The 144,179-nt window shown below is 45.3% G+C and overlaps 1 protein-coding gene across 5 annotated transcripts; it reads left to right on the forward strand.

Annotated features, from left to right (window-relative positions):
* Window positions 1-22,269: 22,269 nt before the first annotated feature.
* On the forward strand, window positions 22,270-102,406 carry TBC1D2 (TBC1 domain family member 2). Of its 5 annotated transcripts, none has more exons than XM_075352449.1 (14): window positions 22,270-22,464; window positions 29,642-30,087; window positions 33,889-34,033; window positions 37,212-37,344; window positions 50,320-50,411; window positions 53,038-53,210; window positions 70,340-70,720; window positions 70,817-70,927; window positions 77,090-77,280; window positions 83,969-84,439; window positions 84,811-84,931; window positions 85,840-86,025; window positions 92,802-92,923; window positions 100,445-102,406. In XM_075352449.1, exons 2-14 carry the CDS (start codon window positions 29,662-29,664, stop codon window positions 100,644-100,646), a joined length of 2,754 nt encoding a protein of 917 aa, XP_075208564.1. In that variant the 5' UTR covers window positions 22,270-22,464; window positions 29,642-29,661; the 3' UTR covers window positions 100,647-102,406. The 5 variants fall into 5 exon arrangements, with proteins under 5 accessions (XP_075208564.1, XP_075208567.1, XP_075208568.1 ...); XM_075352452.1 differs by having other exon boundaries at window positions 53,041-53,210; XM_075352453.1 differs by having other exon boundaries at window positions 37,215-37,344; window positions 53,041-53,210.
* The last annotated feature ends 41,773 nt before the right edge of the window (window positions 102,407-144,179 follow it).

Below are 144,179 nucleotides of genomic sequence, written 5' to 3' on the forward strand. Positions count from 1 at the left end.
TGTTTTTTTATATTTATTTATGTTCAATAAATGTCATCACCTTATAATATGATGTTCTATATCCTAATTTACCTGATTGCTGTTAATGAATGGTACTATTTTGATACTTCCAGAATTTTATGCGATTTGCATAGTTGCAGTCACCTGTGGACGAGACTTCTGCTTTTTAGGCCCTGTGCGGACGCTGCGGTTTTTACTGCGCTTTTGCTGCATGTTTTTCTGCAGAAAATGTTTATAAGCTTGCTGCAGTCCTTCCCCAGCAAAACCTATGGTAAAAAAAAATGCTGTGCGCACACTGCGATTTTTTTTTTTTCACCAACAGGTTTTGCTGCATGTTTTCTGCAGCAAAAAGAATTGCATGTCACTTCTTTCCGCAGGTCCCTGTACTTTTTGTCATAGATAATGGTCAAAAACCACAGGGAACAACCCGCGGAAAAAACCGTGGCAAAACTGCGGCAAACCTTGACAAATTGCGGTAAAACCGGTTTCCTGCGTTTTTTTACCGCAGGTGCGGTGATCTTTCAGAAGGTCCGGAATTTCTTAAGAAAATTCCATTTTCTAGTGCGCATAGGGCTGCTTTATTGAAGAAACCAGGTGACGACCCACACAGGGCCTATAGCAGGATTGTGACAGTGTGCACATTGCACACTGTCATGATGAATCAAAAGTCTGCAGTGACATGGAGGGACTGCAGCTTTTTCTTCTGAGATTGGACAATCCCTTTAATACCTGCACTTATCATGTGTTGCTGTATGAATGTTTGCAAAAATTGTGTACTCTTGGCATATATTTAACAGGTTAGGCTGCTTTCACACATTAGTTTTTTGCAATCAGGCACAATCCGGCGCTTTGCAGGAAAAACGCATCAGGGTTTTTTTTTGCCGCCGGGTGCGGTTTTTTCCTCATAGACTTTTATTAGCGCTGGATTGTGCCGCATGTACTTGCATTTGATCCGGTTTTTGTCGGATGTGGCAAAAATCATCACTCCGGCGGCCGCACAGGACGCAGAGAGGAACGTTTTTTGCCAGCGGCAAAAAACTGCATAGCGCAGGATGCGGCGCTGTGCGGCATGGTGCATAATGAAAGTCTATGCGAGCCGGATACGGTGGCATGCTTCAAACGCCAGAAGCATGTACCGTATCCGGTTTTTACTTCTGAGCATGCCCAGAAGTGATATAAATTCATTGCTTGTCAGAAAATCAATCAATCACTCACTCACTCTCTCTCTCTCAAACTCTCTCACTCACTGACTCACTCACTCGCTGACTGACTCACTCTCACCTATTCACCGATCACGGGCGTGGCGCTGCATGGCTGTCACAAAGCTCTGGCGGCTTCGCCTGATTTGAAAATGCCGGCCGCCCATTATTCAATCTCGTATTCACTGCTTCCCCCCCCCCCCACGGCACCTAGGATTGGTTGCAGTCAGACACGCCCCCACGCTGAGTGACAGCTTTCTCACTGCAACCAATCACAGCCGCCGGTGGGCGGGTCTATATTGTGCAGTAAAATAAATAAATAATTTTAAAAAAACGGCGTGCGGTCCCCCCCCCCCAATTTTGATACCAGCCAAGATAAAGCCACACGGCTGAAGGCTGGTATTCTCAGGATGGGGAGCACCACGTTATGGGGAGCCCCCCAGCCTAACAATATCAGCCAGCAGCCGCCCGGAATTGCCACATCCATTAGATGCGACAGTCCCAGGACTCTACCCGGCTCATCTCGAATTTCCCTGGTGCGGTGGCAATCGGGGTAATAAGGGGTTAATCATGGCAGGCGTCTATGAGACACCCCCAATGATTAACCTGTAAGTGAAAGTAAATAAAAACATACACCCAAAAAAATACTTTATTTGGAATAAAAGACAAAAAAACACCCTCTTTCACCATTTTATTAAAATCCCCAAATACCCCTCCAGGTCCGACGTAATCCACAGAGGTCCCCGCGACCATTTCAGCTCTGCTACAGGGAGCTGACAGGATCGGCAGTAGAACACCGCCGCTCTTTATCAGCTCCACGCAGCAACTGAAGTGAATCGCGCTGTCAGCGGGGACGTCACTGAGGTAATTGTGGGGTGTGTGCGGTGATGATGGGAGCTGTAGTAGCTGCGTGTGCGGTGATGATGCGTGCAGGGTAGTACCTGCATGTGCGGTGATGATGCGTGCGGGGTAGTACCTGCGTGTGCGGTGATGATGCGTGCGGGGTAGTGCTTGCGTGTGCGGTGATGATGCGTTGTGGGTAGTGCCTGCGTGTGCGGTGATGATGCGTGCGGTAGTACCGAGGTGTGTGCGGTGATGATGCGTGCGGTAGTGCCTGCGTGTGCCGGGATGGTGGGTGTGGTAGTGCCGGTGTTTGTGCGGTGATGATGGGGTCTCTCTCAGCATAAAAAAAAAACGGATCCGTTTTTTACCGGATCTGTCGCGTCAGTTTTTTCACAATCTGAGACGGATCCGTTGCATCAGGAACAAAACGGATTGTGCCTGATTGGAAAAAACTGATGTGTGAAAGTAGACTTAGGTACACCTTTTCTGGAATCTTGTTTACAGACGCACATTTTCCGATGTTATCGCTATTTGCAACCACAGGATGCAGACAGTGGTTAACTCATTAGTGAAGGATGGTGCTGCTCGCTCCGTCTTCAACCATCAGCGTCAGGCAGAGCAGACGCGATGACGTCACATCATCGCATGTGATGTGCAGAGCGTCAGTGCATCGGAGGCCGGTGCAGACCGCTGGGGGAATGGCAGCGAGGTGAGTATGTGTTTTTGCTTTTTTGTTTTCATGTGTATGGGATATTTGCCTGTATGTAGGGCTCATAATGTATATAGGAGCTCTGTTGGGACTCATACTGTAAATTCAAGGGTATGTTGGGGCTTAGAAATTTATATAGGAGGCAATATGAGACTCAGTGTATATAGGAGGCTATGTGTCACTCATACTGTATATAGGGGGCTATGTGGGACTCAGAATCTATATAGAAAGCTATGTGCAAGCTCATACTGTATATATGAGGCTATTTGGGGTGCATAATATATATAGAAGCTTTGGCAGGACTCCTACTGTATATATATGAGGGTATGTGAGAGCTCAGAAATGTATATAGGAGACAATGTGGGTGCTTATGCTGTATATAGAAGGCTATGTGGGGCTCATACTATATAGGGGCTATGTGGGGCTCATACGGTATGTAGGAAGCTATTTGGAGCTCAGAATGTCTATAGGAAGCTATGTGTGGGCTCATACTGTATATATGAGGCTACGTGGGGAGCATAATGCATATAGGAGCTGTGTCGGGACTCCTACTATATACAGTATATGAGGGTATGTGGAAGCTCAGAAATGTATGTAGGAGGCAATGTGAGGGCTCATGCTGTATTTAGGAGATTGTGGGGGCTCATACTCAATATGGGGAGCTATGTTTTAGGCTGATACTGTATATAGGAGGCTATGTTGGGGCTCACTGTATATAGAATAGCTATGTTGGGGCTCGCATTTTATATATGGGGGCTGATATTGTATATAGAGGGGCTATGTGGGGGCCCATGCTGTATATAAGGGTCTCTATAAGGGGTCATACAGTAAATATGGGCTATATGGGGTCTCGCTGTATATATAGAGGCTATGTGGAGGGTTCATACTGTATATAGCGGCTGTGCATCGGCTCATACTATATGTAGGGTGCTGTATGTAGGCTCATATTATATGTAGGGTGCTGTGTGGAGGCTCATATTGTATGTATAGGGCTCTGTGGGTCATAAACTGTATTTAAGATGCCTTTGTGGGGGCTCATATGGTATATAGGGGGATTTCAACATACAGTACTTAATTCTGTTCAATATTAAGTGATACAATTAAAATTAATATAAAATGCTAATTTATATATTAATATTGAGCAGAATTAATTTCAACCTATTAGTTTGGTCTTCCAAACCAGTCACGGTCTCTCATCTGACCCCCCCTTCCCTCGGTAAAATTAATTGCCCACCACTGCTGTAAGGTGAAGTTCATCTTAAGCTTTTTAGCAAAAACATGAAGGTTGTCATGCAAAATTGACTGATATTTGGGAATGTTCATAATTCTCTTGATCATGACTAAAGACCCAGTTACCACTGCCAAAAACAGCCCCAAAGTATAATACTGCCTCCACTATGCTTCATTGTGGGTATGGTGTTCTTTTTTGATGTGTAGTGTTGATTTTGCACTGTTTGGTACTATGACTAAAAAGATCAACTTTGGTTTTATCAGATCATACCATACTTTCTACACATGCTTTTTGCAGACTTAATGTAGGTTTTGGCAAAACATATCCAGGCTTGGATGTTTTTCTTTGTAAGAAAAGGCTTCTGTCTTGCCATCCTACTTAACAGGCTAGACATGAAGAATATAGGAGACTGTTGTCATATGCAGTATACAAACAGTATTTGTCAGCAAAATCTGAACTAAAGCCTGCTTTACACAAGTCGATCTATCGTGCAATAGCACGAGCGATCGTACCCGCCACCGTTGTTTTTGCGTCATCGGCAAATCGCTGCCCATGGCGCACAAACTCGTTTAATCCCCGTCACACACACTTACCTTCCGGACGACCTCGCTGTGGGCGACGAACGTCCACTTCCTGAAGTGGGAGGGACGTTCGGCGTCACAGCGACGTCACACGGCAGCCGGCCAGTAGAAGCGGAGGGGCGGAGATGAGCGGGATGTAAACATCCCGCCCACCTCCTTCTTTCCATTAAGCCTGCGGGTGCCGTGGGACGCAGGTACGCTGTGTTCATCGTTCCCGTGGTGACACATGGAGCAACGTGTGATGCCACGGAAACGATGAATAACCTGCACCCATGAAAATAAACGATATTATGAAAGTTAACGACGTGTACACGACTTACGATTTGTGAGCGATACTGCGTCGCTTGGAGGTGTCACACAAGACGACGTTGTGCACTATGCCGGATGTGCGTCACGAAAACCGTGACCCCTGACGACATATCGCACAATATATCGTCTCGTGTAAAGCCCGTTTTAGAGCAAGAGGGGAAATAACAATGACATACTGTGTAAATCGGAGTCCAATATGCATAAAAGGACTATAATGTAGAAGTAAGTGGTAAAGACCCAAGATACAATCAAAACCTATAAGCCAGAAAGATTCATAAATCCACCATAGTGAGGAAAAAATAAATTTATTTATCACACATACATAATACAATACAACATGTAAGATAAAAGATATAGTGCTGGTGAGAAATGCAAATGAACAGATCACCTAGATACAGATCCAACTAATAAGAGATGGGTGTAAAGTGCACATGCATAGTAGCAACAGTACTCAGCTCCATAATAGGAGACATTCACCCATAGTAACTCAGTAATAGGGTGCACCTCCAGGACCCCAACGCACGTTTAACGTGGGGGGGGGTCACAAGGTAAGTGTATTCCCCGGAGTTTATTTAGACCTATTATAGAGCTGAGTATTGTTGAAAGGGTGTTAATTGCAGATTTTTAGCACTTGATTTTCTTGCCAACCATGGCATGACTATATATGTTGTGTCAGTAATCTAATTACTGCACACAGAGGCTGCTTTTACTATCTATCGACACCGTGTGACACTGTAGTTTCCTTACAGTGCTACCACTTTGGCTAACTCCGTCAAGACCAACTTCAGCATCTATGGTAAGTGTTTGGTTACAGGTAGTTGGCTCCCTCACTCATCCCATTGATGCCACATGGGCATCTCATCATTGGAGTGCAGGTAGGTTATATTGGCAGCTGGGGCCAAACAAAGCTTCCAGGCCTATCATATCTACATCTCAAATTGCAAAAAGGGAAACGGACAAATATGTCTGTAACTTTATTGACGAACAATTATTAATTAAAAGCAGAAAATAATAGAGGAAGGACAGCAGAAAAAGGCCTTAGTCCTAAAAGGAACAACAGGCCTAGAGATACAGAAGACTGGTCATGTAAGTAGTCAGAGGCAATTCAAAATCGTAAAGCTGGTTGTATGAAAATAATTGTTTGTACAGAATATGAACATATACTACAGAATGGCGATACATGTATTAGATGGTCAATAGGAATATGCAAAAACAATTATTTATATATAGTATATGCATGGAAGTCAGCTACTAGTGCACAGGATCTTCTCAAAACTTTGAATACTTTTTCAATATTATAGTTTGGCAGAATTCCTAAAGGTATGTGAGATAAGGCCGACATTATTCTCAGTGAATACAGCATATTGTTAGGACCTTTGGAAGTATTAATAGTGGTTCCAGGGATTTAATTTTGCTTAGGGTACTTTCACACTTGCGTTCAGCAGAGTCCGTCACTATGGAGAATAGCGCAGTCCGTTAACGCACTGCGCTATTCTCCATAGACTGCGCTATTCTCCATAGACTTGTATGGATGACGCACTGTAACGCAAGTGTCAGCGTTGCATCCGCCGGACGACGCAGCGTCGTTATTTTGACGCTGCATCGGGCGGAAGGAATGCAGCATGTAACGTTTTTTTTGAGCAGCGGAATCCTTTGGATTTCACTGCGCATGCGCTCTCTGGCTCCCTGCACCCGTAACCAGGGTACACATTGGGTAACCAAGGAACCCTGGTTACGTGTGCCGGGATTTTCCTGCATTATTCCCTGCGGTATTTCGCGGTTTCGGGACATAATGTTCATCACTGCCCTGCGTCTTGCAGAAGTGATGTCATTATGACAGGAAGAGGAGGCCGAGCAGAGAGTAAACACACACATATCAGACACAGACATATAGAATGCACACATATCACTCACACACAGACATATAGAATACACATAGAAATCAAACGTACATATAAAAAAAAAAACACGCGGGCTCCGCTGTATTTTTACCGTCCAGCCAGGTAAACAAACAGCAGCGGCCCGGTATTCTCAGGCTGGGGAGAGCGAGGGACAGGGTTAATGCCCCTCCTCCCGTAGCCGAGAATATCAGCCCACTGCCCCCGGGACTGTCGCATCCATTATGCACCAGTTCCGGAGTGTCCCCGACTCTTCCAGATTGCCGTGATGCGGTGGCAATCCAGGTAATGACGAGTTAAATGGCAGCGGATCGCTGCCATATAAGTCCAGGCTTAATCATGGCAGCGTCTATGAGACAGCTTACATGATTAACCCGTAAGTAAAGTGAATGAACACACACACCGAAAAATCCCCCTCTTTCACCCCTTATTACACTCCCCAACACACAGCTCTGGCATAATCCACTGAGGTCCCACGATGCTTGCATCAAGCCGCATCTGACATACTGTACAGAATGCAGCCTCGAGACGAGCCTGCAAAGAGGTAACCACAGGGCATTTCTCATGGTCTGTAAGGCTGCTTTTACACTACGCTTTTTTTATCATACGTCATGAACGTTTTTTTAACGCAAAAACTGATCCAGTGCAAATGCGTTTTCATTTCAATGCATTTGCAATGGACTCACGTCAACATGCGTTCACATGCGTTTGCGTGCGTTATAGTGAGGATCCAGCAACTTGCAGTTTTTTAACTTTTTTCAAAAACGCTACTTGTAGTGTTTTTGAGTTGCGTACAAATACTGTTTTTCACTGGATCCTGACTATACTGCACGCAAACGCATGTGAACGCTGGCATGCTGATAGACAGGATCCTGCTTGCTCTACTGAGCTTGCCCAGAAACCAGCCTGGCGTGATCAGTCTCTCTCTCCCCCTCCTTCTCTCCCCCTCCTTCTCTCCCCCTCCTTCTCTCCCCCTCCTTCTCTCCCCCCTCCCTCTCTCCCCCTCCCTCTCTCCCCCTCCCTCTCTCTCCTCTCTCTCTCCCCCGCCTGAGAGCGGCGGACGCTGGTAACCAAGGTAAATATCGGGTAACCAAGCAAAGCGCTTCGCTTAGTTACCCGATGTTTACCTTGGTTACGTGTGCAGGCAGCAGGCAGCCTGACTCCTCGCAGCTGGACGCTCGTAACCAAGGTAAATATCGGGTATCCAAGCAAAGCACTTCGCTTAGTTACCCGATGTTTACCTTGGTTACCAGCATCTGCAGCTGTCAGATGCCGGCTCCCAGTCTATCACGTTCAGTTCCCCTCACTCCCGATCACATGACTTCAATGCTCGCCCATAAACTTCAAGTGGCAGGATCCTACAAAATAACACATGCGTTTTTCTTTGTAAAAACAGGATCCACTTTTACAGCAAAAAAACATTCATGATGCATGTTAAAAAAACATAGTGTGAAAGCAGCCTTAGGCTGGTTTCACACTACGTCTTTTTTAACATCCGCTGAAAACGTTTTTTTTAGCGGAAGTACGGATCCTGCTTTTACAGCAAATAACGTATGCAAACGCATCTGTTATTTTGCAGGATCCTGCACTGGATGTTTAGGGGCGGGCATTGGAGTCATGTGATCGGGAGTGAGGGGAACTAGACTGGGAGCCGGCTTCTGACAGCTGCAGACGCTGGTAACCAAGGTAAACATCGGGCTTGGATACCCGATATTTATCTTGGTTACGAGTGTCTGCAGCTGCTAGGAGCCGGGCTGCCTGCACGCGTAACCAACGTAAACATCGGGTAACTAAGAGAAGTGGTTACGCGATATTTACGTTGGTTACGAGTGTCCGCAGCTCTCAGGTGGGAGAGAGAGGGAGGAGAGGAAGGGGAAAGACAGAGATAGAGAGAGAGGGTGAGGGAGGGAGGAGGAGAGAGAGACAGATCACGCGAGGCTGGTTCTGTGCATGCTCAGTAGAGCAAGCAGGATCCTGTCTATCAGCACGCCAGCGTTCACCTGCGTTTGCGTGCTGTTTAGTCAGGATCCAGCAATTTGCAGTATTTGGACGGAGCTCAAAAACGCTACAAGTAGCGTTTTTGAAACATGTTAAAAAACTGCAAGTCACTGGATCCTCACTATAACGCAGGCAAACGCAGGTGAACGGATGTTAACGCGAGTCCATTGCAAATGCATTGAAATGAAAACGCATTTGCACTGGATCCGCTTGTCCGCTAAAATAACGTTAAGGACGGATGTTAAAAAGACGTAGTGTGAAACCAGCCTTATGTGAACACACTAACGACCGTGAGAACTGCAGTGTCCTCACAGGGACTCTATCTATTGATTGATAGAGGGCAGATCAATCTATTGATTATATATCTATCTATCCATTATCTATTTGTCTATCTATCCATTATCTATTTATCTATCTAGCCATATTTCTCTATCTATATCAGAAGGAAATTACCTTTTTTTTTCTTCAATGTGCTTTATTGCATTAAATCACATGTACCAACCCGCGGAAAAACCGCACCGAAACAGCACCAAAACGCATGCGGATTTTGGTGCGGTTTTTTTGCATTTTTTTTCCCGCGGGTGCAGTAATCTTTCAGTGCCTCCGGAATTTTCTTAAGAAAATTCCTTTTTCCAGTGCGAAAAGGGCCTTAACCCTCCAAACTCTTTCCTGCTAGTAGAGACTTTTGTCAAATTGGTAGGAAGAGATGTGAGAATATATATGGAGAAGATGAAAAGGTGTGAAATACCTATTGAAGGAAATGTAACTAAAAATGAACATTTCGCTCCATTTTTAATGTTGAATGATGGCGAAATAGTACTGAAATCAGCCAACTAGGGCAGATCAATAGTTATATTGGATAAATTAGCCTATATCCAATAGATCAATCTTCAGTTATCCAATATTGAGACTTGTGAACCAATGATTATTATCCCTGTATTTGTCGTTAAAGAAAAGCTTAGGAGGTGACCAATATATATTAAAATAATGTTGTGTATAGATATAAAAAAAAAAATCACTTTTTGATCAATGAATCACCAGTAATACCTGCATTCTTCTGGTTCCACAGTTTAAACCATTATCAGCATCTTCCTCTGTTAGCAACATGAAAGATGGCATACATACAGTTATATGAAAAAGTTTGGGCACCCCTATTAATGTTAACCTTTTTTCTTTATAACAATTTGGGTTTTTGCAGCAGCTTTTTCAGTTTCATTTATCTAATAACTGATGGACTGAGTAATATTTCTGGATTGAAATGAGGTTTATTGTACTAACAGAAAATGTGCAATCCGCATTTAAACAAAATTTGACCGGTGCAAAAGTATGGGCACCCTTATCAATTTCTTGATTTGAACACTCCTAACTACTTTTTACTGACTTACTAAATCACTAAATTGGTTTTGTAACCTCATTGAGCTTTGAACTTCATAGGCAGGTGTATCCAATCATGAGAAAAGGTATTTAAGGTGGCCACTTGCAAGTTGTTCTCCTATTTGAATCTCCTATGAAGAGTGGCATCATGGGTTTCTCAAAACAACTCTCAAATGATCTGAAAACAAAGATTATTCAACATAGTTGTTCAGGGGAAGGATACAAAAAGTTGTCTCAGAGATTTAAACTGTCAGTTTCCACTGTGAGGAACATAGTAAGGAAATGGAAGAACACAGGTACAGTTCTTGTTAAGCCCAGAAGTGGCAGGCCAAGAAAAATATCATAAAGCCAGAGAAGATGGTGGGAACAGTCAAGGAAATCTACAGACCACCTCCATAGACCCGCAGCTTCATCTTGCTGCAGATGGTGTCAATGTGCATCGGTCAACAATACAGCGCACGTTGCACAAAGAGAAGCTGTATGGGAGAGTGATGCGAAAGAAGCTGTTTCTGCAAGCACGCCACAAACAGAGTCGCCTGAGGTATGCAAAAGCACATTTGGACAAGCCAGTTACATTTTGGAAGAAGGTCCTGTGGACTGATGAAACAAAGATTGAGTTGTTTGGTCATACAAAAAGGCGTTATGCATGGAGGCAAAAAAACACGGCATTCCAAGAAGAGCACTTGCTACCCACAGTAAATTTGGTGGAGGTTCCATCATGCTTTGGGGCTGTGTGGCCAATGCCGGCACTGGGAATCTTGTTAAAGTTGAGGGCTGCATGGATTCAACTCAGTATCAGCAGATTCTTGACAATAATGTGCAAGAATCAGTGACGAAGTTGAAGTTACGCAGGGGATGGATATTTGAGCAAGACAATGATCCAAAACACCGCTCCAAATCTACTCAGGCATTCATGCAGAGGAACAATTACAATGTTCTGGAATGGCCATCCCAGTCCCCAGACCTGAATATCATTGAACATCTGTGGGATGATTTGAAGCGTGCTGTCCGTGCTCGGTGACCATCAAACTTAGGCTGGTTTCACACTACGTCTTTTTAACATCCGTTGAAAACGTTTTTTTTAGCGGAAGTACGGATCCAGTGCAAATGCGTTTTCATTTCAATGCATTTGCAATGGACTCGCGTCCACCTGCGTTCACCTGCGTTTGCGTGCGTTATAGTGCGGATCCGGTGACTTGCAGTTTTTTAACATGTTTCAAAAACGCTACTTGTAGCGTTTTTGAGCTGCGTCAAAATACTGCAAGTCACCGGATCCGCACTATAACGCACGCGAACGCAGGTGAACGCTGGCGTGCTTATAGACAGGATCCTGCTTTTGTACTGAGCATGCCCAGAAAGTACTGAGCATGCCCAGAACCAGTCTCGCGTGATCGGTCTCTCTCTCCTCCTCCCTCCCTCACCCTCTCTCTCTCTATCTGTCTTTCCCCCTTCCTCCCTCCCTCCCTCTCCCCCACCTGAGAGCTGCGGACACTCGTAACCAAGGTAAATATCGCGTAACCACTTATCTTAGTTACCCGATGTTTACGTTGGTTACGCGTGCAGGCAGCCCTGCTCCTAGCAGCTGCAGACACTCGTAACCAAGATAAATATCGGGTATCCAAGGCCGATGTTTACCTTGGTTACCAGCGTCTGCAGCTGTCAGAAGCCTCCTCCCAGTCTAGTTCCCCTCACTCCCGATCACATGACTCCAATGCCCGCCCCTAAACATCCAGTGCAGGATCCTGCAAAATAACATATGCGTTTGCATACGTTATTTGCTGTAAAAGCAGGATCCGTACTTCCGCTAAAAAAAACGTTTTCAGCGGATGTTAAAAAGACGTAGTGTGAAACCAGCCTTAACTGAACTGCAGTTGTTTTGTAAACAGGAATGGTCAAATATACCTTCATCCAGGATCCAGGAACTCATTAAAAACTACAGGAAGCGACTAAAGGTTGTTATTTTTGCAAAAGGAGGATCTACAAAATATTAATGTCACTTTTATGTTGAGGTGCCCATACTTTTGCACCGGTCAAATTTTGTTTAAATCCGGATTGCACATTTTCTGTTAGTACAATAAACCTCATTTCAATCCAGAAATATTACTCAGTCCATCAGTTATTAGATATATGAAACTGAAATAGCTGTTGCAAAAACCCAAATTGTCATAATGAAAAAAGGTTAACATTAATAGGGGTGCCCAAACTTTTTCATATGACTGTATATATATATATACAGGAGGAGATGGGGCGAAAAATGTATGATTTTTCTGTGCTGTTCACTCTGCACTGTAAAATTGCCATAGTTCTGTATTGGTATATACAGTAGCTTGTTTGTAAAAAATAAGGCTTAAATGTCTATGTTTAATATATAAATATCTCTGCTATAAGTTTCAAGCTATTTATACATTATACATTTGTGGTCATTATCACCGAGATATGCATACTATATGCAGGCTTCATTCCGCTCCTGCTGTGGTGCGCGGGCGCAGGCCGCCGACTCTTGGATCAAGCTGTGCTTCCTGGATACCCAGTGGGTGTGTGCGCACGTGCAGTTTCCTAGGTGACGCGTCCTGGAAACCACGCGTGCGCCGTGGTGCCCGGGATCTTTTGCCGGCTGTTCCTTCATTTAGTGGTCTGTGCATGTGCCGTACACGTGGCCGGAAGTGTGTGCAGCAATGAGATGCACAGATGCCGAGTATACGGCTGTTTCCACTAATTGGACCACAGATAATATATATAGCCCCTCTCTGCAGATAGTCCAGTTATCCCTCTGAGGAAGCTGGTTCATTTATATGGCAATCTGTTAAGAAAGCGAAACATATGTTGGGGTCTCTCATTATGAGGGGTGGTGGTTGATTCCCGTATTATTTATAGTATTATTCCCGTATTATAGTGCAAGTCAGAAATTTTACCTCTAATAGTATATTAACATTGTCTGACCAACTATGACTAACACTATCTTTTATGTAGCCTATACCATCCTTGCTGCTATAATTGGGGAATTTGGACATGCACTTGGACTTTACTTTTTGATAAATAAATGAGATTTTAGTCCATCCTTTACTGTCTATATTGCCTATGATATGCTGTTAACATGAATTATGCATGTTCACTGTCCTTTTGTTCCATACTGTATCCTTGATTTTGATATAACTTTTTCCCACTGAAAGAAATTTGTTTAAATTTTATATTTATATATTTAATAAAAATATTTGCATGCTACACTCCTTTTCCGCCTGTGATTTTTGCTTGTTATGGAATTTGTGCATATGACCTTAGGCGCATGTAGACCTGAATTTACTCACAAGGAAGTTATCAATGCTCAAAAAACTCCTCTATAGTGGTCTTTAAAGTGTTACTAAGCAGATATCCATATAATCACATATAATCACTTCAAAAGACCATATTATAAGTGCAAAATAATTCAATCTTTATTAACATGATTAAAAAACATATACACAAGAGACAAAAAGGACATGATTAAAAAATGAAAAGGTGTAAAATGAAGGGTCTATCAAAAGACATCTATGATGTTTATAATCTTCATTCATAACATAATGTGATTTATTCTAACCATCAAGTATCATCCCCTGTATTGATAAGTCAATTTACTCAAACATATGAAGGATATATATATATATATATATATATATATATATATAATTGCCTTATTCTGTCTATCTGTCTGTCTGTCTGTCTGTCTGTCATGCTCCGAAATTGTGTCCTTACGGTGACACAAAGCTGATTGGCCGCTGGGCTCGCCATGGCCCCGCCCCCCCACACGGATTGGCCTCTCGCCCCGGCTCTCTGCAGGCCCCGCCCCCCTCACGCAATGCACGCTCGCTCTGGCCCAACTGACACGGAGCTCCGATTCCCAGGTGAGTACACACACACATCAGATCACACTCACTCTCACACTCACTCTCACACACACCTCACACATCACAACATGCTGGGATATCGCTTGCTTCTACACCGGCTCCGTCAGGATCCCGGCAGCGCCAGACATAACCTTGCGATGCTGGGATCGTGACGGAGGCTGTGAAAGCTGGTAACCATTATAAACATCGGGTAACTAAGGTCCCTTAGTTACCCGATGTGTATCATAGTTACCAGTGTACACCGGCTCACACTCACTCTCACACACACCTCACACACACATCACATCGCATCCACACATCAAGGTCCTGCAGCTGCGGAACATACACACACATAACAGCACACACACACACACACACACACACACAAATCAGATCACACTCACACACACCTCACACATCACATCGCATCCACATACTCACAACATCCTGGGTATCGCTTGCTTCTCGGCGGCGATACTGTGCTGTTGTGAGCTTCCAGGACCTGCCGGGGGATCACATGGCCAGAAGCATGTGATATCCCCGGATGTTGTGAGTATCAGCGCGTATGTGCAATATCGTCAGTGTGTGTGTCTTTGTGTGTGAGTGTATGCGATCGGGTGTGTGTGAGTGTATGCGATCGGGTGGGTGTGAGTGTATGCGATCGGGTGGGTGTGAGTGTATGCGATCGGGTGTGTGTGAGTGTATGCGATCGGGTGGGTGTGTGTGGGTGTGTGTGAGTGTATGCGATCGGATCTGTGAGTGTCGGCAGAGGAGCACGGCGTGCTGGAGGAGGCTGAGAGGACAGAGGCTGATCCTGGGGAAGGCTGGGATGGGGAGGCTGATGCTGGACACGGAGAGGCTGATGCTGGGGACAGAGAGGCTGATGCTGGAGACAGAGAGGCTGATGCTGGGGACAGAGAGGCTGATGCTGGAGACAGAGAGGCTGATGCTGGGGACAGAGAGGCTGATGCTGGGGACAGAGAGGCTGATGCTGGGGACAGAGAGGCTGATGCTGGGGACAGAGAGGCTGATGCTGGGGACAGAGAGGCTGATGCTGGGGACAGAGAGGCTGATGCTGGGGACAGAGAGGCTGATGCTGGCGACAGAGAGGCTGATGCTGGGGACAGAGAGGCTGATGCTGGAGACAGAGAGGCTGATGCTGGGGACAGAGAGGCTGATGCTGGGAGGAGAGAGGCTGATGCTGCAGGTAGAGAGGCTGGAGCACCTTTGGGAGTGCGCAGCATGGCGGATGGAGCACGTTTGGGAGTGCGCAGCATGGCGGATGGAGCACGTTTGGGAGTGCGCAGCATGGCGGATGGAGCACGTTTGGAAATGCGCAGCATGGCGGATGGAGCACGTTTGGGAGTGCGCAGCATGGGGGATGCAGCACGATGGGGAGTGCGGAGTATGGCGGATGGAGCACGTTTGGGAGTGCGCAGCATGGAGGATGCAGCACGATGGAGTGTGGAGTATGGCGGATGGAGCACGTTTGGGAGTGCGCAGCATGGCGGATGGACCACGTTTGGGAGTGCGCAGCATGGCGGATGGACCACGTTTGGGAGTGCGCAGCATGGCGGATGGAGCACGTTTGGGAGTGCGCAGCATGGGAGATGGAGCACGATGGGGAGTGCGCAGCATGGCGGATGGAGCACGTTTGGGAGTGCGCAGCATGGCGGATGGAGCACGTTTGGGAGTGCGCAGCATGGCGGATGGAGCACGTTTGGGAGTGCGCAGGATGGGAGATGGAGCACGATGGGGGGTGCGCAGCATGGCGGATGGAGCACGTTTGGGAGTGCGCAGCATGGCGGATGGAGCACGTTTGGGAGTGCGCAGGATGGGAGATGGAGCACGATGGGGGGTGCGCAGCATGGCGGATGGAGCACGATGGGGAGTGCGCTGCATGGGGGATGGAGCACGATGGGAAGTGCACACCTCCCCCCAACACACACACACACGCGCGCACTGCACAACACACCACACCACACACACACACACTGGGAACCACAAACAACTGCCCTACACAGACACCCACACACACAGACAACGCTGCACACACAAATATACGCACATACCGCACAACACGCACATTGCACAAAACATACCTCCCCCCAAAACACACCAGACACACACAAACTGCGCAACACACACACAACGCTACAGACACACAGCGCTCCACAAACAACGCAACACACAAACAACACCGCTCTCACCCCCCATCACACCCAGAACATGTACAGCGCCCTACACAAACACTTGGTAACTACACACAACAACATCTATATATATATATATATATATATATATATCTCAAAAATCATACATGAACTACACAATACGTAAATTCTAGAATACCCGATGCGTAGAATCGGTCCACCTTCTAGTATATATATATATATATATATATATATATATATATATATATATATATATATAATCTCATTACATATAATTCATGAACAACAATTATTCATGGGTTTTTAAGAAAAGGAGAAGGAAAAATAACCTTCATATGGTAGACAGGAGAACTGCATATACCTGAGATAAATCAATATGCTCTAAAGATGTGAAGGAAATGTATATACAGTTAGGTCCAGAAATATTTGGACAGTGACACAATTTTCGCGAGTTGGGCTCTGCATGCCACCACATTGGATTTGAAATGAAACCTCTACAACAGAATTCAAGTGCAGATTGTAACGTTTAATTTGAAGGTTTGAACAAAAATATCTGATAGAAATTGTAGGAATTGTACACATTTCTTTACAAACACTCCACATTTTAGGAGGTCAAAAGTAATTGGACAAATAAACCAAACCCAAACAAAATATTTTTATTTTCAATATTTTGTTGCGAATCCTTTGGAGGCAATCACTGCCTTAAGTCTGGAACCCATGGACATCACCAAACATTGGGTTTCCTCCTTCTTAATGCTTTGCCAGGCCTTTACAGCTGCAGCCTTCAGGTCTTGCTTGTTTGTGGGTCTTTCCGTCTTAAGTCTGGATTTGAGCAAGTGAAATGCATGCTCAATTGGGTTAAGATCTGGTGATTGACTTGGCCATTGCAGAATGTTCCACTTTTTTGCACTCATGAACTCCTGGGTAGCTTTGGCTGTATGCTTGGGGTCATTGTCCATCTGTACTATGAAGCACCGTCCGATCAACTTTGCGGCATTTGGCTGATCTGGGCTGAAAGTATATCCCGGTACCCTTCAGAATTCATCCGGCTACTCTTGTCTGCTGTTATGTCATCAATAAACACAAGTGACCCAGTGCCATTGAAAGCCATGCATGCCCATGCCATCACGTTGCCTCCACCATGTTTTACAGAGGATGTGGTGTGCCTTGGATCATGTGCCGTTCCCTTTCTTCTCCAAACTTTTTTCTTCCCATCATTCTGGTACAGGTTGATCTTGGTCTCATCTGTCCATAGAATACTTTTCCAGAACTGAGCTGGCTTCATGAGGTGTTTTTCAGCAAATTTAACTCTGGCCTGTCTATTTTTGGAATTGATGAATGGTTTGCATCTAGATGTGAACCCTTTGTATTTACTTTCATGGAGTCTTCTCTTTACTGTTGACTTAGAGACAGATACACCTACTTCACTGAGAGTGTTCTGGACTTCAGTTGATGTTGTGAACGGGTTCTTCTTCACCAAAGAAAGTATGCGGCGATCATCCACCACTGTTGTCATCCGTGGACGCCCAGGCCTTTTTGAGTTCCCAAGCTCACCAGTCAATTCCTTTTTTCTCAGAATGTACCCGACTGTTGATTTTGCTACTCCAAGCATGTCTGCTATCTCTCTGATGGATTTTTTCTTTTTTTTCAGCCTCAGGATGTTCTGCTTCACCTCAATTGAGAGTTCCTTAGACCGCATGTTGTCTGGTCACAGCAACAGCTTCCAAATGCAAAACCACACACCTGTAATCAACCCCAGACCTTTTAACTACTTCATTGATTACAGGTTAATGAGGGAGACGCCTTCAGAGTTAATTGCAGCCCTTAGAGTCCCTTGTCCAATTACTTTTGGTCCCTTGAAAAAGAGGAGGCTATGCATTACAGAGCTATGATTCCTAAACCCTTTCTCCGATTTGGATGTGAAAACTCTCATATTGCAGCTGGGAGTGTGCACTTTCAGCCCATATTATATATATAATTGTATTTCTGAACATGTTTTTGTAAACAGCTAAAATAACAAAACTTGTGTCACTGTCCAAATATTTCTGGACCTAACTGTATCTCATTATATGTAATTTCTGAGCAAACATAATGTTTATAAATTTTACAGAAGAGATAGTCTTCATATAGTAGACACAAAGAGAGCATATTAGAAGATGTCAAATCTCATGGTATGTGGGTAAAGATCAAGACATTCCTCACAGAAAGGTGTATTAAGGTCCATATGGGACAAATATGCAGGTGGATGGAATTGATATTTACCTGATGTTGATAGAGCCTCCCTCACACCACTCCAACGATTGTTTCACGTATCTTCGTCAGGGAGACCTTAATACACCTTTCTGTGAGGAATGTCTTGATCTTTTCCCACATACCATGAGATTTGGCATGTAGACCTGAGCCTGATCGGACCCAGTAAAATGGTATTTTTTGGAATTTGGTTGATAACTGTATTGTTGTGTATTGTATTGTATTGTATTGTACACAAGGCATATGAGAATTAGAGATGAGAATTAGAGATGAGTAAACCTTCCAAGGTTCCATTTGGTTTGTGTTCGCCAACTTCACATGCGTTCGCCGTATGGCTTTACAAACATATCTAAACCCCATTCAATTCAATGGAAAGCAAAACAAAAGCATAGATAATACCTTTTAGAGGAGCCCAAATGTTACCAAAACAACCTAAGGGTAAGTTCACACAGTGCGTTTTTCGCGGCGTTTTTGCGCGTTTTTCAGGTGCGTTTTTGCCCAGAAAACTGCATGACTTTGCTTCCCCCAGCAAAGTCTATGAGTTTTCATTTTTGCTGTTTGCACACAGCGGTTTTTTTCAGCTGCGTTTTGTGGTGACCACAAAAACGCAGCATGTCAATTATTCCCGAGCTTTTCACCGCATTTTTCATCCTTTGAGTGCAATGGGATGTTGAAAGACGCAATGAGAAACGCAAATTTTTATTATAGCTGCGTTTTGGTGCGTTTTGGTGCGTTTTGGTGCGTTTTGGTGTGTTTCTAAGACCAAAAACGCAGCTATAAACGCAGGAGGTGGGTAGTAAAGTGACATGTACAGGAAGAGGATTCCTTCTGTTAGTAAATACAGACGCGTGAATCTTCCCGGTACCGTCACCGCCGCTTCCACCTCCAGTCCTGTGCATGTATGCTGCCGTGCGGCGTCATGTCTGGGCGGGAGGTGGAGGCAGCTGCGAAATCAAAAGTGAACATTAGAAAAAAAAAAAGTCATACTCACCTGTCTGCAGACTCCCGGTGCCATGCCCGCTCCCAGCTCCACTCACTGTATCGCCGCTCCGGCTGTGTGCAGTCTCCCCGGTACGTATGCCTGCAGGACCTGGCGATGGATCACCTGATGCAGTCACCTGACGAGTCAGCTGATCGTAAGTCTCGGGCTGACGCCAGCGCCCGGCCGGCTTAACCTGTCAGCGGATGCCGTCTGGAGACTTCATCCCTGATTACGGGCAGCTCCTGCAGTGATCGGACGGGATCAGACTCGCTCCAGGAGCTGCCGGTAATCAGCACATAAGTGAGTATTTTTTTTTTTGCACTGATGCATCAGCTGATTGTATAAACGGCTTATATGCAATCAGCTGATGTGTGATGTGATTCAGGCACTTGAACCTGACACATCATCTGATTGCTTTGCCTTCCAGCAAACCGATCAGATGATATTGGATCCGGATTGGACGGCGCAGGACCCTGACCCAGGATTACTGCGGAGGGGGGCTCTTTATTTCAATAAAGATGGAGTCACTAATTGTATTTTATTTCTAATAAAAATATTTTTGTGTGTTGTGGTTTTTTTTTTATCTTTACTAGAAATTCATGGTGGCCATGTCTAATATTGGCATGACACCATGAATTTCGGGCTTAGGGCTAGCTGATAATATAAAGCTAGCCCTAACCCCATTATTACCCAGCGAGCCTGTTACGAACCAGCGCCGCCATAGCCGCAAGCAGTCTGCTGCGGTTCCTGTTGCGCCCAGGCGCCGGCTGCCGTTCTTGGCCGTGCCTCGGGTCGTCCAGTTGGCTGTTCCTTCCACCACGTTTAAGTGTGGAGAGGCGGCTAGTGCGCATGCATGCGCCGATTTACCCCAGCCAGAGTCTAAGCCCGGTGTTTTGCCTAGTGAGCATGCTCAGCCTGTTTGTGTTATGTCTGAGACTAAGTCCTCAGTTCAGGCTACTGAGCATGCTCCCACAATTAACCCTAACAGCCTCTTTGCACCGGTACTTGGACTTCGTGCTGTGTCTAAGTTCTGGGATGTGCCTACTGAGCATGCTCAAACTGATAGTCTGCTTTCTAAGCCTGTTGCTCAGGCTACTGAGCATGCTCAGGCACTTAGTGCATCAGAGGCTAGGTCCGGTAAGGACCTCACTGAGCATGTCCGTGAGGTGGCAGGCCCTGATAGGGCAGAGGGTGTCAGGTGTCCTGATGACGTGGCAACTCCGGACTGGCTCTCAGAGGCCCGCCCCTATGATCTGGCACCTCACCATTGGTCGTCAGACGATGACTGGTGAAGTGTTTGGGGCGTGGCTGCCATGAGGTCATCAATGACGTGGCGGTTCCGGATAGGTCGCATGTGACGTCACTGATGACATGGCACTCTGCTATTGGACCTTGGTGGTTCCACCCTGGGTTTGGGGCGGACCCAGGTTATAAAAGGGGCTGGAGACAACATGGAGGTGCGCAGTCTTCATTTAGAGTTCTTGGTGGCATAAGCCTTGTTGGAAGCGGTAGGTAGGGCTAGGTGAACGGTGCCTGTCACGCCAAGATTTGTGGCTCAGTACATGAGGGTCAGGCGCCGTGCTTCCTTGCTACCGTTCCTGTTGTGCTAGAGCAGTCCAGTGGTGTTAACTGGGCTGCGGCTGCTGCGTCACCTGTTCAGTTGTGCCTCCTACACACACGGACAGAATACCTGTTGCGTCACCTGTCAGAGAGTGCCCTCTACGCACACGGACAGTGTACCTGCTGCGCCACCTGTCCGGTTGTGCCCTCTACGCGCACGGACAGCGCACCCCAGAACCCCTGTGAAGTTAACAGGGTGTTCATGGATTGGGTGTGTGAACCCTATTATCATCCTCGGCTTCCCAGTCAAATGCTACTGGTGTGACTACCTGGTCTGACGTGTCCTTTACACACGTGGCCAGTCGAGTGGTGGCCAGAAACGGTAATCGGAGGACCGCTCGGCCTGACGTGTCTTACACACGTGGCCGACAGGGCGCTGTCGCAGCGGTCTTCTCGGTCAACGCTAACTGGTTACCATCCGGCCTGACGTGTTGTTACACACGTGGTCGGAGTAGCGTCCGCTCCACCGAAACGTACCTGTCACACACTGCAATGTAACTTACAATGCCGGATGTGCGTCACTTACGACGTGACCCCGCCGACACATTGTAAGATATATTGTAGCATGTAAAGCGGGCTTTAGGTTCTGTCATCCTAAGGCTAGGTTCACACACATAAAAGTGCTCTCTGCTGAGCACTGTGTCGGGGTTTCGATATCTCCAAAAACCAGAATCCCTACAGAACCTGGAGGGGCTATTCACTGTTGTGATGTCGATAATCACTATGGACAATATCTGACCAGTGTTTGCCTTTTTTTCAGATGTTCACAAAACTGTGACAGACCATATCTTTGTGCATGTCTGAAAAAGACGACCACTGACTCCATCGACCTCAATGAATAGCTCCATCGGGGTTCTCTCTGGGTTTCCTTTGAAATAATCTTTTTTGGGCATACCCCCAGAAACCTAGATGTAGTGCTTGCCAGGGAGCAGTGTATGACTGTGAACATAGCTTGTGGTGCTAACTGAACCTGGTTGGATTTAGCAAGGTTTTACGATCCTAAGATTCAAAGGGATCTTAGTCCTTTAATGGGTTAACTACAACCTGTTGTTATGGCTGCATTTGTTTCGCCAACATTGAGTAACAGCCATTAAATATTACATAGGAATATATAAGTGTACCCTGACTGACTCACAACCTGAGGTCAGCAGGTATGGGCTTGACTTGTATGCATCCGCTGATACTGGGAGTCTCCTCAGGGAGACGTCAGTGAGTGAATATTAATAAACCTTGAGTCGTTGAGACATATTGCAGCATTGACAAACAGGAACAGTGGCAGGACGTGCCAGTCAGCTGTGTGAGAAGACAAGAAAGTTCTGCTAGAGAAATCTATGAGCTGCGGAGGAATTTCATGAGGTGGAAGCTTTCTGTGCGAGCTTGTCCTGGTGATTCACAGGAAGTCTGCATACTTCTGTAGGAGCTGCCCTGACAGACAGGCAAGTATATATCTATTCATTTACCGTATACAGACTATGTAGTATACAATATATCAGTCAGCTGTGGTGCAACTACAACTCCCAGCAAGCAAGCCCTGGGAGTAGTCACTGCACAATATCTGGATTCCCGCAGGTTACTGATCTCTACACTAGTTTGCCGCTTGCTCGTGTGCTGCAGTGGGAGCAGGTCATGTATTTGGGGGTACGGACAATCTCCTAATGTTGTGCAGCAAGGTATGCTATCACGGTACTTTAACTCTTTCTTCAACAGGCAATTTTTCACTTCACTTTCATTTTCACCTCCCTTTTATCCAAGAGCCGTAACATTTTATTTTTACATTAACATAGCTGTATGAGGATTTTTTTGTGTGTGTGGTTTATGTTGTAATTTTGTATGAAAAAGACTCTGTCAGCAAGATTTCACCCCACCCTCCAACCCCAATCTATTTATATCTGCATTTAGCTCCTTCAAAGACAAGGCCAGCAATAGATTTACATGGTCAGTCCATTTCTCCACTACGGAGAAATCAGTGTATGGATTGGTTTGCAAATTAGGCTGAAGGACTACGGTAGATCCGAAGCCTCTGTCGCTCCAGCTCTTTTCCCTGCCCAGCTCCACCTCTTTTTGCTTGACTTACCACAACTTTATTTGAAGTCATATAGCATAGAGGCTGTCAGGCAAACAGGAGGGGTTGGCGCTGGGAAATAAATAGAGCTGGAGAGACAGAGACTTGAGATTTTCCATAATCCGTCATCCTGATTTGCATATTCATTCCATACAAGTGTGAGACCTGTAGATCAGGAGACCAGAATGTCATTCTTTACATGTCTCACACTGGTGATGCCATATTGCTTTTATAATTAAAGGGAATCTGTAACCAGGTTTTTGCTATGTAAACAGAGGATGGCATGCCGTAAGAGTTAAAAAAACAAAAAGCAACCATGCTTCTCTTATCAGTATGTGAGCTAGTGTTTACGTAATCTAAAGGGTTTATTACCCTGTGATTAACATTACAGGACTAGAAACTCCCCTGCAGGTCAGTCCGACATGCCCCGCTGTGATTGACACCTCACAGTCAATGCACAATCTTTAGTGAAAGCCTTGTGTGGGGGCGGGGACAGCTCTCCCAGCTCAGCTACATGCTTTAAACTCAATTCTTTGATTGTGACAGAACAACTACACCCAGTAATCTATGTGATACAGCGTTGGATTCAGAATCTCTTTGCCTACATTATGTTGCTGTGAAATGAGGGTAGCAAAAAGCTTCTGACAGATTCCCTTTAACTCTGGAGTAAAATTCCCAGATTTATGTCTGGGTCATAGATCTTAACAGCTCATTTACATATTAAGAAAAATATAGCTTTATCTGGAATAAGACATTGCATCTCAGATCTCAAGGTATCCATTCTTTAAAATGTTGTGACCTCTCTGCTCATATAGATGGATTGATATAAAACTGAAAAAAATCAAAGACGCAAATGGGGTCTTATCCTAGATGGTGAATAAGGTGTGAGGGAATTGCTCACCTGGTGGGGTTGTGAGGAGTCACAACCACGATGAAAGCTTGTACACGGCTGCCGCAGTCTCCATGTGAAGTAACCGCAGAGAGAAGAAGCAAGGCGTTAACACCATGCTGACGTGAAGAAACCGTGGATCACACACATAACTCCTTGACAGTGATGTTTATTTTACGCATTTTGGAGATTTAATCTCCGTCAAGAATAGGATCACAGATGCAACTCTGTGATCCTCGTCCTGAAGAAGGAGACTAAATCTCCGAAATGCGTAGAATAAAGACACTGTCCAGGAGTTATGTGTGTGATCCACGGTTTCTTTGCAGCAGCTTGGGCCGTAAGTGTCGTCCGCAGGAAAACGCAGGAGACCGCAGCTGCTCGTACGCACAATCAGTGCTCGGGCAGTTGCAGTCTCTCTCTTCTGCTCTCCCTGGACTTTTTGACATTATGAAAATATATGAAATATACTGAACATAAAATTCTGATCTATGTCATATATAGTCTCATGTATTGCATAGTGGTGGCATGGTTTTTGTCATGTTATATTATGTCCCTTTTTATCCCTTAGTCCACCTTTACCAATGTGACCTCATTTTCTCATCTTCTTGAAATATATTTTTCTGATATTGATATTAACTATTTTGATATACTGTATATTTATTGCTCAATAAAATGTACAATATTTTTGCATACAAATTTGTGCCCCTTTTTCTTCCTTGTTCTCTTTGTTTATATTGTATTTTGGATATGTTGGTAGCCTTGTTACAACCAACTCTTTGATTTATATACAATGTAGTGTTTCAAAGAGAATCTGTCAGCAGATTTTTGCTATACAGTTAGGTCCAGAAATATTTGGACAGTGACACAGTTTTCGCGAGTTGGGCTCTGCATGCCACCACATTGGATTTGAAATGAAACCTCTACAACAGAATTCAAGTGCAGATTGTAACGTTTAATTTGAAGGTTTGAACAAAAATATCTGATAGAAATTGTAGGAATTGTACACATTTCTTTACAAACACTCCACATTTTAGGAGGTCAAAAGTAATTGGACAAACAAACCAAACCCAAACAAAATATTTTTATTTTCAATATTTTGTTGCGAATCCTTTAGAGGCAATCACTGCCTTAAGTCTGGAACCCATGCACATCACCAAACGCTGGGTGTCCTCCTTCTTAATGCTTTGCCAGGCCTTTACAGCCACAGCCTTCAGGTCTTGCTTGTTTGTGGGTCTTTCCGTCTGAAGTCTGGATTTGAGCAAGTGAAATGCATGCTCAATTGGGTTAAGATCTGGTGATTGACTTGGCCATTGCAGAATGTTCCACTTTTTAGCACTCATGAACTCCTGGGTAGCTTTGGCTGTATGCTTGGGGTCATTGTCCATCTGTACTATGAAGCGCCGTCCGATCAACTTTGCGGCATTTGGCTGAATCTGGGCTGAAAGTATATCCCGGTACACTTCAGAATTCATCCGGCTACTCTTGTCTGCTGTTATGTCATCAATAAACACAAGTGACCCAGTGCCATTGAAAGCCATGCATGCCCATGCCATCACGTTGCCTCCACCATGTTATACAGAGGATGTGGTGTGCCTTGGATCATGTGCCGTTCCCTTTCTTCTCCAAACATTTTTCTTCCCATCATTCTGGTACAGGTTGATCTTTGTCTCATCTGTCCATAGAATACTTTTCCAGAACTGAGCTGGCTTCATGAGGTGTTTTTCAGCAAATTTAACTCTGGCCTGTCTATTTTTGGAATTGATGAATGGTTTGCATCTAGATGTGAACCCTTTGTATTTACTTTCATGGAGTCTTCTCTTTACTGTTGACTTAGAGACAGATACACCTACTTCACTGAGAGTGTTCTGGACTTCAGTTGATGTTGTGAACGGGTTCTTCTTCACCAAAGAAAGTATGCGGCGATCATCCACCACTGTTGTCATCCGTGGACGCCCAGGCCTTTTTGAGTTCCCAAGCTCACCAGTCAATTCCTTTTTTTCTCAGAATGTACCCGACTGTTGATTTTGCTACTCCAAGCATGTCTGCTATCTCTCTGATGGATTTTTTCTTTTTTTTCAGCCTCAGGATGTTCTGCTTCACCTCAATTGAGAGTTCCTTAGACCGCATGTTGTCTGGTCACAGCAACAGCTTCCAAATGCAAAACCACACACCTGTAATCAACCCCAGACCTTTTAACTACTTCATTGATTACAGGTTAACGAGGGAGACGCCTTCAGAGTTAATTGCAGCCCTTAGAGTCCCTTGTCCAATTACTTTTGGTCCCTTGAAAAAGAGGAGGCTATGCATTACAGAGCTATGATTCCTAAACCCTTTCTCCGATTTGGATGTGAAAACTCTCATATTGCAGCTGGGAGTATGCACTTTCAGCCCATATTATATATATAATTGTATTTCTGAACATGTTTTTGTAAACAGCTAAAATAACAAAACTTGTGTCACTGTCCAAATATTTCTGGCCCTGACTGTATAAGCTGAAGCCAGCATGCTGCAAGGGTTAACACAGAAAGATCAGGCATGCCTGTTTTGCCATAGTCCAATCTTTTGTTTATTTGCTATGTTTGTTTAAGCAGCAGGAATCTTATCATTACAGGAGTAGAAACTCATGTGCAGGGCAGTCCGACACGCCCCCTGCTGTGATTGACACCTCACCGTCAATGTACAAACTCTATAGAGAGCCTGGTGTAGGGACAGCTGTATGGGCTCAGCTACATGACTAAAGCTAAATGTTCTGATTGTGACAGAACGGCTGCACCCAGTAATCTAAGTGCTACACCGTTGGATTCAGAATCTCCTTGCCTACATGATGCTGCTATCAGATGAGGTAACAAAACCTTCCTGACAGATTCCCTTTAAGTAAAATTTGTTGCCACAGCAGACCAATATTATTTAGTCCCTAAAAGGAGCGACTTAGTAAAAATAAAATTGGTTGTTGGCTTTGCAAACCTTATCGGTTCAACCTCAGTCACACTTGCTCAATACATATGTTGGCATTGTCAGTTAAACTATTACACATCGGAGTCATTCACACAACAATATTTTCGGTCCGTGTGCTGTCCATAAGCAAAACGGACAGCACTAGGACCAATCTTATTCAATGAGGCAGTGCAGATAACCTATTTGTTTTTACTGAACTAATCTGCGTGTGAAAAAAATAAGAAGCATGTAAGATTTTCCTCCAGAAATCAGATGAGATTCCCCCATTCAAGTCTATGGGTGCAAGAAAAAAAATCGGATACCACAGTGTAGCACCCGATTTTTACACATTACAATTCTGTAGCATAGGCAACTGTAATTGGGCCTGTACATTATTAACTGGTGCTCTGAAAAAATGGATTACAGAGTGCACATGGATTGCACACGAATGACAAGTGAGACAAAAAAAATCATCATGCTTTTCTGGTTGAAAATGAACAATTTTTTTTATGAATGAATGAGCCCATCTTAATATTATGATCTAATAGCCACCTGGGTTTTCTCCAGATTTTGGGGGAGGGAGGGGGGTGTTCTTTTTTTGAGACTAGCACAGTCTGACTGTGTCTAGAACTCAGCCCACCTATAGTTGTGTCAATAGGCACATGATTTTAGGTGCACGCTATCCATTTGCTAGGTAAATATGCCGACTGTACTAGATGTATGAAAGGTTGCGGAACCATGCTCTAATGGGTTGAGTTTTCTTGATTAGTGGCAGGTTCCAGCATGATTTCTTACACAAGAATTTTTTGTACCTGGAAAGAATGTTCCACTTGTCTAGCTATGTGAGCACACAGAAATTAGAGGAGCTACAACATGGACCTGAATAAACCCATTAAAATTCTATGAGAGCCATAAGGATTTGTTAGTATGCATTTCGGAAAATATCCACCATACTGGTCATGGCTCAAAACTGGAAACCATGATGCCAATCTTAAGAGTTTAATTATTGATCCAGAAGCAACATACATTTGTACATGTATTGTAACTTGACATAGCTTAGTCTTGGGCCTCTTTCACAGGTACGTGCCTCCGGTACGTGTTTGGCAGTTTTCTCACGTACCGGAGACACGTACACACGTAGACCTATGGATTCCTATGGTTTTGGACACACGTAAGTATTTGCGCACGGAACGTGTGTCCGTTCCGTACTTGCATGTGTCCGTGTATTTCTCACGCCGACTTGTCCGTTTTTCTCCGGCATCACGGGTGTCACACGGAACGCAAACGTGTCACACATAATGCTAACGGACCACACGGATGTGTTCCGTGTGACACGCACCGGAGAAAAGACATGTCTGTGAGAAAAAAAAAAACCTTTGCTCACCTTCTCCAGCCCTCCTGTCTCTGCTGCTGCTGTCACTTGCTGCCGACCGCCGCTCATTATGGTCATTGAATATTCACTTCACTGCGGCCGAAAGCAGCAGCAGCGGGGAGTCGGCAGGACCGGAGACCGAAGATCAGCACCACGGACAGCAGCGCCAGGGACAGGTGAGCAGAAAGTTCCCGATCTCCGTGTGTTATCACGAATAACATACGGAGAACACATGTGTGCCATACACACGGCACACCGAGTGTAAAACGCAACTCTGACACGTCCGTGAAACACGTGCGTGTTTTTCAGGGACGTGTGAAAGAGGCCTTACGCAGAAAATGTACCATTCAATGGACTCAAAATGCATGCTCAGCCAGTGGTGCATGCTTCTGCTATGAAGGTTTGGAGGCAACTAATCGTTAAATATCTCTGGCAGTTTCTTGTTTCTTACATGGACAAATTATCGTGAATGTGAAAATCACACAGGGCCTATTCTTTATTTACTCCACATCTGCGATTAAGGGAGAGTCTGGTGAACCCCCCCCCCCAAAAAAAATATATATGGTTAGTCAAAACCTCAGATATCGTTTAAGTTGGGCCAATATGTACATAATGTGCATGGACACCTTTAAGCCCGCTTTACACGCTACAATATATCTTGCGATGTGTCCGCGGGGTCACGTCGTAAGTGACGCATATCCGGCATCGTAAGGTACATTGTAGTGTGTGACAGGTACGTGCGATTGCGATTGAATGAAAATCCGTTCATCACATGCACGTCATTCATTTCTCATGAATTGAACGTGCGGTTGTGCAATGTTCCCGAGGCAGCACACATCGCAGTGTGTGACACCCCGGGAACATTGAACGACAGCTTACCTCCGTCCGTGGCTCCCGCCGACAATCCGGAAGGAAGGAGGTGGGCGGGATGTTTACGTCCCGCTCATCTTCGCCCCTCCGCTTCTATTGGCCGGCTGCCGTGTGACGTCGATGTGACGCCGAACGTCCCTCCCACTCCAGGAAGTGGACGTTCGCCGCCCACATCGAAGTCTTATGGACGGGTAAGTACGTGTGACGGGGGTTAATCGTTTGTGCGGCACATTTAACAAATTGAACGTGCCACACATACGATGGGGGCGGTTACAATCGCATACGATATCGTATGCAAAATCGTAACATGTAAAGCAGGCTTTAGACTGTTTTGCTTTCTGTGGTGGTATTTGTCAAAAAATTATTGGACTAATTCTTGATGTCATTTTTGTCATTAATCTATATTTAAATGAGAGCATAAATACATTCGTATTTCACTTAATAACTTGCATGGACGCATCCAGTAATGGGATTGTTCTTTTTCAGGACTCCATTTTTTTGTAACTATGAATGAACAGGATGTAAATGACAAGGTAGATGATATCCATGAGGAAACACTTCCAGAATCTGGTATGCCAAACAAAGCTTTAAATGATGAGGCAAATGAGACTGAAATACACAGTGACGGACATGTCATAGGGAATATTGTAGATGTACCTTCCCTTACTCCAAGTAAAGAAGATGATAGAGAAAAAACAAAAAAGCTCTGTGGATATCTTTATAAGCAAGGAATAAAAGGGCCTCTGAAAGCTTGGAAATACCGCTTCTTCTGCTACGATGACAAGAAGTGCCATTTGCTCTACTATAGGATGGCTACAGATGTTTGTCCCCTTGGGAGTATAGATCTTCATGCTGCCACTTTTCATTTTAGCATGGAAGCTGGAGAGGGAATATTTGAAATTAGAACACCAACAAAACCATATATCCTAAAGGTATGTCACTCTTTTACAACACCTTTTTCTCTGAATTCCATTGAAGGCAAAACACTCGTAGAACAGAAGTAAAAGTGGCCAGTCACTTTCTAGGAAAAATGTGCATATGGTTTCCATTAGTTGGAACCACTTTATCAGCAAAGTAGGTGCCTAAAGGGGTTGACAAAGGTTATGCTAGGGAGATTTATTCTGTATATATTACCTTGCGTTACATTTTTCTTGTACATGCCCCATAAATAGTGATGACCGGACGCCCAGATAACTGGGACTGGCATGTTCCTGTTTATCTGGTTTTTAAAATCTGGTTCTGGGCCGGATTCCGGTTCTGGGGACAAGAATCCGGCAATTAAAAATGATGGTAGAAGGGATAGGGGGATGGCAGCAAGAGCACTATACTTACCAAGGCTCCGACACGGCTATACGCTGCTCCCAGGCCTCGCATTCATTTTCTGGGCCGCTAGTTACTGCTCATCCATATGCCCTGCTTTCCCCGCCCACAGTCGCCTGTGATTGGTTGCAGTCAGAGGCACCCCCACACTGAGTGACAGCTCATCCAATCACAGGCATTGTCTGCGTCTATCTTGGTATAAAAATAAATACATTGGCGTACGGTCTCCCCATATTATGATACCCAGCACACATAAAGCATACGGGTACAGGCTGCAGTTCCCTACCGTGCACATATCGTGGCTGTGTATCAAACTAAGAGGAACCACATGTGGCTTTTTTTAAAAAATATTTAAATAATTCAAAAAACGCCATTCGGTCCCCCACAATTTAGATACCCAGCCAAGATGAAGCCTGACAGCTGGGGTCTGGGATTCTCAGACTTGGGAGGCCCATGCTTATTGGGCCGCCATCCAGCCTAATAATAGCAGCTTGCAGCTACCTGGGATGTACACACTGCAGCCCATCTTTGCTGTAAGTAATACTTAATTTTTTGAGGATATTTATTCCTCTTTGTTGCTATTTTTATATTTAGTGTAGGGACTTACAAGCATGAGGTTCCCGTGACGAGGATTGTAGGCTTCCGTTTTATGGCCATAAATACCAACTAAAACCTTCTATTTTTTTGTACAGGATACAGCCAGGCCCCTTTCTGTTGGGCCTTGCATTTTAGAGTTTCTGTCTCTGCATAGTACACAGGTGGGGTACGGCTTGGCAGCCCGCCTGATCTAATAGTATGGGCGTCACTTAATAGGCTGTGGGCTTGAGACTGTGTATTTGCACGTGTGAACAGCACTCTATGCAAACCATCAGTGTGCAATTTTATCATCCAGCAATCGCCCCCTCCATTCCATGGAAGTTTGTGTGTGTGATTTGCTCCTCCTGCACCTGTGATGCCTCCATTTAGTGGGGGTTTAGCTGTATCCTGGCAGAGTATTAGTGTTTGGCCTGGGCGATGTACACACTGCAGCCCATCTTTGCTGTAAGTAATACCTGGGATTGTCACATCCATTAGATGTGACAAGCCCAGCGCTTTACCCGGCTCTTGACGATTGCCCTGGTGCGGTGACAATTGGGTAATATAAGAGGTCAATAACAGCTCCCAGCTGCAACTAAGCTCTAGATTAGTAATGGCAGGCATCTATGAGACTCCCATTACTAATCTGTAAGTGAAAATAAAGAAATACAAACACCAAAAAAATCCTGTATTTGGAATAAAATACAAAAAAGCACATCTTTCACCAATTTATTAACCTTCAAAACACCCCTGTAGGGTCTATGTAATCCACATGAGGTTCCACGATGATTCAGCTCTGCTACATCTGAACTGACAGCGATCATCGAACATGACTGCCAGCTGTGAGCTCCAGGCAGAGTGAATGAGCCGCAGCGATCAATGGTGATGTCACTGAGGTTAGTTTTGGTCGCAGCTGGAGGTTCCCACGGTCCTCCACCTGTGACCACAGGAGATGCAGATTTGGTGCTGAAATTTGTACACCATATCCCAGCACCCATTCTACATATCACCATGATACCTCATGTGGTATTAATTTATGTATTTTTTTTTTGCCAGGAGGTGTAGATTGGGTGCATGAATATAGTGTAAAAATTGTATCGCCAAATTTGCATTTCTTAACTTCAGAATGCAAACGCAAAAAGTTTTTTTTATATGCCAGGAGGTGCAAATTTGGTGCTGAAATCTGATGCAGACATTTCAGCCCCAAATTTGCACCTCCTGCCACCTGCCAGAAAACTGCACCGAATTTTTTTTTTTTGCATTTTTAGGTCAAGTGATGCTAATTTGGTGATTAAATTTTTGCACCATATTCATGCACCCAATCCACACATCCTGCAAAAAATGCATCAAAACCACATGAGGTATGATGCGGCTGTGATGCGATATTTTGCCAGGGGGTGTAGAATTGGTGCAAGAATATGATATCATAATTTCAGCACCAAATCTGCATATCTTGGCAAAAAAATGCTGTTCTCTGCCAGGAGATGCAGATCTGTGAACCTGAGTTTACTGAGGTCACCTGAGGTCAGGTTACCTGCGGTCACAGGTGGGGAACCGTGGGAACCTCCCTCTGTGACCGCAAATAATCTGAGTGACGTCACCGCTGATCACTGCGGCTCAATCATTATGTGGATTACGTCGGACCTGCAGGGCTGTTTTGGGGGTTAATAAATTGATGAAAAAGGGTGTTGTTTTTTATATTTTATTTCAAATAAAGGATTTTTTTCGGTGTTTGTGTTTATTTACTTTTACTTACAGCTTCATAATTAGGGGGGTCTCATAGACGCCTGTCATTACTAAATGAGAGCTTAATGGCAGCTATGGGCTGCCATTAACCTCTTATATTACCCCAATTGCCACCGCACCAGGGCAATCGGGAAGAATTGGAGAAAGCGCCAGCTTGTCAAATGTAATGGATGTGACAATGCTAGGTGGCTGCAGGCTTGTATTTTTAGGCTGAGTGGTGGCCCAATAAACATGGGCCTCCCTAGTCTGAGAAAACCAGCCCCCATCTGTCAGGTTTTATCTTGGCTGGGTATCACAATTGGGGGGTGGGCCACATGCCGGTTTTTAAAAATTATTTATTTAATTTAAAAAAAAAAATAAAAATGGATACACAGCCAAGATAAACGCACGACTGGGAGCTGCAGCATGTAGCCGTATGCGTTATTAGATGGAGAGTTAAGGCTGCTTTACACGCCCCCGTCGTTTGTGCGTCACTGGCAAATCGCTGCCCGTTGCGAACAATATCGGTAGTACGCGTCACATGTACTTACCTTCCTAGCGACGTCGCTGTGGCTGGCAAACAACCTGTTTTTTAAGGGGGCGGTTCGTGCGGCGTCACAGCGACGTCAATCAGCGGGCCACCAATAGAAGCGGAGGGGCGGAGAGCAGCTGCATTCACGTCACTCCCACCTTGTTGCCGGAGGACGCAGGAACGCTGTTGTTCGTCGATCCCGGGGTGTCACACGTAGCGATGTGTGCTGCCTCAGGAATGACGAACAACCTGCGTCCAGCACGAGCAACGATATTTTGAAAATGAAAGACGTGTCAACGATCAACAATTTGGTGAGTATTTCTGATCGTTAGCGGTTGCACGTAGGTGTCACACGCAATGACGTCGCTAACTAGGCCGGATGTGCGTCACGAATTTCGTGACCCCGACGACATATCGTTAGATACATCGTTGTGTGTAAAGCGGCCTTTATAGTCAGTAGTCTGAACAGATCTCAACGCTACCATGACAGTCAGCAAAGTTTGTAAAAATCTGTGTGACATAGTGTATTATGGTAAATTTTAAATTGCTGTCTCTATAATCTTATTGTGTTTTCTTTAAGGCAATTAACAATCATGCCAAGATGTATTGGTTGCAGCAATTGCAGCGAAAGAGATGGGAAAACTATAATAATGTGTCAAAAGTTCATACTGACATGATTATGTCTTCAGATGTTCGTGACAGTGAAAGCAATCTTCACAATGCAGGTAGGTGCAAGATTCAGTATATATCCTTGTCTTTTTACAGCCACATACAAGATTTTCATATATTTGTACAGTTGCATAGTGCAGTGTTTGGACCAGGTTTGACCCAACGATAGCAACTCCTCCCATGGTTATCTCTCTAAACTCCCCCATACATATGAACATATAGTTCGGTCCTTCCAAAAGGTTGGACAAAGGCAAAAGGGTCATGCGTTATATTCCAACGGAAGGTCCATTATTTCCTTTGACTAAAAAGTCAGGCATCACCAAAAGGAGGTGAAATGGAATCCAAAGTTTCATATTTTTAGATTCTGTTTTCACATTAACCCCTTAATGCAAATCAACATTCATCTACATCATTGCAAGACTGCATGTGGAGGGAACTCAGGGGCTGTGCTTTATTAAATAGCCAGCATCTGTTCTTAAAACCAGAGCTTTTAATTGCTGTAGTTAACCAATTAAATGTTGCTGTCAGTCACTGAAAATGGCCATTAAATAGCACGGTTGCTAGTACTGGGGGCCTGCTGAGTTTCATAGGAGACTGCGATTTCTACTATATTCTGCAATACTATGGTATTCCCCTTCAGACTGTTTGTGACATCTGAAAGATTTCCCAGAGAAGAACAGCTGATCACTACCATGAGTCCTATGTTATGCCAACAGTAAGTTTCCTGAGACCAGTCACGTGTGAGGTTGCTTTTGACCCATGGACTGGGCTCACTCTTTGCAAGGGGGACAAGAAGGGCAGTACAGGTATTGCTCATCTTGAGGGTTTGTGCAAGTCTCAACCAACTGTTACAGCAATAAAGCACAGCTGCCACAGCCCCACGTGTAGTCAGAGATGAAGAGGCGATGAAAGGGTTAAATGCCGCGCTACCATGCATAAAGACAAAAATAATGCCATGAATAAATAAAGGTATCTAAACATCCTCCAAAACCAACTTCTCCCAACGAGTCAGGAGCAATTTGATGATGACCTATGTTTATTTGGGGGGTGGATGACGCACCATGTCATAAGGCAAAAGTGATAATGGTGTAGCTCAATGAACAAAATATTGAAATTTTCTGGGCAGGAAACTCCCCAGATCTCAATCCTATTGAGAACCTATGATCAATCCTTAAAAAACAGGTGGGACAAACAAAACACAAATTGTGATAAACTCCAAACACTGTCAAGCATAGGCTTTCATTAGTCAGAATTTGGCACTGAAGATGAAATCCAAAATGAAAAAGCAAATTGTAGAAGTCTTAAAAAAATAACCCTGTTAAGTGTTTTGCATAACGTAGATATATTTGTCTATCAAAACATAGAAATAATTAACACATACGGTAAATGTTGTAAAGAAAAAATAATCAAACCTCCAGAATTGCATTGTTTTGGTCACAATTTTTAATTTAAAAAGAAATGCAATAAAGAGCGATCAAATGTATGTACCGTATCCTAATTTGTATCAATAAAAGAAGCCCTGACTCAGCTCAATCGACGGAAAAAATAAAACTGTTACTGGTCTCAGAACCCAATGAACTTCCCTCTGGGTGTGTCCATATTGTGATTGCCAACTGTCACTCTGTGACTGCGGGATAGCAAGAGACTAAGGGCTCCTACTCGGTACCTCTAGCTGTAAGGACCCTAAGCTATCCTTGTACCTAGGATTAGCCCTCATGGTGGGGACGCCTGGGTCTTATACCTTTCCATGCTCCTGAACAACACTAATCTGATTCCTCCTCCTCTTACTTGGGCTAGAAAGAGGCAGAAGTACAAGGGAAAACTCAGGCAAGACTTACAGGGGAAAACAGAAGCACAATCACACCAAACTAAAGCAGGAATTACACTAGAGAACAAAAGGTGAAAAGCCATTTGGGCAAAGAAACTAAACAAAGAAGCAATAAAAAAGGAAAGGAACACACCGAACTGTACACCACAACTCCAGAGGCAACCAACAGTAATGTCTGAATGACTCTTTCAGTCCAGACCAGGATAGACAAGCTATAGCTGCACTACCTGAAGAGTCTAGATGGTTTATGTAGGAGTAGAGCATAAATGACTGGTTCTCTCACAGCATGTGACTAAAGGAATTTAACATCTTAGACCCCGCTGTTAAGGTGAACTCTTAACCAGAGATCACTAGTTGCCTACTGCCTGGTCTAAATGGTGTGGATCGAGTGCATGCTTGAAAAATGAGATCAGACACAGTCGGATATTCATCTTTCCTCGACAGAAGTCAGCCCATGCTCTGCCTTTATTACAACTGAGCTTGCTCTGATATAACCTTGCAAAGGGGCATGTCCGGATGTGTTCATTGGTCAGTAGGTCGAACAATGTGTTAGTCCATGAGCTGATTGGTGGGCGTCATTGTAGGCGGGTCTATGACATCATTGGATGGATCCATGGTGATGGTGATGAGAGGGACGTCATCTGGTGGATCCATGGTGATGGTTTGGTCTGTGGTCTGTGATGTCTTCTAGCTTGACCAGGGGTCTTCCCTTATATGGTATCTTCTTACACCTGGACATTCCTTGCATTCCAGGCAAGGTGTGGAGAAACAGGCAATGGCAGCCACCTTTATATCTGTGTCATGTATATGATCTGAAACCTGAATTACGTAAGGCAAATCGACATATTTCCCACAATCCCTTGTCAAGAAGTTAATTAAGTATTTCATCTTATGGCTCTCCTCATCACCGCAAAAAATTAACTTTTTTTTTTTTTTTTTTCTCGAGGTTCCAAAGGAACATAGTGATGTATGTAGTGTACAGACAGAATAAAGAAAACTTTCTGTTTTAGGTGTAGTTTTTTGGAGACTGATTTTTTTTCTCCGCTTTACATTATTGATGTGAACTTTTATCCATGTCAAAGTCAAACATGATATCGTGGCAAGTCGGCCTTGCTTTAGAAATGCATAGACGTTCAGATCCATAAAATAAACTCCTTTCAGTCTCCAAGAACTACTCACTCAGCAGGAATAGAACGGAAAGCTTATATTCATCCTGTCAATCTATTGGTAGATATAAAAATCAGACATATTGGATGCTTATCCCGGATCATTTATTTTCCTTCGTTTGATGCTGCCGAAATGTGATATCTTACATGATTTTACTGAAACTAATGTTAAACTATGTATTTTAAAAAAAATTCTGTATATATATATATATATAATAATCCCAAAACTCATTTTGTCAGTAGATGTTGACTTTTTTCCCACCGTGAAGACACCAACTGAAGTGGTGGGTTTGACTGTGGCCTCCATGCCAGCTCCACAGGAATCAACATCCCTTCAAAATATCTCCCTTAAACATCCATGGAAAGAAATACAGTGAGTGAAATTAATAATTGCTGTTTCATTTACGTCACTTACATTAATATCAGTATGGTTTTTTTTGCTTGATGTTGAACTTTAGACCTACACAGTCTCATAATCAGTGGTAGCACATGACATCTGTCTGTAGTCTGTGTACCATGGTGGTAGGTGAATTCCACTTAACCCAAAAAATGTAACTACCTGTTACACTGCACCCTTTAGTTTTTTAGTTTTTTAATAAAGTGAATGGCAAAACTCAAGTAGATTATTGATTAAGTCAAGCTTATTCTTTATTAACACTAGAAGTCCCAGAAATTTTGAGCTCCCCCCTGAAGTCCCAAAAGAGGGTCAAATGACATACAATAAACTGAATAGAACTAACTAGAAAATAAATGGCTAAACTCAATGGAAAACAACAACCTCCTGTGGTGCGACAGTAATGGCCTTAATTACAGAACAAAAGACGGTGATTTTAGGATGTTAGCTAAAATCCTTCAGGTCATTCGACCTGTCTCTGGGTTCCAAAGGTAGAAATGTTAAATGACCCCTCTCTGGGACTTCTAGTGTTAAAGGGAATATTTTACATATGTTATTCACTAATACACCAAAAGCTAATTCATGATAATTATTGTTTTTTATAGTTTTTTTTTTGTTTTTTTATTACTCTCACTTTCTAATTTTTTGTCCTTGATTTAAAAGGGCAGGCGATTTTCCTATAAATAGAATTCCGAAATATACTTTACGGCAGCCGCCTACACTATGGGAACCTCGTGACTGGAGATGTTAATAGAGTATGGTCTAGGCATAATTTTTGAACTGTGCAGAGGGAAATATGAAGAAATACAGCTTTAGCCATCACCTATTGTGAATTTGGTTATTTTGTATTATTGTTGTTCTTACATATCTTGCTGTTCCTGTATATAATAACAAAGAAATGACTAGTGAAATGTAATCACTGCAGAACATGGAGCATCACCCTACATGAATGGCTTTTAGACAGAAGCGAATAACAGCGAACTTGTGCTCTAAGAATATCGTGATACCGCTGGAAGATGGCGGAGGGATGTGGCCGAAACGTCATACAACATATTGTGGATGGCACTTATACGTAAAACACCTTAACATTAATTTACAACTTTCTCCTAGTGTTAGGTTCTTCTACATTGTTACTACATGGGATGGCACCCTACTTGAGCACCAGCTAACAATAGAAGTACTATGTTTTTGGTACAACAGTAAAATAAAGATTTTTTTTAGACCTTACACACGGATAGAATTTCAATCCTATGAAAAAGGACATACAAGTTCATAGTTTCAGCCCCTGTCCGATTTGAAAGCTCTTGATTGCCATAACTATCACCAAATAAGTCAACTTCAGGTATTTTTTTTTTTTTTTTAATAAAACCTAGAATCAAAACAATGAATAGATACACTATGGTAAGTAAATGAGTAGTAGTAACCCAGTAAGCAAGTCCATCCCGCCACAACAAGGTGTATCACATTTTTTTTATATTTATTTTGAAAGATCGGGCAATGATAAAGTGTAAAAGGCTTCCATAGATCCAAAGTTATAATCTTAGCATCATACGGCAATGAGCCATCTAATAAAGGTAAACATCCCTTACATACTTAGACATGGCGTCCGTCAGTCTTTCACTCTCCCTTAACATTTTCGAATAATCCTCTTGTGTTCTCTTTTATTTCTCTTGTATGCTGTTATGTAGAATGATTGGGGGAATTAAGAATTAGTTCATATCGATAATTTGCTTTTCAAGAATCTTTCGTGACAACACCGCTGTGTATACTCTCTTACTTGTTGCTGTTTTGGGATATTGAAGAAGTCTCCCAGGCTCCTATTTTATCATTCATCGCTCTTATTTATGAAGATTATCTGGCTTTTCAATATCATACTTTTTGAAGGAAATCTGTTACAAAGTTCATACTATTTAGGGCTTGCACATATCACCGTATAACGTGCACGTGTTTTCCAATGTGTTATCAGATAGCACTCACTTCCAATGTTATACAATGAATCAGTGCCTACCACTGCTTTACTTCTCATGCCGATTTGATATGAGAAAAAATATGCTGCAATTGGCAGTATATATCGGACAGCACACACCCATTCAAGTCAGTGGGTGGGTGCAAAACATCGGACTGCATTTGAACAACATCTGAGTGCAGTCCATTATACACCGACACCAACAATGGAGAAGATGAAGAAATTAATCTCTCCATATTTTCCTCATCTGTGCTTTGATTCTTGCATGCAAGAGAATCAGAGCATAGTGAATGACACTCCGCTCACACTTAGAGCAGAATTTTGAGCTGAGTGACATTTGCATAATGCAACCGATTCTCTCACATGAGACACTCATTGCTAGTGTGAGCGTACCCTTAATCTGAGAGCAGCAGAATGCTCAGCAGCTTGCTGAAGTTTCAGTACAATCAGTGTTATATCAGCAGGAGCTTATCACTATAGGACTAGGTGTTGTGTGAAAGCCAGCCTAGCTAATTTGTGTAACCATGCCCTCACTACTGATTGACACCTTGTTGATAATGCTCAGTGTAAAATGGAAGCTATCATTCAGGGGTGTGGATTAGGTTATACAGATCTTAGCATTCTGACTAGTGATGGGCGGATCCACACTGTAAAAGTCGAAGTACACTCAGTTTCAAAAGTATCCGGATGTTTGACCCGGCCCGGAGTTCTCGGGGAACTCCAGGTAATGATCCGGGTCCGGCAACTCTGGTAATAAAAAAAAAAAGAAAGAAAGAAAGAAAATAATAAAGCAAGTGCGTAATACTTACAGAACCTCCCACGTGGCTGTAACTGCTTCCGGGGCCGCTCATTATCGCTCTTCCACATGCACTGCTTTCCCCGACCACCAACAGTCCCACGTCTGTGATTGGTTGCAGTAAGACGTGCTCCCACCCTGTATAACAGCGTGTCTGACTGCTACCAATCACAGACCCTATTGTGGTGTAAAACTAAATAAAGTAAAAATCAAAAATTGGCGTAGGGTCCCCCATGTTATAATACCCAGCACAGATAAAGCAAACGGCATTAGGCTGCAGCCCCCAGCCAAGTGTTTATCTTGTCTGTGTATCAAAATATTTTTTTTTTTATTAAATAATTTAAAAAAATGACATGCTGTCTCCCCCAATTTTGATACCTAGCCATAATAAAGCCCAGCAGCTGGGGACTGATATTCTCAGACTGAGGAGGCCCGTGCCCACCAGCCTAAAAATAGCAGCCTGTAACTGCCCAGGATTGTCGAATCCATTAGATGCACCAATACCAGAACTTTACCCGGCTTATCCCAATTGCCCTGGTGCGGTGGCAGTTGAGGTAATAAGTAGTTAATATCAGCTCACAGCTGCCACTAAGCCCTAGATTAGTAATAGGAGGGTCTACAAGACCCTGCCCCACTACTAATCTTTAAGTAAAAAAAAATAACCCTCTTTTAGCCCTTTATTAACCCCCAGGTCTGAAATAATCCACAAAAATTAAAGAATGTACGTCTAGAACACCATGGTGTGAACAAGGTGCAAGACTCAAAAATATACGACTAAACAATAGGATAAAGAGTTGCACACCAGTCACAATGTATAGGGGAATAATGAAAAGCAGAACTGCTATGAGAATATTAGACTGAAAAGTACAATGGACTATCTGAAAAAAGTGAAAAACATGAAAATGGTATGTGCAAAACTGCTATGAATAATAGGAATGAGAGATGTTTAGCAAATAAAAGAGAATACAGACAGAACAGCATGGGATCACAAATGATGCTTGCTGTAAGGTAAATTTTTTGCTGTTTGTTGTTAAAGATGTTTTACCTCACAGGAGGCATAATGCTGTCCTGTCTGTATATTTTTTTATTTCCATCCCTGCTCAGGCGATGTGGTATGATCAGACCATGTTCCTGCATGAGGATAAGATTATTTCAGCACAGGAGCATTTTTAACAAATCCAATTGTGGAACTTGTTTTATTTTCCAATATCTTTTAATTAAAATGTACCGTACTTTGTGGGAAAACTTCTGTAGCTTATATATTATAGACTGGGGCTATAATGATGGCTTTTAGACACATGTTAATCCCATATTCCTATATCTCACTGTGGACCATGGTGTATTATGTAGTTAAAACACCATCATTTTCTTTTTGTTTTATAGATCTGCAAAGAATAAAATAAAAAATACAATCCTGCATATTGTTTTTGACTGTAGCCAGAAAAAAGTGTCAAAACATAACATTGGAAATGCTACTAAAGGCTTTATGACACTAGCCTTAGTCCTGTTGGATAGAATGCTGCAAGTCATCCCCTTAGGCCACATGCACACATTGAGTATTTGGTGAATTTTTACCTTAGTATTTATAAGCCAACACCAGGAGTGAGTCTAAAATACAGAAGTGGTGCCCATCTATATATATAATTGCCTTATTCTGTCTGTCTGTCTGTCTTGCTCCAAAATTGTGTCACCGTGACAGTGTCGTTAGAGTGACAACTGTCGGATTGGCCGCTGGGCTCGGCCTGGCCCCGCCCCCCGCATGGAGTAGCCGCTTGCCCCGGCCCTCCGCACACATCGCCCGCTCCAGCGTACACCGGCTCCCAGTACACATATGCAGGGAGCCGGCATACGCTGACGCCTTGCCCGCTCAGCCCCGCTCCAGCATACACCGGCTCCCGGTACACATGTGTAAGGAGCCGGCATACGCTGACGCCTCGCCCCCGCCACACGTTAGCACACTCGGCCCCGTCCCCGGCGGACATAACCTTGCGATGCTGGGATTGTGACGGAGTTGGTGTACGCTGGTAACCATGATACACATCGCGTAACTATAGGAAGCGCTTCCCTTAGTTACCCGATGTGTATCATGGTTACCAGCGTACACCGGCTCCCGGTACACATGTGCAGAGAGCCGGCATACGCTGACGCCTTGTCCGCTCAGCCCCGCCCCCGGCACACGTTGCCACGCTCGGACCCGCCCCCGGCGGCCCCAGCATGGGGGATGGAGCACGATGGGGGGTGTGCAGCACGGAGGATGGAACACGATGGGGGGGGTGCAGCATGGAGGATGGAGAACGATGGGGGGTGCGCAGCATGGGAGATGTAGCACGATGGGGGGAGCGCAGCATGGGGGATGGAGCACGGTGGGGGGTGTGCAGCATGGGAGATGGAGCACGATGGGGCGTGTGCAGCATGGGAGATGGAGCACGATGGGGGGTGTGCAGCATGGGAGATGGAGCACGATGGGGGGTGCGCAGCATGGGGGATGGAGCACGATGGGGGGTGCACAGCATGGAGGATGGAGCACAATGGGGGGTGTGCAGCATGGAGAATGGAGCACGATGGGGGGGTGCAGCATGGGGGATGGAGCATGTTGGGGGTGCGCAGCATGGGAGATGGAGCACGATGGGGGGTGCGCACCATGGGGGATGGAGCACGATGGGGGGTGCGCAGCATGTCGGATGGAGCACGATGGGGGGTGCGCAGCATGTCGGATGGAGCACGATGGGGGGTGTGCAGCATGGGGGTTGGAGTACAATAGGGGGTGCGCAGCATGGGGGATGGAGCACGATGGGGGGGTGCGCAGCATGGGGGATGAAGCACGAAGGGGGATGCGCAGCATGGGGGATGGAGCACGATGGGGGGTGCGCAGCATGGGGGATGGAACACGATGGGAGGTGCGCAGCATGGGGGATGGAGCACGATGAGGGGTGCGCAGCATGGGGGATGGAGCACGATGAGGGTGCGCAGCATGGGGGATGGAGCACGATGGGGGGTGCGCAGCATGGGGGATGGAGCACGATGGGGATGCGCAGCATGGGAAAAGGAGCACGATGGGGGGTGCGCAGCATGTGGGATGGAGCATGATGGGGTGCACACCTCCCCCCAAAACACACACACACACCGCCACACGCGCACCGCATTACACACCACACACACACTGGGAACCACAAACACTGCCCTACACAGACACCCACACACACACACAGACAACGCCGCACACACACAACACCCAACACACAAACACCGCGGCATACATAAATATACGCACATACCGCGCAACACACACATTGCACAAAACATACTTCCCCAAAACACACACACGCACCCCACACACACACAAACCGCGCAACACACACAGCACCACACACACAGAACGCTGCAGACACACAGCGCTCCACAAACAACGCAACACACACAACGCAACACACATACAACACCACTCTCACACCCCCCCACCCAGACAACATCCAGAACATTTACAGCGCCCTACACAAACACTTGGTAACTGCACACAACAACATCTATATATATATATATATATATATATAACAAAAAACATACATTAACTACACAATACGTAAATTCTAGAATACCCGATGCGTAGAATCGGGCCACCTTCTAGTGTTTCTATTATACTTTTCCTCTGACTGCTCCACTCCTGGTTTTGGCTACAAATACTGAGGTAAAAAATTTCACTAAATAATTGGTGTGCAGATGGATTAACATATACTGAGGTAAAAACCCACGAAATACTCAATGTACGCATGTGGCCTTCCAAATACTGAGGTAAAATACTGATCCAATACTCAACGTGTGCACGTGGCCTTACAAATACGGAGTTAAAAAACTCACCAAATACTTAGGTAAAAAAAAACCTCATCAAATACACAACATAAGCACAGGGCCTAAGCATTTTTTTTATGAAAAACTTGATTGGAAATAAGCTTTTTTAGTAAAAGGATTTTGTCTAGGGGTTTATTCATGCTTAAAGAAGTTGTCCAGTTACCAAAACTGATTTTTTTTTTTTCTGATAAATCTTGCTAATATGTGCCCCTCAACACATCTATTATGTTTTTTCAGCAAAATTAGCTTTTATTGTGCACTAGCAGCACATGCTCATTGCTGGCTCCAGCTCTGATGGGGTTAATCTCTCCTCTGACTTCCTGTGTTCAGTTCCTACAAGTCCCAGAATTCTTTGTGACTCTAGGGCGGTGTCTAGCTTATCTAACACACCCACTGTGTCTAATACACCCACTCTGCTCTCCGACCAAACCCTCCTCCCTGCCTCTTCCCAGTGGATGTACTGAGAGCTATCACACAGAGACAGCAGCAGCTCTACACAGCCAGGGAAAGAAAGTGTGTGTGCGCGTATATACAGTGTGTGTGTGTGTATATACAGTGTGTGCGTATATACAGTGTGTGTGTATGTGTGCGCGTATATACAGTATGTGTGCGTATATACAGTGTGTGTGTATATACAGTGTGTGTGTGTATATACAGTGTGTGTGTGAGTGTGTATGTGTGTGTATGTCATACTCACCTGTCTGCAGGGTCCCGGTGCCATGCCTGCTTCCAGCCCCTGTCTCGGTACCGCCGCTTCGGCTGTGTGCAGTCTCCCCGGGGCACGTACGAAGCTTGCAGGACCTGGCGGTGGATCACCTGATGCATTCACCTGACGCATCAGCTGATCGATTCTCGCGGTGTCACCGGCTTTTTCGCGCCCGGCCGGCTATCAGCTGATCCTGCCGTCAGGGGACTTCATCAGCTGATTACCGGCAGCTCCTGCAGTGATGGGCCAGGATCAGACTCCGCTGCAGGAGCTGCCGGTAATCAGCACATAAGTGAGTATGTATTTATTTATTTATTTATTTTTTTCTACTGATGCATCAGCTGATTGTATAATCGGCTTTTATACAATCAGCTGATGTGTGATGTGATTCACGTAGTTTAACCTGACACATCATCTGATCGCTTTGCCTTCCAGCAAACCGATCAGATGATATTGGATCCTGATTGGACGGTGCGGGACCCTAACCCAGGATTACTGCGGAGGGGGGTTCTTTATTTCAATAAAGATGGATTCACTAATTGTGTTGTGTTTTATTTCTAATAAAAATATTTTTCTGTGTGTTTGTGTTTTTTTTTTATCATTACTAGAAATTCATGGTGGCCATGTCTAATATTGGCGTGACACCATGAATTTCGGGCTTAGGGCTAGCTGATAATATACAGGGCAGCTGGAAGAGTTGGATACAGCGCCAGAAGATGGCGCTTCTATGAAAGCGCCATTTTCTGGGGTGGCTGTGGACTGCAATTCGCAGTGGGGGTGCCCAGAAAGCTTGGGCACCCTTCACTGTGGATTCCAATCCCCAGCTGCCTAGTTGTACCCGGCTGGACACCAAAATTAGGCGAAGCTCACGTCATTTTTTTTTTTAAATTATTTCATGAAATTCATGAAATAATTAAAAAAAAAAGGGCTTCTCTATATTTTTGGTTCCCAGCCGGGTACAAATAGGCAGCTGGGGGTTGGGGGCAGCCCGTACCTGCCTGCTGTACCCAGCTAGCATACAAAAATATGGCGAAGCCCATGTCATTTTTTTTTTTTTTTACTTTTTGGGAAAAAACTGCATACAGTCCTGGATGGAGGATGCTGAGCCTTGTAGTTCTGTAGCTTGTCTGCTCTCCTGCATACATAAGTGAATGGAGGATGCTGAGCCTTGTAGTCCTGCAGCTGCTGTCTGCTCTCCTGCATACACTAGTGAATGGAGGATGCTGAGCCTTGTAGTTCTGCAGCTGCTGTCTGCTCTCCTGCATACGCTAGTGAATGGAGGATGCTGAGCCTTGTAGTTCTGCAGCTGCTGTCTGCTCTCCTGCATACACTTGTGAATGGAGGATGCTGAGCCTTGTAGTCCTGCAGCTGCTGTCTGCTCTCCTGCATACACTAGTGAATGGAGGATGCTGAGCCTTGTAGTTCTGCAGCTGCTGTCTGCTCTCCTGCATACACTAGTGCAGGGGTGGGCAATTAAATTTCTCATGGGGCCGCATGAGAACTTGGAATCCTTTTAGAGGGCCGGACTGATATACTTAACTCAATTCTACCCAATACTGTGTATATGTATGTGTGTGTATATATACAGTTAGGTCCAGAAATATTTGGACAGTGACACAATTTTCGCGAGTTGGGCTCTGCATGCCACCACATTGGATTTGAAATGAAACCTCTACAACAGAATTCAAGTGCAGATTGTAACGTTTAATTTGAAGGTTTGAACAAAAATATCTGATAGAAATTGTAGGAATTGTACACATTTCTTTACAAACACTCCACATTTTAGGAGGTCAAAAGTAATTGGACAAATAAACCAAACCCAAACAAAATATTTTTAATTTCAATATTTTGTTGCGAATCCTTTGGAGGCAATCACTGCCTTAAGTCTGGAACCCATGGACATCACCAAACGCTGGGTTTCCTCCTTCTTAATGCTTTGCCAGGCCTTTACAGCCGCAGCCTTCAGGTCTTGCTTGTTTGTGGGTCTTTCCGTCTTAAGTCTGGATTTGAGCAAGTGAAATGCATGCTCAATTGGGTTAAGATCTGGTGATTGACTTGGCCATTGCAGAATGTTCCACTTTTTTGTACTCATGAACTCCTGGGTAGCTTTGGCTGTATGCTTGGGGTCATTGTCCATCTGTACTATGAAGCGCCGTCCGATCAACTTTGCGGCATTTGGCTGAATCTGGGCTGAAAGTATATCCCGGTACACTTCAGAATTCATCCGGCTACTCTTGTCTGCTGTTATGTCATCAATAAACACAAGTGACCCAGTGCCATTGAAAGCCATGCATGCCCATGCCATCACGTTGCCTCCACCATGTTTTACAGAGGATGTGGTGTGCGTTGGATCATGTGCCGTTCCCTTTCTTCTCCAAACTTTTTTCTTCCCATCATTCTGGTACAGGTTGATCTTTGTCTCATCTGTCCATAGAATACTTTTCCAGAACTGAGCTGGCTTCATGAGGTGTTTTTCAGCAAATTTAACTCTGGCCTGTCTATTTTTGGAATTGATGAATGGTTTGCATCTAGATGTGAACCCTTTGTATTTACTTTCATGGAGTCTTCTCTTTACTGTTGACTTAGGCTGCTTTCACACCTCCGGTTTCTGCAATGCGGCACACTCCGGCACTTTGCAGGAAAATCGCAACCGGTTTTTTTTGCTGCCGGTTGCGATTTTCCTGCATAGACTTTAATTAGTGCCGCATTGTGCCGCATGGCCTTGCGTTCCATCCGGTTTTTGCCGCATGCGGCAGATTTAGCCGATGCGGCGGCCGGATGGAACGTTGCCTGGCACGTTTTTTTCGTGCGGCAAAAAAAACCGCATTGCGCCGCATTCGGCGCATTTTTCAATGCATGCCTATGGCGGCCGGATGCGGCGCGATGCGGCAATAACCGCATCCGGCCGCCGCATGCGGTTTTTGCCACTGCGCATGCTCTGTAGCATGCCGCAAGCGGCAAAAACCGGACTGGCCGCAAAGGAAAAACTTATGCAAAGGATGCGGTTTTCACCGCATCCGTTGCATAGCTTGCACAGCCGGATTGAGCCGCAGAGCTCAAGCCGGATGTGTGAAAGCAGCCTTAGAGACAGATACACCTACTTCACTGAGAGTGTTCTGGACTTCAGTTGATGTTGTGAACGGGTTCTTCTTCACCAAAGAAAGTATGCGGCGATCATCCGCCCAGGCCTTTTTGAGTTCCCAAGCTCACCAGTCAATTCCTTTTTTCTCAGAATGTACCCGACTGTTGATTTTGCTACTCCAAGCATGTCTGCTATCTCTCTGATGGATTTTTTCTTTTTTTTCAGCCTCAGGATGTTCTGCTTCACCTCAATTGAGAGTTCCTTAGACCGCATGTTGTCTGGTCACAGCAACAGCTTCCAAATGCAAAACCACACACCTGTAATCAACCCCAGACCTTTTAACTACTTCATTGATTACAGGTTAACGAGGGAGACGCCTTCAGAGTTAATTGCAGCCCTTAGAGTCCCTTGTCCAATTACTTTTGGTCCCTTGAAAAAGAGGAGGCTATGCATTACAGAGCTATGATTCCTAAACCCTTTCTCCGATTTGGATGTGAAAACTCTCATATTGCAGCTGGGAGTGTGCACTTTCAGCCCATATTATATATATAATTGTATTTCTGAACATGTTTTTGTAAACAGCTAAAATAACAAAACTTGTGTCACTGTCCAAATATTTCTGGACCTAACCTAATAAGTGACCACTCACCTCTCCCTCATCAGGCACCTCCGTACGGGTCCCCCGCTGAGCTGCTTCTTCCCTGGTATGGGCCCTGGCTGCGCCGCTGTTGTTCTTGTACGGCCCCTGCCCCCGCCGCTGCGTCTCTCTGTCCAGGCATCGGCTGGTGCCGCTTCTCCTGCCGGGCGGGAACTTTTCAAATGACACACACGCGCTGTACTGCCGAAATCAGGGCGCGCGTGTGTCACAGAGAAAGCTGCCGCAGGGAACAGAGGACCGATCCTGAAGCTCCGCACAGTGTAGCAGCGGAACGCAGGAATCTGTCCTCTGTTCCCTGTCTGGCAGCGTTTTCTGTGACACACGCGCGCCCTGATGTCGTCAGTACAGCACGCGTGTGTCATTTGAAAAGTTCCCGCCCGGCAGGAAAAGCAGCACCACGTCTCCATCTCTGATCTAATGGGCGGGCCGGTCACAGACAGTAGGCGGGCCGGATGTGGCCCGCGGGCCGCCCCTTGCCCAGGTCTGCACTAGTGAATGGAGGATGTTGAGCCTTGTAGTTCTGAAGCTGCTGTCTGCTCTCCTGCATACAATGAACATTTTGAATAAGGAAATGACATCAGACCTTTTTTTTTTTTCATCAACAATCTTTAATGGCATTGTGCACTGATTAAAAACGCAGTGAGCAAAAACGCAGCAAAAAACGCACCAAATCGCGGCAAAAACGTGACATGCAGCACCGCAGGTGACAGAGCAGAGCAAGTTGGTGACATGCTCTGCTCTGACACATAGTGTGCTGCATGTCACTGTATCCACTCTGGGACTTGTTGTGCAGGTGACCGGATGATACATGTCACTAACTTGCTCCACTCTGTGACTTCTGCTGCATTGTTCCAACTGTATACATTCTCACCTGAACAAGTCTCAGAGTGGGGCAGTTATTGACATGTATCATCCGGTCACCTGCACAACAAGTCCCACAGTGGAGACAGATAGTGACATATAGCATCCGGTCACCTGCACAACAAGTCCCAGAGTGGAGAAAGATAGTGACATGCAGCACACTATGTGTCAGAGCAGAGCATGTCACTGTCTCCACTCTGGGACTTGTTGTGCAGGTGACCGGATGCTACATGTCACTAACTGTCTCCACTGTGGGACTTGTTGTGCAGGTGACCGGATGCTACATGTCACTGTCTCCACTGTGGGACTTGTTGTGCAGGTGACCGGATGCTACATGTCACTAACTGTCTCCACTGTGGGACTTGTTGTGCAGGTGACAGAGTGGAGCAGATTGGTCCCATGCAGCGTCCGGTCACCTGTGCTGCTGGTGGGAGTATATGATCACACTGCCGACACCGCCCGCTCTCCTGACAGCTGAGCACAGCGGGCGGGTGGACAGTGTGATCACATACTTGCGTGACAGGGGGGATTTCAGTGGAGGAAACCCCCCCTGTACTCCACACTGGAGCCTGTACCTCCCACAGCTGACGGATGGTAAGCGCGCGCTCTGCCTTCACCGCTCCACACTGGCGTCCTCCGGCTCCTCCCCTCGATGCTGGGCTGTGACGTGCGGTAGTCACCGCCCACAGCCCTGTCACTCAATCTGAGTGGTGCCAGCATCCTGTGACGTACCCGTCTAGTTTGAGAGCCCGGAAATGCCGGGACGTCAGAGGATGCTGGCGGCCACAGCTCCAGGGGGTCATGTGACGGACACTGAGCGTGCTGGATAGCGCCGCTCAGTGCCAGAACTGGAAACAGAAGCCAATGGAGAAGATGCATACAATGGTAAGTGATAATCATTGGGGAAAAAAAAAATGGGTGAACCACCCCTTTAAATACAAGTAATAAAACTTATGAATCCATTAAAAATATTATTGGACAAATGTAAAATAAATTCATGACAAAATAGTTATTACATGGTTTGTTTCTTTTATTGCAGGAATACAGTTCGTAATATCTGTGCTTCAAAACCTCCTCAATCAATAAGTCGCAGTATTTTCCATTTTGAAGAAACCGAACAATCAACAGAAGGTATCATTCAGTCGTATATTGCTTTAGAACATTTTCTATACTTACTATGTCATGTTTGATGAAGACTCATTATAAATAACAACCCCAGTTTACTGTAGCGCAGTCCTGCAAAGTTTCTCCATGAAGCTACTACTCTACTTAGAGTAATGACATGGAGGGAAGTAACTGTGTCACTCAGTTATCTTCAGTCAACATACAGGGAATGTCATCAGAAAATTACCTATTCTTTAAATTAGGTAATGCATGTTACGAGTGGAATCGTTTCCACTCGCAACATTTAACCCCTTACATCTCGCTGCCAAAGTCTGGCAGCAAGATGGATATGCGCGTGGCCATGATTTTCACTTACCGCCGCCCCCACCGGAAGTCACATGCGTGATCATGTGACTTTCGGTGGTTGCCATGGTAGCACAGGGTCATGTGATGACGCCTGTAGCTATGACGAGTCACTTTCGTTTTCACTCGGCCCGGAGCCGAATGAATCAGGAAGTGACCATATCTGCTGTTTACAGCTGTATAGCTGTGATCAGCAGATAGTGCAGAGTGATCGGATTGCTGATCGCTATTGCCCCCTAGGGGGACTAGTAAAATTTAAAAAAAAAAAAGTAAAAAAAAAAGTTTTAAAAAAACCCCTAAAAGTTCAAATCACCCCCCTTTCACCCCATTGAAAATTAAAGGGTTAAAAAAAATAATATACACACATTTGGTATCGCCGCGTTCAGAAATGCCCGATCTATCAAAATATAAAATCAATTAATCTGATTGGTAAACGGCGTAGTGGCAAAAAAAATTCCAAATGCCAAAATTACATTTTTTGGTCGCCGCAAGTTTTACGCAAAATTCAATAACAGGCGATCAAAACGTAGCATCTGCGCAAAAATGGTACCATTAAAAATGTCAGCTCGAGACGCAAAAAATAAGTCATCACTGAGCCATAGATCCCAAAAAATGAGAACGCTACGAGTTTTGAAAAATGGCACAAAACGTACGCCACTTTTATTGGACAAGCTTGTGAATTTTTTTAACCCCTTAGATACAAGTAAACCTATACATGTTTGGTGTCTACAAACTCGCACCGACCTCAGGCATCACACCCACACATCAGTTTTACCATGTAGTAAACACGGTGAATAAAACATCCCAAAAACTTTTTTTGCAGTTTTTCCACACTTGGAATTTTTTTGCTGTTTTCCAGTACACTATATGAACAATTATAATTGCATTTAAAAGTACAACTCGTCCCGCAAAAAACAAGCCCTCATATGGCAGAATTGATGGAAAAATAAAAAAGTTACGGCTCTCGGAAGAAGGATAGCAAAAAACAAAAACGGAAAGTGCCCGGGGGCTGAAGGGGTTAAACAGCTGATCGGAGGACGCGATTAGCTGCAGAAGACACTGTACCAGTACAGCGGCACTGACGTCACAGGGTTAGGTGAGTCCATTGTGAACTTACCTCACCTGACCCCGTGCCGTGCGATCTGGTGCCGATGTCGCTGGCTTGCTGCTGTCAGATTGTTCCTACTGTCATGTCTTCCGATCAGCTGTTTCAGGGGGCAGTCTCCACTTCTGTTGTGACCACGCGCGCTCCCACGGTCACAACAAAAGCAAACGATGTGAGGGCGCATGCGCCGCCCTCTCAGCTGGAAGAATAGAATAGCAGGGGATAACACGTTCTTCACAAAGATGGTGCCAGAGATAAGCGCTATGCGCAGGCGACAACTGCGACGCCATCTTAGTGAATAGTAAAATTAGCATAGAGAACAGATAGAGACAGGAACAACAGGCAGGGGGGTGGGAATCCATATGAATACCCACCCAGAGATTATCTGCTCCATTGCAAATGCCAATCAAGAAGCTGCTGATTTTATAAACTTCACTTTCTTGGATTTGAAAACCTATACATCCGAACTGACCACTAATAGTATGTAGATAATCAGCCTGATAATGCCAGTATAGCATTGCCTTTAGCTTCTACACGAAAATCCTGACGATTGGTTGCCTTTAATGGTTTGTAGGGGATCGAATACTTATTTCCCTCTGCAAAATGGAAATAAACTTATATAATTTTATTTTGGATATTTTATCTCTCACTGTTAAAATTAACCTACACTTAAATTTATAGACTGTTCATGTGTTTGTCGATGGGCAAACTTACAAAATCAGCAAGGGATCAAATAATAATTTCCTTCACTGTATATCATGGAGATTTTCAGTGCATGATCCAAGTCATCTGCTGGAGAGAACAATGACTTACCAAGTTTTATAAATGACACATGTTCTACCCTCAAAAGAAAAGCTGTAGATATACTTTACCTCGGGCGCCTTGCCTGAAGTCTTCCTACCTTTTCTGTTGGGTCTCAGTAAGAAGATTCAGTATTGTGAGGCTGTACAAAGATTATATGAAATTGAACCTTGCTCAGCTCTGTCCAAAGCATGTCTAATGCACTACATTATTGTGTATGCATGACCAGGTGCTCAATTGCATGATTGTCTCCTAAAAACAAATTTTTGTTATTTACCAAGTCAAAGGTGTGCTCAGCGACTCCAGTAATTTTTGCCATGATTTATCTTCGATTTGTCTTTGGCAGGGGTAATATAACTACCCACTTATATATATTTTTTTCAGTAGAAGCAAGTACAAAACAACATGGAAGATTGTCACCATCACTGAACTTTGCCCGGAGAGCAAAGAAACAAAATGGATGCCCACCGTCCAATAATGACAACATTTATCATGACAAAATGCACAATCCAAATCTAGAAATACAAGCAATAACTGAGGAATTAAAGTCTCAAAAGGTACACATCTATTATATAATTTAAAGGGAACTTTAATTCCAGCAATGTCTCTGTTTCTGTGTGTTGTTGTTTTAGTAAAATCTTCGTTTTATCACTACAGGACTAGCTGCCTCGTGCCTCCAAGTCAATTTGGTCTGTGTAACCGTAGCCCCTATGTCATGCTGCTCTGAGATTAGGTAGCAAAAATTGGGTAACTGATTCCCTTTAAAAGCATTGTCTCATGAAGACAACCTCTGTCTATATGCCCTATTATTGCATATGGACATCCTATCACTTAATTATAAAAGAGCATAGTGAACAAAGCGCCCAGACATATGCCACCATAGAATATATTAGTACAAAAAGGGAACAAAAAAGCTCACCACTGCAGAGACAAGCCTGAATATATCCTCCTGTTAGTCCCCTCTGGTCCGGCACGGATTACGGCAGCAAGCCGGGAAGATAATAGAAGAAAGCAGTGGAAAAAATCCAGCTGGACTCCAAAGGGATAAATAAAAATGCTTCTTTATTTGTATCAACTCGATTAAAAATATATATCCATTTCTCAAGTAAAGACACCGGCTTGTTCACACTGATGCATGGCAGATGTATACTACTACGCGTTTCGGCGGAACGCCTTCCTCAGGTTGACCTGAGGAAGGCGTTCCGCCGAAACGCGTAGTAGTATACATCTGCCATGCATCAGTGTGAACAAGCCGGTGTCTTTACTTGAGAAATGGATATATATTTTTAATCGAGTTGATACAAATAAAGAAGCATTTTTATTTATCCCTTTGGAGTCCAGCTGGATTTTTTCCACTGCTTTCTTATAGAATATATTACATTTAAACTGCGTTAATGCTCTCTATATATATAATTGCCTTATTCTGTCTGTCTGTCTGTCTGTCTGTCTGTCTTGCTCCAAAATTGTGTCCTTACGGTGACAAACAGCGGATTGGCCGCTCGCTTCGCCTCATCTCCGCCCCCCGCACGGATTAGCCGGTCGCCTCGCCTCGGCTCCGCTCCCCCCGCACAGATTGGCCGCTCGCCCAGGCTCCGCCCCCCACACGGATTGGCCTTTCGCCCCGGCCCCCTGCACGCATTAGCAATTCGGCTACGCCCCGCCCCCCCTCACGCATTGCACGCTCGCTCTGGCCCCGCCCCCTGCACGTATTCCCCGAAACGACACGGAGCCCCGACTCCCAGGTGAGTGCTGTACCCCCGGGAGCCCACATCAGCGTACGCCGGTGTACGCTGGTGTGGGCTCCCGTGCGAGCGGGGGGCGGGGTACGCTGGTAACCATTTAATATTGTGTTGCATGGTTAGCAGCGTACACCGGCTCCCAGGTGAGCGCATCAAGGTCCTGCAGCGGCGGAACACACACACACGCACACACATAAGAACAGACACACACACACACACACACATCAGATCATACTCACTCTCACACACACCTCACAAACACATCAGATCGCATCCATACACTCACAACATCCCGTGATATCGCTTGCTTCTCGGCTGCGATCCTGTGCGTGCAGTGACCTTCCAGGACCTGCCGGAGGATCACATGGCCAGAAGCATGTGGTATCTCCGGATGTTGTGAGTGTGAGCGCGTATGTGCGATATCGTCAGTGTGTGTGCGTGTATGCGATAGGATGTGTGCGTGTAGCACGATGGGGAGTGTGCAGCATGGGGGATGGAGCACGATGGGGAATGCGCAGCATGGGGGATGGAGCACGATGGGGAGTGCGCAGCATGGGGGATGGAGCACGTTTGGGAGTGCGCAGCATGGGGGATGGAGCACGATGGGGAATGCGCAGCATGGGGGATGGAGCACGATGGGGAGTGCGCAGCATGGGGGATGGAGCACGTTTGGGAGTGCGCAGCATGGGGGATGGAGCACGATGGGGAATGCGCAGCATGGGGGATGGAGCACGATGGGGAGTGCGCAGCATGGGGGATGGAGCACAATGGGGTGTGCACACCTCCTCCCAAAACACACACACACACACCGCCTTACACGCACTGCACAACACACCACACACACACTGGGAACCACAAACACCGCCCTACACAGACACCCACACACACAGACAACGCCGCACACACACAACACCCAACACACAAACACCGCGGCACACACAAATATATGCACATGCTGCACAACACACACATTGCACAAAACATACCTCCCACCAAAACACACACACACACCCCACACCCACACAAACCGCGCAACACACACACACACACAACAGTACAGACACACAGCGCTCCACACACACAAACAACACCGCTCTCAACCCCCCCACACCCAGACAACACCCAGAACATGTACAGCGCCCTACACAAACACTTGGTAACTACACACAACAACATATATATATATATATATATATATATATATATATATATAACAAAAATCATACATTAACTACACAATACGTAAATTCTAGAATACCCGATGCGTAGAATCGGGCCACCTTCTAGTATAGAATATACTTGGAAAAATGAAAGTTCTTTGCCCAAAAGATGGCCAAATCTTTTATGCCCATCAATTGCCGGAAGATGGCCTTTCTTTGATGGGACCCTATCCTAGTGTCATGCCTTTCCTGGACTAAAAGCCTACAAATACTGTATATGGGCAGATAAGATCTGGTGCTAATTAAAACCACCTTGTGGCTGATGGGCGTAGAGCACAGTCACAATCGGAGGCTCTCTACACCTCCACTATATATATATATATATATATATATATATATATATATATATATATATATATATATATATATATATATATATATATATATATATATATATATATATATATATATATATATATAATATATAATATACTCGCAATCCAAGGTTCCACTGTGTGTGTATATATAAGTATATATATATATATATATATATATATATATATATTATACCGTATTTTTCGGACCATAAGACGCACTTTCTTCATCGTTCCTTATGGGAGACCCAGACCATGGGTGTATAGCTTCTGCCTCCGGAGGACACACAAAGTACTACACTAAAAAGTGTAGCTCCTCCCTCCTAGCATATATACCCCCTGGATAACCAAATATAGCCAGTTCAATGCTTTGTGTTCAGGAGGCACACATCCACATTCATGCATTCTCATCTGATTTTCATTTTAAAGAGTTTGAAGAAAAGCGGGTCCAAGCCTGGACTCCCGGCATGTCCCTTCTCACCCCACTGCGTCGGCGGTGTTGTTAAGGTTGATTTCAAGGCTGGAGCCTTACATGCCGCGCTCCTTCACCATCCCTCGGGCTCTGGCTTGAAGTGGGAGCCAGCACGGTTCTCACTGCTTTGCAGGAGACCGGTCTCCATCCGCAGCCCTTTCAGGACCCTGCCGGACGGAGCACTCATCCCTCAGGGACCTGGCCCTGCGTCTCACAAGCTAAGTATTGAGACGTTATTGTCAGGGGGGTCCCTTGTACTTTAATGTTGGGGAGAGTGTGTTTTGTACCATTTGTGACATTTCCGGCCGGTTCTCCGGTTTTCACCAGAGAACCGCGTCGAGGGTGCCTGAGCGCCGGCCGCATTGTAAAATTTAGGCCCCGGCTTCGGCTGCGGCCTAGTTTCATTTTCACTGCCCCTGCATGTCAGTCATGCAGAGGGACAGTGCGGCGCCGCCAACCGGCCGTTCAGCTCAGGGGAGGACACTCCTCTCTGAGGAGATGTTTCCCTCCCCTGTATATCCCCTTGGCCCTTCGGTTCCCGCTCTTGGGCTAGGCCCCGCCCCCCCTCCTCACTCCGGCGCCATTTTATCAGCGTTCTCACACTGATCGGCGCTGGCTGCTGCATCTCTGCAATCTGTCTGGGGGTCCGAGCTGTGGAATCCGGAGGGCACACAAAACGGTCTGGTAAGCCACAACCTCTGGTTGTGGACTTTCTTATACACTCTCTGGGGGTCATTCTGAAGGAGTGTATTCTTTACTGCAGAGCCTCCACCTCAGCAGCATGTCTCACACTAGGAGCAAGGCTGCAAGGCTGTACTCAATATGCACTGCATGTAAGCTCGTACTGCCTGAACCGAGCACATATCCTCATTGTGATGCCTGCTCTAACATGGTGGTGCCTCAGCCTGGAGTCTCCCCAGTGGTCCCTCCGGCTGCTCCGGCCCAGGTGGCTGAACCCCCGGCTTGGGTAGAAGTGTTTTCTAAATCTATCTCCCAGTCCTTTGCCGACTCCATGGGACAGCTGTCCCGGACTCTGCTGAGCATGCATCAGCCCCCTTCTCAGGGCGCCTCTGCTGCTTCGGCTCGCTCTGCAGAGCTCACAGAGGATTCTTCATCTGCTCCCAGACCCCGTCCTCCTAAGAGGAGACGCAGGGACCCCTCTCCTTCCTCGTCCCGCGGCTCCGATTCACGAGCCGACCCGCAGGACGAGGAGGATATCTTTACTGGGGGCTCGGACGCTACCTCCATGTGCCCCATTGATCTGACCGAGGGTGACGCAGATGTGAGTGATTTGATTGCGTCCATTAATTCTGTACTGGACCTCAATCCGCCAGCATCAGAGGAGCCACCCTCTCTGGCAGAAAAGCACCAGTTTACCTTGCCTAAGAGAACAAGGAGTGTGTTCTTTAACCACTCCAGTTTTCAAGCCACTGTGTCCAAGCCCAGAGCCTGTCCTGACACACGCTTCCCAAAGCGTGGTTCTGACGACCGTTATCCTTTTCCACCAGAGGTGGTCAAGGAGTGGGCTCACTCACCAAAGGTAGACCCTCCGGTGTCTAGACTCTCAGCCCGGACAGTTGTATCTGTGGCTGATGGCACCTCACTTAAGGATCCCACTGACCGCCAGGTTGACCTCCTGGCCAAGTCTGTCTATGAGGCGGCAGGGGCCTCGTTCTCCCCATCCTTTGCAGCAGTGTGGGCTCTCAAAGCCATCTCTGCTTCCCTAGAGGAGATGCATTCCCTCACTAGGGACTCTATGCCTGAATTGGTTGCCTTAACTTCCCAGGCTTCAGCCTTTTCAGCCTACGCCATGTCTGCCATGCTGGAGGCCTCTCACCGCACTGCGGTGGCCTCCGCTAATTCCCTCGCTATCCGCAGGATCTTGTGGCTTCGACAGTGGAGGGCAGATGCTTCCTCAAAGAAGTACCTTGCTGGGCTCCCATTTGCTGGGTCCAGGCTGTTCGGTGAACAACTGGATGAAATAATTAAGGAGGCTACTGGCGGGAAGAGTACTTCCTTGCCACAGACTAAAACCAGGAAACCTGTCCAGGGCAGGAACCAGTCGAGGTTTCGTTCCTTTCGTTCCTCTAACTGGTCGTCCTCTAAGCCCTCGGCCTCGTCCACTAACTCAGCCAAGGACCAGAAGCCCACCTGGCGCAAGAAGCCGCGTCCACAAAAGTCCGCAGGAGCTGCTGCCACCAAGGCAGCCTCCTCTTGACTATCTGGCCGAGCCAGCAACGTCCTTAATCGGTGGCAGGCTCTCCCACTTTGGCGACGTGTGGTTTCAACACGTCTCCGATCAGTGGGTGCGGGATATCATCTCTCACGGCTACAGGATAGAGTTCTCTTCCAGCCCGCCAAACAGATTTTTTCTGTCAACTCCCCCCTGCTCCAAGGCCGCCGCCTTCTCTCAGGCCGTGGCATCCTTGCAGGCCAGCGGAGTGATTGTACCGGTTCCCGCCAGGGAACGGTTCAGAGGTTTTTACTCAAATCTCTTCCTAGTCCCCAAAAAGGACGGTTCCTTCCGGCCCATCCTGGATCTCAAGCTTCTCAACAAGCATGTTCAGGTGCGGCACTTTCGCATGGAGTCTCTGCGATCAGTCATTGCCTCAATGACCCAAGGGGATTTCCTGGCATCCATCGACATCAGAGATGCCTATCTGCATGTGCCAATTGCAGTTTCACACCAGCGTTGGCTACGTTTTGCAATCGGAGAGGAACATTTCCAATTCGTGGCTCTCCCCTTCGGGTTAGCCACGGCCCCTCGAGTATTTACCAAGGTCATGGCAGCAGTGGTTGCGGTTCTGCACCTCCAGGGGTTGGCAGTGACTCCTTACCTGGACGACCTTCTTGTCAAGGCTTCATCCAGCGCAGACTGTCAGCGGAGTGTCTCGCTCACTCTCGCCACTCTTGTTCAATTCGGGTGGCTTATCAATCTGCCCAAGTCCACTTTGACCCCGACCCAAGAACTCACGTACCTAGGGATGCAATTCGAGACTCTGCCGGCACTTGTCAAGCTGCCCTTAGTCAAACAGCAGTCCCTCCATCTGGCGGTGCGCTCTCTGTTGAGGCCCCACCGTCATTCCATCAGGCACCTCATGCAGGTGCTGGGTCAGATGGTGGCGTCAATGGAAGCGGTTCCCTTTGCCCAGTTCCATCTGCGTCCTCTGCAGCTGGACATTCTCCGCTGTTGGGACAAGCGGACTTCTTCCTTGCACAGGTTGGTGGCTCTGTCGCCACAGACCAGGAGCTCTCTTCAGTGGTGGCTTCGGTCCCTCTCTCTGTCTCAGGGACGCTCCTTCCTGGCCCCGTCCTGGGTGATCCTCACCACGGATGCCAGTCTATCCGGCTGGGGAGCAGTATTTCTCCACCACCGAGCACAGGGCACTTGGACTCCGTCCGAATCAGCCCTCTCGATCAATGTGCTGGAAATCAGAGCTGTGCTCTTAGCTCTCGTAGCCTTTCACCACCTGTTGGCAGGCAAGCACATTCGAGTCCAGTCAGACAACACGACAGCAGTTGCCTACATCAATCACCAGGGGCGGGACTCGCAGCCGCCTGGCAATGTTGGAGGTTCAACGCATCCTTCAGTGGACGGAGGACTCCAAGTCCACCATATCCGCAGTCCACATCCCAGGCGTAGAAAACTGGGAGGCAGATTATCTCAGCCGTCAAACCGTGGACAACGGCGAGTGGGCTCTGCATCCGGCAGTGTTCCGGTCGATCTGCCGCAAGTGGGGAACTCCGGAAGTGGATCTAATGGCATCCCGGCACAACAACAAGGTCCCGGTTTACGTGGCTCGCTCCCACGATCCTCAGGCCTTTGCAGCGGACGCGCTGGTTCAGGATTGGTCCCAGTTCCGTCTGTCTTACGTGTTTCCCCCTCTAGTTCTCTTGCCCAGAGTCCTGCGCAAGATCAGAATAGAGGGCCGTCGGGTCATACTCATTGCTCCAGACTGGCCCAGGCGAGCTTGGTACCCAGACCTGCTCCGTCTGTCCGTAGAGGTGCCGTGGCATCTCCCGGACCGTCCAGACCTTCTCTCACAAGGTCCGTTTTTCCGCCAGAATTCTGCAGCTCTCAGATTGACGGCGTGGCTCTTGAGTCCTGGTTCCTGACGGCTTCCGGCATTCCTCCCGAAGTCATCTCCACTATGACTCAGGCTCGGAAGTCTTCCTCGGCCAAAATTTACCACAGGACTTGGAGAATTTTCCTGTCCTGGTGTCGTTCTTCCGGCCATGCCCCTTGGCCTTTTTCCCTGCCGACCCTTCTGTCCTTCCTGCAGTCTGGTCTGCAGCTAGGACTATCCCTCAATTCCCTCAAGGGACAGGTCTCGGCTCTGTCAGTGTTGTTCCAGCGGCGTATCGCCCGGCTGGCTCAGGTGCGCACCTTCATGCAGGGCGCATCTCACATCATTCCGCCTTACCGGCGGCCTCTGGATCCCTGGGACCTTAATCTGGTCCTCACGGCCTTGCAGAAACCCCCTTTTGAGCCACTTAGGGAGGTTTCTTTGTCTCGTCTTTCACAGAAAGTGGTCTTTCTAGTGGCCATAACTTCCCTCAGGAGAGTCTCTGATTTGGCTGCGCTCTCCTCGGAGTCACCTTTTTTGGTTTTTCACCAAGACAAGGTGGTTCTTCGTCCATCTCCGGACTTTCTTCCTAAGGTGGTATCTCCTTTCCACCTTAACCAGGATATTTCCCTGCCTTCCTTTTGTCCGGCTCCTGTTCATCGCTTTGAAAAAGCGTTGCATACTCTGGATCTGGTGCGGGCGCTCCGGATCTATGTGTCTCGCACCGCTGCTCTTAGGCGGTGCACCTCTCTTTGTGCTGACCACTGGTCAGCGTAAGGGCCTCTCGGCTTCTAAGCCGACCCTAGCTCGCTGGATTAGGTCGGCCATTTCCGATGCCTACCAGTGTACTCAAGTGCCTCCCCCGCCGGGGATCAAGGCACACTCGACCAGAGCTGTCGGTGCCTCTTGGGCTTTCAGGCACCAGGCTACGGCTCAGCAGGTCTGTCAGGCTGCCACCTGGTCCAGTCTGCATACCTTTTCGAAGCACTACCAAGTGCATGCTCATGCTTCGGCAGATGCGAGCTTGGGCAGGCGCATCCTTCAGGCGGCTGTCGCCCATTTGTGAAGTTAGGTTTCGCCTACTTCTCAGTTTTCTGTTTATTCCCACCCATGGACTGCTTTGGAACGTCCCATGGTCTGGGTCTCCCATAAGGAACGATGAAGAAAAAGAGAATTTTGTTTACTTACCGTAAATCCTTTTTCTTATAGTTCCGACATGGGAGACCCAGCACCCTCCCTGTTGCCTGTTGGCAGTTTTCTTGTTCCGTGTGTTTTCACCGGCTGTTGTTGTAGACAGAGGTTCCGGTTGTTCCGGGTTTTGCTCTATCTCTACTTGTGGGTGGATGTCCTCCTTCAGCTTTTGCACTAAACTGGCTATATTTGGTTATCCAGGGGGTATATATGCTAGGAGGGAGGAGCTACACTTTTTAGTGTAGTACTATGTGTGTCCTCTGGAGGCAGAAGCTATACACCCATGGTCTGGGTCTCCCATGTCGGAACTATAAGAAAAAGAATTTACGGTAAGTAAACAACATTCTCTTTTTTATTCCCCCAAATGTTGGGGGAAAGTTGGGGGTGCGTCTTATGGTCTGACTATAGGGCTGCGGCCGGGAACGAGGGTGCTGCGGTGGAGCGGGTCATCGGGGGCACGAGCAGGCAGCTGCAGCGCCTGCCGTGACCACGTGGGCCCGCTCATTACATATGCACGCCCATCCTCCCGCCCATCTCTCAGCGCAGAAGCCGGCGCTGACAGGTGGGCGGGAAGATGAGCGGGGACGCGCGCATAGTAAAGAGCCGGTCCGCATGATCACCCCTGGCAATTACAGCCTGGAGTGATCATGTGCGGCTGTATTCACTGCCCCCCGCGCGTCATCATCAGCGCGGTGTGCAGTGAATCAGTACACTCACCCGTCCCCGTGTGTGGAGCCGTCCCCCTGCTGCACGCGATGTCTTCCTGTCTGTGCCGGTCAGCTGATCTGTGCTGATCAGCTGATCGGCACAGACAGGAAGACATCGCGCGCTGCAGGGGAACGGCTCCACACACACAGGTCATTGCCGCTGAGAGGAAGATGATCGTGCTGGAGGGAGTGAGGAAAAGGTGAGTATAAACGTTTATTTTTTTTCTCTGTGCTATAGGATACAGGCCATATACCAGGATGGTATATGAGCACGATGGGGGCATATAGCAGGATGGGAGTATATGAGCAGGATGGATGGGGGTATATGAACAGGATGGGGGTATATGAACAGGATGGGGGTATATGAACAGGATGGGGTATATGAACAGGATGGGGTATATGAACAGGATGGGGTATATGAACAGGATGGGAGTATATGAACAGGATGGGAGTATATGAGCAGGATGGATGGGGAAATTTCAATAGGATGGATGGAGGGTATATCAATAGGATGGGGGTATATGAACAGGATGAGGGAATATGAGCAGGATGGGGGTTTATAGCAGGATCATATACAAGGCAGGAGGATCATTACCAGGATGGGGTACCTTAGTAGAGAATTTGGGGACATTACCCCCATAACAGTGTCAGCAGCAGATCCTCGCCCCATAACAGTGTGTCATGACCACATTTTTTTGCTTAAAGTTTTATTTTCCTATTTTGCTCCTCTAAAACCAAGGTGCGTCTTATAGTCCGGTGCGTCTTATAGTCCGAAAAATATTATATATATATATATATATATATATATATATATATATATATATATATATATATACACGTACACAGTGGAACCTTGGATTACGAGCATAATTGGTTCCGGGCATGTGCCTCTTATATCAATGCAAATTTTCCCATAGGAAATAATTGAAATGCAGACAATTCGTTCCACAACCCAAAAATATTTACTGTATTTATACAAACTTATTACAGTAATACAAAATAATGTACTGTATTCATATAAAATTATTACAGTACACTAATACAAAATACTATGCAGTAAAAAAAACAAAAAAATATTAAACTGCACATTAGCTTACAATACAATTGTTGATGTGCTGGAGGTGCACTAGAGACAGAAAAAATAATGTATAAATATGACAATCTTTATTCTATTAGAGGACACAAAAAACACACCTAAATCAATTCTCCCCAAAATAAGGGCAGAACTATGCCAAATGTGGGATAGGAATACTGCACACGCAGCTTATAGTACAAGCAGTGTGCTGTACTGGTTACAATACTGTATCCACAAATGCTAATTGATAGACATGCTATATGGAATATACTGTAGAATGGTATACTCTATACAGTAAACAGTACATACAGAAAGTTACCTCCACAGCGGGTCAGAGCGCGGTGAAATGACGGACCCGGAAGTGTGCATGGTGAATATTTGCTCTTATTGCAAAGCATTGCTCTTAAACCAAGTTACTCTTAAACCAAGGTTATATATATATATATATATATTATATATATATATATCTATAATTGCCTTATTCTGTCTGTCTGTCTGTCTGTCTGTCTGTCTTGCTCCAAAATTGTGTCCTTACGGTGACACAAAGCTGATTGGCCGCTGGGCTCGCCATGGCCCCGCCCCCCCGCACGGATTGGCCGCTCGCCCCGGCACCCTGCAGGCATTGGCAACTCTGCCACGCCCCGCCCCCCTCACGCAATGCACGCTAGCTCTGGCCCCGCCCCCCCCCACGCATTCCCCGAACCGACACGGTCACGGAGCCACGACTCCCAGGTGAGTACTGTACCCCCGGGAGCCCACATCAGCGTACGCCGCCAAACCAGCCGACACATACCCTCACATTGCTGGGGCTGGCCGACGTATGCTGGTGTGGGCTCCCGTGCGTGCGGGGGACGAGATACGCTGGTAACCATGGTAGCATAGTTACCAGCGCATCAAGGTCCTGCAGCGGCGGAACATACACACACGCACACACATAACAGCACACATACACACACACACATCAGATCACATTCACTCTCACACACACCTCACACACACATCACATCGCATCCACACACTCACAACATCCTGGGATATCGCTTGCTTCTCGGCGGCGATACTGTGCTGTGAGCTTCCAGGACCTGCCGGAGGATCACATGGCCAGAAGCATGTGGTATCTCCGGATGTTGTGAGTGTGAGCGCGTATGTGCGATATCGTCAGTGTGTGTGTGCGTGAGTGTATGCAATCGGGTGTGTGTGAGTGTATTCGATCGTGTGTGTGTGTGTGTGTGTGTGTGTGAGTGTATGCGATCGGATCTGTGAGTGTCGGCAGAGGAGCACGGCGTGCTTGAGGAGGCTGGGAGGAGAGAGGATGATCCTGGGGAAGGCTGGGATGGGGAGGCTGAGAGAAGAGAGGCTGATGCTGGGGGAGGCTGAGGCTGGGGTAGGCTGGGAGGAGAGAGGCTGATGCTGGGGACCGAAAAGGCTGATGCTGGGAGGAGAGAGGCTGATGCTGCGGGCAGAGAGGCTGATGCTGCGGGTAGAGAGGCTGATGCTGGTGCAGCATGGGGGATTGAGCACGATGGGGGGTGCGCAGCATGGGGGATGGAGCACGTTTGGGAGTGCGCAGCATGGTGGATGGAGCACGTTTGGGAGTGCGCAGCATGGCGGATGGAGCACGTTTGTGAGTGTGCAGCATGGCGGATGGAGCACGTTTGGGAGTGCGCAGCATGGTGGATGGACCACGTTTGGGAGTGCGCAGCATGGCGGATGGAGCACGTTTGGGAGTGCGCAGCATGGCGGATGGAGCACGTTTGGGAGTGCACAGCATGGCGGATGGAGCACGTTTGGGTGTGCGCAGCATGGCGGATGGACCACGTTTGGGAGTGCGCAGCATGGCGGATGGACCACGTTTGGGAGTGCGCAGCATGGCGGATGGACCACGTTTGGGAGTGCGCAGCATGGCGGATGGAGCACGTTTGGGAGTGCGCAGCATGGCGGATGGAGCACGTTTGGGAGTGCGCAGCATGGCGGATGGAGCACGTTTGGGAGTGCGCAGCATGGGGGATGCAGCACAATGGGGAGTGCGGAGTATGGCGGATGGAGCACGTTTGGGAGTGCGCAGCATGGCGGATGGACCACGTTTGGGAGTGCGCAGCATGGCGGATGGACCACGTTTGGGAGTGCGCAGCATGGCGGATGGACCACGTTTGGGAGTGCGCAGCATGGCGGATGGAGCACGTTTGGGAGTGCGCAGCATGGCGGATGGAGCACGTTTGGGAGTGCGCAGCATGGCGGATGGAGCACGTTTGGGAGTGCGCAGCATGGGGGATGCAGCACAATGGGGAGTGCGGAGTATGGCGGATGGAGCACGTTTGGGAGTGCGCAGCATGGCGGATGGACCACGTTTGGGAGTGCGCAGCATGGCGGATGGAGCACATTTGGGAGTGCGCAGCATGGCGGATGGAGCACGTTTGGCGAGTGCGCAGCATGGGAGATGGAGCACGATGGTGGGTGCGCAGCATGGGGGATGGAGCACGATGGGGAGTGCGCTGCATGGGGGATGGAGCACGATGGGAAGTGCACACCTCCCCCCAACACACACACACGCGCGCACTGCACAACACACCACACATACACACACTGGGAACCACAAACAACTGCCCTACACAGACACCCACACACACAGACAACGCTGCACACACACAACACCCAACACACAAACACCGCGGCACACACAAATATACGCACATACCGCACAACACACACATTGCACAAAACATACCTCCCCCCAAAACACACCACACACACACAAACCGCACAACACACACACACACAACGCTACAGACACACAGCGCTCCACAAACAACGCAACACACGCAACACACATACAACACCGCTCTCACCCCCCGTCACACCCAGACAACACCCAGAACATGTACAGCGCCCTACACAATAACAAAAATCATACATGAACTACACAATACGTAAATTCTAGAATTCCCGATGCGTAGAATCGGGCCACCTTCTAATATATATATATCTATCTATCTATCTATACTGCAAAACTCCTTAAAAACTGTATTAAAAACTGTATCTTTAAATACAGCAAGTCTGAACCGGTGCTAACTGTTAAAATTACATGAAACACAAAGGGATACAGCAACACTCTGTAAGTGTCAAGACATAAGCAAACAGAATACATGGCTAACTTGTGGGCAAAGAACCTTCATTTTTCTAAGTATATTTTACATAGCATTAATGCAGTTTAAATGTCATATATTTTATGTTTACATATGTCTTGACGCATAGAGAGTGCTGCAGTATCCCTTTTGTTTGTTTTTCGTGTAGTTTTAGCAGTCAGCACCTGTTTACTTTTGCTATATTTTGAGATGCACTTTTTTAGTATTTTGCCTTATAGGTCAGAGAGCCTCCTATTCTGACTGTGCTCTCTGACCATCAGCCACAAGGTGGTTTTACTTAGTGCCAGATCCTATCATTCCATGTATTTATAGACTTTTAGTCCAGGAGAGGTATCACACTAGCATAGGGTTTCCTCAAAGAAAGGTCATCTTGCCATGATTGATGGGCATACAACAATTTGCCAATTTTTGTGCAAAGGACCTTAATTTTTCTAAGTATATTTTACATATCATTAATGCAGTGTAAATGTCATATATTCTATGCTTGCATGTGTTTTGGCATTTAAAAAGAGAGCTGCTGTTTCCCTTTGTTTGTGTTTTATATAATGATCCTTGTTGTCTTTGTGTCACTGTCTCTGGGTATATGGAAATAAGACTGGGGCCCCTAAACTTGCCCTCAGATTTGCGACCCTACACTGTTCCTTACCTCGGAGGTAGGTTTGATGGTAACGAGGTCTGAGCCACCAACGTAGCCCTAACTCCTGTCTGGGCCCTGATCTTACTCCACCTCTACCCCATCCTCGGGGCGTGTCAGGAAACACAAAGACGAAACCCCACAAAATGACACGGAAAAGGGAGAACTGAAACTCGTACACACAGCACTTAACACACACAGGAGAGATGATATGTGTACTGGGGAGTAACGAAAAAGGGGAGGAAGTAACGCTCAACAGGGAAACGCTCACACCACTCAGAAGCGCAGCACGGATCACCATGAAGAGGAGAAACACTAAGGGGTACTTTGAACGCTGCGACATCGCTAGCCGATGGTAGCGATGCTTAGCGCGATAGTCCCCGCCCCCGTCGCAGATGCAATCTCTTGTGATAGCTGGCGTAGTGAACATTATCGCTACGGCACCTTCACACGCACTTACCTGCCCTGTGACATCGCTCTGGCCGGAGACCCGCCTCCTTCCTAAGGGGGCAGGTCGTGCGGCGTCACAACGACATCACACGGCAGGCGGCCAATAGAAGCGGAGGGGCGGAGATGAGCAGGACGTAAACATCCCGGCCATCTTCTTCCTTCCTCATTGCAGGCGGGACGCAGGTAAGGAGATGTTCCTCGCTCCTGCGGCTTCATACACAGCGATGTGTGCTGCCGCAGGAACGAGGAACAACATCGTACCTGTCACTGCAGTGAAATTATGGAAATGAACGACGTGACACAGATCACCGATTTTTGACTACTTCACGCTCGTTCATCTTCTCTCTTAGGCTTTACACGTTGCGACGTCGTTATTGGCGCCGGATGTGCGTCACTTTCGATTTGACCCTGACGATATCGCAGTAGCGATGTCGCAACATGCAAAGTACCCCTAAGACCGGGATCACAGAAGCTATCATCTGCACATAAAGGAAGGAAGCCGTGCTTAATAAAGGGAGGAGACCGCTGCACTTGGCAATCAGCAACCTCAGCATTTAGGTCCTGCTTACCAGTTTGCAGGAATTAACTCCTGCAGAGCTGGAGACCAGTGAACCTGAAGCAATCTACACCCGGCTCTAGGTGAACAATGCTAAAGTCTCAGGTTGCCTGTCGGACTCTGTAGTGTGAACAGAGTCTGATGCCAGTGTGCCAGCAGGTGTGTGCAGAGCTGAACATCGCATGAAATTCTGCTGAAAACTTGCTGAGTGTCATGGCGGCATCAAACGCTGTTCACTCCACAGATTATGACACTCCACACTATGGTTTCTCTGGTGCTTCTGAGTTAGACAGGCTGGCTTGGGCGTCAACCAGCTGTGTGCTCATTAATGATCAGGCCAGCAAGAGTTAATTTCTGCTAGTCTGCTGGTTACCTCTGGGATCACATATTGTTGGAAACCTATCACATTTACTCCCCTCCTTTTTAAGATGGTGGAATTTGTCTTCTAATGCTAACTAACTTGCTGCAGTGTGGGTCTGTGTGCTGGTGAGTTCCAGTCCTGCTGGTGATTATATTGCGTGGTGCTTGGAGTTGTTGTGGAATTCTCTCATCATCTGGTTGTTTCCTCTCTGCTCTTATTTTCCTCCTAACCTCTTATTGTCTTATACCCTTGTGTGAGCGTGCTGTGAGAGAGAGTTTTTATTTCCCCTGTCTATCTCTGATGGTTTTATCACACTCCTGTCCCTGCTTTCACCCCTGGGGTAGGTGGGAGGGGGATATAAGATCTGGATTAGTAAGAAACTGGGCCAGGAAGGTCCTTCAGGGGTGTATCTGAGGTCAGGGATAGACAGGGCTCCCTTTAGCCTGAGGGTTATGCGGGCTTTACACGAGACGAGCTATCGTGCGATGCATCGTCGGGGTCACGGTTTTCGTAACGCACATCCGGCATTGTTTGCGACGTTGTCTCGTGTGACACCTCCGAGCTACAGAGTATCGCTCACAAATCGAGTCGTGTCGCTCAGTTTTAAAAAATTGTTTAATTAAAATGGCGCCGGTTGTTCATCGTACCCGGGGTAGCACACATTGCTCCGTGTGACACCCCGGGAACGATGAACACAGCTTACCTGCGTCCCGCGGCTCCCGGCGGCTACGCGGAAGGAAGGAGGTGGGCGGGATGTTTACGTCCCGCTCATCTCCGCCCCTCCGCTTCTATTGGCCGGCGGCTGTTTGACGTCGCTGTGACGCCGAACGTCCCTCCCCCTTTAGGAAGAGGATGTTCGCCGTCCACAGCGAGGTCGCTCAGCAGGTAAGTACCTGTGACGGGGGTTTCACGACTATATGCGACACGGGCAGCGATTTGCCCGTGACGCACAAACGACGGGGGCCGGTACGATCGATCGTAAACTCACACAATCGGTCGTCTCGTGTAAAGCAGGCATTAGTCTTGGAGCTCTGGTGCACTGCTATACCGATAGTCACGCCATGACATTTTATTGTTTAAAGCATTTTCCAGGCTTGTCATCAAAATCTGCAGTCATTTTATGTGACTGCAGACTTGTGAATGCTCGCATTGTGTGCAGCAGGCGTTGTGAGGATTCTGTATTGCTGGCAGTGAGACCGAGCAGTCATTTAACCACAGTTATGTGATATGCATACTCCCGGCCAAATTCCAACTAGACGTGCACGGCCTCGCTCAATACAAGTGAACTGAGTGAGTCCACGAACGGCAAGTTGGGATGTGGCCAATAGATTACATACCACATACTTGAGGTCACATAACTGCTCGTTCTCTCTGCCACCACCGGAGGATCCTGACAGTGCACGCTGCCTGCGATGTTAGGATACACAAGTCTACAGTCACATAGAGTGACTGCAGACTTTCATGAAAACCCTGGACTACCCCTTTAAATCATTTTGAGCTGTTGGAAATGTATTTCTAAATTCACAATTATTAATTGACATTATAACATTTTTTATATCTTTTGAGTATCTTAATGATGAAAAATATTGGCAAGATCAATATCTAAGGGTAGATACGATTAGATGTGTTGACAAATGGATGCACACTATTTATTTTCCATGTTTACTTCCATCCTTAAGAAAATTTGAAATCATCAGAGATAATTATAGGGTCATTAAACCTGAGAATGTAACATTGTTACCTATTGTTTCCACCAGGACCTTGTGAAGCTTCTGCACCGTGCCCTTGAGTCTGCTCAAGAGGAGAAAAGAGCATGCACTGAGTATTTGAGTGCTACAGAGGAAAAAGATAGACTAGAGCTCATACGACATAAGGTTAGGCAAATTGAGGACTTTAGGCAACGTGTGGAGCTCCTTGAGCAGGAAAAACAGGACCTTGAACAATGTGTTAGTTTTAAGGATTTTCATATAGGGGAACTCAAAGAACATGTACAATTGCTGATGGAAAAGAACAATGCAAAACAACAATTTATCATGAAGCTGAATGAGCAGCTTCTCAGCCAGAGTGATTCCGATAAGAAGAACACTACTGGAATTGAGACCTTACAAGGGCAATATAAGAAGATTGACAGCTTAATGGTAAGAATATTTTGTATACATATATCTTTATCTAGACTATGTGAGCTTCTATGATATATAAAAACAGAACCTTTAATAATTGTTGTCTTTCAAAAGGATGACATTAATGCTTACAAAACGCAGAACCAGTTCTTGAACTCTGAAATCCATCAGTTGACACGGTTATGGAGAAACACGGCTGAAAAGGAGACAGCTCTGCTTATGAAGGTAAGGATCATCAAGCTGATTGGATATCAGATGGCCAGTACATATGTATGCTATTCCTGGGCTGCTTACAGTATCTGTTGGATCTGAATACTTAGTGGCTTGTCTATTTATAGGTCTAGTTTAACCCTTTCTCAATATTTGATGTAGATGTACATCATAATAGGGAAAATGTTTCCTTGGTATGACTTACCAGTATGTCATAGTCATCATGCAGGCACTGTGCCCACCAAATTACTGCTGGAATCTTGGCTGAAATTATTTATAATAATAAGAACAGAGATTCTTCTATGGGGGTGTTTTCTTTTTCCTCCTAAATGACACTGCCTGCTTATGATTGGGCTATGACTTGCAGGGAAAAAGTAAACTCCCCCAGAGAAGGTCGCAACTGGCTTTCTCTGTGTGAAATGGTCAGCGCCTAATGTATCTAACCAGGTGACACAGGTCTCACTGCCGACACCTATTACGATTAGCATGTGTACAAATACTGCTCTGCATGTATCCCAGGCATCGGGGAATAATGAACTAGTACTTGGAAAAGATGCAGACCAATGTATGTGACACTCTGCAGATTTTATCTCACAGCACTGACAGTGTGAGGGCAAAAATAGGAGAGCAGAAGTCCTATAGATGCCACAGTCAATAGTGAATCTTGGAATCTAGATTGTTATGAAATGGAGAGCGCTCCCTCTCTCATCCCATTAGCCCCCTCCACCCCTGTCAATTATTGTCATGGCAACCATAAGATGACTTCTGGGTCTCCCAGGTATGGTGGCTAGTTAGGTCTTGCCATAAGCATGACCTAACAGTCATTTTGTAATTGTAATCTAATGCTTTGCAATACATGTGTTTTGAAGCATTTTAGACCAGTGATTAAAATATAAAATGTTCAAGTGTTATAGAGGGACAAGGAAAAAACAGTTAGAAAATTATTAGTAGTAAAAATAGAATCCCTGAAAATGTCATCTTGCATGCAAAAAAAAAATAATTTTCACTCAGTTTGGTCAGTGAAAAAATAAAAAAATTACAGCTCTTAAAATATAGTAAAGCAAAAAAAAATATTTTTTGTAGAAAATAGTTTTTAGTATACTAAAGTAGAAAAACATAAAAAACTTATATTAAGCTAGGTTCACATTTCCGTTAAATCGTATCAGTCACAATCTGCGGCTCTGGTAAACAACGGAATCCGTTTGGCGGATTCTGTTGTTTCCCATAGACTTGTATTAGTGGAGGATTGTGACTGATTACCTTGCGTTGCATCCGCTGCGCCGCGGTCAGTCGTTTTTGGACTGACCGCCGGGCGGAAACAACGCAGAATGTAAAGTTTTTCGGGCAGTCAAAATTAACGCACCGAGCAGGAATCCGTCGCAATCCGTCAAGCTTGTAATGTTTGTCTATGGTGCTGGATTCCGTCGTAATCCGTCTTACGTAGGAATCCAGCGCTGGATTTCGTCATACTCTACTGAGCATGCCCAGCATGTTTGGCACACCCACTGAGCTGTCCCAAACACAAACGGATCATGACTGATCCGTGAAAAAACGGACGCACAGCGGATGTAACGGACGCGACGGATCAGTTTTTTCACAGGATTCCTTTCACAAAAACACATCCGTTGCGTCAGTTGACATCTAAAAAACGACTGATCCGTCGCTGACAGACCTGACAGATTTAAAACAACGGAAATGTGAACCTAGCCTAAACCTGTTAACACTGCGGTCACACTGACCGAAAGAATAAAGCTTACTCTTTACTGTAATTTGAACCGTATAGGAAATCAATTAAAACATTTTGTGAATTGCTGTTTATTTGTTCATTTTACTTCCCAAAAATCAGAATAGAAAGCGATCAAAAAATTCAACTAGTCCCCTTACACAGCTTCATCGTCAAAAAAATAAAATAGAACTTTAAAAAATGGTGATGGAAAAAATTAATCTATTGTCAAAAAAGTGAACAAAATTATACGAATTTGATATTCCTTTAATTGTGCTGACCCAAGGAATAAAGCCACAATTAGAAGAAATTGTCTATTAACAGTGGGTTCCATTTTCTATGTAGCATAATTCTTCATTTTTACAGCCTAATGTTATAAAAGGTTCTTCTCTGTGTGTTCAAGATAGTCATGACACCCATATATGAATTCCTTGAGGGCTTTAGTTTCTAAAATAGGGATATTTGTGGAGGGTCTCTTTTAATTTGGCACTTTGGATGCGTTGCAAATGCAAAATTGTGGGAGCAATCTACTCCATCCAAATTTGTACTCCAAAAGACTAATAGCACTCCTTTCCTCATGAGCCTTTTCGTAAAGCCTAAATTGTAGTTTCCAAACACCTATGGGGTATTTTTGCGTTCAGAAAAATTGTGTAACAAAATTTGCAGTCCATTTTCTCTTTTTACTTTTTGGGAATATGAACAATTTAGGATTAGTGCAACATTTTAGCTGAAAAAAAGTGTAATTTTTAATTTCCGCAACCCAACATTATAAAGTTCTGTGAAGCAACTCTGAATTGTAAATGCTCAGAACGCCCCCAAATTAATTCCTTAAGGGGTGTAATTTAAAAAATAAGTGACTTTTTGCACATCTCTGCTGTTTTCACGTGATTTTGCTAATGTGACATTGTCTTCACTAGCTATTCCCGTCAAAATTGTGGTCTAAAAGTCAAATAGCATGCCTTCCATTTTGAGATTTTTGGTGTGCACAACTCATAGTTTCTAACCAGATATGAGTTATCGACATACTCGAGAGATTGCACAATAAAGTGTGGGGTTCATTTTCTTCTATTACCCTTTTGAAAATGAAAAAATTAGGGCTTAAAGCAACATTTTTGTGTGGAAAAAGCTTGTCTTCCAATGTTTTAAACTTTTTGTGAAGTCCTCTAATCACACTCTATGTTAAGGGATGTAGATTCTAAAATGTGGTCACTTGTGGGGGTTTTGCTTTTTTCACACATTTGGGACTCTTCAAATATGATTTGGCATCTCCAATCTATTGTGATCGAAAGGTCAAATAGAGCTTCTTCCATTCTGAGCCCCGCCTCTGCCCAACCACATATAGTGTATCAGTGTGCTCAGAAGAAATATCACAACAAATTATCAGGTGTATTTTCTCTTGTTACCCTTGTGGAAATGAAAAATGTGTGCCTAAATTAATATTTTAGTGGCAAAAAAATCATAACTTTTCATCTTTCATTTCACTTTTCCACTTTGCATTAATTCCTGTGGAGTCCTTGAAGGGTTAACAAACCTAATAAATGCGCTTTTGCATACTTTGAGGCATGGAGTTTATAAAGTGGGGACATGTTTGGGGGTTTTCTGACATATAGGCCAGTTGAAAGGTGTACTAATCAATAAAAAAAATAGGTTGTATAAATTTCATTGAAAAATGAAAAATTGCTACTAAACTTAACTTTTCTCAGATCTGACAAAAAATAAACATATGGTAAATCTTAATTATTCACTATTTTGTATGGAATGACCATTTGTTTAAAGCATAAAAATTGAACATTAGAAAATTATGAATTTTCATAAATATCTACGGTACTTAGATTGACCACGATCATAAAGTACAATGTGTCATGAAAAAGCAGTCATACCAAAGTTATTACCAAATAAAGTGACACATGTCATAGTTGAAAAACTAAATTGGCCTACTAAGGCCAATGTTAGTGCAACCCTCTCGAATGATAGAACATGAACACTGGTGGAGAACCTTGTGGAATGACACATCCATCAGCAGCCTTCATTGAAAAACACTGCTCACCCCACTATGCATATAATCTAATCAGTTTTTTTGGGTGGCCCTTGAATGCGCCACATGGTACCCTGCTTGATGATGGCACATTTATAGACACAGACATTGCAAAGTTTAACTGAAAAAGATTTACTCAACTTGATGCATAGCAGTGTAACGATTATAGTCTCCCACATAGGGATCAAACTTGACTGTTAAACACAGTATTGTTGCAACGAGCTTGGTAGTTACATGGTAGTTGGTAATTCAGGGCTTGGCAGTTAACCTACCTTCAAGATTTGAGACACAGAACTTGGTAGATACAGTTACCAACAGGGGCAGTCTTATTTTATTTTGTAGCAAGAGATTTCCTCTAACAACCAACACAGCTTTTGTAACAAGGCAATTCATTTGGCACATGTTACAGCATACCACACTAGGCACTAGGTACAGTCCACAATTACTCCCTCACAAGGTACAGTCCACAATTACTCCCGCACAAGGTACAGTCCACAATTACTCCCGCACAAGGTACAGTCCACAATTACTCCCTCACAAGGTACAGTCCACAGTTACTCCCTCACAAGGTACAGTCCACAATTACTCCCTCACAAGGTACAGTCCACAATTACTCCCGCACAAGGTACAGTCCACAGTTATTCCCTCACAAGGTACGGTCCACAGTTATTCCCTCACAAGGTACGGTCCACAGTTACTCCCTCACAAGGTACGGTCCACAATTACTCCCTCACAAGGTACAGTCCACAGTTACTCCCTCACAAGGTACAGTCCACAATTACTCCCTCACAAGGTACAGTCCACAATTACTCCCGCACAAGGTACAGTCCACAGTTATTCCCTCACAAGGTACGGTCCACAGTTATTCCCTCACAAGGTACAGTCCACAGTTACTCCCTCACAAGGTACAGTCCACAATTACTCCCTCACAAGGTACGGTCCACAGTTACTCCCTCACAAGGTACAGTCCACAGTTACTCCCTCACAAGGTACAGTCCACAATTACTCCCTCACAAGGTACAGTCCACAATTACTCCCTCACAAGGTACAGTCCACAGTTACTCCCTCACAAGGTACGGTCCACAATTACTCCCTCACAAGGTATAGTCCACAGTTACTCCCTCACAAGGTACAGTCCACAGTTACTCCCTCACAAGGTACAGTCCACAGTTACTCCCTCACAAGGTACAGTCCACAGTTACTCCCTCACAAGGTACAGTCCACAGTTAACCCTCACAAGGTACAGTCCACAGTTACTCCCTCACAAGGTACAGTCCACATTTACTCCCTCACAAGGTACAGTCCACAATTACTCCCTCACAAGGTATAGTCCACAATTACTCCCTCACAAGGTACAGTCCACAAATACTTCCTCATAAGGTATGGTCCACAGTTACTGCCTCACACAAGGTATGGTCCACAGTTATTCCCTCACAAGGTACGGTCCACAATTACTCCCTCACAAGGTACGGTCCACAATTACTCCCTCACAAGGTACTGTCCACAATTACTCCCTCACAAGGTACGGTCCACAATTACTTCCTCACAAGGCACGGTCCACAATTACTCCCTCATGAGGTATGGTCTATAATTACTCCCTCGCGAGGTACGGTCCACACTTTTACTCACAAGTCTCAATAGATCTCAGTGATAAAGGTCACAGAGGAACTCAACAGTAAAGGTCACAGTTTAACTCACTATCTCTGTCCAAAGCAGAACTCATTATTATTACAGGTCACTGTCACATTGACTGTGTGAGGCCACCATATGTTAACCACAGGTGGGTTCAAGTTATGGAGGCTGGAGTAGTCAACAACTGCAGGTCACTTCAGGTTGTTCTTGGCTGTGCTTGCCCGCATGTCACAAAATTAGGAGACACTGGGCTAAGCAAGAAAGTGACACTCATCGGGAAAATATTAGTAAGTGACTAATAATGGTGCTTCCAGCTCATCTGTGATAATAATAAAGTGTCCCACTCTTTTAAAAAGAATCAGTCATCTGTTTTTTGCCACCTAATCTGGGCGCAACATAACATAGAGAGAGAAAGACCCTGATTCCAGTGATGTGTTACTTACTAAGCTGTCTAGTGTAGTTTTGGTAAAATCACTGATTAATCAGCAGTAGATTATCATTACAGGACTACTGGTGTGCTGCCAGGTAGTCCAACATATTCATGAGCTCTGTATAAATGCTAGATCTGCTGCAGAGAAAACATTCATTTTATCAAAATGACAGCAAAGAGCTCAATAAGAGACACATCACTGGAATCAGGGTCTCTGTCTCTACATTATGCTGCTCTCAGATAGTGGAGCAAAGAGGAGACAGAATCCCTTTAATGCCTGTCTTTATTTAATAGTCTAAATATCTTTGCAAATAAATGCACAACAACATGTTTATTTAAGTTCTTTTTATTTTACAGTGTTCTTACCAGGAAGCCCGGAATTGTCAGATAGAAAGCAAATATTTAATTGTACTGAGAAAGCTGGAAGAAGTGCTGCCTTATCTGGATGCAGAATATTGTGAAGTCATAAAACATTTAATAGAGGATGCCTTACAGTCTGATATAAAATCACCTCTTCAACCATCCACTGTGCACTTCAGTCCTCTCAGGTAAGTGATTAAAGCGAGCAAACATAAAGGAATTGTATGCAATATTTTTCATGGAAAATTCAAGAATCAGTTTTAAGGAACAAGAAATGAAACATAAAAATAAACAGAACATATATGTGCCAACACTGTCTGTCATTCTGCAACATTCGAAGAACACACAGGGTTTCCTCTGCTCATGGGTTGCAATGTAAGCCGAGTTCTGAAGTGTAGTAATCTTTGTGTCCTACTGTATACTAAAGAGAAGGGGGAAGTTCCTGCTGCAGTCAAATATGGCTGATTGCCCTAGACCAGGGGTCAGGAACCTTTTTGGCTAAAAGAGCCGTAAACGCTACATATTTTGAAATATAATTCCGCGAGAGCCGTACAATATGTTTAAAGGGCCATTGACAGATCAATCGCTCCAATGTTCACTTAGTACAGCAAGGAATGCTCCTCCCTGCTGTATAAAGCCACAACTGGACTGAAACAATGGTAATTAGCAGTAAAAAAATCAAATAAATAACTTACATTGTGAACTTGCGATGCATGACATCAGTCCAGCAGTCTGGCTTCTTCTTTTTCCTGCGCATGACTGGAAGCTGGCATTCTTCCCACCTGATGTTGAGAGAATGCCAGCTTTGAGGCATTCGCAGAAGAAAGAAGCTGGAATATTGGACATGTCACACAACGCATTGTCAGTTATGTCAATTATCTATTTTATTATTTTACAGCGAATTATTGTTTAGGTCCAGCGGTGGCTTAGTGCAGCAGAGAGGAACACTCCTTTGTGTACTAAGTGACCGCTGGAGCAATTGTATCTGTCAGTGGCCCAGACACCCTGCTTCCCATACAGCCTGCACCCCCCATATCACACACACACACTGCTCCCCATACAGCCTGCACCCCCCATATCCCACACACTACACCCCCATATGTCGCATACCCTGCTCCCCATACAGCCTGCACCCCCATATCACACACACTACACCCCCATATCTCACACACCCTGCTTCCCATACAGCCTACACCCCCCATATCACACACACACACTGCTCCCCATACGGCCTGCACCCCCCATATCCCACACACACACACACTGCTTCCCATACAGCCTGCACCCCCCAGATCTCACACACTACACCCCCATATGTCACATACCCTGCTTCCCATACAGCCTGCACCCCCCATATCACACACAATACACCCCCATATCTCACACACCCTGCTCACATATCTCACCCTGCCTGTACCCCAACTTACCCCTCTCAAACACTCTGCACCCCTTCACATGCTTCTGTCACAGTCTGCAGCCCTCATATGCCCCTCACCCTGCAGCCCCCCTCACCCTCATGTCCCCTCTTTTCTTATTACCAGTCATGTGTCCAAATCTCCTTCAGGATTCAGTTCTCTTGCTTTCTGCCCGGCCTCCTGTGTCTCCTCCCACACAGTCACATGGGCGTGACATCATCGCAGGTCCTGCAGGATGGAGATTCCGTCTGCTGTGCAGGTCAGGACTAGCACTCCTGCAGCTCAGACATGGCTGGTGGCCTCTCCAGGTCAGGGGCCCCTCTACTGACACTGGGCTCCCCTGACTCACAGGCCGGCCACTACACAGCGGCACTACACATAGACGCAGAGCGGCTGCCGGGCCCCTATGTGTACTAGTGCCGCTGTGTAGTGGCCGGCCTGTGAGTCAGGGGAGCCCAGTGTCAGTAGAGGGGCGGCTCACTTCTCGTTCCCCCGCTGATCCGGTCTCCTCGGCGCATCGTCCATTGCTGTCGCTTGCTGACCTCTCAGCAGGCGCGCAGTGATGACGTCACCGCGCTCGCTGCAGAGCTGTCAGAAGAACGCCGACAGTCACAGCGGGGAGAATGATAAGAGAGAGAGCGCGCCGCTCACTCTCTCATCATTGCTCTCAATTGTATCGGCACATGCGATGCCGATGCAATTGAAAGCTCGATCCTCGGCGGGGGGCGGTGACAGCGCGGCCACCGGGCCCCCCTGAGTAGCGGTGCGCCACTCCTGCCACCGCGAGTGGGCCCCCCCGGCAGCTGACCGGGTTTGCCGGGTGCTGGCGCCGGCCCTGATCCTTCCCATAGACAGGTAGGAGCCCTGTCTGCGAGCCAGATACGGCCATCAAAAGAGCCATATCTGGCTCGCGAGCCATAGGTTCCCGACCCCTGCCCTAGACACAGAGAAGGATTTTAAATATTTCTTAAGGCCCCGTCACACTAAGTAACATCGCTAGCAACATCGCTGCTAACGAACAACTTTTGTGACGTAGCAGCGATGTTGCTAGCGATGTCGCTGTGTGTGACATCCAGCAACAACCTGGCCCCTGCTGTGAGGTCGTTGGTTGTTGCTGAATGTCCTGGGCCATTTTTTAGTTGTTGCTCTCCCGCTGTGAAGCACACATCGCTGTGTGTGACAGCGAGACAGCAACAACTAAATGTGCAGGCAGCAGGAGCCGGCTTCTGCGGACACTGGTAACCACGGTAAACATCGGGTAACCAAGAAGCCCTGTCCTTGGTTACCCGATATTTACCTTCGTTACCAGCCTCCTCCGCTCTCACTGTCAGTGCCGGCTCCTGCTCCTTGCACATGTAGCTGCAGCACACATCGGGTAATTAACCCAATGTGTACTGTAGCTAGGAGAGCAAGGAGCCAGCGCTAAGCAGTGTGCGCGGCTCCTGCTCTGTGCACATGTAGCTACAGCACACATCGGGTAATTAACCCAATGTGTGCTGTAACTAGGAGAGCAGGGAGCCAGCGCTAAGCAGTGTGCGCGGCTCCCTGCTCTCTGCACGTGTAGCTGCGTGCGCTGGTAACCAAGGTAAATATCGGGTTGGTTACCCGATATTTACCTTAGTTACCAAGTGCAGCATCTTCCACGCGGCGCTGCTGGCTGGGGGCTGGTCCCTGGTTGCTGGTGAGCTCACCAGCAACTCGTGTAGCCACGCTCCAGCGATCCCTGCCAGGTCAGGTTGCTGGTGGGATCGCTGGATCTTCGCAGTGTGACATCTCACCAGCAACCTCCTAGCAACTTACCAGCGATCCCTATCAGGTTGGATCGTTGTTGGGATCGCTGGTAAGTTGTTTAGTGTGACTGGGCCGTTAGTTTAGAGGGAGCTTATCACCTTGGAAATCAATATTTACCTGCAGATAATAGAGTTTATCTGCAGGCACATAGCAACACAATGCTGCCTAGCTGCCTTACTAAAAGTGCAGCTACTGATGGAAAATGAACTTATTTTTTACCAGGAGCTGCTGGCTTTCAGTCATGGGGGTGTGCATGGACCGATTACAGTCATCACTTACAGATCTGCTAACTATACTGTGAGCAACGGCGCTAAGTACTTCCCAACACTTGGATTGGCAACTCACTCTGCACATATGCCTGCAGATCCAGCTGTCAATCAAAGTGAGCAAAGACTGTAATGGGTCCATGCACACCCCCATGACTGAAAACCAGCGACTCCTGGGAGGAATTAAGTTAAATTTCTGTTTCTCACTTGTCAATATGTCTTCTCTTTGCTGCAACTATTGTGTAATGCTTTTTTTCTTGGACTGTTGGGCTAATTCTGAACATCCAACTACTATGTGCATTGATATGGCTCAAGACCACTCGTCATGTCCCCAAAACACGTAAGACTGCCAACATAACTTTATTTCCATATGCCCCCTAAATGCTTGTACATGATTGTGATTCTCCCATGTCAACCCGATTCTGTCCTGTATCTAATATGAAAATCAATAAATACATTGACAGATGGAAGGTCTCCACAGCCCCATGTTGTAGAGGTGTGAACCTTAGCTGCTCTTTAACAGCACAAATTTAATGAGATTTACACTGTCCTATGAAGTGACTGCTGACAGCATTCTGCTCAGATGAGATCTATCTTTGTTTATCATAAAGGTATCTAAACAAATGCACATTGCAAAGGAGGTTGCAATACATACGTATATGCGGTAGTGAAGATTCTGCTGTCCCTGCTGATGCTTTGCTGCCAGCTGGCTACGTGTGGCTTAGTTCCTAATGGCAAAAGCTGCAATAGTGCAAAGGGTATCCAACAACCGAAGCTCCAGTCCTCCATATTTGTTATACGCACTAAAGTGGACACGTGGTAAATAACATAAAATAAGGTCTTGCTTAAAATTACTACACTTGACCCGCCCAGTTCTTGCACAGACTAGAGGTCCCAGCTGAGCAGTTCCTAAAGGCCCCTGCACAGGCTGAAACAACTCTAACTGGATGACTCAGATGGCCACTCAGACCTTTTCTTCCTAAGCAGCTTTCAAGGGTTCCACGTACCTCCTTAAGAATCTGGGGAAAAGTACAGAGTAAAATAAGGTAAACTAAAACTTTTAATCTGCCAGGAGAAACACAAGACAAATAGGCTGTAGTTCCAAGCAGAGTCCACTTCAGAAATATCATCAGTGAGAAATGGAAGCCCAGGTAAGCTTTAAATAGTTACACCCGCCAGGTGCTAGGGCAGACTAAATTACAGCATAGAAAACACTTGTTTGCTGAAAGGCAATGAACACAAAGTGCCCACACAGAAACAAAGTGTTCAGAACCAGAACAGCCACCGAACCTGACTGTGGTTCAGTGATGAGGGAAACGAACTACAGCACAGGAGGCTGCTAGATCAAAGCCAAGTCGTGACAATATGTATGTATTGCAACAAGAGCGTTTGGGTTGCAGTCACCGCCAGCTCATGGAATTCAAAGACACTAATAATGGTAAGGGCCCCATATGAGATGGCCTATACTTTTCAAAACCCATGATAGTTTGGGGGCCCTGTTGGTATTTGCTTTATATCTTATGAGCTTCAAGTTACACCACCTCACCACTTCTTTACTCGTTTCACCATGTTCTAAACCTCACAATCCATTCTCCTTTTCTGCCATACCACTTTTCTCCCCATTTCCCAATTTGTCATATGCCTCCCTCTTTTATTCCTTAATGTACTCCCCTCCACGTATACAGTATATGACCCCTTCTTCCCTTTAGTCCTATCTACCTCATTCCCTTTATTCTTTTTACACCTTACCCACCAGGCCAGTTTATTTGACTGGTCTCTCTCTTTCGTTCTTTCACAATGATCAGGGAGAGCAGGGGACTGGGGCTCCTAGACTGGCCCTCATAATAGTGGGGCTCTAGCTATCTCTTATCTCAGAGTTATCTTTTAAGGTGAGGATGTGATGGACCTGAGTGTGCGCTTGTTTTTTGCAAGATAAGTTACGATTTTTATTGGGGGACATTATACCTGGAAGGGGACATTATTACTTGAAGGGAACCAGGATAGGTGATATTATACCAAGAAGGGGCCCTGGATGGAGGACAATATGCCAGTAAAGAGCAAATGATGGTGGACATTATTCCTGTAAGGTTCTAGGATGGGGGACATTATTACAGGAAGGGGCTTACATTGGAGGACAATATATTAGGAAGGTGCACAGGATGGAGGCCATTATATCAGGAATGGGCTCAGGATGGGGGAAATTATTATTAGAATTGGCCTAGAACCAATGTGGGGTCCATCATTCTGTGTTTGTGAGGCTGTGAGGTCCTTTATTCTGCGCATTCTGTGTGTAGGGTGCTGATAGGGCATGATACTGTATGTTGAATGGGCTGTGGGGAAATAATACTGTGTATGGGGGGTCATAACGTGTGGGGGAAGGCACTGTCAGGACATCATACTGTGCTTGGGGCAGCATCATACTGAAGAGCAGTGGGATACCATACTGTGTGTGGTTGACTGGGGGCATCATACTGTATAAGGATAACTGGGACATCTGACTGAGTGGGAGGTTACTGGGGCATCATACTGTGCGGATGGCGGGGCATCATACTGTGCGGATGGCTGTGGCAATAAGCTTACTGTGTGGGGAGAGCTTTTCATCAAGATACAAGGTTTGATTAACAAGAGCACTATGATTTACTGCTTTATAAGGATCACATTTTCAATTTAGTCCAGGGTATTGCAGAGTTTAATTATAAATGATCAGACAGCAAACTGCCCACTTTAATATACAGAATGTGGACTCAAAGGCTATGTGCCCACGGGACTCTGTATCTGCGGATTTTTCTGCATCAAAATCCGCAGCTTTCCCCCGGAATCCGCACCTTTTCATAGGTGCGGATTTCACGCGGATTTGACGCGGATTTTGCAATTTTTTTTTTTTTTTTTTATTCAATTGAATAGGCAAAATCCGCACGAAAATCCGCAACAATAATTGACATGTTGCAGATTTTTCCGCACGAAAATCCGCACGATTTCCACTGCGGAAAAATCCGCAGCGTGGGCACAGCATTTCCCAAATGCCATAGAAATGGCTGGGGAGTAGCTGTGCTGCAGATTTCTGGATAACCCGCGGCTTTTCCACGAGAAATCCGCGGCAAAATCCGCGCATTTTCCGCAGCGTGGGCACATAGCCAAACTGTGTATTTTCCAACCATGAATTGCTGCTTTTACAAGTGCTTATCATGTAAGGTAATTAGCCACTGTACGCTATAAAAAAAAAACTTTATTCCTCCACCCAATTCCGCCAATTAATGGCTTCTTCATATTTTCTTCATTCTGTAATATGTGACTTTGTTTCTTAACCTACATGCCATATTTTTATTTCACATTAATTTCCTATACAAAGAAAATGTTCCTCAGTTTCTGTTAGAAAATAATCTTTACTTCTGTGTTAATTTCAGCGAATATGATGATTATGGATTCATGATCATTCCTGAATATGAGGTTGAACACTTGAAACTTCTAGCCAAAATCCAGGCATTGGAGATTCGATCTAACAAGCTGCTCACTCATGAGGTTGTGGACAAGCCCCTACGAATGAAATGGAACAGTATTGAGGTCTTGTCCCACACGATAGAGCTAAAAACCCTGGTGAGATGTGGTATCCCAACAGAACACCGCAAACGTGTTTGGAAATGGCTAACTAGTCAACGGATTTGTATCAGTGACAATCATTACAAAGACCTCTTGATAAAGTGTGAGAATGCTCACCATCCAGCCACACAGCAGATAGAACTGGACATACATCGCACTTTGACCAATAATAAACACTTTAACAGTCCAACCTCAGAGTTCATACAGAAGCTAAGAAGGGTGCTGGTAGCATACTCATGGCAAAACCCCACTATTGGCTACTGTCAAGGACTAAACAGGTAAAAAAAACAGCTGCAGCCATCCTTTCTGAAATTAACTGATTCATAGAATGTATTAACATAGCTTATATTAGGAGGAACCTGTTCCTTTTGAAGGTACTAAATTGTTCACTTTATAGATGTAAACTTTTGCAACCATTTTTTAGTTTGTTTTTTTTGCTCCAATATATTTAACTAGCCATGACCAAGACATTTTCCTCCTCCTGACAAGGTACATATTTAGATTTTATCATACAGCTTTTTAAAAAAAATTCTTGTTTGAATATTCAGATAATTTTTCTGTCTTTTTTTTTTGCAATATTTATGATATTGATTGAAAAATGTATAGAAAAATAGGAAATATCTGTCTATTTTTTTTAATTTTCATATAGGTTAGCTGCCTTGGCACTGTTAGTCTTAGAAGATGAGGAGAGTGCATTTTATTGCTTAGTTGATATTCTCGAAAATATAATGCCAGCGGAATACTACAGCAATAATCTATCAGGATCACAAGTAAGAGTTTGAGAATATATTTTAACTTTTGAGAATATTTGACATTATAAAATATGCAATGTAATGAAGTCTATCAGTACAAAATGACTGTTCAAACCAAGCACAGCTGTTCGTACCACCCTTAGGGGCCCTTTGCACACTGCGACATCGCAAGCCGATGCTGCGATGCCGAGCGCGATAGTCCCCGCCCCGTCGTAGCTGCGATATCATGGTGATAGCTGCCGTAGCGAACATTATCGCTACGGCAGCTTCACATGCCCTCACCTGCCCTGCGACGTTGCTCTGGCCGGCGACCCGCCTTCTTCCTAAAGGGGTCGCTGTGACGCCGCACGGCAGGCGGCCAATAGAAGCGGAGGGGCGGAGATGAGCGGGACATAAACATCCCGCCCACCTCTTTCCTTCCGCATTGCAGACGGGACGCAGCTACGAGATGTTCCTCGCTCCTGTGACTTCATAAACAGCGATGTGTGCTGCCGCAGGAACAAAGAACAACATCTTACCGTCGCTGCAGCCAAAATAATGAAAATGACCGACACTACATCGGTTATACAATACCGACGCTTTTGCGCTCGGTAATCGTAGTTAAAAACGATTTACACACTACGATGTCAAGAGCGACGCCGGAAGTGCGTCACTTTGGATTTGACCCCACCGACATCGCACCTGCGATGTCGTAGTGTGCAAAGGACCCCTTAGTGTTGCCAATCTGTTCAGTGCAGCAAAATATTTCCTGTACATTCCCATACACTATGCTTCCGTGCAAAAAATGCTAAATACCTCCTTATCTACTGTACATTGTTTAGGTGATATATAATGTTTGTAAACTTTAGTATGTTATTCCTGTAGAGCAAATTTTGAATGACTGCGTGTTAAAAATGTGTTATAAAAGAACTTATATTGCTTTCTAGGTGGATCAAAGAGTATTCAAAGATTTCTTGTCCGAAAAACTGCCCCGTTTGACTGCACACTTGGTACAATACAAAATTGATCTGACACTTATCACTTTCAACTGGTTCCTGGTGATTTTTGTTGACAGCCTAGTTAGTGATATTCTCCTAAGAGTTTGGGATGCATTTTTGTATGAAGGGACAAAGGTAGGTATATATTTTATTTGTGAAATTTCCAAACAAGCATAAAAATGACATTATACACAGGTGCTTACATTCCTTGCTCTTTTGGAATGGTTATTAATAGTGATGCTTGGACCCGCAGATACCTGGGATCAGCAGGTCCAACCAGGATTATAAAAAAAACAAACATAAAAAAAACAAACCCCAGTTCAGGCCCGGAATTGATATCGGATATCTGGCGCCGGTCCCCATATAAGCCTATGGGGACAAGAATCCGGAGCTTTAAAATGATGGTAGAATGGATAGGGGGATTGGAGCAAGCGCGTTATACTTACAGAGTCTTCCGCGATGCTCTAACTCTACTTCCAGGGCTCCTCGTTATCGCGTATGCATATGCACTCCTTCCCCGGCCTACCGGCAGTCCCCGCGTCTGATTGGTTGCAGTCAGGAACGCCCTCACCCTGCGACAGCGTGTCTGATTGCTTTCAGTCAGAGGCGCTGTGTGTTCGTCTTTATTGCGGTAAAAATAAATAAAAATTGGCATAGGGTCCCCCCATATTATGATACCCAGCCATGGTAAACCATACAGCTACAGGCTGCAGCCCCCAGCTGTGCGCTTATCTTGGCTGTGTATTAAAATAAGAGGGACTGCATGCAGCTTTTTTTCTTATTATTTAAATAAATAACTAAAAAAAAACTGGTGTGTGTTCCCCCCAATTTTGATACCCAGGCATGATAAAGCTGACAGCTGGGGGCTAATATTCTCAGTCTGAGAATGCCCATGGTTATTGCCCCCCAGCCTAAAAATAGCATCCTGCAACCACCTAGAGTTGTCGCATCCATTAGACAATCCCGGCACTTTACCTGGCTCATCCCAATTGCCTTCGTGCCCCCCATTACTTATCCTGTAAGTGAAAAGAAATAAACACAAACACAGAAAAAATCCTTTATTTGAAATAGAATAGTTTTTCTAATTTATTAACCCTCCAAACACCCAAGTGCGACGTAACCCACACGAGGTTCCACGATAATCTCGTCTCTGTTTCATTCTGATGTTGCAGCGTGCGGGCATATTACAGAGCATGACTGCACACTGTGGCTTCAGGCAGACACTGACTGAGTCGCAGCTGTGAGTAGTGACATCACTCTCAGTTTATCTGCGGTCACAGCTGGAGGTTCCCACGGTACCCCACCTGTGACCAAAAGTAAACTCACCTCAGGTGAACTGATTGAACTCAGTGACCTCACCTCAGGTGAACTGAGTTCAATCAGAGCTGCATGTCCTGGTAGAAAATCGTGGGTTTTTTTTCCCAAGAGATGCAGATTTAGTGCTGGAATTTATACAACAAAATTCTTGCTATTGTAGGGGTTTTTTTGGCAGAGATGGAGATTTGGGGCTAAAAAACCCCATAAAAATTCAATTCACCCCCTTTTCTTCCATTAAAAATAAGGATGCTACATATAAAAATAAAGATACATATTTGGTATCGCCGCATTCAGAAATGTCAGATCTTTCAAAATTTAAAAATATTTAACATGATCATTAAACACTGTGAACAAAAAAAAAAATCAAGAAATCCAAAATTCTTCATATGTCTATGTAGAGGGAAAAAAATAAAGCAATTGGGGTTAATGAAGCACTGCAGATCTGGATGCGTAAATCAGACTTGATTCACCTTTTTAAGTCTATGGGTGCAAGAAAAAATCTGATGCCATGCAGAAAATCCTAGTGGCATCCATTTTATACGGATACACTACCATTCTGTAGCATAGAACGCTGTAAATGGTCCTGTAAATGATTTGAAAAGGAATAATAGCTGCTGAGAAAAAAAACATATTGCAAAGCAAAGCACATGGATGACAAGTGAGAAAAAAAATTGTCCTTTTCTGAATGAAATTCATACCAACTTTTTATACGTTAGTGTGAGCGTATAAAAGGAAAAAAATTATGTCAGTGATATTAAAGGAAACCAACCACCAGGTTTTAGCCCTATAAACTAAACGCAGTCAGTTCCATAATGGCACTAGGATGCTGATTACAATTATACCTTTTAGATAAGAAATCTAGGGCTTGGTTGCAAAATAATCTTTGTTCAAACCTTAAGAAATTACATCATTTGTGCAGTGGCTTGAGCATCAGGACGGGACTTTTCTCTTCAATAAAATTGCACCAGAATCTGCATGAGCGTGCCGCGATCTCCTGTACCATTTTACTGAGGACACTATGAAGATGACTGAGTGGCAGTGGTGCATGCGCTCTTGAAGAAAAATTTCAATCTGAGCAATCGCCGCCTTCGCTCTTATTTATGTCCAATGTCTTCAATAAAATGGCACAGGAGATAGCGGTACGTTCATGGACTGACTCCAGCGCCATTTTATTGAGGACAATGTTACAATAGCAATGTGCACGTGCCACCAACAGCAGTAATGGCCGTGGTATAGTCATGAAATTTAAATAAAGAAAAAGAGGCAAGGCAGGAGCAGGAATGATTATAGAGAACCCGACCCACAAAGTCCCTCCCCGATGCTCAAGCCACTGCACTAATGACTTCAGTTCTGAAGGTTTGAACAAGGATTATTCTGTAATCAAGCCTCATATTTCTTATCTAATTATTGAATTCATGAAGCACATCCGGCCTAGTTAGCAACGTCATTGCGTGTGACACATACGAGCGACCGTTAACGATCAAAAATTCTCACCATATCGTTGATCGCTGACGCGTCGTTCATTTCCATAATATCGTTGCTCGTTCAAGACGCAGGTTGTCGTTCCTGAGGCAGCACACATTGCTACATGTGACACCCCAGGAACGACGAACAACAACGTACCTGCGTCCTCCGGCAACGAGATGAGAGTGACGATCCAGTGCCTCCTCTCCGCCCTTCCGCTGCTCTTGGTGTCCTGCATGGTGACATCGCTGTGATGCCGAACGAACCACCCCCTTAAAGAAGAGGTTGTTCGGCGGTCACAGCGACGTCGTTTGTAAGGTAAGTAGTGTGACGCGTCCTAGTGATATTGTGCGCCACGGGCAGCGATTTTGCCCGTGACGCACAAACGTGACCGTGACTCGGCTGCGATCTCGCTAGCGATCTCGTTATGTGTGACCGTACCTTTACATTGGTACTTGGGTGTATGGCTGGCACTTTCCATAAACGGCACTTTGATTATGATAGAGCTATGATATCATCAGGAGCACTCTGACACATTATTTGGCTTGGCATTCCATTCAACCATATTGACGTATAAAGTAGGTCAGTGATATTTATTTGTATTATATGGTGCAGTAATCATGGGCACATTATGGCGGCTTTATGTATGTACACTGTAATGAGACGTTATTGACTTTAAAGTCGGTGCACTGATTGCGTCTATCAAGTGTATGTGCACTTTTAAATGTTTGCATGTCTCACGCTTACCCTTATTCCTCACTTACTTAATCCACTTGACAAGTCTTTAATATGCCCATGAGTACATACTGTATATTTTACATAGGTAGAAAATAAAGTTAAATGAAGCCAACCTGGAAAAAAAAATACAATAATTTAGAACGTTTTGGTATGAGGTAATATTAAAGCGTTCATGAAACTACTAAAGAATCATTGCGTCCAATCCATGCATTTTAGCTCAAGACCTGAACAGGAGTCCAGTAGGAAGCAGCTCGGAGAAGATTGAGTGACAACACTTGATAGAGCTAGAAAATTAGTAGCTGTCACACAGGGTATTCCTTATAAGCACAGCAATATTATGGCCAGTATAATATAATACAGTTAGGTCCAGAAATATTTGGACAGTGACACAATTTTCGCGAGTTGGGCTCTGCATGCCACCACATTGGATTTGAAATGAAAACTCTACAACAGAATTCAAGTGCAGATTGTAACTTTTAATTTGAAGGTTTGAACAAAAATATCTGATAGAAATTGTAGGAATTGTACACATTTCTTTACAAACACTCCACATTTTAGGAGGTCAAAAGTAATTGGACAAATAAACCAAACCCAAACAAAATATTTTTATTTTCAATATTCTGTTGCGAATCCTTTGGAGGCAATCTCTGCCTTAAGTCTGGAACCCATGGACATCACCAAACGCTGGGTTTCCTCCTTCTTAATGCTTTGCCAGGCCTTTACAGCCGCAGCCTTCAGGTCTTGCTTGTTTGTGGGTCTTTCCGTCTTAAGTCTGGATTTGAGCAAGTGAAATACATGCTCAATTGGGTTAAGATCTGGTGATTCACTTGGCCATTGCAGAATGTTCCACTTTTTTGCACTCATGAACTCCTGGGTAGCTTTGGCTGTATGCTTGGGGTCATTGTCCATCTGTACTATGAAGCGCCGTCCAATCAACTTTGTGGCATTTGGCTGAATCTGTGCTGAAAGTATATCCCGGTACACTTCAGAATTCATCCGGCTACTCTTGTCTGCTGTTATGTCATCAATAAACACAAGTGACCCAGTGCCATTCAAAGCCATGCATGCCCATGCCATCACGTTGCCTCCACCATGTTTTACAGAGGATGTGGTGTGCCTTGGATCATGTGCCGTTCCCTTTCTTCTCCAAACTTTTTTCTTCCCATCATTCTGGTACAGGTTGATCTTTGTCTCATCTGTCCATAGAATACTTTTCCAGAACTGAGCTGGCTTCATGAGGTGTTTTTCAGCAAATTTAACTCTGGCCTGTCTATTTTTGGAATTGATTAATGGTTTGCATTTAGATGTGAACCCTTTGTATTTACTTTCATGGAGTCTTCTCTTTACTGTTGACTTAGAGACAGATACACCTACTTCACTGAGAGTGTTCTGGACTTCAGTTGATGTTGTGAACGGGTTCTTCTTCACCAAAGAAAGTATGCGGCGATCATCCACCACTGTTGTCATCCGTGGACGCCCAGGCCTTTTTGAGTTCCCAAGCTCACCAGTCAATTCCTTTTTTCTCAGAATGTACCCGACTGTTGATTTTGCTACTCCAAGCATGTCTGCTATCTCTCTGATGGATTTTTTCTTTTTTTTCAGCCTCAGGATGTTCTGCTTCACCTCAATTGAGAGTTCCTTAGACTGCATGTTGTCTGGTCACAGCAACAGCTTCCAAATGCAAAACCACACACCTGTAATCAACCCCAGACCTTTTAACTACTTCATTGATTACAGGTTAACGAGGGAGACTCCTTCAGAGTTAATTGCAGCCCTTAGAGTCCCTTGTCCAATTACTTTTGGTCCCTTGAAAAAGAGGAGGCTATGCATTACAGAGCTATGATTCCTAAACCCTTTCTCCGATTTGGATGTGAAAACTCTCATATTGCAGCTGGGAGTGTGCACTTTCAGCCCATATTATATATATAATTGTATTTCTGAACATGTTTTTGTAAACAGCTAAAATAACAAAACTTGTGTCACTGTCCAAATATTTCTGGACCTTACTGTATAACTAGCTGTACTACCCGGCTTCGCCCGGGTTAATAACAAAATAGAATGTATTAACAAAAATTTATTCTGCACACAAAAACCACAAAAAAATAGAAATGTAATTATTAAAAGACAAAAACTAAGCTAATAGAAGCATTTCACAACATATATTTCAACACCCCAGATATTCCACACAGATTTAACTAAATTGGCCAAGTAATGTGCTCCGTCTGTCTCTTTCCAGGTCTGTCTCTTTCCAGGTCTGCCTCTTTCCTCGTCTGTCTCTTTCCCCGTCTGTCTCTTTCCCCGTATGCCTGTCTCTGTCTGTCTCTTTCCTTGTCTGTCTCTATCTCTCTGTTTCTTTCCCCATCTGTCTCTTTCCAGGTCTGTCTCTTTCCCTGTCTGTCTCCTCGTCTTTGTCTGTGTCTTTTCCTGTCTGTCTCTTTCCCTGTCTGCCTGTCTCGGTCTGTCTCTTTCCTTGTCTGTCTCTATTTCTCTGTCTCTTTCCCCATCTTTCTCTATCAAGGTCTGTGTCTTTCCCCATCTATCTTTGTCTCTCTGGCTGTCTCCTCCTTCCCTGTCTGCCCCTCTCTATCCCTGTCTGCATGTCTGTCTCTTTCTCCATCTGTCTCTTTTCCCATCTGACTCTTGCCAGGTCTGTCTCTTTCCCTGTCTGTCTCTCTGTCTGTCTCTTTCACTGTTTGTCTCTGTCTGTCTCTTTCCCTGTCTGTCTCTGTCTCTCTCTCTGTCTCTCTCTATCTGTCTCCCCACTGACATCTTATTACCTCACATATAAGCTTCTTATACTATGAATGTCTTTTGTTCCTATAGCAACAGCTCCTACTAATAACCTGTAGTTCCAGGCTCCATTTACTTTAATGGAGGCATCTTTTTTGGAGCGTAACTGTAAAACGCGGGGTTAAATTTTCCTGTCAAAACATATTCTACGATGTTCCCTGGGTCACATGAGGTGTCTGTGCAAAATTTCGTGATTGTAAATGTGACGGTGCGGATACACTTTTCGTTTCACTTTTTTCCCATTATGTAGATAGGGGCAAAATTGATTGGTAAATTGGAATGCGCGGGGTTAAAATTTCACCTCACAACATAGCCTATGATGCTCTCGGGGTCCAGACATGTGAGTGTGCAAAATTTTGTGGCTGTAGCTGCGACGGTGCAGATGCCAATCCCGGACACGCACGCACGCAAGCTGGCACGCATGCACGCTGGCACGCACGCACGCTGGCACGCACGCGCACACACACACACACAGCTTTATATATTAGATGTAACTTTTCTGTAAACATATACTGTACACATACCGTATATATCCTCCTTATGAACTATTCTGAGCACAAAACTCCTTTCCTTACATTATAAAACCTTCCTCTCGTTATCAGGTTATCTTTCGCTACGCACTTGCAATATTTAAATACAACGAAGAAGAGATCTTGAAGCTGAATAATGAAACCGAAATCTACCAGTACCTTTCATTTTTCACGAAGACTATTTGTGATGGCAGGTAAACACTTATCATCTGATATTCACTTAAATTGGTGTTCTTGGATAGATTATTATCTTTCTTGACTTTTTACAGAAACATTGCTATAGGCATTGACTTCAATAACATTTTATATCTTTGTCTTAGGTTTTGTTCAGTCGGGTTAGTGTCTTAGTAACAGAACACAAACCTCGGTGGGACCTCTTTACTTCTATTTTTATCCACAAACTGTAAAATAGAAACCTTAATCCCAGTGTGACCAGAGCCTTATAGCTCTATGTTGGTTTATACATATTGAATTATGCCAATAACATGTCTTAAAACAGCATGTCAACAATAAATTGAACTTTGAAATGTATTGCAAAACACGAGGACCTTTCACCGGATTTAACCTGTTAAACTGGACATACGTATAGTGATTGCAGTGCTGAACATAATGTTTTTGTTTGTTTTCAATTTCACATTTCTGTTGAGGAGATATTAGCAATTAAATTATTTGGCAACTGATGAGTTAACTGAAGTTAAGTCTAAGTGCTGTTTTTACTAGGGGTGGTGTACTTAGGCTATGTGCGCACGCTGTGTTTATTTGACACTGCGTTTTTGGCCGCTAAAAACGCATAAAACGCACCCGCGGTAAAAACCGCACCGGTAAAAATGCATGCGTTTTTACCGCGTTTTGGTGCGTTTTTGGCTGCGCTTTGCTGCGTTTTTGATCTCTGCGTTTTTCTGCGTTTTTCCAATGCATTACATGGGGAAAAACACAGGAAAGAATTGAGATGTCCATTTTTTTTTTTTTTTAAGCTCAAGAACGCAGCTTAAAAAAAAAGTTGTGTGCGGACAGCAAAAATGAAAAGTCATAGACTTTGCTGGAGAAGCAAAGTCATGCAGTTTTGAGCACAAAAACGCACCCAAAAAACACGCAAAAATGCCGCGAAAAACGCACTGTGTGCACATAGCCTAATTCTCCCTGTATGAGTTGTGATCTGTCAACAACTACTTGGACTTAAATCGTTATATACCAAATACTTTTATTGTGAATATCTACACAACGGAGAGGCGAAATTTAAAAAAGGCAAAAACTTTTTGTTCCACTATTGCATCCTGTGTGCCTCTCAACATGAACAATGAACAAATAGCTAAAAGGTCCTCTAGGGGATTTCTACTTTTAGAAAAGTTGAACTCACACGTTTCCAGTAATGTAAAATATGAAAGACAGACAGTACTCACCCTCCCCCACTCCAGTGCCGGCTCTCCGACATTGCTCCCCTCTCATTGCCTTGGCTGCAGCGGTCATATTACATCAACATGTCATATCAGTGCTGCTGCCAATCAATGAGTTCACTAGTACTTATTGTCTATATCAGCAGATTCGTTGAGCTTTGTGATCGGCTGCAGCTGTAATGTGAGCCTTCAACGTGATGTGACATCACTGCTACAGTGAAAACACAGACAATATGGTGTTTGAGTTCTACAACACTAAAAAACCTCAACTGGCGTCAAAACAGTTCAACTGGCATCAAAACACTATGGACCTGATTCATTTAGGCTTTTATACCACAGAACTGGCATAATAAGCACTGAAAAGTCTCAACATTTTTGCATAACATGAGACTGCTCAAAAATGTTGGGACTTTTGTCTTTTTCACAGCGTTTTTGCCCAGCTCTGCCAAACTAGGCCAATCTTGGACGGGCATGGCAACCCCCACTCGTCAAAGTCATGATAAATGGTGGCATATATTACTCAACAAAACTTACTCCAGTCACTTGTGGTGAGGTGTACGGATTTGAATGCCACTTTGGACCTTGTCTGAATCATTAAACGGCATGTGCTTCTTAATTAGGCTGCTTTCACATCAGCATTTTTTTGCCGGTCGGCAAAAAAACGCAAAACGCATATGATCCTTTACAAATGCGTTGTCATTTCAGTGCATGTGCAATGGAATCGCGGCAAAATGCGGTCGCTTGTGGTTGCCTGCGGCATACACTGGATCCGGTGAGATGCAGTATTTTATCTTTTTTCAAAAAAGCTACTTGTAGCATTTTTGACCTCTGACAAAATATTGCATCTCACCAAATCGTTCATATTTTGGCGGTACCTGCAATGCTTTTCAATGAGGCGGATCCTGCTCTACCAAACGTCACCGCATTCTGGTAGGCAGGATCCTGTTTTAAGTACTGAGCATGCCCAGAAAGCAGTTCCTCCCCCGTGCTTTCTAGTGTAGCTGCATCAGTTGAAAAAAGAAGACAGACGAAAGAAGACCAGGATCGTGGAGGGGAGAGGGAGAGTAATAAAGATGGATTAAAAATCTCGGGCTTTATATCAGCTGGTAAAACAAAGCTGGTATTAACCCCTTATTACCCAGCGTGCCACCCGGCACCAGGGCCGCTGAAAGAGTTGGATACAGCGCCAGAAGATGGCGCTTCTATGAAAGCGCCATTTTATGGGGTGGCTTTGGACTGCAATTCGCAGTGGGGGGGCCAGAAAGCTTGGCTACCCTGTACTGCGGATTCCAATCCTCAGCTGCCTAGTTGTACCTGGCTGAACACAAAAATTGGGTGAAGCCCACATTTTTAATTATTTAATGAAATTCATGAAATAATTAAAAAAAGGGCTTCCCTATATTTTTGGTTCCCAAGCCGGGTACAAATAGGCAGCTGGGGGTTGGGGGCAGCCCATACCTGCCTGCTGTACCTGGCTAGCATACAAAAAATATGGCAAAGCCCACGTCTTTTTTTTTTTTTTTTTATTTTAGTTTTTGGGCAAAAGGCTTAAAAAAAAGGTCTTCTCTGGATTTTCCATTGCCAGTGAAGGTAACACCAAGCAGTGGGGGCTAGCAGCCAGCAGCTGCTTGGGTTACCCTTAGCAATAGAAAATGCAGCGGGAGCCCACGCATTTTTTTTTTTACCCCTAACCGTAGGGTTAGGGTTATGTGTTTGGGTTTTTTTTGTTTTTTTTTTTAAATTTTTTAATGAATTAAAAAAAAAAAAGTAGACATAGGCTTCGCCCATCGACCATTTTACTGCTCACTCATCCCTACTCCTAACCACACAGCCAGCAGAAGAAGTAATCAGATCAGCTGACTACAGTGTCGGCCGATTACTTGTTCTGTGTCCCGCTGCATCCATCACAGCGTATGCGGGCTGTGAGGTCAAGCTGAGTTCGGCCGGCACTGGAGTCGGCTTATCTGAAATCAGCTGAACTCACAACCCGCACAGTCTGCGATGGATGCAGCGGGAAACAGATCAAGTAATCGGCCGACACTGGAGTCGGCTGATCTGATTACTTGCTCTGCTGGCTGAGTTCACCTGAGTTCAGATGAGCTGACTCCGGTGTCAGCCGAACTCAGCTGACCTCACACGCTGCGATGGATGCAGCGGGACATAAAACAAGTAATCGTCCGACACTGGAGTCAGCTGATTTGAACTCAGCTGAACTCCAGGTAACACGTGATCAGCAGCAGCCAGTGACTGCTGTTAACCTGTGTCCATCGCAGCGTGTGCGGGTTGTGAGATCAGGAGTCAGTTGACTCCCGATCAAACCCCTGAAGAAGACCACGAAACGCATTGGGGTGCGGTGGTTGCTTGTCTGTCTGGGATTACTATGGGCAAGCACTAAAATTGTATTATGATAGTGTGTGCATATGTAATTATGACGCAATCGGCATATGTCTGTCTTACTTTGCTACCTTCCCAGTGGTAATCCACCAGACTTACCTTTTTCCCTGGATTTCTTATCTAATACCTGTATGTTACCTATTCACAATTTTTAGATCTCTCTGTAATAATTATATCTTTTTATATACCGTATTTTTCGGTCTATAAGACGCACCTGACCATAAGATGCACCCTGGTTTTAGAGTAGGAAAATAAAATTTTAAGCAAAAAATGTGGTCATGACACACTGTTATGGGGCAAGGATCTGCTGCTGACACTATTATGGGGGTAATGTCCCCAAATTCTCTACTAATGTACCACATCCTGGTAATGATCCTCCTGCCTTGTGTGTGTGTGTGTGTGTGTGTGTGTGTGTGTGTGTGTGTATATATATATATATATATATATATATATATATATATATATGTATATATATATATATATGTATATATGTATGTGTATATATATATATATATATATATATATATATATATATATACCCTCATCCTGGTATAACCCCATCTTGCTATATACTGTCATCCTGGTATGTGCTCCCATCCTGCTATATACCTCATCCTGGTATATGGCCGCATCATGCTATATACCCCATCCTGTCCTGCTATATACTCCATCCTGGCATATGGCCGCATCATGCTATATACCCCCATCCTGGTATGTGCTCCCATCCTGCTATATACCCCCATCCTGCTGTATACGCCATCATCCTGCTATATACGCCATCATCCTGCTATATATGCCATCATCCTGCTATATACGCCATCATCCTGCTATATACGCCTTCATCCTGCTATATACGCCATCATCCTGCTATATACGCCATCATCCTGCTCATATGTCATCATCCTGCTCATATGCCCCCATCATCCTGCTCATATACCCCCATCATCCTGCTCATATACCCCCATCCTGCTATATGTCCGGCATTCTGTGGCACACAAAAAAATAAAAATAAACGTTTATACTGTACTCACCTTTCCTCGCTGCACGCAGCATGGCTCCTCCTCCCGTCTGTGCCGGCACGCTGTGTGGAGCCGGCCACGATCCCTGCAGCACCGCAATGTCCTCCTGTCTGCCGGCTCCAGCTGTGTGTGGACACATGCGCACAGCGATGACGTCATCGCTGTGAGCGCCGCTAGTCTCCACACAGCCTGAGCCGGCAGACAGGAGGACATCGCGATGCTGCAGGGGAATGGTGAGTGTACTGATTCACTGCACCCCACGCTGATGATGATGCACGGGAGGCAGTGAATACAGCCGCATGATCACTCCAGGCTGTAGTTGCCAGGGGTGATCATGCGGCTGGCTGTTTACTATGCGTGCACCCCCCGCCCATCACCCCGCCCACCTGTTAGCGTCAGCTTCAGTGCTGAGAGATGATGGGCGGGAGGATGGGCGTGCATATGAGCGGGCCCACGTGGTCACGGCAGGCGCTGCCACAGCCTGCTCGTGCCCTGATGACCCGCTCCACCGCAGCACCCTCATTCCCCTCAACCACATTCAGACTATAAGGCGCACCCCCCACTTTTCCCCAACATTTGGGGGGAAAAAAGTGCGTCTTATGGTCCGAAAAATACGGTAATAAAGATTTTCAATTTTTCCATATGAGATGATCTGGTTTGAGATTAGTTTTTCAAACATATCAGCTAGGTTGCTTTTCCCTTTTTCCTCTGATTTTCATAACCTGTATCCATCGCAGCGTGTGCGGGCTGTGAGATCAAGAGTCAGCTGACTCCCGATCAGCTGACTCCAGTGCCGGCCAATAAATTCTTTGTCCCGCTGCAGAAGGATCCGGTAAAATAACAATTGCGGTTGCATGCGTTGCACATGCAATCCACAGCATCCAGTCATATGCGTTTTGCGGTTTTTTTGCCGATATGAAAGCAGCCTTAATCAGGCACCTCACACTTTACCCCTCCTTGTTTTTCAAGCTAGTCTTAAAAAATCAGGGCTTTGTATTCTAAGTAGACATCCAGTAAAAATGTTATAGAAAATTTAAAGAATTTGTATGATCAGAAATTGATATATTATTAAAAATAAGGTTTTCATTATAGACATTTTTGTTTAGTTTGGTTTTGTTATTACTGTATATACAGCCAATGAGATAACGTCCTGCTTTCTGTGGACCTGTTGTCAGCCTTGCTGTATAGACTAGGAGAGAATGATTAGAGTCACCTCATTATTATTAGAAGATGGGATTCTCTATTGTAATGCTGAAGACATAATTAATAATTCATGACAGCAACACTGTACACTATACACTGACGAGCAAAAGGGTAACGATGTCTTACACTTTTGACTTTCAGGCTTCATATCTTACCATCCACTACAGCTCAGAGCATGAGACTGCCTTCATTTTACAGACAATCATCTTGGCTATCTCATACATATATTTGACTTACAACTATTTAGCATATAATTAGTTATACAAATGTTTGTAATGTCATTGCATTGTCACTATTTTGCTCTTAAAATTCTAAATATTAAGTTTTATTATTCGGTTAGTATTTTGTAAATCCATTTTTGGCTTTCTGAACCTTTCTGGGCAAACTCTTGATCAGATTCAAGCATGTCTTGTCCAAAATCTGATCTCAGGTCTCTTCTACACGTTCCCAATGTTGGTGCATACTGGTCGACTCACTTGGGTTTATATACAGCTTTTTCTTCACCTCTACCCACACGTTTTCAATTGGGTTGAGATCTGGAGATTGTAGGGGCCCATCCAGAACCTCTACTTCATTGCCATTTAACCATTTTTTCTTCAATCTTAATATATGTTTTGGGTCGTTGTCCTACTGAAACACTATGTCATCCTTATCATACCCATAGTACTCAAATGTACGAACTAGCTCCATCATGTAGGATACTCACATTGAGCATTGAGACCGCCATTGATCCTGGTCAAGTATCCAATGCCTTTGGCTGTGAAACAACCCCATATCATCAGGGTTCCTCCACTGAACTTGACAGTCCCTTCAATTTCTGAATCCGTCATCTCCTTTTCCCCTTGTTTCTTCCAGACCCAATTTTACCTTTTAGAGCCTGGTCTATTGACTTTTAACTCATTGGTCCAAATCACCTGTTTCCATTCTTCTACTGTCGACTTTTCATACTTTTTGCAAACTTGAACCGACACTTCTTATGATGATATTGAAGTCAAGGCTTCTTCACCGTTTTTCCGGTCACCATTGCAGACTTGTGTAATATAAACTGATAGACCTTATGATGAGCAGACTTGTTGATTCCAATATTTTGCCAGGACATCCACCTCTTGGCATTTGAATGGATGAGTGGGCTTCGTTTCAAATTCTCCAACTGTCATGGCACTCACGTGGTGCAGTTTGCCAATATTCTTGGCCAACAGACCGCTATTGATGAGCTGGATTATGCCGTTTCTCTTTTCTTGGGAAATCAACTTCATGGCTGCTCCTCAATTTGAACCAGTGACGTTTTGTGGGGCATAATCCTAATAACACACTGAGCTATTAGGTAATGTGAGAACAGGAAGAAAAAGATTTTTTCAGCACCTGGAGCAAAACCGTAGCACTGCAGTGACATGACAAGAGTCTGCATAACTAATCTCATATGGTAACTAGATGCAAGTCAAATGTATGTATGAGATAGTCAAGATGATTGTCTATAAAATAAAAAGGTAGTCTCATTCTCAAATCTGTAGTAGATGGAGAGATATTTAGCTAGAAAATCAAATGTTCAAAACATTGTTAGCCTTTTGCTCATCAGTGTATATCAAGTTCGAAATTATTTGTTTTTTTACAAATGTTTTTATTGTTGCATAAACTATTCCAAGATTGTGACAGAGACCCAACCCAATTTAAGCAAGCTGTATATTCTTTTTCTATAAATTCTCAGGAAATTAATGAATATTGCCTTCAATGAATTGAATCCTTTTCCAATGAAGCTTGTGAGGAATCGTCGTGTAGCACACATGGAAAAATTCAAAGCAGAGCTTGTTGAACTGGAAAATATAAAAAGGGAGTATGTGAAGAGTAAAAAAGACCTCAACAGTACAGGAAACAATATGGGTGTCAGTGACGACGAAGAAGATGCATAAACATTTGCAAAATAAGAGACAGAATCCTTAAGGAAATGGTCTATTCATCATTGTGTTTCGATTATATCTATTATATATGATAATTTCATGAACGATAGATACATTAAAGATACTATATAGTACAGTTGAGCAAGATTAGGTTGAGCCAGACTTCAGTCCTGTGAACCTCCTGGTACCTGTGGCATCCCTGATGCATTTTTTGATTAGTGGTCCTGTGACGTAATTACATTGTGGCATCACAAATGGATGATGCCACAGCGACTTACTATTCAGAAGACACCAAGAATGTCATATGTAGTAAGAGGTTTTACTGTGTTCTGATGTGGCAACCATGGACTACCGATATGGCTGCTGGATCAGAATCCTTCGAATGTTTATGCTCCACTCTAGAATGCAGTAACTTGGCCACAAATATGTGTCGCTGCACACTAAGCCTACTTGCACTCTATTTTACTATGCATTGGCTTCATAAATGTTGTTTTGTCAAGGACAGAACATTGTATAATTTGTAAGGTGTAAATATGAGGATAGAACAAGTTATGACATTTAACCTGTTGGGTTATTGTATTTTTTACCAATTGCTGTTTTTATTTCTAGACTATTCAGCATTTAACTACTTTGTTTAGTTTTTTTTTTACTTACTAATTGGAAAACAAAAGATACTTATACAAATGTTATGTTGATTATAGCAACAGCAGCTTTGAATGTAAGTAGTAAACTAATTGTTGCAATCATAATAACTGGATAATGTAACCACTAAGTAGTAGTGTACGGATCAAGCACTGCAGATCACATCGAGGTCCAAAGCCAACTCAGCCGAAGTGTAGATCTGGATATATACCCTCTGAATCACTTCTCTAAAAGACACAGCCACAGACTTTCCATTCTTTTTATGAATTGTCTTTGAACTCTTGAATTGACAGCTCTGCTTGGGCATTATTTATTGTAAAAATCTGTATATTAAACATCTTGTTGAATAAAAGAACTGTATTAAAATGTCTCCTTTAGCCAAGTTTGACAAAGATAAGCTAATTTTCCACTATTACTCGGCCATGCCTCGGTTATTGCCGTTAAGTCAGTGGTCACCAACCTCTGGCTCAGGAGCCACATGTGACTGTCGGGCTTACGATATATTGTCTACAGGCTTGGGGTATTAGCACCATGTCTACCAAACTGCTATGAAGATCAGGTCTACAGATGGTGAGTCTTGTGAGTAGTTCCACATAGCATAGCAAACCTGGATGATCACATGATGGCATTGTAAGTGGTAAGATAAAACAGGTATGGTAATCTTGGGACAGGACAATTTTCCCAGTCCAGATAAGTTGCTTCAAGAAAACAAACACAGAAATGAAATTGCCTGGACCATGTGTATACAAGTACAGCAATATTGGTAACTTCCAACAAGCCTTTTATCCCATTAGCCAGTCCTCTTTATAATCTACAAGATGATAGTAAATGTGACAGTAAAATATGAGTCAATATAAGGTCACATTAGTCGTAAATATTTCTGAGATGTATTATCAGATATGCTTATGCCTTACTGTTTGTTAAAGTTCCTAGTAGTTGCCTTTCAACTGAAGAATACTGTCTGATTGCTGAGTCGTACATAATGTTATATTAGAGATTAGATAAATATTGCAACAAAATTATTTTTGATTTCTGTGTTTTCAGAGTTTTTTTTGCAGATTTATAGTAGCAACCTAGATGATCTTTCTGTTTCTATATTTTTTCATTTTTTTAAGTAGGGAAATCCATGAAACCAATAAAAGTTATAAAAGTTCAATACAATCGCATTGTTTTCATCATGCTCAGTCCTTTGTTTCCCTCAGTCCTGACTTCAATACACTTCCATTGTTTTCATCATGCTCAGTCCTTTGTTTTGCTCAGTCCTGACAGCGGTTTATCCCCTTAATAACCCAGCAGTACACAATGATAGCCATCAGCTGAACTAGTATTTGACTGACAACTATTTTGAGTATATATAGTTTTACTCTAACCATCAATTGGGTACCAGATGGTATCATTCTCTACAATAGCAAGGGTGAAACAATCACATTTGCAGAGAGTTAGTTGTGAAGTTTCCATGTCACTTCCATGCGCTGCCTGCCCCCCTGCGTCAGCTATAGAGAACCAATAGGGCACAATACAAGACAAGGTAAGAAAAATCGTTTGCTTTTATGTTTAAATATGTTTGAGGAAAGCGTCAGGAGAACATTATTATTACAGAAAAGGCCCAGGTCGATGGCCAGTATTACAGGATGCGACACATCATTACAGGACAGGGGCCATTATTAAAGGATGGGGTCAGGAAGGGGGGCATTATTACAGGATGAGGGAGATTATTACAGAAAAGGGCTATGATGGGGGAATTATTGCAGTATAAGGTGCTGTTTTTAAAGGCTGATTAATGGGAAATTCTTATTAATGGGAAATTCTTATGTTTGGATTCAGACTTTAGTCAATGTATTATTCAAGTGAAAGATTCATATTCTTTCTTTGGATATTATATGACTCATTAATAAGGGGAAAGGGGTATTCTTGACTTTCCTACAACAAGAAAAAAGCTTTAGAACATATTCCAAAGTAGAAATTCTCATAGAAAAGACAAAAGTAGATGCAGAAGGCAAAATGCCTAAAGAACCATTTAGACCAGGGGTGGGCAATTAATTTTCCCATGGGGCCGCATGAGAAATTGGGATGGTTTTAGAGGGCCGGACTAATGTAATTAGCTCAGTTCTACCCAATACTGTATATAGTATATACTATCCCTTCATAAACAAACAGTAAGTTAAACAACAATAAGATTCAATGAAAATGTGGGGGGCATACACATTACTGGGATCAGTGGAGGGCATAGACATTACTTGGGTCAGTGGAGGGCATAGACATTACTGGGGTCAGTGGGGGGCATACACATTACTGGGGTCAGTGGAGGGCATAGACATTACTGGGGTCAGTGGGGGGCATAGACATTACTGGAGTCAGTGGGGGGCATAGACATTACTGGAGTCAGTGGGGGGCATACACATTACTGAGGTCAGTAAGTGGCAGACATTACTGGGGACAGTGGGGGGCATACACATTACTGGGGTCAGTAAGTGGCAGACATTACTGGGGTCAGTAAGTGGCATAGACATTACTGGGGACTGTGAAGCAGACATATTGACAGTGGTGGCCAGTGGGGCATGCATACTGACAGTGGTGGCCAGTGGGGCATGCATACTGACAGTGGTGGCCAGTGGGGCATGCATACTGACAGTGGTGGCCAGTGGGGCATGCATACTGACAGTGGTGGCCTGTGAGGCATGCATACTGACAGTGGTGGCCAGTGGGACATGCATACTGACAGTGGTGGCCTGTGAGGCATGCATACTGACAGTGGTGGCCTGTGAGGCATGCATACTGACAGTGGTGGCCAGTGGGACATGCATACTGACAGTGGTGGCCAGTGGGGCATGCATACTGACAGTGGTGGCCAGTGGGGCATGCATACTGACAGTGGTGGCCAGTGGAGCATGCATACTGACAGTGGTGGCCTGTGAGGCATGCAGACTGACAGTGGTGGCCAGTGGGGCATGCATACTGGCCTTGGAGACGCTGAGGGCACAGGCAGGCAGCACAGCAGCAGCAGAGCCTGAGGCCTGTGGGGCATGCATACTGACAGTAGTGGCCTGTGGGGCATGCATACTGACAGTGGTGGCTACTGGGGCATACATACTGACAGTGGTGGCTAGTGGGGAATGCACTCTCACAGTGGTGGCTAGTGGGGCATGCATACTGACAGTGGTGGCCAGTGGGGCATGCATACTGACAGTGGTGGCTAGTGGGGCATGCATACTCACAGTGGTGGCTAGTGGGGCATGCATACTGACAGTGGTGGCCAGTGGGGCATGCATACTGACAGTGGTGGCTAGTGGGGCATGCATACTCACAGTGGTGGCTAGTGGGGCATGCATACTCACAGTGGTGGCTAGTGGGGCATGCATACTCACAGTGGTGGCTAGTGGGGCATGCATACTGACAGTGGTGGCCAGTGGGGCATGCATACTGGCCTTGGAGACGCTGAGGGCACAGGCAGGCAGCACAGCAGCAGAGCCTGAGGGCTCCTATGGCTGCTTTCGCTGAGTCCCCTGTGTGTCTGCTTCCTCTATTGCAGGCACAGGGGGGACCTGAGAAGGCACAAGGGCTGCTCCCCTGCTCCCCCCTTCTGCAGCCACTTTGCCCTCTCACCGGTGTTACTTCTGCACAAGTGCACATTACCTCAGTTTGTAGACCAAACGTTTTTGAAGTGGCTGCTGTGGATATAAATCGGTCATGTGAGGATCCCAGGGTAGAAGGGGCAGGCAAAGGGGGCGCGGCCAGCATCGACAGAGCAAGAGGAGGGGACAAGGGAGGCATCCGAGGAGTGTGATCAGCAACCAGAGGAGGCATGACAGGCAGAGTGGGGGCGTGGCAGCTGCTTATCACTGCACTGCTGGAATCATAGCTCCCGGCAGTGAGAGCAAGGCTGAGGCATAGATCAGGCCACGCCTCCAACTCTTAGCAAGACAGGCGGGCCGGTCACAGACAGTAGGCGGGCCGCATCTGGCCCGCGGGCCGCCCCTTGCCCAGGTCTGATTTAGACTGATCAACCGTGATAAATAAAAAATCGGCTCAGATACATGCCAGTAGATCATCAGTCATTTAAATAGTTGTTTAGATAAGCTGACCACACTTCTATGTGCACAAAAAAGATCAGTAATATGATTGTTCCTCGCTCATCTCTGCCTTTCTGATTCAGCTGTTGCTGGTAAACCATCCACATATAATGATCAGCTTCCGAGAGTTTGCATTTCCAATATTTTTCTGATTATCACAACAGATGGTAACAAAATGTCTTTGCCTCATATTGCATGGTATTTATCAGTTTTTTTCTTTCCTACGTTTTAGGATTCAAGCAAAATTTAGATCTGTTATATTGCCTGGATATAGTAGACTGGGGAACACAATTTTCATGGAGTTAGGCCTGACACTTGTTTTTGACTAACTTTTGGCTTCTAAATCCAAAACTGTCCTCAGTTTTTCTCCATCACAAAAACCTTTAAGCTACAGTATACCCTCCCTATGTCTCCAAAACCATACAAAAAGTACAGACATTGGAAAATAATGCAAAAAATAACCTGAATTTAATGGTAATTTAATGCTATTTAAGTAAATCATAGGATATATTGATACTATAAGTTAAGTTTTGTGCAAGTGATAAAGTTAGGCAGCAGTTAAAGTGAACCTGTCAGGTCCAATATGCACCAAGAGCCACGAGCCGTTCTGGCTGCATATTTCTAATCCCAGCCTAACCGTCCCAGCATATAGTAGCATAAATAAAAAGATCTTTAGAAAAAGTATTTCTAAAGATTCTTTATGATATGCTAATGAGCACAGGGACTAGTCACAAGGGCGTTAGTTCCTGCGCTTATTCCACCCTCTTAGCATGTGAACACACCCACAGGGGCGTGCTAACATGCTAGTTAATGCCCATTGCCTAGCGTCATCGGTGGCGACGCATGTACTTCTGTCTATTGTCACTACCTCTCAGACGCCGGGCTTAGGGTCACTGTGCATGATCAGAAGTCACCGCACTGTCACTCTCTGTAACTGGGACACGTGTGTGGCACCCCTGAGGCTTCAGTCGCTACAGAGTATTGCACCTGATTTAAGGTGTAGTGCTGCACCCGGATCTTGAGGAGGTCGGTACCAGTTTCACCACTTACACTCTCAAATACACAACCAGGTAGCCCTCCCCAATGAGGACCGGGCTAGGGTAGGGTCTTAAGGTTGCCTTCAAACATGGGGGGCACCATCCACTAGTGACAGGAACCTGAGGAGGGGCAGCCATTTAGGGGGGAGTTAGAAGCCAACACAACAGTTAGAGGGGGTTCTCCGGTAGGAGAGGACAAGAGCAGACGTGTCTTACCTGTGCTCTGGTGGGACACAGGAGTTTACGCGGTTGCCGAGGGGAGAGTTTCATTGCTCCCTCGGAACCGGCGCCTCGCAGGGTGCAGGACCCTAGAGAAGATCAGTCTTCAAGTTAGTTTTCCAGAATCTGCCGGGTCAGGGAGGTTTCAAGCTTCCCTGGCCACAAAGAACCCGAAAGCACAGTGCCAAGATAGGATCCGGGGCCTTGGACAGCACCGAGCCCTAGTGTGGAGCCGCAGCACCTGCAAATAGGGACAAGAGTACTACTCGAGACAAACTGGGGTCCCCAAGTAGCTTTAAGCCATGGGGATCCAACACACACGGCGCTAGGAGGAAGGGACCCACCGAACACCACACCAGACTGACCTTTGAAGGGATTTCGGTTTGACGGAGCCCATCACAGCGGGTGACTAGTACTACCTGGGCGAGCAGCACGAACTGTGAGTAAAGACACCAGGAACCGCAGCAACCGACTCGGACTCTTATTACCGGCACCGCCGCCCCGCGCCTAGGCACTAAAGGCCATCACTACTCCCCTCATCATCCTCCCTGGTGCCCGCTCCACCTGTGGGGAGCGATACCATCTCTGGCTTCTTCCACCATCCTCAGCGGAGGACAGTGACAGCAGCGGCGGCTAATCCCTGACGGCATACCACAGGTGGCGTCACGACATTCATCCTACTACTATCCCCATCATCTTCCCTCCTTATTGGTGTACACCTCAAGGCACAAAGCCGGGCAGGCCACCGCGGCATTCCAGAGCAGCCCGGTGACGAGTAACTGAGGTACAAGATTCCCTGTGCCTTACCACCCCTGCCCCCTGGGTGCTACAATTTGGTGTCACAAACAGGATATCGTGCCCAGCCTAAAACCTGGGTACTGTGTGCCTTGTGGACTGAGTGTTTGAAAAACTGTTTAATGCAACCAGTGGCCATTATAGAACAACAAGGGGTTAAAGAATGCCCGCCCTTCATGGGCTGGCAGGGAAACTGGCGCGAAAGTCAGGCAAAGGCAAAGTGAGAAACGAAACTAACATGAGGATAGTCAAGCCTCACCTTGTGTGCAAGGGGACTGCAAAACTAAACTAATGAAAAAGGACACAGATTTTGGAGCGTGAAGGAGAAGGACGTACCGGGACCACCTGAGGTGCAGGGTGTCAGCCATGGCAATCCCTGGATGTCATGGGACGACACCGGTGCACCCCCTGTTCTGGAGCGCTCAAGACATGGAGGTGGCTCGGGTGAGCCAAATGCTGCGGCGGGTGCAGTTGGACTCCATCCGTGATTGGGAGGCGTCCATGATGGGAGCGGTGGGACCCATGCGGTCCCATGAAGAGCAGGAGCCGCCAATCTTGGAGGAAGAGAAATCTGTGGTGGAGGCTGCAGAGACCCTGGTCGCCCCTTCTATCGGCGACATCCTTCAGGTCCCACCGAGCTGCCCAGAACCCCCAGCTGCAGAAGCACCCAACCTGACCACCTACCCCTGGGTAGCAGAACACCTGGCTACTGATCCCCTGGTAGCGGAAGACCTGGCTGCCAGTCCCCAAGCAGTGAGAAGAAGAGCTGTGGAAAATCATTGGCGCGGTATAGAAACCCTTTTCTACTATTGTCTTTTATCAGTCCCCAAGCAGTGGAAGACCTGGTTGCTGTGTTCCCGGCAGCGGACGACCTGGCCGCTGCAGCATGGGCAGCAGGTGACCTGATCATCTTTGACCCAGAAGCAGAGATTCGGGACGGCGCTTCCCCAGGTATGGCTTGGGGGGAACGCTGCACTGAGCCAGAGGCTCTGTCCCCAGCGTCCATCAGTGAGGTGGAAAGAGAATGGGCCATCTGTCAGGCCACCATTTCCCAGCTGGCTGAGGAGGAGCAGGTGTGTCAGAATAACTGCTGCAAAACAACGGCTCCGGAAAGCCAACCCCATGAACTGGGGCCCGCTACGGGCCGGAGTGGTCACCTGGTTTGACTTGAAGTGGGGGTGGGGCTTTATCTCAGGGCATGGACTCTCAAGGGAAGTCTTCGTGTCCCACCGGGATGTGGCCTCGCGCCTCCGCAAGAGTCTCCCTGGACATGATCTTTTCCCCGGTGATCAGGTGACTTATACCTGGCACAAGGAAGAGTGGGGCTGGTACGCCCTGGATGTGGAAATGTGCACAAGGGAGGAGGCGGCTAAGAGTCGGTCACCCGACCAGAGGAGTGTCCAGTGCCAGTCCCCGTTTCCCACATGTCACCTAAGAGACCTGTAAACGGGACATGTGTACTCAGACTTTGGAGGAGGACCTCCTGCGACTGGTCGGCCAGAAGTCTCCCAACAGCAAGTAAATAACGGTTAATTTTTCCGAATGTAAATATGGTTAATTTTCTGCGGTTTATTTTTTGCATTTGAAATGGACATCCGGACCACAAGACTGACAGTGGTAGGAACTCATTGTAAATAGTTGCACCCGTTGTGCACCCTACCAGAATTACGGTGTCTTGAAAATTTTCTAGTTCCAAGGAATGTCTGATAACTGGGAGCGGTGCACTGACCAGTGGCACAAAAGGACTCCAGTGGTTACCATGATTTATCGTGTTGCAGTAAGGACGTTTTACATGTGTAATTTATGAAAACTTTTATATTGATGACAAGAATGTTTTATATACCTGATATTTGCACTAGTTTTACAATGATAATGGTGGCAGAAATTGCATGCTGCTATGACCAGTACTTGAAAATGTTTTGTTACTGCTTTGATTCTGTTACCTGTACAGAGTTAATCTGTTAGTAACATTTATTGATAGTGCCTCCCATAAAGGGAAGATTTTGTTATTTGTTTACTTGCATACAAAAATATTGCGATGTACTAACTTTGTTTAGTTGTAGCCCCCGGGAGTGCTGCCATTTGCTGTGGGGGAATGTGGCACCCCTGAGGCTTCAGTCGAAACTGAGTATTGCACCTGATTTAAGGTGAAGTGCTGCACCTGGATCCTGAGGAAGTCGGTACCAGTTTCACCATTTACACACTCAAATACACAACTGTTGTGAATGTCAGTTATGCTTTTGCTGCTGTGAGGCTCCCTCTTGTGGCCAGGAAGGGTTTAGACAGAGACCAGGTGTGTTGAGCAATGGGCGTTTCCATTGCTAACTCTCTGCCTATTTAAACCCTGGTCTGCTGGCAGGCTATGCCGGATGTCAGTTGTTCTTTGTTCACCAGCCTGCTTCATCCTGCTCCAGACCACATCTACACCAGATAAGTGCTTGTTGTTTGGCTCTTTTTGCTCTTATCTGAGTTTGTCATTTGCTGTGGTTATTGTCAGTTTATTTGCATGCAGGAATCTTCCCTCTCAGTTGCTTAGCTGGGAAGCTCCCTGCAGCTATTTTTGGAGTATTGCTCCTATAAGTCCATGTGTTTTTTGCTTCTTGATTTTGTAATGGTTCCTGCTTTCTGTTCATTGGTATGACAAGAGCGCCTGGTATAGAACGGAGTTCAGATCTAGTGATCTGAGGGCTTTTTGTACTATCAGGTTTTTGGAATTTTGTAGGGTTTTTCTCTCGCCACCATCAGTCGCTTTCCTATCCTGTCCTATTTAGTCAGTAGGGCCTCACCTTTTTCTAATCCTATCATCTATCTGTGTATTGTGTTTTCCTATATCACCGCAGTCTTTGAATGTGGGGGGCTTGCTATTCTTTATCTATTTTCTGAGGCAGAGAGTTATTCATCTTTCCTTCCTTTAGGATAGCTAGTTCTCCGGCTGGGTTCGCGGTGCACAGGATGTTAGTTCACCCCTCGGCTTCTTCTAGTGTTGATGGTTAGTAAGGGGATGGCGGACAGATTAGTTGCCAATGCTCTTGTCACCTTTTACCAATGATTTATGGTGGCCTTCCATGGTTCCGGATCATAACACACAACCGTTGTGAATGTCAGTTATGCTTTTGCTGCTGTGAGGCTCCCTCTTGTGGCCAGGATTGGTTTGGACAGAGACTAGGTGTGCTGGAGAAATGGGCGTTTCCATTGCTAACTCTCTGCCTATTTAAACCCTGGCCTCCTGGCAGGCTGAGCCGGTTATCATGGTCCTGTAGCTCTCCAGCCTTTTCATCTTGCTTCTGATCACATCTACTCCAGATAAGTGCTTGGTTCTTTCTTATGTTGTTTTTGTTCTTATCTGGGTTGTCAATTATTGTGGTTGTTTTCAGTTTATTTGCATGCAGGAATCTTCCCTCTCTGTTGCTTTGCTGGGAAGCTCCCTGCAGCTATGTTTGGAGTTTTGCTCCTATAAGTCCATGAGTTTGTTGCTTCTTGAATTTGTAATTGTTCCTGTTTTCTGTTCATTGGTTTGACAAGAGCGCCTGATATAGGACGGAGTGCAGATCGTGCAATCTGAGGACCTTTTTGTACTATCTGGTATTTGGGTTTTTGTAGGGTTTTTCTCTTGCCACCATCATCCCCCTTCCTATCCTTTCCTATTTAGTTAGTGGGGCCTCACCTTTGCTAATCGTATCATCCATCTGTGTATTGTATTTTCCTATATCACCGTAGTCTTTGAATGTGGGGGGCTTGCTATACCTTTTGCGGTCTATTTCTGAGGCAGAGAGTTATTCATCCTTCCTTCCTTTAGGATAGCTAGTTGTACAGCTGGGTTCGCGGTGCATAGGATGTTTGTTCACCCCTCAGCTACTTCTAGTGTTGATGGTTAGTAAGTTGATGGCGGCCAGATTAGTTGCCAATTCTCTTCTCACCTTTTGCCAATGATCTATTGTGATCTTCCATGGTTCCAGATCATAACACACAACCAGGTTGACCTCCCCAATGGGGACCGGGCTAGGGTAGGGTCTTAAGGTTTTATTCAAACATGGGGGGCACCACCCAATAGTGACAGGAACGCTGGGAGGGGCAGCCACTTAGGGCGGAGTTAGGAGCCAACACAACAGTTAGAGGCGGTTCTCCGGCAGGAGAGGACAAGAGCAGACATGTCTTACCAGTGTTCTGGTGGGACACAGGAGTTCACGCAGTTGCCGAGGGGAGAGTTTCATTGATCCCTCAGAACCGGTGCCACACAGGGTGCAGGACCCTAGGGAAGATCAGTCTTCAAGTTGGTTTTACAGAATCTGCCAGGACAGGGAGGTTTCAAGCTTCCCTGGCCACAAAGAGCCCAAAAGCACAGTGCCAAGATAGGACCTGGGGCCTTGGACAGCACCAGGCCCCAGTGTGGAGCTGCGGCACCTGCAAATAGGTAGAAGAGTACTACTCGAGACGAACTTGGATCCCCAAGTAGCTTTAAGCCTCGGGGATCCAACACACACGCCTCTAGGAGGAAGGGACTCACTGAGCACCACACCGGACTGACCTCTGAAGGAAGGGATTCGGGTTTGACGGAGCCCATCACAGCGGGTGACCAGTACTACCTGGGCGATCAGCACGAACTGTGAGTAAAGACACCAGGAACCGCAGCAACCGACTCGGACTCTTATTACCGGAACTGCCACCCCGCGCCTCGGTGCTAAAGGCCATCACTACTCCCCTCATCATCCTCCCCAATGCCCGCTCCGCCTGTGGGGAGCAATACCATCTCTGGCTGCTTCCAACATCCACCCCGGACTACAGCGGTGGCTAATCCCTGGCCACATACCACAGGTGGTGTCAAGACATTCATCCTACTACTATCGCCATCATCTTCCTTCCTTATTGGTGTACAACGCAGGGCACGAAGCCGGGCAGACCACCGCAACATTTCAGATCATCACACCAGCCCAGTGACGAGTAACGCAGATACGAAGGTACGAGATTCCCCGTGCCTGATAACCCCTGCCCCCTGGGTGTCACACGTGCACCCAGCTTCACAGTGCTCAAGACTGGAAGTTCTGGGGCTTCTGATCATGCGCATTGATCCTAAGCCCGGTGTATGAGAGGTGGTGACAACGGACACAGGTATGCCCGTCACCACCGATGACACTGGGCAATAGGCATTGAATAGCAAGTTAGCACGTGCCTTTGGGCATACTAATATGCTAAGAGGGCGGAATAAGCGTAGGAACTTACACCCTTGCGAATAGTACCTTCGTTCATTAGCATATCATAAAGGATCTTTAGAAATACATTTTCTAAACATCTCTTTATCTATGCTAGTGTATACAGGGTCGGTTAGGCAGGGATTAGCAATATGCACCCAAAACTGCTCGTGGTTCTGGGTGCATATTGCACCTGACAGGTTTCCCTTAAGGTTAAAAATGTATAATTGTAGATTTTAATGGAATTTTTATTCTGTGGTCAATCTCATCTGATGCGCCAACAATACTCAGCCATCATATGCACATCCCATCTATCTTAATACTGTCCCCATACCTCATAACCTTCAAATCTTGGTGGAATTATTCACCTTGCTCATAACTGACTGCACAGAGGATTTCAGGGAAGTTAGCACGATGGCAATGCAGAAAATGCACCTTGAAGCTCATATTGCATCGCAAGCATATTGTAGCTATTCAATTGTTTCTGAACAATTTTGGTGTAACTGTTTACTTTATTTCCAAGAAAGTCCTTGACAGGGTTTTTGAATTATAATCAAGCATTCTTTTGGAGTTCTGATATTATCCTGATGAAATGTTCATCTGTGATGAGCTGCAGAATCTATGGACCATCAAACACACCAGCTTTTATTTTTTCAAAGGACAAGCTAGGAAATACCAAAATGAGGTATTCAAACAATCTACTTAATCTGGAAAAGCTTTAAAGAATTGCTTCATGACACCCTGTTTAATGTGCAGAGGTGGGAATATAATGTTCTTTCTATCAACACGTGGGTCATGTAGAATGTTTGGATCACCAGGTTTGAGGTCAGATCTTGGAGGCCAGTTCTCTCCACCCAAAGCTGCTAACCAGCTCTGCTGTCCCACGTGCAGAATACTTGGTGTATCCATGTTGCTGACCAAGAAGTAAGCATACCATTTTAAGGTCAACACAGATTATCAAATTGTGTTTTTAATATTGCAACAACTCCATGATTCTCTTAATATCTCCGTATTCTTCACAAGGAGAAACTGAATAGCCAATTGGGACTGCACAATATAAATTATAAAACAAACAAGTTTTACATTGAAATATGCAAAATAGGATTGCTTGACAAATGTGCTGATATTTATCGTTTGACTGTTAATGGTGAAATTGCCACGGTTGTAACAAAAGGAATCATGGGTTTTTAGGCACTTTCGATGAGACGTAGCAGAGACAGACATGATCTGGAAGAAAGAAAATAAGTAAGTTTCCCTATATAGAGCAGCACACAACCTCTCGCCGCATTGTCTCACGTGTAACTGAATAGCCTAAACATACTAATAACAACCTGTTGCCGGTCACCAAGGTTGTTATCCAGCCCTCCCCACTCAAGGGCAGTTTGATCCAACAGGAGTGCACTAGTGCTGGTCTCCATCCAACCTAAGATAAACTGTAGAGAAAAAAAAACTGATAGAAGAAAAGAAACCTCAGTTTTGAAATCACCATGCCTATTTTAGTCTAAATCAGCAAGTCAACTAAACCAAAATTATGCTCCAAATTGTTCCCCAGTGTTATCAAAGCAGTACAAGATGCATGTGCTAAATGCAATTATATCACAGTAGTAAGTTTTTGCCTACTACTACACTATCCTCCAATGGCTTCTTAGTAAGGAATAATCAAGACTAATTTAATATAAAAATTAAATAGACGTTTCACAAAATAATATAGAGACAAAGTAAATAACACAACCTGCTTTAAATTTCCTATAGTTGTAAAGAATACACTATTAATAAACATGTACTCACCTAATGTTGAAAAAAAGCTTTTATTATTAAGATCCTGTGTATAGATAACAAATGAAATCATATTCACTCCCACATATATCTCACCCATCCATCCCTTGTTTGAGTGTCCGTATGATAGTTTACCCAAGAACATTCTGGTTATGCAATATGGACCATTTCCACATGTGGTTGCAGTGATCATCTTCATCCTGTGGATAACATCCTTGTACTTAGGTAAAGTATTTACTTTGAAGGCCTGATGCCAGACCACCTCTGTCAGGTATTCTTGACACAGGCTTGTGGTCAGATATCTCTTTTGAATAAACATTCGCCCTTTGAAAACAGTAGATGCATATGCTAAAACACCACATGAATTGTGAGTATAACAATGAACAATGACCAACCAGCTTACCTTGTTACTGTTATATATCTGAACAACACATTATTTAAGCATATATTCATTTATGTTCAGTGAAAGCTATTGCTTATATTGGCTTCCAACAGTCACTCTTACGGTTCATTTACACTTGCTGGTGCAACAAGAGTCGACTGGGTGCAAGATTTGACATGTCCCCCCACCATGTTGTTTAGATATATTGGCCCTTGTACCATTCTAAATCCTATAAAGACATACGTGCTGCCACCCAATTATGTAGTAATGTCCCCCATCCTGTACTAATGTCCCCCATCAAGGGCTCTTTCCAGGTGTAACTATCCTTTATCCTGGGTCCATTCCTGATATATATGTCCCCCAACATGGTATATTTGTCCCCCATTCTGGGCCCCTTGTCGGTGAAGTATTGAACATATCACCAATTTTGGAAGTAAATATATTTCTAAAGGTGATATTGACCCGCATTTCACACCAGATGTTAGTAACAACCCATCCAATCCAAAAAGGCAAAGAAATCAAACCACAGATGTGTGTATATATATATATATATATATATATATATATATGACACAGTATTCAACACATGAGCAAGAAGAGGTGAAAAAGCCATTGAAAGTCATGGCACCAGTTGAAATTTATTAGTAAATAAAATGCAATACTGACACTTAGTAAAAAATAATATCAGCTGGTTCAACTGATGGCCTTTAAAAAGGTGTCTCATCAGCAAGGTGCCATGCAAGAAACCTCTCATAATGGGTGAAACGAGGGAGCTGTTTCAAGATTTTCGCAATTTTGTTGTTGCAAAACATATTGATGTCATTGGTTACAGAAGAACCAGGTGCTCCGACAAGATTTCAGACAGAGGAGTGAAAAGAATTATCAGAAGAGTTGTCCAAGAGTCAAGAACAAGAGCCATGTGTTGAGCGCTACAGAAAGACCTAGAATCAGCAGGTACAACTGTTTACAAGAAAACAATAAGTAAAGCACTCAACCTCCATGGCTTGTATGCACACTCACCACACAAGACTCCATTGCTGAACAAAAAGCATGTTCAAGGGAGTTTAAAATTTGCTCAACATTTATACAAGCCTGTGGAACACTGGGAGAATATAATATGGTCAGATGAGACCAAAACTGAACTCTTTGGATTCAATAATACACACCATGTTTGGAGGCCACAAAGCACTGTATATTACCACCAAAACACCATACCAAAGTGAAGTTTGGAGGTGGAAACATCATGTTGTGTGGCACTGGCAAAATTCATATAGTTGATGGAAGGATGAATGGACAAATGTACAGAGACCTTCTTGATAAAAGTCTACTGCCATGTACCGGGATGATGAAGATGAAACAAAGGTAGACATTACAGCAAGACAATGATCCCAAACACACAGCCAAGGAAACCCTCAATTGGTTTCAAAGAAAGAAAATAAATCTGATAGAAATGCCCAGCCAATCATCTGACCTGGATCCAATAGATTTATGGAAGGAATTAAAGCTCGGAGTTCATTGAAGGAGCCCACATAACTTTTAAGATTTTAAGAGTTTTTCTGTGGAAGAATAGACCAACATCACATCTGAGCAATGCATGCGACTAGTTTCTCCACACAGAGTGTTGAAGTTGTCATCACTATCGAAGGCTTTTGTAAGAGGCATTAAATAAATTTCAGTAAGCATATTCAATACTTTTTCCCTTTGTCATTACTCATTATCACACATTACTAAACTTATGGACATCTATCATTTCATTTCTTTGCTGTGTGGATTGGATGGGTTATTACCGACATCTGGTGAGAAATTCATGTCAATATGTCAATAGCACCTTTAGAAATATACTTAGAAAATTGGTGACCTGTGCAATACTTATTTCACTCACTGTATGTCCTCCTCCCTTGTATATACAGTGCCTACAAGTAGTATTCAACCCCCTGAAGATTTAGCAGGTTTGATAAGATGCAAATAAGTTAGAGCCTGCAAACTTCAAACAAGAGCAGGATTTATTAACAGATGCATGAAACTTACAAACCAACAAGTTATGTTGCTCAGTTAAATTTTAATAAATTTTCAACATAAAAGTGTGGGTCAATTATTATTCAACCCCTCGGTTTAATATTTTGTGGAATAACCCTTGTTTGCAATTACAGCTAATAATCGTTTTTTATAAGACGTGATCAGACCGGCACAGGTCTCTGGAGTTATCTTGGCCCACTCCTCCATGCAGATCTTCTCCAAGTTATCTAGGTTCTTTGGGTGTCTCATGTGGACTTTAATCTTGAGCTCCTTCCACAAGTTTTTAATTGGGTTAAGGTCAGGAGACTGACTAGGCCACTGCAACACCTTGATTTTTTCCCTCTTGAACCAGGCCTTGGTTTTCTTGGCTGTGTGCTTTGGGTCGTTGTCTTGTTGGAAGATGAAATGACGACCCATCTTAAGATCCTTGATGGAGGAGCGGAGGTTCTTGGCCAAAATCTCCAGGTAGGCCGTGCTATCCATCTTCCCATGGATGCGGAACAAATGGCCAGGCCCCTTGGCTGAGAAACAGCCCCACAGCATGATGCTGCCACCACCATGCTTGACTGTAGGGATGGTATTCTTGGGGTCGTATGCAGTGCCATCCAGTCTCCAAACGTCACGTGTGTGGTTGGCACCAAAGATCTCGATCTTGGTCTCATCAGACCAGAGAACCTTGAACCAGTCTGTCTCCTCCAAGTGATCATGAGCAAACTGTAGACGAGCCTTGACATGACGCTTTGAAAGTAAAGATACCTTACCGGCTCGTCTGGAACGGAGACCATTGCGGTGGAGTACGTTACTTATGGTATTGACTGAAACCAATGTCCCCACTGCCATGAGATCTTCCCGGAGTTCCTTCCTTGTTGTCCTTGGGTTAGCCTTGACTCTTCGGACAAGCCTGGCCTCGGCACAGGTGGAAACTTTCAAAGGCTGTCCAGGCCGTGGAAGGCTAACAGTAGTTCCATAAGCCTTCCACTTCCGGATGATGCTCCCAACAGTGGAGACAGGTAGGCCCAACTCCTTGGAAAGGGTTTTGTACCCCTTGCCAGCCTTGTGACCTTCCACGATCTTGTCTCTGATGGCCTTGAAATGCTCCTTTGTCTTTCCCATGCTGACCAAGTATGAGTGCTGTTCACAAGTTTGGGGAGGGTCTTAATTAGTCAGAAAAGGATGGAAAAAGAGATAATTAATCCAAACATGTGAAGCTCATTGTTTTTTGTGCCTGAAATACTTCTTAATACTTTAGGGGAACCAAACAGAATTCTTGTGGTTTGAGGGGTTGAATAATAAATGACCCTCTGAATAAACTTTTCACAATTTAAAAAAAAATAAAAAAAGAAATAACATTCTTTTTTGCTGCAGTGCATTTCACACTTCCAGGCTGATCTACAGTCCAAATGTCACAATGCCAAGTTAATTCCGAATGTGTAAACCTGCTAAATCTGCAGGGGGTTGAATACTACTTGTAGGCACTGTATCTTCCCTGTTGTACCGCAGTTCTCTAACATATAAAAAACAGACAAACAATTGTTCTTACTGTACCCTGCTCCCAAGAAGTCCACTTCTGTAGCTGGCACAGAGGCTGGCATCTGACAACAACATGCCTGCTATGGGAGACGCATGACGTCACTACTATGAATCTGTAACTGGCATGCTGAAATCAGCTGCTGGCCTCTGATTGTCCAGCAAGTTGTATTCTGGCTCAGGGACCCAGTGGGTTGCTGCACCACAATGCATTTTTAGCTGACTGGGCATCCTCGGATGCCCATACAGCTGAAATACTATGGGGAAAATAAGTATTTGATACACTGCTGATTTTCCAAGTTTTCCCATCTACAAAGAATGGACAGGTCTGTAATTTTTATTGTAAGTACACTTCAACTGTGACAGACAGAATAAAATAAAAAATCCTCCCCTGGATCCCCAAACTGTGTCCTAAATTTCACCTCACTCTTCATTTTGTGTCATCAATTAACCCCCAACCCTTTAAAATAAATCTTTGGTGCCTTCAGCTCCACTGGAGCACTTACCATTTAATGTTATCTGCGCCTTTGGAGTGCCGGCGAGTGACGGTAGCAGCGTGGTGAGATGCCCTGATCATGTTGTTGATGTCACCCTAACCTGGAAATGGCAGCGGTCAGGGCTTTTGTGGCACCCCTGTGGCTTCAGGCGCCCAGGGTACTGCGTCTCAACGGGGGTGCAGCATTTTTCCCGGGTACGGAGGAGGCCATCACCAGTATGCATCACATTTCATACAACACACAGCTTAGTTGCAATCCACTGGGACTGGGTTAGGGTAGGGTCATTTGGATGCTCACCATAGTGAATGAGACCTCCCACCTGCTAGTTCAGCAACCCGGGGGGTGGAGCTACACACTGGGGAGTAAGGTTACACACACACACACACACTCAGAACAGGGAGAGACAGAGAAGATGTGAGACACAGAAGCACACGGTTGCTGAGGGAAAAGCTGTACTATAGCTCCCTCAGAACCGGGCGCACAGTTCAGGAGGCAGAACCCTAGACTGGTGGGATCTTCAGGTCCTGCCAGCAGAATCTGCTGGGCGGGAGATTGCAAGTCTTCTGGCCCACCTAAAGTGCCTGGGGCAAAGCAGCAATTATAGCTAGGGGTTGTGACCATGGATTGGTCAAAAAACGGACTCACGCTGTCTGCTATGCAAGACAGGAACAGAGCCTATTTTAGGTCTTGGATCCCTGAATCGCTTCAAGCCGTATGAACCCACCAAACAAGGTGCACTGAGGAAGGACTCACAGATTCAAAACACCAGTTCTGGTCTCTGAACTATCCGTGATCGGCTGGAGCCCATGACAACGGAATCCGGCATCCCAAGGGCAACGACAGTTCAGTGAGTAAAGACCTTTGACTGCAATCCCTGTGTCGCTCCCTTTCTTCGTTCTCCCCAGCCCTGCGCTCCTCCAAAAGAGTGGACCACTACACCGCTTATCCTCCCTGGGGCTTAACCCTACCTGTGGAGAGCTGCAACACCGAGCTGCATCACCATCTGCCCCAGCAGAGACTTCCCGCAGCAGCGGCTAATACTGGCCGCGTACCAAAGGTGGCGTCACGAATAACTACTCCCATCATCCCAATTCCTATGTTTATTGACACCGCTAGAGTCACGGAACAACCCAAATCGACACCGGCCCGGTGACGAGTCACCCCAGAAACCTTGTGGGCGCATCACTTTGATTGTACTCGCAGTAAAGCAAAAAACCCTCACAAATGATGTAATGTCTGCACCCTCAGCAAAAATATGCATACACCTATACCGATTAAGGAAATGGGCAGAGTGGTATATAGATATAAAAGCTTAATATTTATTGGAATTACTTACATAATATTCAAATACAATATAATATACAGTGTACAGAAAAAGAAGCTAAGAAATGGAGGAGTAAGCTCCTCGAACACGGAAAACATATACCTCACACAAGGAATGTCCTAAATAAGTAAGCATTATTCACACAGTGGTGTTGTATATACTGACGTAATGCAATAGCATCGCAGACAATTTGCCAGCCATTTAAATGCAAATATATAAAAGATAAATGTCTATGCATTATATAAATATAACATAAAAATGTAAAATAATCATTATGTAAATAGCAGCAGCAAAGAAAACAAACAAACAAAAAACAAAACAACACAACTATAGTGTATAACCCAGACACATCCTGCTCTTTGTGTGGGGAAGCACAGCCTATGCCTCACCCAAGGAATGTCCTAATAGCATATGTTAGTAGGTATTCACACAATGGACCTTTCTTCCATTTCTTACCTAGATACCAGTATGGTGTGTTCCTTTTAATCCTTGCATCACACCCTAATCAAACAAGGTTTATCAGGGTTTCTATGTGAATACAAGTGTATTTACACTGAATTGTCCTTCCTGGAAGGTGAGCTGATCACTTTTTTCCTTCTGTACTTCAATTGTACTCATGTCAGAAAGACACAAGTACAAATGATCATTGGGAGCCGACCGCTGCACCTTCTCTGATCAGGCTGTCATGATTGACAGCCAGCGTAGAGTGCCGAATCCCAGTCTGGGGTGCGTCCTCCCTAGATACGCCCGGAGCATCGTCAATGCCACTTTGAATAGCACTGAATTGAGACTAGTAATATATAGAAACATTATAGGGACCTCATCCCCAGAGAATGATTTTCACCTCCATAACCTGGCCATTTTTTTTCAATTCTGACCAGTGTCACTTTGACAGGTTACACCTATGGATTGCTACAATGGATCCCAATAAGGGGTGCTTCACACATAGCGTGATCGCTGCTGAGATCGCTGCTACGGCACGGTTTTGGTGACGCAACAGTGACCTCATTGGCGATCTCGCTGTGTGTGACACTGAGCAGCAATCTGGCCCCTGCTGCGAGATCGCTGCTCATTACACACAGCCCTGGTTCGTTTTCTTCAAAGCCGCTCTCCCGCTGTGACACACAGATCGCTGTGTGTGACAGCGAGAGAGCGACGAAATGAAGCGAGCAGGGAGCAGGAGCCGGCATCTGGCAGCTGTGGTAAGCTGTAACCAGGGTAAACATCGGGTAACCCGATATTTACCTTAGTTACCAGCCTCCGCAGCTCTCACGCTGCCTGTGCTGCCGGCTCCGGCTCTCTGCACATGTAGCTGCAGTACACATCAGGTAATTAACCCGATGTGTACTGTAGCTAGGAGAGCAAGGAGCCAGCGCTAAGCAGTGTGCGCGGCTCCCTGCTCTCTGCACATGTAGCTGCAGTACACATCGGGTTAATTAACCCGATGTGTACTGTAGCTAGGAGAGCAGGGAGCCAGCGCTAAGCAGTGTGCGCGGCTCCCTGTTCTCGCGGTTATGATCGCTGCTTCGGCTGCTGTGTTTGACAGCTAAGCAGCGATCATAACAGCGACTTACAAGGTCGCTGTTACGTCACAGAAAGTGGTGACGTAACAGCGACCTTGTTGTCGCTGTCGCTTAGTGTGAACCAGCCCTAATTCTCACATTGTTTTTTCGTGACCTTTGTACTTCATGGTAATAGTAATCACAAGACAAATTTTTTTTTGTGAAAATATCAGAAATTTAGCAAAAATTTTGAAAATTTTCAAACTTTTAATTGTTGTGTTATGTCACACAAAATAGTTAATAAATAACATTTTCCACATGTCTACTTTACATCAGCGCAATTTTCGAAAGATAATTTTTTTGTTAGGAAGTTAGAAGGGTTCAAAGTTTATCAGCAATTTCTCATTTTTCCAACAAAATTTCCAAAATCATTTTTTTAGAGACCATATATCACATTTGAAGTGACTTTGAAAAGCCTAAGTGACAGAAAATACCAAAAATTCACAGCAGTCTAAAAACTACACCCCTCAAACTCGCATCCACCCCCTTAGATGCTTCACAGGAACTAAAGCAATGTGTAAAGAAAAAAATTAAAATTTTACCTTTTCCCGCAAAAATGTTACTTTAGCCGCAAATTTTGTAAGGGTAGTAAAGCCTGCTTTACATGTTACGATTTCGCATACGATATCGTATGCGATCGTAACCACCCCCATCGTATGTGCGGTACGTTCAATTTGTTGAATGTGCCGCAGAAACGATTACCCCCCGTCACACGTACTTACCCGTCCATACGACCTCGCTGTGGGCGGCGAACATCCCCTTCCTGGAGTGGGAGGGGCGTTCAGCGTCACAGCGACGTCACGCGGCAGCCGGCCAATAGAAGCGGAGGGGCGGAGATGAGCGGGACGTAAACATTCCGCCCACCTCCTTCCTTCCGCATTGTCGGCGGGAGCCGTGGACGGAGGTAAGCTATCGTTCAATGTTCCCGCGGTGTCACACACTGCGATGTGTGCTGCCTCGGGAACATTGCACAACCGCATGTTCAATTCTTGAGAAATGAATGACGTGCATGCGATGAACGGATTTTCGTTCAATCGCAATTGCACGGAGGTTTTACACGCTACAATCATACTTACGATGCCGGATGCGCGTCACTTACGACGTAACCACGCCGACACATCGTAAGATTTATTGTAGCGTGTAATGCACCATACAATTTGTTGTGCAATTTATCCTGAGTACACCAATACTCCACATGTAGTGGAAATCTACTGGTTAGGCGCACAGCAGGTCGCAGAAGGGAAGGAGCACCATGTGACTTTTTGAATGCAAAATAAGCTGGAATCAGTAGAGGATGCCATGTTGTGTTTAGAAACCACCTGAGGTGCCTAAACAATGGAGCTCACCCACAAGTGACCCCATTTTGGAAACTAGACACCTCAAGGAATTTATCTAGATGTTTGGTGAGCACCTTGAACCCCCAAGTGCTTCACAATATTTTGCAACAATGAGCCGTGAAAATCAAAAAATACTATTTTTTTACCACAATAAAATGTTGTTTTAACCTCAAATCTTTCATTTTCAAAAGGGTAATAGGAAAAATGCACGCTACAGTTTGTTGCGCAATTTCTCCTGAGTACACAATACCCCATATGTGGTGAAAATCTACTGTGTAGAAGGGAAGGAGCGCCATTTGACTTTTTTAATTCAAAATTAGCTGGAATCATTAGCGGATGCCATGTCGCAATTGGAGAGCCCCTGAGATGCCTAAACAATGAAGCTCCCCCACATGTGACCCTATTTTGGAAATTAGAGCACCTTGAACCTCCAGGTGCTTCGCAGAATTTTAGAACGTTGAGCCATGAAAATAAAAAATACATTTTTAACCACAAAAATGTTGCTTTAACCTCAAATTTTTCATTTCCACTAGGATTGGAGGAGATAATGGACCCTACAATTTGTTGTGCAATTTCTTCTGAGTATGCCAATAGCCTATATGTGTTTAAAAACTACCTTTGAGGCACACTGTAAAGTGAAGAAGGGAAGGAGCACAATATTTGAGTTCAGATTAAATTAGAATGGTTTGTGCGTACCATGTTTAATTGGCAGAGTCTCTGAGGTACCAGAACAGCATAAATCCACCACAAGTGACCCCATTTGACAAACTGCACTCTTTTTAGGTGTGCAGTGAGTATATTGACACCACAGGTGTGTCAAAAAATGTAATACTATTGGGCAATGAAAATAATACATTTTTACCCCTAAAATGTTGTACTATCCCCAGATTTTCAATATTCTCAAGAGGAATAGGTAAAAAGGGCCCCATAATATGTTACAAAATTTCTCCTGAACGTGGCAGTACCCCACATGTGGCAATATACTATTGTTTGGCAGCACCACAGGGCTCAGGCACTATGTGATTTTTTGAACACAGATTATCCTAGAATATTGAAAAAATAACAAGAAATCAGGACCTAATAATAAAATAAGAGAATCCTAGAATAGTTTGCGGACTCCATTTGCAAATCCCATAAGGGCCAGAACAACAGAAACCCCCTCAAGTGACTAAATTTTGGAAATTACACTCCTCTGGGAAATCATCTACAGGCATAGTAACAATTTAGTCTCTGGAGAAACGCATCCAAAAGTCAAATGCAGTGAACGTTGCAGAATTAAAAATTGCAAATATGCCTTTGTCGTGCCCAGTACATTGTCGTGTCCATACATTGGCCTAGCTCATGCTTCTGGAGACCTGCACCTCGCAAATTAAGCGGGCTCTCCTCACTACAGCAATGCCAAACATGTGAACGCTAACTGTGGTTTGGCCACATTGTAGTGCTCAGAAGCATTTGTATTTGAGAGCTGTATTTCTTTTGTTGTGCCGGGAGCCATAGTGTTTTTCCAGAGCATTTGTGTTACCAGTAACATGGAAGCCCAGTATATTTCTGTTAACAGATGATGGACCTGAATGGGAACTTGTGTTTTTGTGGGTTGAGTTGAAAGTTATTTGGTGGCGATTTGGGGACAGAACATTTTGGATCAGTCCATGTTTATCCTCTGATCTATGCTGAGCACTTACATCTACATCCACAAAATATGTGATTCAGGTGAAACCCGCAATGGATCCATTCACTAATAAGGCAGCAGAGTTTCTGCAGTCTCCATTCCGCCTCTGTTCAGCGGTGCCTGTCTTTTAAACGGTGCACAAACCTGTTGATGACTGCATTTTTGTCCAAGACCTATAAAGACGTGTAAAAAATTAACACCGTCATATCACAGGCCAGACGGGAGCTCACACAAACTCACTCTACCTCATTACAGTGATTTTTTCATTGCGAATTTTGTCTGAATCACGTTTTTGTGTGTAAGCACTCAGCGTAGAGCACAGGATAAAAATGATCTGTGTCATACTGCAATCTTTGGGAGGCAGAATAAAGAAATCAACAGCAGTTGAAGAATTGACTTTATTTTTTTTTTTTTTTATGCTGTTCACCGTGCAGTATAAGGCTATGTGCGCACTAGAAATGTGAAGTTTCTCAAGAAAACTTCTTGAGAAACTTCTGCCAGTGAAAGATTTCCGGACCTGCGGAAAAAATCCGCACCAAATCCGCATGCGTTTTTGCCGCGGATTTGCCGCGGATTTGCCGCGAATTTGCCGCGAATTTGCCGCGGATTTACCGCAGGTTTGTCCCTGCAATAAATAATAAAGATAATCGATAGACAGATAATGGATAGAGGGAAAGATGGATAGATGAATAGATAGATAGATAGAGGGATAGATAGATGAATAGATAGATAGAGGGATAGATGGATAGATAGATAGATAGATAGAGGGATAGATGGATAGATAGATAGATAGATAGATAGATAGATAGAGGGATAGATGGATAGATAGATAGATAGATAGAGGGATAGATAGAGGGATAGATAGATAGATAGATAGATAGATAGATAGATAGATAGAGGGATAGATAGATAGATAGATAGATAGATAGATAGATAGATAGATAGATAGATAGATGAGAAAAACCTATATAATGTTCCACCTCCCTGCATTTTCTAAGCTGGCACCCTTTAGTGACTTTCATGTGGCACTTAGGCTACTTTCACACCTCCGGTTTTTGCTATGCGGCACAATCCGGCACTTTGCATGAAAATCGCAACCGGTTTTTTTTGCTGCCGGTTGCGATTTTCCTGCATAGACTTTAATTAGTGCCGCATTGTGCCGCATGGCCTTGCGTTCCGTCCGTTTTTTGCCGCATGCGGCAGATGTAGCCGATGCGGCGGCCGGATGGAACGTTGCCTGGCACGTTTTTTCGTGCGGCAAAAAAAACCGCATCGCGCCGCATTCGGCCGATGCGGCACATTTTTCAATACATGCCTATGGCGGCCGGATGCGGCGCGATGCGGCAATAACCGCATCCGGCCGCCGCATGCGGTTTTTGCCACTGCGCATGCTCAGTAGCATGCCGCAAGCGGCAAAAACCGGACTGGCCGCAAAGGAAAAACCTATGCAAAGGATGCGGTGTTTTCACCGCATCCGTTGCATAGCTTGCACAGCCGGATTGAGCCGCAGAGCTCAAGCCGGATGTGTGAAAGTAGCCTAAAGGGTGCTTAGCCTTGTATTTAGCCATAAAATAAATAAATAATTAAAAAAAAATGACGTGAGGTCCCCCCATTTTTTGTAGCCAGCTAGGGTAAAGCAGACGGCTGCAGCCTGCAGACCACCGCTGGCAGCTTCACCTTGGCTGATAATCCAAAACAGTGGGCACCCCACGCTGTTATTTTAAATTATATAAATAATTTAAAACAAAAAACGTGGGGTCCCCCCCATATTGGATCACCAGCCAAGGTAAAGCGGACAGCTGGGGTCTGATATTCTCAGACTAGGGAGGTCCACTGTTATTGGACACTCCCCAGCCTAAAAATAGCAGGCCGCAGCCGCCCCAGAAGTGGCGCATCCATTAGACGTGCCAATCCTGGCGCTTTGCCCCAGCTCATCCCGCGCCCTGGTGCGTTGGCAAACGGGGTAATATATGGGGTTGATGCCAGATGTGTAATGTCACCTGGCATCAAGCCCTGGGGTTGGTGAGGTCAGGCGTCTATCAGATACCCGACATCACCAACCCAGTCAGTAATAATTAAAAAATAGACAACAAAAAAAGTTTTATTTGAAAAAACACTCCCCAAAACATTCCCTCTTTAACCAATTTATTGAAAAGAGCACAATCAATTCCACGTCCGGCGTAATCCAATAAGGGGGGGGGGGGCACGGCGATCCATACCATAGTCGCTGTCCCAGTCAATGAAAAACAGAATGTTCCCCATTGGCTGGGAGAGCAATGCAGTGACCTGAGCTAACATCAATAGGTCAGCTCAGGTCACTGCAGGGGATGACGAGCGCTGCCATCAGGAGCATAGATGAGATCATTACCTTCTGTGATCATCTCCTGTACTGCTGACGTCAGCGCTGTCACTGACTTATCGCGAGAGCCCGTGACGTCACCGCTAGTGACAGTCTCGGGCCGCTCGCGAGTCGGCCCTAGACAGCAGTGACAGCGCTGACGTCAGGAGGCAGGAGATCGTCACAGCAGGTAATGATCTCACCTCCTGACAGCAGCGATCGTCATCCCTGCGGCTCCCAGCACTGCAGGATGTCCGTGTCTGCCTGCGCTGCAGCGTGACAGGCTGCTGACACTGCGGGCAGACACTGACACTGTAGTGCAGGCAGCTGCGGGGCCGGAGCAGGACACAGACTGCACGGGCACCTGGAGGTCGCACGGAAGTGCTTCTGTGCGGCGTCCAGGGAGTGTGACGTGTGTTTCCTCTGCTCCTCTTCCTGGCATAATGACATCGCTTCCTGCAAAACCGCAGGCAGCGATGGGCATTACCGCAGGTAAATCGCGGCTATTCCGGTGGTATACCGCACATCATTGCTACCTGCGGAATACCCCCGGAATACCGCAGGTACCTGCGGAAATTAATGGACATGCACATTTTCTCAAGAAAGTTTCTCGAGAAAATTTTCTCAAGAAATTTTCTTGAGAAAAATCCGCACAGTGCGCACAGCTATTTTTTTTTCTCATTGAATTTCATGGGAAATGTCTGCACAAAGATTGCAGACATTTCTCAAGAAATTTCCGGGGCAAATCCGCGGGTAAATCCGCGGGAAAAACGGTCTAGTGCGCACATAGCCTAAGTCATTTGGCAGTTTTATTCTTCTGGTCAGTACAATTACAGTGATACTAGATTTATACAGTTTTTTTAGTTTTGGCTACTATCACACTAAAAAACGCATTTTACAAAATAATGTTTATTTGTATCACCTTATTTTGATGGCTTTAGATTTTTTATTTTTCTGCCGACAGAGTCGTGTGAAGGCTTGTTTTTTGTAGGATGAGTTGGAGTTTTTATTGGTACATTTTGGGGGACATAATATTTTTTGATCACTTTTTACTCCAGTGTATGTGAGGCAGAATCATGAAGAAAGAGTAATGCAGGACTTGCTTTTTGTTCGTTTTTCTTTTTACACTGTTCACTTTGTCATAAAAGTAATCAGACAGTTTTATTCTTCGGGCCAGTACGATTACAGCAATACCACATTTAGGCCCTGTGCGAACGCTGCAGATTTACCACGGATTTTGCCGTGGATTTGCTGCAGAAAATGTGTCTAACATTGCTGCAGTCAATTCCCCAGCAAAACATATGAGTTTTAAAAAATGCTGTGCGCACACTGAGTTTTTTATACCCGCGGATTTACCCGCAGATTTTCCGCTGTGGAATTAATGAGCATGTCACTTCTCTTCCGCAGGTACCTTCGGTTTTTACCATAGATAATGGTAAAAATCCACGGGGACCATCTTGCGGAAAATCCACGGAAAATCCGCGGCAACACCGCGGCAAAAACGCGAGTGCGGGATTCTTTCAGAAGATGTTTTTTTTCTTAAGAAAAAGGGACTTTCTAGTACGCACATAGCCTTATATAGCTTTTTTTGTGTTTTGCAGCTTTTACACCAAAACAACAATTTTCTACAAAAAAAATTTACATTGCTGTCTTCTGAGAGCTATTACTTTTTTATTTTTTTGCTGATTCAGTTGTATCCCAGCTTGTTTTCTGCGTGAGATTACGTTTTCAGTGGTATCATGTTTTTAATATATGACTTTTTGATTGCGTTGTATTCCATTTTTTTGTCAGCTGTATGGTGACAAATCATTTTTTGGAAATGTTTTTTTTGTTATTTATTTTCAGATTTTTTTATTGTTTGTACCAATATTTTTAAAACCTTTTTTACTTGTCCCTTTATGGGACATTACTTTTCATCACTTTGCTCAATGATATATTCCACTGCAATGCTTGATTTTTGAAGTGGATTGTATGTCAGTGTTGTCAGTGCTGAACTTGCAGCACTGACAGTGCGAGGCTTTCCGTAGCAAGGTGACCCAGGGTTACCATGGCAGCGATTGGATCCCTGTGATCACATTACAGGAATCACTTGGGAGAGAAGTGCAATCCTCTCCCTGCCACCCAAAATGCTGTGATCAGCATTGATTACAGCATTTAGGGGGTTAAACTTCCAGGAGCGGTGCTGGTGTGACGCTCCTGGACTAGTCAGGTCGTCACAGGGTACTGCACGCTCTTTATCTCTTAGTGCAGGACTCAATCCCCCATGGTTCTGGGTTCCCAACCTATGTTACTGCCTCCATCAGCATCCAAATCTCAACCACACCTCACACCACAACCTGTCAGACACACCAGTGGACTGGTGAGCTGGAATAGGGCCACCCACCTAGGGGTCAGGCAGACTGGTGGGAGGTTGGAAATCAGAGAGAGGAAGTGGAGAGCAAAGCTTAGGGAGAGAAGAAGTAGCTCCCAGAGAGTGAGGAGCTGGGGAGTGAGAGACTCCCTGTTTGTGGCAGGTTGGGTCGCAGACTGTAATCTGGGCCCGGAGGAGTCGGAGACCCGGTCGCAGGGTATTGAGGCTGGGTTTATGGACCTGGTCTTCGAGGACAGGAGGCATCTGAGTCTAATAACCGGTTCGGGACCGAAAGCATGGAGGGGTACTGGACCCTAGGTCGGGGAGTAGCTTCAGGCAATCCGGCAATTAACCTGCGGAGGATAGTGACTTTATGGACTGCCCCCAAGAAGCTCAGAGATCAGGGGCACTAGCGCAACGAGGGGGCTTTCCAACCCAAGCAGCCCACAGAAATCCCAAGCGTGAGCCCTTTAGAGCACTGCTCCACTACCAACAAGTAGGGAGCGGGGCACGGACAGATTTATGCCAACGGCCCACCAAGAACACTTCAAATTTGTGCACGGAGGCAGGCTCCGGGCCACCCGGCAGTACTATAAGAATGGATACCCGGACAGGCTCCCCCAAGAGGGCAGCGGCACCCAGAGACTTGGTTCACCTTGTTGTTAGAGTCTGTTTTGTGGCCGCATCATCACCAACAGTGCATGAGTGAGTACACGGTCCTCCCCTGCTTTCAATCCGCACCCCGCTTCCCCAACACCACCATCCAGAGTCCCGGGGCCTCCTCTACCCGTGGAAGGAAATGTCAGCTGGCTGCCCCCACTCCATCTCCCCTGGGTACTCCCATCAGCAGTGGTGGTAATCCCCTTACCGTGAACCACGGGTGGCATCACAAACTATTATCCCCTGTAAATACCTCCCTTTTACATTCGAGTGGCCGAGAGCCCCCGGATTCAGAGACCCTCAAGCCACGTCAATCCCGGATCCGAGCGGTTTGACTGCTGCAGGGGCGGAACACGGGCACCACTCCTGGCTGTAAGATCCGGGTCTCAGCTGTAATATCAGCTGCAGAGTCGGCGGCGATCAAGGAGGTACAGCCCCTGAGCCCCCTGCAAATGCCATGATGTACTGGGTACGTCATCCGTCATTAAGGCACGACTAATCATAACATACGAGACACCTATTAGCCCTATACTCCACAAATCTGGCCTTTATGGAAGAGTGGCAAGAAAAAAAACATTTTTGAAAACAAGGGATAAGACATATGCAATGTGTAAAAAATTATGTCGTGAACACGGCATGTGTTCATGTGCCGCCCCCGCGACAGTCGACGGGCTGCTCAGACCCGGATCCACAGTGGCTCGAGGGGTCTCCGGATCCGAGGCGGGGTCACGCGGCTACCTCGGAAACAAAAAGGGGGGATTGTTGCTTTGGGTGGTGAATGGGATAATGTTCGTGACGCCACCCACGGTGCGTGGTAATGTGAGAGACCACCGATGCTGTTGGGGAGCCCGGTGATATATGGAGTGGGGAACCCGTCGGGGGTGAAGGATTATATCGGGTACTCACACAGTCCAAAGTTACTGACGCTGACACCAGGTAAACCAAACTCTTGAATGCTCTGTTTCTCTTGGCTGAGCACGCTGGGTCCGTGCCCCTTTGGTGTTGCTGGATGGTCTGAAGCCTTGTCCCTTGGAACTGTGTGTAACTTGGTGGATCCCTTGCGCCTAAGACTACTCGGGTCCCGCTCACCTGCGTGGCTAGCAAGGTGAGCCTGCTCTCTGGGTTCACGCTTGGGAATTTCTGGATGGTTGTGGGAAGTCCTATCCCCCTCATTGCGCTAGTACCCCGATTTTGGAGCGGGTGGGGAACGGTTCCTGAAGACTCCATTCCCGTCGGGTGAATTACTGGGCTAGGTGAAGCTTCTCCCCAGGCTAGGGTCTGCGTACCCCGTCGTGCCCTGGCCCCTGCCCGGTTGTAGTACAAGGCAGCCGGCCTGCTCTCTGTAGCAGCACCATACCCCCTGTCACTACCCCCTGCGACCGGGGTTCCAGCTCCTTCTGGCCAGGCCAACGTGTGGCACCTGGGATGGGTATAGGAGCCCAGCTCCACAGCGTGACCTGTCCTGTCACTGCTGTTCTCACTGCTCAACTCTACTCAACTCTGATATCTCTGTCCTCCCTCTTCCATACCTCCATCTGGGTTGCCCTATTCCCCTCAGGCTGCCCAATGGGTGGTTGGTGGGTGTGGTGCAGAGTGTTCCTCAGGATTTATGTACACCTGTTGGTAGCAACACCAAATTGACAGGACCCGTAACCAAGGAGGAGCGGGTACCATACAGAAGGGCAGGTTGCACGGCGGCACCCTTGTGACGTCCTGATAGGCCAGGGCGTCACATTCACATGAGACCAAAGTGTTGGGTTTTTTTGGCAGAAAATTTACACTGCACATCACCATGAAAACATAATTCCCACCGTCAAGCATGGTGGTGGCTGCATGGTACAGGGTGGTTGGTCCAAGTTGATGGCAAGATGTACTGTATGGAGCTAAATACCAGGCAATTCTGGCTGAAAACGTGTTAGAGGCTGCAAAAGCTTTGAGAATGGGGTGTAGGCTCACCTTCCAGCAGGAAAACAACTCTAAATATACTGTCAGAGCTAAAATAGGATGGTTTTGATTAAGGCATATTCATGTTTTTAAATAGCCCAGTCAAAGTCCAGATCTTAATCCCATTGAAAATCTGTGGTAAAACATGGGAATTGTTGTACACACACGTTCTTTATCCAATCTCACTGAACTACAGTTTTTTTGCAAAGGAGAATGGGCAAAATGTTGGCTTTTATATGTGCAAAGCTGGTGGAGAGACCTATCGCAAAAGACTTGCAGCAGTAATTGCAGCAAAACTGGTTCTACAAAGTATTGACTCTGGGGGATAACTACAAAAGCACGTCACAATTTTCAGTTTTATATTTTAAAGATATTTAGAAAATCATGTATCATTTTCATAACACTTCACAAATACTTGCTTCTTTGTATTGGTTAATAATAATAATTATTATTATTTAAATTTGTAATTGTAACATCATAAAATGTGGAAAAGTTCACCTCACCTCCTAACAGTGTGAAGCATGTGTGAATAACTGCAAGCTGTAGAGACATACACAACACCACACTGTGTACACCCGACACATGCAAACATTGAATATACTAAACCTCCCAAAAGATGCTTTTTTAATAACACGTGTGGTGGCAGGTGGAGTAGGGGGTGTAGTAAAAAATAAAGAGGGGAAAAAAGAGAAAACAGCTTTCTAGGTATTACTCTAAAGTGTATTATTTATTATATCACCTCAATAAAAATATCTATAAATACCAATAAAAAAAAAGTAATAGAAATTTGTGCATAGAAAATCTGAAATATGGGTGGCTATCAACTATGGCGATGATTAAGTGAATAAAGACAAGATTAAGACAGTGTTCTAGAGGTGAGAAAACAGATAAATGTGCTAAATAAATAAAAATGATTACATTTATAATTGTTCATTATAGAATTTTGTATAAATTTCTTTATCAGTATATATATATATATATATATATATATATATATATATATATATATATATATATCCCTGTTCTCTTAGGGGTGCTTCACACACAGCGAGCTCGCTGCCGAGATCGCTGCTGAGTCACGCTTTTTGTGACGCAGCAGTGACCTCATTAGCGATCTCGCTGTGTGTGACACTGAGCAGCGATCTGGCCCCTGCTGCGAGATCGCTGCTCGTTACACACAGCCCTGGTTCGTTTTCTTCAAAGGCGCTCTCCCGCTGTGACACACAGATCGCTGTGTGTGACAGCGAGAGAGCGACCAATGAAGCGAGCAGGGAGCAGGAGCCGGCGTCTGGCAGCTGAGGTAAGCTGTAACTAAGATAAACATCGGGTAACCAAGGTGGTTACCCGATATTTACCTTAGTTACCAGCCTCCGCAGCTCTCACGCTGCCTGTGCTGCCGGCTCCGGCTCTCTGCACATGTAGCTGCATTACACATCGGGTTAATTAACCTGATGTGTACTGTAGCTAGGAGAGCAAGGAGCCAGCGCTAAGCAGTGTGCGCGGCTCCCTGCTCTCTGCACATGTAGCTGCATTACACATCGGGTTAATTAACCCGATGTGTACTGTAGCTAGGAGAGCAAAGCTAAGCGGTGTGCGCTGGTAACTAATGTAAACATCGGGTAACCATACCCGATGTTTACCTTAGTTACCAGTGTCCGCAGCTTCCAGACGCCGGCTCCGTGCAAGCGCAGCGTCGCTTGCACGTCGCTGCTGGCTGGGGGCTGGTCACTGGTCGCTGGTGAGATCTGCCTGTTTGACAGCTCACCAGCGACCATGTAGCGATGCAGCAGCGATCCTGACCAGGTCAGATCGCTGGTCGGATTGCTGCTGCATCGCTAAAGTGTGAAGGTACCCTTACCCTCTAGAACAAAGTCTTAATCAATTAATTGTCCACTCAATCACCCTAATTCTGCAGTGACATTCCTTTTGTTCTTTTCCTCCTTTTTATCTCACTTCCTCCTCACCAATTTTTTCTCCATGATGGTCTTTATAGGTACTGACGTCCTATGACTCATGTGCATCTCGTGGACTCACACTCTTGGCATCCTTTTTATTTACCTATTCGCTGCACCTACACCTGTATTTTATTGTTGTGGTTTTTCCTGATGAAGAAGTCGGATGATTTTGAAACGCCTATCAATGGTGCAACCTTTACAGCCGCACAGGCGCCTATGATGTAAAATAGCTTACCTCCTCCAACACACCATGTAGCTTCTTCTCACAGACAAAAACAATTGGACTTTTCTTCCTGTGTCTGCCACAGTGTTCAAACACGGAGATGAAGTTCGCAGATAGTTCTGACCCAGAGAGGCAGTAGTTAGCTGCGCTGTATATCTATTGATGATTATTATCATTGTGGATATAGTGGTGTTAAAAGCTGGTCACAGAATATTGCACCGATATTACTAGATAAGTCTTTTGAACTCAATGAAATAAAGAATTTCAGATTTCCATATAATCATTGTTGTTAAATATATTCAGTGCTCACTTTATTTAGCATGCCAGCACACTCTACCTGGGTGTGCTGGAGTTCTCGGTCTACTGTGACCTATTGTACAAAGACAGCTGTTGAGCATGTATGTGAGATGAAGTCCAGCGCAGGAAAGAAGGCACTCTTCAATATAAATTTCCATATGGTTTATTCCATGTGCACAAATGTAGAGGTAGGTACAGACAGCCCCTGGGCAGGGGAAAAATGACTAGCGACGCGTTTCGACCGTATTACACGGTCTTAGTCATGTAACTGACTAATCTAAGTGCAGAGTTTAAAAAGACATTCATTCACATTATAATGAACACACATGTGGAGTGACCGATGATGCAGCTCCTGTTGTTAACTCTTTCTTGCCTTCATTAAACTTCACAATCTAATTCATTCAAGGCTTGAGTTGATAGAGATCTATAAGAGCTAGAAACACTGTGTTAGAAAAGCAATATCTACAAACTGTACTTGTAACAAATATATATGGTTATAAGTATATTGCACAGATTTGTATTTTATATGTTTTTTATATATAGAGGGAAAAAAAAAAAATCCCACTATCAATGTGTACATTTTTGTGGACACCAACATGCCTACTTAGAATATTTCTTATATGTCACATCTCTAATTAAATAGATGCTAGTGAGACTTCATGTTAGCTGTAAGCTTTGGAAAAAGAAAAAAAAAAAAAAAAAGACTGTACTGTCTACATATATCCAAATATCCATATGACATAAGTTTGAGCCTAATATGATTATATCATGTGTATATTCAAAGAACTATTATTTTATATATAGGAGAACTCCATATATTGTGTTGCCGATTTAAATAATGCATGAAAATCACAATGCTTTCATATGGAATTTCCTATATACATACACAAAATGTCCCATTAAGTGCATTTTGATAGAATTTTTGGCGTGATTATCATTTTAAATTGTAAACGATATCTCTGGAAAGGTGTAGAAGAGAACATATCAAAAATCACCTATACTGCAAAATTACGGTAAATCCCTGCGGATATTTAAACCTCCAGGCTGTCTGGAGCTTAGTATAAACATCCAGTAAGACTCTCTTCCCAAAAGCAAACTTCTGTAGTCTCCTCCTCTGGTGGGTCTTCTGACTTTCTCAATGGCATTGAACTTAAAGGATTTATTATCACCCCCGTGCACCTCCATAAAGTGACGCGAAGCTGCAGAAATGCCCACCTTGGGTGCACCTGTGGCATCTGAGAGGTGCCTTCTAATCCTTTTTTTTAATGCACATACAGTGCAACCCACATACTGTTTAGAGCAATCCGTGCAAGTGATTAGGTAGACCACACCAGAGGAGTTACAATTAAGGAACTGCTTGATTCGATATGTTTTGCCATCTACTGTAGAAACAAAATTCCTGCATTTATTCACAAATGCGCAGCACAAGCATATGTTGTGTCCACATTTGTAGAATCCATTAATGCTGAGCCAGGTCTCTGATGGCATGTCTGCTGAAATTTGAAATAGACTAGGGGAAACCATACTACTTATTGTTGGAGCTTTTTTGGGGATAAAATTAATTTTATTATTTTCCAAAACAGTTTTGACCACTGTATCCGTATATAACATTGGCAAAAATCTTTTGATCACGTTAACAACTTCATAGTAGTCTTGGCTAAAATTTGTTACAAAATTAATTCCTCCCAAATCATTTACATTAGTTCCTCTTGGATTTTTATCTAAAATTAGAGAATTCCTTTCTAATTTTTTCACCTCCTCCATTCCCGTTCTTAATAGCTCCAATGGGTATCCTCTGCTGGCTAAACTGTCTTTCTTTTTGGCCAATTCTACATCTAGTACCGTTTCGTCCGAGCAGTTTCTTTTAATCCTGATGTATTCGCCTTTGGGTATATTGTGTGTTACATGCTTAGGATGGCATGAATCATATCTCAGTATGGTATTGCGATCTGTATCTTTATTAAACGGGATGATTGTAACATCAGACAACTCACTGCTGGCATTGAGTGTAAGGTCCAAAAAATTAATCGATGTAAAACTGTAATTGCATGTAAATTTTAAGCCAAGATCATTGCTATTCAAATAATGTTGGAATTTTTCTACAGTATCTATTGGGCCCTCCCACACCAGCAGCAAGTCATCTATGTAACGCCCATACCAGATGATGTTATTTGCAAATGGATTAATATCACTGAAAATAAACAGTTCCTCCCATAGGCCCATGGCCAGATTTGCCAGGGAAGGGGAAAATTTCCCCCCCATGCTTACGCCTTTGCGTTGAATGTAAAATTTGTTGTTAAATAAAAAATAATTTTTAATGAGTAAGTATCTAGTTGCATCTAGGAGAAATTCCTGTTCTTCTCGTGAATATCCACTATATTTACTTAGAAAATGCTTTAAAGAGACCATGGCCACATCATAAGAAATAGAGGGGTATAACGCAATTACATCCGCTGTAAGCCACAAAAATTTTTTACTCCATCTAAAGCCATTGAAAGCTCTGAGCACAGATTTTGTATCTTTAATGTAGCCAGGAAGGGATTTGACCAATGGTTGCAATTTGAAATCTACCCATGATCCAATTCTTTCATTTAAAGACCCAATACTGGCCACTATGGGCCTGAATTTAGGGGGAAAACCCCCCTTGTGGATCTTTGGTAGGGAATGAAAAATGGGGACTACCGGATTTTCTATGTATAGATAATCGAAGATTTTTTGTGTAATCACCCCCATACTAAGACCGTCCCTGTAAAAAATGGCACTTTAAGGTGATATTTCTAGTGAATTTATTGATATATCAATAAATTCACTAGAAATATCACCTTAAAGTGCCATTTTTTACACGATCAGGAAAAAGATGTGGGAGTTTCTATTCCATTAAGATGTGGTGATAATATTTGTGATGTGCCTACTTTCAAAGAATTGTGTGGTATTCATACACTGAGACAATGTGAGGCGGAAGGTGGTTTTCATAATGTCAGTCTAAATGAGGGCTTTAAAACATCTAATGTAGATTTTTACCCACTACAATCCCGACCACAAATCCTGGACAGGTTCCAGGATGTGGTGGAGGGGGAACCGGTGGGTTTAAAATCACGGAACAAAAATAAACGAAGAAATTTAACCATGACGGAATATAAAGCCTTGAATGAATTGAGAAATGACAGAAGTATAGTAATCAGGAAAGCGGATAAGGGAGGAGCCATTATAATTTTGGATGCTGAATTATACCTTAAATGCAATTTGGAACTACTCAATGACTCAACAACTTATGGTACTTTGGAGGGAGACCCTACTTCGAAATTTCAAAGAGATCTCTTTCAATTATTGAGGGACGGTCTTAGTATGGGGGTGATTACACAAAAAATCTTCGATTATCTATACATAGAAAATCCGGTAGTCCCCATTTTTCATTCCCTACCAAAGATCCACAAGGGGGGTTTTCCCCCTAAATTCAGGCCCATAGTGGCCAGTATTGGGTCTTTAAATGAAAGAATTGGATCATGGGTAGATTTCGAATTGCAACCATTGGTCAAATCCCTTCCTGGCTACATTAAAGATACAAAATCTGTGCTCAGAGCTTTCAATGGCTTTAGATGGAGTAAAAAATTTTTGTGGCTTACAGCGGATGTAATTGCGTTATACCCCTCTATTTCTTATAATGTGGCCATGGTCTCTTTAAAGCATTTTCTAAGTAAATATAGTGGATATTCACGAGAAGAACAGGAATTTCTCCTAGATGCAACTAGATACTTACTCATTAAAAATTATTTTTTATTTAACAACAAATTTTACATTCAACGCAAAGGCGTAAGCATGGGGGGGAAATTTTCCCCTTCCCTGGCAAATCTGGCCATGGGCCTATGGGAGGAACTGTTTATCTTCAGTGATATTAATCCATTTGCAAATAACATCATCTGGTATGGGCGTTACATAGATGACTTGCTGCTGGTGTGGGAGGGCCCAATAGATACTGTAGAAAAATTCCAACATTATTTGAATAGCAATGATCTTGGCTTAAAATTTACATGCAATTACAGTTTTACATCGATTAATTTTTTGGACCTTACACTCAATGCCAGCAGTGAGTTGTCTGATGTTACAATCATCCCGTTTAATAAAGATACAGATCGCAATACCATACTGAGATATGATTCATGCCATCCTAAGCATGTAACACACAATATACCCAAAGGCGAATACATCAGGATTAAAAGAAACTGCTCGGACGAAACGGTACTAGATGTAGAACTGGCCAAAAAGAAAGACAGTTTAGCCAGCAGAGGATACCCATTGGAGCTATTAAGAACGGGAATGGAGGAGGTGAAAAAATTAGAAAGGAATTCTCTAATTTTAGATAAAAATCCAAGAGGAACTAATGTAAATGATTTGGGAGGAATTAATTTTGTAACAAATTTTAGCCAAGACTACTATGAAGTTGTTAACGTGATCAAAAGATTTTTGCCAATGTTATATACGGATACAGTGGTCAAAACTGTTTTGGAAAATAATAAAATTAATTTTATCCCCAAAAAAGCTCCAACAATAAGTAGTATGGTTTCCCCTAGTCTATTTCAAATTTCAGCAGACATGCCATCAGAGACCTGGCTCAGCATTAATGGATTCTACAAATGTGGACACAACATATGCTTGTGCTGCGCATTTGTGAATAAATGCAGGAATTTTGTTTCTACAGTAGATGGCAAAACATATCGAATCAAGCAGTTCCTTAATTGTAACTCCTCTGGTGTGGTCTACCTAATCACTTGCACGGATTGCTCTAAACAGTATGTGGGTTGCACTGTAGGTGCATTAAAAAAAAGGATTAGAAGGCACCTCTCAGATGCCACAGGTGCACCCAAGGTGGGCATTTCTGCAGCTTCGCGTCACTTTATGGAGGTACACGGGGGTGATAATAAATCCTTTAAGTTCAATGCCATTGAGAAAGTCAGAAGACCCACCAGAGGAGGAGACTACAGAAGTTTGCTTTTGGGAAGAGAGTCTTACTGGATGTTTATACTAAGCTCCAGACAGCCTGGAGGTTTAAATATCCGCAGGGATTTAATTTTGCAGTATAGGTGATTTTTGATATGTTCTCTTCTACACCTTTCCAGAGATATCGTTTACAATTTAAAATGATAATCACGCCAAAAATTCTATCAAAATTCACTTAATGGGACATTTTGTGTATGTATATAGGAAATTCCATATGAAAGCATTGTGATTTTCATGCATTATTTAAATCGGCAACACAATATATGGAGTTCTCCTATATATAAAATAATAGTTCTTTGAATATACACATGATATAATCATATTAGGCTCAAACTTATGTCATATGGATATTTGGATATATGTAGACAGTACAGTCTTTTTTTTTTTTTTTTTTTTTTTTTTTTCTTTTTCCAAAGCTTACAGCTAACATGAAGTCTCACTAGCATCTATTTAATTAGAGATGTGACATATAAGAAATATTCTAAGTAGGCATGTTGGTGTCCACAAAAATGTACACATTGATAGTGGGATTTTTTTTTTTTTTTTCCCTCTATATATAAAAAACATATAAAATACAAATCTGTGCAATATACTTATAACCATATATATTTGTTACAAGTACAGTTTGTAGATATTGCTTTTCTAACACAGTGTTTCTAGCTTTTATAGATCTCTATCAACTCAAGCCTTGAATGAATTAGATTGTGAAGTTTAATGAAGGCAAGAAAGAGTTAACAACAGGAGCTGCATCATCGGTCACTCCACATGTGTGTTCATTATAATGTGAATGAATGTCTTTTTAAACTCTGCACTTAGATTAGTCAGTTACATGACTAAGACCGTGTAATACGGTCGAAACGCGTCGCTAGTCATTTTTCCCCTGCCCAGGGGCTGTCTGTACCTACCTCTACATTTGTGCACATGGAATAAACCATATGGAAATTTATATTGAAGAGTGCCTTCTTTCCTGCGCTGGACTTCATCTCACATGCTTGTGTCGCGGGCGGGGAGGAGGGTGTCAGCACACCGCGCTCACCCCTTCTGCTCGGGTCCGGCAGCTGCTCCTGGTGGCTCGAGCCGTGGGCCGGATCCCGGGGTGTCTCGAGCGACACTCCTCGCCCGTGAGTGAAAGGGGGTGTTTGTTGGGTGAAGGGATTGTTATAGTTCGTGACGCCACCCACGGTTGTGGTGATTGCACCACCGCTGCTCAGTGTGGGGGTCCCGGGGATGGTGATGCGGAGCAGCCAGGTGTTGTGTTGCCCCTCCGTGGGTAGGGGTTAGTGATCCCGGGGCCCGGTGATGAGATGTGAAGTGTAGGGCCCGGTGGGCGCAGGGACGCGGGGGCAGCGCTGTGCCTTGCGGCACTGTGGTACTCACTCAGCCTGAGACACGGACACAGTTTGTACGGTAAACCAACGGCTGGTAGGACGGTCCCACAGACGGCTGCACCTGCACTCCCGGTAGGTAACGGTGACGTCTCTCTTCCTTGCACCTGTGTTGTCTGATGGTAGCGGTGGATTCCCTCCGGTTACCCGCTCCCCGACTGCAATCTGGGCCGGAGGAGCTCTACACTTTGCCCGCAGGCGCTGGCCCTGGGGAAACTGGTGCCCTGGCGGTGGCGGTGTCTCCCCGGTAATGGTCGGGCTGTTGCCGTCAATCGGGACTTGGTTGTTGGGGGATCTACGTCCCCTTCACTGACGGATTTGGCAAATCTGGCGACTCCTAGCCTTGCCAGGGTCCGAGAGGCCCCTGCCCTGGTGCTGACTGTCCTTCGGAACACTGCTCCAGACCACCGGGCACACAGCCAACGGGGTCCTTCCAGGAACTTCCAAACGATCCCCCTCCGGACAGTCACCGCCGTCGCTGACCTTGCTGTTCTGGCCCTACATAAAGCTGGGCTCTCAGGCTTTCTTTCCTTCTGTCACTTTCACTTAGCTGTTTACTCTCTCACTTCAGCTCCTCACACTTGCCCTGCCTGGGCTAATCTTCCACTCCTTCCACTTCCTCCTCCCTGACTAGACTGCCTGGAACTTCCTGCCTCCAGAGCTGTGAGCTCCTCGATGGGCGGAGCCAACCGCCTGGCCCACCCCCTGGTGTGCATCACAGACTCCTGGAGGAAGGCAACAAGGATTTCTGGTTAGCAGGTGTGCCTACCTGGAGTGTGGGGTGTGGTGGTGTTGTGACCTGTGTCCCCTGGCTTGCCCAGGGCGACACATTCCCCCTTAGCAAAATGCAGACCGTCCGCGGGCTGCCATCCTACACCGGTTTTATTTTTCTGTAAAAAGGGGATAACAGGGTTAAGCAAACATAATAACATTTTTAATCAAATTCTTCCCAAGACGGGAAGCACATTTTCTTAAACGTTGCAACGGTTTACGGCTACGGTTTCCGCTCTCTCCCACCCAAGCAACCTGGCCCTGATGCTGCCCCTAAAGCCCAGGCAGCACCCCTTGACCCACAGTCCAGCACAAGTTACCCGAGCGGGATCTGTCCTTCCCCTCCAGAGGGTAGCCACCGGTTCCTTTGGTGGCTGGGCCCCAGCCTGCTCTGCTCAGGGCCCTCCCTCCAACCTGCCTCTCCGGAGGCGGCATTGCGGAAACGGTAACGGTAACCAACATATTTACAAGCCACTTAACGTTTGTGGTGCCCTGCAAGTTCACGGGCTTGTCCATGGATAGTTCCCATGCATTTTAAACGGTCCCCACGGGGAAAACGGTGCCAGCTCCAGCCGGTTGCAAATCAAGCAGATAATCAGGTAACTTCTTCGGTATAATCATTTTCCTTATCATTTCAAACTTTTAAACAACAACTGGTGGTCCCAACGGGGACGGTGCAGCGGGCATCCGCTGCCCTGGAAGCGGCTACCACCGCATGGTGTCGGCCCACTCCGCGACCGAGCGGTACATGGGATTTTCCTCCCACTGGCAGTTCAACCCCGCACCGCTGACAGCCGTTAGGAATGGCGGCGGAGGCGGCATACTTGGGACCTCTTCCTCCATCAACGACATCCCCTTCGGACCTCCAGCCGCGGTGCTGATGTCTGTCTCCCACTCAATCAGGGCCGGTTCGGGGGTTTGGGTGGACTGATCGCGACGCGGCACGGCCGCAGCGGCCCCTTGCTCACGGGCCCCCACTACGGCAACCATCCTTCGCATCTCTGCCTTCCAATCCATCAGCTGCTGCAGGCTCTGCGCCCTCACCTTCACGCAGAATCGGCCCAACTCCCGCTCCAGCCACGCAGCGGTCCCGGCGGGGAGCTCACCCGGGCCGCAGTCTTCAAAAGCTACTCCGCCTCGTTTCCCCCAGAGCTTGGGTACTCCGGTGGCGGGCATTCCCGCACTCCAATTCGAGGACGCTGCCATTTCTCCATTCGTGTCCCCGTCTTTTTAGCTGCGTTGTTACACGCGTCCAGCCGCCATCGCGTCCCCCTTAGCTCTTTTCGGCCCCTCCTCTCTCGGGGCGGGGTTTTGGCCTTCGCGCCTCTACTGCTCGAGAAGACGCTCGAGCGGGGACTTTTCGCGCCAAAGATGGCGGCTTCTGAAATTTTTCTGCCGGATACCTCCGGCGGTAACAAGGCGCACCTCTACCAGACGGCAGAGCGGTAAGATCCTGTTCGTGACGCCAAGTTGTCGCAGGCGGGGAGGAGGGTGTCAGCACACCGCGCTCACCCCTTCTGCTCGGGTCCGGCAGCTGCTCCTGGTGGCTCGAGCCGTGGGCCGGATCCCGGGGTGTCTCGAGCGACACTCCTCGCCCGTGAGTGAAAGGGGGTGTTTGTTGGGTGAAGGGATTGTTATAGTTCGTGACGCCACCCACGGTTGTGGTGATTGCACCACCGCTGCTCAGTGTGGGGGTCCCGGGGATGGTGATGCGGAGCAGCCAGGTGTTGTGTTGCCCCTCCGTGGGTAGGGGTTAGTGATCCCGGGGCCCGGTGATGAGATGTGAAGTGTAGGGCCCGGTGGGCGCAGGGACGCGGGGGCAGCGCTGTGCCTTGCGGCACTGTGGTACTCACTCAGCCTGAGACACGGACACAGTTTGTACGGTAAACCAACGGCTGGTAGGACGGTCCCACAGACGGCTGCACCTGCACTCCCGGTAGGTAACGGTGACGTCTCTCTTCCTTGCACCTGTGTTGTCTGATGGTAGCGGTGGATTCCCTCCGGTTACCCGCTCCCCGACTGCAATCTGGGCCGGAGGAGCTCTACACTTTGCCCGCAGGCGCTGGCCCTGGGGAAACTGGTGCCCTGGCGGTGGCGGTGTCTCCCCGGTAATGGTCGGGCTGTTGCCGTCAATCGGGACTTGGTTGTTGGGGGATCTACGTCCCCTTCACTGACGGATTTGGCAAATCTGGCGACTCCTAGCCTTGCCGGGGTCCGAGAGGCCCCTGCCCTGGTGCTGACTGTCCTTCGGAACACTGCTCCAGACCACCGGGCACACAGCCAACGGGGTCCTTCCAGGAACTTCCAAACGATCCCCCTCCGGACAGTCACCGCCGTCGCTGACCTTGCTGTTCTGGCCCTACATAAAGCTGGGCTCTCAGGCTTTCTTTCCTTCTGTCACTTTCACTTAGCTGTTTACTCTCTCACTTCAGCTCCTCACACTTGCCCTGCCTGGGCTAATCTTCCACTCCTTCCACTTCCTCCTCCCTGACTAGACTGCCTGGAACTTCCTGCCTCCAGAGCTGTGAGCTCCTCGATGGGCGGAGCCAACCGCCTGGCCCACCCCCTGGTGTGCATCACAGACTCCT

Source organism: Anomaloglossus baeobatrachus, chromosome 1, assembly GCF_048569485.1.
Source record: "Anomaloglossus baeobatrachus isolate aAnoBae1 chromosome 1, aAnoBae1.hap1, whole genome shotgun sequence".
NCBI classification, from domain to species: Eukaryota; Metazoa; Chordata; class Amphibia; order Anura; family Aromobatidae; genus Anomaloglossus; species Anomaloglossus baeobatrachus.

What these genes read in the sequence shown, in the direction of transcription:
- TBC1D2 (XM_075352449.1), top strand. Translation starts at nt 29,662, where the DNA reads ATGAATGAACAGGATGTAAATGACAAGGTAGATGATATCCATGAGGAA. An exon ending in CAAAACCATATATCCTAAAG is followed by an intron (nt 30,088 to 33,888) that starts GTATGTCACTCT and finishes GTTTTCTTTAAG; the next exon opens with GCAATTAACAATCATGCCAA. An exon ending in TTTTGTATGAAGGGACAAAG is followed by an intron (nt 86,026 to 92,801) that starts GTAGGTATATAT and finishes TCTCGTTATCAG; the next exon opens with GTTATCTTTCGCTACGCACT.